General features: G+C 51.0%; 3 protein-coding genes across 3 annotated transcripts; 1 reads left to right on the forward strand and 2 right to left on the reverse strand.

Moving 5' to 3' along the window:
• Window positions 1–8,860: 8,860 nt before the first annotated feature.
• LOC139585356 (aryl hydrocarbon receptor-like) lies at window positions 8,861–29,363 on the reverse strand. Its single transcript, XM_071418073.1, has 11 exons — window positions 29,323–29,363; window positions 29,058–29,245; window positions 19,036–19,142; window positions 15,635–15,724; window positions 14,635–14,743; window positions 14,265–14,395; window positions 13,469–13,671; window positions 13,274–13,383; window positions 12,488–12,629; window positions 10,184–11,753; window positions 8,861–10,072 (listed from the first exon to the last, which is right to left on the reverse strand). The coding sequence occupies exons 1-11, from the start codon at window positions 29,361–29,363 to the stop codon at window positions 9,917–9,919; spliced, it is 2,847 nt and encodes a 948-aa protein (XP_071274174.1). The 3' UTR covers window positions 8,861–9,916.
• A 1,744-nt stretch (window positions 29,364–31,107) lies between these two features.
• Window positions 31,108–52,571, reverse strand: LOC139585363 (uncharacterized). The gene is given in 13 exon segments (XM_071418080.1): window positions 31,108–33,147; window positions 33,150–33,243; window positions 33,246–34,674; window positions 35,054–35,195; window positions 35,664–35,773; window positions 36,092–36,282; window positions 36,425–36,475; window positions 36,477–36,556; window positions 36,646–36,745; window positions 36,997–37,086; window positions 39,311–39,426; window positions 49,501–49,688; window positions 52,503–52,571. Coding segments are annotated over 13 exon segments (2,679 nt in total). The 5' UTR covers window positions 52,544–52,571; the 3' UTR covers window positions 31,108–33,100.
• Window positions 52,572–55,812: 3,241 nt separating this feature from the next.
• NDUFA10 (NADH:ubiquinone oxidoreductase subunit A10) lies at window positions 55,813–85,395 on the forward strand. Its single transcript, XM_071418076.1, has 10 exons — window positions 55,813–55,971; window positions 56,797–56,965; window positions 57,981–58,196; window positions 59,200–59,286; window positions 60,227–60,348; window positions 61,806–61,885; window positions 65,359–65,413; window positions 68,917–69,002; window positions 74,744–74,852; window positions 84,937–85,395. The coding sequence occupies exons 1-10, from the start codon at window positions 55,870–55,872 to the stop codon at window positions 85,003–85,005; spliced, it is 1,095 nt and encodes a 364-aa protein (XP_071274177.1). The 5' UTR covers window positions 55,813–55,869; the 3' UTR covers window positions 85,006–85,395.
• Window positions 85,396–140,661: the final 55,266 nt, after the last annotated feature.

Below are 140,661 nucleotides of genomic sequence, written 5' to 3' on the forward strand. Positions count from 1 at the left end.
AACAGGATCCTCAGCAAGCTGCTGGCCACAAATCCCCCATGTGTCCCTGAAATCTCTGTGTGCTCTGCCTGCCACCCTTCATCCACAGAGGGAGCGAAGCCTGCCGCAGCCAGGAGAGGGATTGCAGCTCCCTGCTGGGGAATTGCAGCTTGCCCGCCCAGCGCGCTGCCCTCACTCACCCTGACTGAGTTCCCTGCAGCTCTTGCTGCTGCTCCCTCACGTGCCGCCCGGCCATGCCTGTGAACACAGAGCCTGTCAGGGCGCCAGCGGCACAGCTCCCTGCCGGCGGCGCTGCCGGCGCTGTGGCCACACGGGCTGCTGGCCCGGCAGGCCTCAGCCCGGGCCCTTGCCGCACGCTGCCGCCCAAGGGCACGGCTGCCAGAGGGCGGCAGCAGCAATGCCCAGCCCGGGCGGGGCTCCACGGCGCCGGGCCCGGCTGGCGCTGCCGGGGCAGCAGGCGGGGCTGGGGCCGAGCTGCGGCGGGCCGGGGAGGGGTGGGGCAGGGTGGCACGAAGACCCTGAGGTGGGGGACAGACCTCTCCCAGGACTGACTCACAGAGGTCTGGTCTTTCCCCAGCATCCCTGGAGGGCATGTGGGTGCTCTGGGAGGTGGCCCCTTCTGGGCACCCTCCTCTCCCAGCCTTTTCCCGTCTCCTTGGCCGTCCCTCAGTGACGAGGCTCTCTGGCCCATGACCACAGGCACTGAGTGGGGCACAGGGCACAAATGCCGGGGGCAGTGGGGACAAGGGAGTCTCACCTGGCCAGCAGACCCACGGCAAAGTGCTGGGTGTGAGCACACAGCAGCGTGTCCCAGCCACACTTGCGCTCCATAGACATCACCTCATTGTCTAGAATTACAGGATCCAGTCGGCCACTCTTGAACAGCGGGGTCGTGCTATCAAATCAATCATCAACCCTCCCCAGTGAAGGCGATGCCTTTAGTGAGATTTTCAGGCCAAGCCACATATGTGGCATTTTACCCTGGAGATCTGACTGCACTCCCAGGGAAATGGCAGGCCTTGGGGCTGAGGGAACTTTGCCTCAGGGCAAAAGCTTATGGGGGAAACCCAATCAGTATCAAGCACTTGTGCCACTCTCTTAGATCCCTGCACATATTTAATGGAGTATGAGAGATTATCTGGGTACTCCACGGACACTCCATGAAGTTCTAACTGCTAAGGTGGAACAATACATTCCTGGGACTTTCAAACACATCTAGTACAAAATGAACTCTAGGAAACCACACAAGGGAATCACAGGACGATCTTTGAGACCTTGCATGAGTTGGGAGAGGAAAATCACTTCTGCAAAAACAAAGGATTACAAGCCCATAAAGGACTTCAGTTGCAGCTGGTGAAAATACCATGTTTAGAACACGGGACCTAGAAGATATCATAAATAAATACCTAATTCTTCACAGAAACCCAAACCAGCTTCCTTGGCAATACAAAGCACATTTGAAATGGCTATTTTGATGAAAATGCCAGCATTTTTTCTGGAAACAACAAACACTCAACGTTCATTGCGCTTGAAACCCAGTTTCCTCTCTGCTTTTTTTTTTTTAAAGGAAAACGTTGGCTAACCCTGCCAGTCCTGTGTATAATATACACATCTTCCAAACACAGAGAGCTAAGCATTGGCTGCAAATCAGAATTTTCCCTGCTAAAGGGACCTCAGAATCACAGAATGGTTAAGGTTGGAACAGACCTTAGAGATCATCTGAGATAAGGCAGAGACAGAGTGCACCTACCACACCCAGAAATGCCTTTTCTTTTGTTCAAACACACCAAAACTCCTCATTCCCATGAAATCCAAGCAGCTCTCCCAAGTGACAGAGGGCAGGTTTGGATCAGGTATTAGGAAGAGATTCTTTGCTGCGAGGGTGGCGAGGCACGGCGTCACTGCCATCAACGTCACCGTGTCAGGACAGACAGTGACAAAACCCAAACAAGCAGAACAACCAGCCTGCTGACAAGGTTATCCATAAACCCCAGAGTCTGGAATTGGCTCTGGCAGCAGCTTGCCCAGGGTTTACTGCAGACAGGGAGACTTGCCCGTGTCACAGCTCATTAGCTGGGTGGCTCTCAGGGGGAAGGCTGCTCCAAGCTGCTGTGCTGCTCTCTGTGATTCCAGCTGAAGCCTGTGGGTCTCTGCTTCCAACCACACAGGGGCCAGGATGGAGGGGAAGCTTGTGGGACAGTTACTGGGGCTGGGCATACTCAGCCACTGCAGGAGACAGCGGGAATTTTAGGGACTGAAATCTCAGTGTGGCCAAAGCAAACACAGAACAAAGCATAATATGATGGTTATGTTTTCATCAGTGGAAGGATCTACACCAGGACCTGCACTCCCAGGGAGTGGGGAAAGCTGTCCTTTTACAAAAATCCCACTCTCTTGCCCAAAACTGTGAGCAGCTCCTTGCTAGGGGCTGGTGCCACAGGGGGAAACTGAGAGCTCTTTGTGTTGAATGAAACCCTCAGTTCCCTCTGCACAGGTCCTTAAAAGATAAAGAGCAGCAGAATGGCTATGCTTGTTACAGGGCCTGCACCAAGTGACAGGATGGCAGTAGAATCACAGAATCAGGGAATCACTAAGGTTGGAAAAGTCTTCTAAAGATCCTTGAGCACAACCATTCCCCCAGCACTGCCAAGCCTGCCACTAAACCATGTCCACAAAGAGCCCCATGGCCATTCTTGGTTGCCCATAACCCACTGGACAGGGAAATTTTTTTCTCTTCTCATATTCCAATTAACTTATGAGCACTCAGCAGGATTCATGGTTTTGCAAAATTCAGAAGGATGCTTTTGGTCATTAAGGATATGCTTTGAGGTTATGGAATTTGAAGTTCAGAAGGACATATGGGGTCCTCACAGTTGTGATGTTAACTCATGCACATCTCATGGAGCACAAAAACATCTACTCCTGAGGAGTTTTAAGACTTCCATCATGCTCTTTTCCCCCAGCCACTTCCAGATAGGCTCTGTAGTTCTGAACACTTTACCTTCTACCCAAGCAAAGTTCCTTCCCTTCAAAAAGAAAATAAATTCAATTCCAAAGCGTCAGCCTTCTCCTTCCACCCAAAACCCACAAATTCACTTGGCATCATTCCTTCTGTCTCCAAAAATGCTCAGGGTTTGGTTTCCCAGTACTTCTGTGCAGCCAAGTGAGCTGTTAGCACCTGAAGAGCTGATCCTGGAGTGGCACAGCTGAGTCCCAGCAGGTGTCCCAACACACGGGGAAATGTCCCCAGCCCTGATGATCAGGATAACCAGGAGGAAGAGCAGAGCCAAGGGGATTTCCAATGACTCTTACAGAGTGCCCAGAACATGTCACACTGAGTCTCTTCCTCAGAGCAGGCAAATCTCCTCCTCCAGGGATGCCACAGGCACTCAGGCTCCCCAGCTCCATCCCAGCAGAGAGAACACCCAGAAGCCAGACAGGATGTAGCCACCTCCTCTGTGTTTTGTCCTTTTGCAAATTGACTTGCTCTGTGCCCTCTGCTCTGCTTAATTGATCCTCTGCCCATCTCCAGCAAACAAATTGTTCCCCTGTCTCATTCATAATGTGCTCCAAATAAAGCGTGTTTCTGCCTGAGCGAATGCCCTTCGGGGGTACTTTAAATTGTCACAGTGCATAAGGCTTTCCCTGAAATCTGCATTTTTACAGTGCTCACTCTTCACAATGGCCCCTGGAGCCACACTTAATCTATTTCAAGGCATGTGGTGACTTCCCAAAACAACCTAGCCTGGAAAGAAAAGCTTGCTTTAAACCAGGCTCTTTCCATCCTCCCTTTTTCCCCAAACCAGCTGGGTTTCCCTTTTCCATCCTGAAAATAAAGAAGCAAACCAAACTCCAAAGACTGTCTGTTGATCCAGCTCTGAGAACTCACCAAAGCAAAAGACTGTCCAGCTGAAACTGGGCAAGGGCTCAAATCCTTGTGGCTATGAGGACCAGCAGTGATTCAACCCAGCCTCGCTGCTCAAGGAGCATTGATGAGGTTATCAGGGAGGTTGAAGCCACCCAAAGCAAGTAGCCAGTGTGTCCAGGAGATATGATCCTTGTAACTTACTACAGACCCAATGATGCTACAGAGATACTGCTGGAGGAGAAGCCAGCCCTGCTGATGAACAGGGAGGAGCTCAGATTAAAGTTTCTTTGCAGCCTCCTCATGTATTTCCAGGACACAGACCCAAACAAAGCATCTCCCAGGAGAGCAAGCTCCCATCTTTTTATGGGATGGTTTTAGGGAGCAAGGAACTTCTCTGCAGAGGGAAGCATGGATCCAAATGCTCCAGTTTTGTCTTTAAATCTGCATATTATGGAGGGGGAAAAAACCCAGACCAAACAACCAAGCCCAAGGTTTAGAGCCCCTTCCCAGGAGCCCCAAAATGGGCAGCAAGGCACAAAAAGGGAGCAGTGTAAAGGTCTTTCCCTTCGATTGCTGCTGGCAGGTTCTCACCACGTGGTCTCGCCTTGCTCAGAGCCAGCAAGGGCAGATTTGGAGCCTGGGCTTGGCAGGATATTGCAAAAGCTGGGATCAGAGCTGCATCCCAGCTGGAGACTAAAATAACGATGAGATTACCTCCACGGGAGTGCAGCCAGCACAGATAATGCTTGGCCTGTTCCTCTCCCAGCTTGCCACAGCCTTGCCTGGCCTCCCTTCCATGTTTCTTCAAAGCCTCCTTCGCTGCAGGAACTTCAGTCCTGCTGAGGGGCAAGAGAAGGCTGAGCTTCCCCTGTCTCACAGTGCCCCTCTCCACACTGGGCTGCCCAGCTCAATCCACCTTTGAGCTCCTCCACGTTGTGAGCAGACCTCCCACTGCTTGTTTGTCTGATCCTTCCCTGCCAGGCTCTGCTCTCTGCAGAGTAATCCCAGCTATTGACAGGGCAGAGGGCCAAGGTGCAAAGGGATTTTCTTCTCCCTCAAGAGCTCCCTTCCCCTTGTGTGGCTCGGCCACCATCAGCCTAGGCTGGGATTTTTGATACTGAAGGCATTTCAAACTCAAACCAAGAGGGTTTCTGGCATGAAACATCCTCTGAGGAGGGCAGCAAAAAGCTCAGAGGTGCAAACTGTTCTTGGGCAAGCTCGAAAAAGACACTTGTTCCTCTGGAGAGCCAAACCCACCAGAAATGGCTGCAACAGCTGGGGCTGGAACCCAGCACCACTACAGAGCACTGTGCAAGGTAGAGGTGACACTTGGTCCACCTGTAGAGCTTGGAAATCTTCCTAGATGCATTTGAGAGTTTAGCAATCACTTGAGGGTTTAGCAGCCACAGCTGGCCAGGAAAAGGGGAATTAAGGATTGGGAAGGATGGCAAAATTTAAAGCAGAGATGGGACACCATGACACCAAACAGCCCTGGAACACTCCTCTGCTCAGTGGAAAGGCATCTGGGAGACATCAGCAATGTAGTAACAATGGTACATCTGTTAGCAAGGGCAGGAGTCCTCACAGCTGCAGAGCAACAGCACCCGTCACGAGAAGGGGCAGGGATATGTCAGCAGAAGGTAAGGAATATAAAATATAAACCTTTCCAAACCCATCAAGGAAACCGAAGTAAGTTTCAGTGTAAAATAATTAAATGGGAGCTAAAAACATTTCTTTTAAAGCCTTCCAGTGCCTAAAAAGGCTCCAAGAAAGCTGGAGAGGGACTTTGCACAAGGGCCTGGAGTTACAGGACAAGGGGGAATGGCTTCCCACTACCAGAGGGCAGGGATGGATGGGATATTGGGAAGAAATCCTCCCTGTGAGGGTGGGCAGGTCCTGGCACAGGGTGCCCAGAGCAGCTGTGGCTGCCCCTGGATCCCTGGCAGTGCCCAAGGCCAGGCTGGACAGGGCTGGGAGCAGCCTGGGACAGTGGAAGGTGTCCCTGCCATGGTGGGGGGAGGGAGCAGGATGAGCCTTGAGGCTCCAGCCTAAACCATTCTGCAAGTCTGACACTTCACATTAGATTTGAGATTATTTTTTGAGGCACACACATTTATCAAACAAAACAGTTTTGGCCCATTCATATCAAACTCTCCTAGGTCCAGAAAATAACAATGATAACAATATCTGATGATGATGATGATAACACCACCAATAGCTATGCCATTATTCCAGTAGCTGCTAGCCATGTGCTGGTCCTTCACCCCAGGATGATGATTGATGTGCTTCATCATTCTTTAGATCTTTCCAGTCAGGCTTGGAAAGTCTTTGGACTTAACAAAAAGATACACAAATATAATTTTTTGGGCAGATGACTGTTATCTAAAGTCCATTGTACTTGAAAACCACGGGCACAGAAGGTTGTCTGAATGGCTGGCCACTCAACTCTGCAGTGGGAGTTCCAATAGTGATGTTTTGAAGTGCCCCCCTATTAAGAGGCTTTATGATTTGTCCAAATTGGTTTTAGAAAATGATTTAAAGCAAGGTGAAACGTGTCTCAGCTATTCTTCAGGAACATACTGGTTAACTCCACACCTGCTGTCCCAGGTATCCCCAGCCAGGCTGCAGCACCGGTCCACGGTTCTCCTCTGGCCCAGAGCAGGAGCTCATCACTGGCACTGAGGAGCAGCCAGCAAACAGGACACGGGCTGGGAGTGAACAAACACCACCTCCCCACGGGCTCCTTCATCTCTGTTTAAAGCAGGAGCCACCACAGCGTGTTCTGCTCTACTGCCCAGGGCGCCTGCCCCCAGCTGCAATGCATGGTGCACGGCCATGGTGTGGGCAAACACCAGGCTGAGCTTCTAGAGAAATATTTACCTTGCTCTCTGCTGTCCTGGGGCCCAGGGAGACATCCTGGCCTCCATGATGCCAGCTGGGGACCGGGGCTCTCAGACAGTACCAGATGTCACCTCTCCCAGCTGGCTCAGGAAAGCAGCCCCCTTCTGCTGCAGGCTGTATCTCACAGGCCCCTGTCCTGGCTGGCATTTGGGAACACAGCAGGCAGGAAGGGAAAGGGAAAAGAGGCAAACAAGAAATGCCCTCTGCTCTCCTCCTCCTGCCCCTCCATACGTGCATCTTGCCCTGCTGCAAGGAGCACCACAGCTCTTCCTTCCCTTTCCCACATGGAGCTGAGCCTACAGCTGCACAAACATCCCCAAACCCAAGCACACCACAGGATTCTCAGAGCTGTCCTGTGCAGGGCCAGGACTTCAGTAATCCTTCCAACTCAGGATATTCTATGATTTTGTCCAAACTCTTTCCTTGTCGCAGACATCTTTTATGAAAAATCCTTTCCTTAGGATTTTTCCTCCTGAGAAGCTGAGAGGCCTCAGGAACAAAATGTAAACATTGATTATCTGCTGCTGTGGAATGCAACAGGTGCATCTGTGATTGGCCCATGTTGGATGTTTCTAATTAATGGCCAATCACAGTAAGCTGGCTTGGACAGAGAGTCTGAGACAGAGACTTTGTTATCATTCTTTGCTATTCTATTCTTAGCCAGCCTTCTGAGGAAATCCTTTCTTCTATTCTTTTAGTATAGTTTTAATGTAATATATATCATAAAATAATAAATCAGCCTTCTGAAAGATGGAGTCAGATCCTTGTCTCTTCCCTCAACCTGAGACCCCTGTGAACACCATCACATTTCCTCACACCTTCCTTGGCCTCATCCAGCTCTTGGGGACTGATCTGCCCCATGGGACCATGCTCCCTCCAGATGTGCAAACCAGAGCACAAATGCACAGCTGCCCAACTCCCCTTTCTTACCACCATGGCTCAGGGCAGGCTGCAGATGCTGGGGTGATGAACAGAGGCATCTCTCTTGCTGCAGAAGGAAGTTTTTCTTCAGCCAGGCTCCCTGGGCCAGCCTGGTGTGTCAGCAATCAATGCCATGAGGCCCAGGGGAAGACAGGCAGCAGCTGCTATGAGGATGGGCATAAATTATGGATGTCCCAGGAGCAGAGCACCTCCCTCCACAGAAATGATGGCTTGTGCTGAACAAACCCACGCTGTGCTCACTGAAACACAGCCCTGGTGACACAGCCAGCAGGGCTGCAGGGAAGCTCATGGTGCTGTGCAGATGCATGGCAAGGAAGAGGAGAAACCCATCAGGGCAGGAATGGTCACGGAATGGTTGCCTGCACATCCAGGACCTGGCTCGAGGAGGAAGCCTGGCAGTCGGCAGGCTGTGCTCAGCATCTGGAGTCAGCTGGAAGGCACCAAGCTGCAGCCCCAGGGATGTTCTGGTGCCATCCTTCCATCCCCCTCAGCACAGGTGGTGCTGCCCAGAGCCAACTCCTCTGAAGGAACAGGGAGGAGAAAGCAGAGTTGGGCACAGAAACCTTAAAAGATCAAACGCTCCCAGCGTATCTCCAACAAAAATTCAGAAACGTTACAAAACTGCCTTGTTTTGCTAAGAAAAAGCAGGTGCCAGGTAGGGGTGGGAATGTTGGACAATTCAGTATTCAGAACAAAGAAACTGTGTTTTTTCTAGTTTCCAGGTTGAAAAACAGTGCAGGGGAAAAGAATCAGCTCATTTGTCTTAAAAGGTGTTTTCTATTACATACTAGAAACTACATACAGTAGTTTCTTTATAAATACACATACTTTATATTTCAATATATCTACATGCAACTTTGTATACATACATATTATATATTACTATAATATATAAATATTGTACTTTTTTTTTAATACACTTACCCTTCTCTGTCAGATTTCTCAATCCCTTTCAAACATCCATGGCAGGAGCTAACAGGTGGACTTTGTGCATGCCAAAGGCTCCAGGTGCTCCTCAGAATCCCTTCCAATCCAACCCATTCCATCTCAGGTCACCAGTGGCAAGGCCTGAGCTCCAATGCTGCAGGCCAGCAAACCCTGACGTGCTCCAGATTGGGAAGAGACACAACCAGCAAGGGAAACATCAGAGAGGAGCTCCAAAACCATTTATTGAAACAAAACCAAGAGGAATTCACACCAATCCAAAGCTGGGCAAGCAGGAGGAGGGATGAGCTTTGTCAGGTTTCTTATAGGGTCACCGTTTTTCTGATCTTTAAACAACCTTTTCATCCCATTCCACAGGATGCTGCTTTGGGATGGTAAGAGGTTGTTTTTTTCCTTCCACTGGAGTGTCATAAAAATAAATCTGTCAACTCGTTTTATATACACACATATGGGCTGTGGGGTTTTTTTTCTGTGGGAAAACATCACTCTCTCAGTACTTACAATTAAGTAGCATTATACTTATTTTGTCTTATTGAACTTTTTGGTTTTTAACTGAAAACTTTGAGACTTGAAGTCTGAGGGTACCTAAGGCCAGCACCCAGAGAAAATCACCCAGTTTAGCAGCCAATCTCAGCATGTCTTGTACAGTACAGCAAAGCCCAGGGTGTTTGCCACAGGAGCTCTAACCTGGATCCCAAACAGTGGGAACACCTGGGACACAGGGAAAGCTGGGGTGGGGAAGGACCAGAGCAGCACAACAACACCACACAGGGCTCATTTTCCTTATAAAACAGGCAACAAATCTGTACCACATGGCCACAGCCACAGGTACCTGGCAGGGATGGCAGGAAATTTAATACCAGAGGTGAAAACCTTTCTGTGTCTTTCTTTAGGACAGGCTTTCATGAAGCTGGTATCCATACTGGATCATGCACGTAAATACCAAGCTTTGGTGAAGCTTTGGTGAAGCTTTGGTTCCACTCATGGGATGACATGCAACCACAGCTCAGCCTGCTCCAGCACCCTGGGAAATCTGTCCTCCAGCCCTGCTGCCTGCTGCTGTCCCTCCCCATGCCAGGGACACACCAGCACAGGGAGCAGGATGGTGAGAAGTTGAGAAAAAAACCCCAGGTGAGCCAAAGCAACCAACATCAATGGCACCGGCAGGATGCGCCCAGCAGCGGGGAAGGTTTGTTTTCTGCAGCTTGAAGGCAGCTCCTTCCCCAGGGAAAAGTCCTGCTTTGTCCATTCCTGTCTCTCCTAGAGATAGAAGTCCCCCCTGGAGGTGTGAGGGGGATCTGGCAGCACTTCTGCCCGGGGCTGAGGCTGGCAGGGCAGTGCCAGGCTTCCCCCCAGCACTGGATGGTCTTGGGGCAGTCCCGTGGGAGAGCTGGGCAAACCAGAGCCGCTGTGGGGCTAGGAGAGAGAGAGAACAGTGGTGAGGAGCTTTGCAGGGGGTTATTAGCACTGCCTGCACAGAGCCCCAGCACAGAAAACACTGAGACCCAGAGGGAGCAAGGCCCTTACCCTGTGCCTGCCCTCCTGGCTCCGCGCAGAGCCACGTGTCCCATAGGAATTCAGTGTCTCCAGAGGGCTGCTGATGCTCCCAAAGTGCCCTGCAGCTGAGCTGGGGGAGGAGTGCTGGGGCACGGAAAGAACAGAGCCCAGCTGCTTTTCGGGAACCAGCTGGTAGAAAGGGGGAAGAAACCTGGGGTATGGAGCCATCTCTTCCCAGGAGGAGTCCCCAGTGCTGGCAGCATCCAGGCTGCACAATCCATCCAGGTTAAACTGCTGTGGGGGCAGGCCAGGCCCGGGGCCCTGGCAGCCCTGGGGCTGGGAGATGCCGTCTCTGCTGAGGCCAAGAAGGCCAGGCTGAGCTGGAGCCCGCAGCAGAGGGCAGACCCAGTCCTGCCAAGGGCTGGCGTGTGGAGAAGAGCTGGGGCAGGGGCCACACACCCCGTTCATCAGCAAGTGACGGTGCCTGGGCTGGCTGGGTGGTGCCATGTGCTCCTGGCACTGGCTGGGCAGGGGGAAGGACTGCTGGACATCCTCTTGGAGGGGCTGCACGACTGAGAAGTCTCCCTGCAGCTGCTGGGCCCCGGGTGGCTCCTGCAGGCAGGGAGCTCCCGGGGCTGAGCTGGGGGTCCTGTGCCATGGGGTGCCCTGCACTGGCTGGAAGGAGTGGAGCACAGTCTCCTCCCCAGCTGGTCTCCACTGGGAGCCACTGGACAGCTCTTCCTGCTCAGCCAGCTGTGGGAGCAGCCCTGGCACAGCACTGAGGGGCTGCTCCCACAGCAGTGTGAGGGGCTGGGCCAGGGCAGTGTGAGGCTGCCCTGGATGCTGTGCCAGGTGGCACCTCGAGTCTTCATTCTCCATGTGGCATGGAGCAGGGCCTCCCTGCGGGCTGGGGGGCCTGTCTGGCAGGGGACAGACCTGCTGCCCTCCCTCATGCCCATCCACTGGAGGCCTGGGGACACAGGAGAGAATCTGGTTGCTGGCCAGGCTGTTATTCAGGGATGGGGACTGGTCTGGGTCCGTACTGACCATCACCATTTTCTCATCCAGCAGCAGGAGCTCCAGGTCCTCAGCCTTCAAGCCCAGGCCCTCCAGAGCACTGAAGAGCTCGTTGGAACAGCTCTGGTCACTCTTAATTGAGAGCAAGTCCATGGTGGCCAAGAGAGGGTCCTCCTGCTGCAAATCCAGCAGTTTCTCTTGGAGGCTGTTGCCCCTTGAAGAAGCTGGAGCTGTGCCCATACTCCAGGTATCCCCTCCTGCACCTGGCAAGGACACACCCTTGAGCTGGAAAGTGCTGCTGAAGGAAGGGCTCGGAATGGGAGCTGAGTGGGAGGCGTACACCGCCTTGTCCTGCTGCATCACAGCACCCAGCAGAGACCTGGGGTCAATGCCATTCTTCTGGGAGCGCCCTACGTGGCTGCAGGAGGGCTTCTTGGACTTGCTGAGCTTCCCTTTGCTCTGGAAAAGGTCAGGGAAGCCTGGGAGAGGATGAGTACTTTGGTATAGAAGTGCCTCTCCTGTAGCAAAGGTGAAGGGAAGATGCATGGACCGCTTCCGAAGGTGCTCTCCTCCTTCTTCATCTCTGCAGGGCAGGAAGAGGACACTGCGGCTGACACGTGCACAAACCCACCCCACAAGTGTGTCACAGACATCTTTTGTGAAAATCCTTTTCTTTAGGATTTTTCCTTCTGAGAAGCTAAGAGGCCTCAGAAACAAAATGTAAACAATGGTTATCTGCTGCTGTGGAATGCAACAGGTGGATCTGTGATTGGTCTCGTGTGGATGTTTGGGTTTAGTGACCAGTCAGGGCAGAGCTGGCTCTCTCTCTCTCTGTCTGAGCCAGCTGCCTTTGTTATCACTCCTTTCCATTCTAGTCTTAGCTTAGTTAGCCTTCTGAGAGGAAAGTTTTCCTCCTATTCTGTTTAGTATAGTTTTAATGTAATATATATATAATAAAATAATAAATCAAGCCTTCTGAACATGGAGTCAACATTCTCGTCTCTTCCCTCACCTGAAAACCCCTGTGAACACTGTCACACAAGTGCTTCTGCAATGGGCAGTTGTGATCCCTGCAAGCAACAGCCCCTTTGCTCCAGCCAGCATGCATTCACACACACACACACACACAGAGAAAAACCAAACATCTGCAGCATAACTGAGCATCACCCCTGTTGAGGGGTGACCTTGCAGATGGGGATGCGGCTGAACAGCACCAAGCACAGAATCCCACAGCTGCATCAACAAAGGCGCAAGCAGCAAGGACAAACCCAACACGCTGCCCTGCTCAGGACATCCCAGAGCCAGCCCAGCACGTACACGAGGGGTCTCTGTGTGACCACGATGTACTCGGGTTTGCCGTTCTTGTAGACCAGCCGGGCGTTGGCCTGCACCCACTTCCAGCGCTTGTCCTTGGTCAGCAGCCGGAACACGGTCAGCCCGCTCTCGCCCGTCTGCATCACTGCCGGAGGAAGCACCACTGCTGCCACCACGGCACACTGCCCTTCCCAGCTGGAAACAGCAGCAGCGTGGCTGGCAGGCACAGGGAACTGTCACAGACATCTTTTATGGAAAATCCTTAGGATTTTTCCTCCTGAGAAGCTGAGAGGCCTCAGGAGCAAAATGTAAACAATGATTATCTGCTGCTGTGGAATGCAACAGGTGGATCTGTGATTGGCCCATGTTGGTTGTTCCTAATTAATGGCCAATCACAGTGAGCTGGCTCAGACAGAGAGTCTGAGCCACAAACCTTTGTTATCATTCTTTCCTATTCTATTCTTAGCTAGCCTTCTGATGAAATCCTTTCTTCTATTCTTTTAGTATAGTTTTAATATAATATATATTACAAAATAATAAATCAGCCTTCTGAAAGATGGAGTCAAATCCTCATCTCTTCCCTCATCCTAAGACCCCTGTGAACATGGTCACAGGGGACAGCTGAACACTCCTCTCTGCACTCCACACCGAGCTCCCTGCAGCGACAGGAGCAGCACAGCAAAGCATCCTGTGGGGAAAGAGCCACTGGGCTTGACAGAGCAGCCAACAGAGTTGCCCCAGTCCCAGCCCACTCATCAGCACACAAGGGACCAGGGAGGGGACTCTTACTCCTGACATGGTTCTCAGCACAGTACAGCATGTCAGCAGCGTGGACAAACTGGTACCCCGTGCCACACATCCGCAGCTCCGCCTCGGTGTAGCCCAGGATGATCTTCCCCCTGTGAGACACAGAGAGCACACTGAGCTCATGGGCAAGGCTGGGGGGGATGTCGGGAATGGAGCACTGAAAGCTCTGCTGCTTACTTGGCATCACACGCCAAGGGGGTGAAGTCCAGCTTGTGCTTGGTCCTGAAGATCATGTTCTTGGTTCGGATCTGCAGGATGGACGGCGGCTGCAGGGGCGTGGAGATGGCAAACAGAGTGAGCTGGGGGGGCAGGACAGAGCCATCTTCTGACCTTTCATTCTGCCCATGAAGGAATTTCAGCCTGCCTTGAAGGTTCAAAGCCTGGGAAGAGAAGAAAAGCTCCGTGTCATGCAGAAAAGTGAGAAGGAAGAGAGCTACATGGAAAGATGTCTGTCTATAGAGTTGGTGTGAACAGAATCATCAAATCACAGCATGGTTTGGGTTTGGAGTGACCTTAAGGATCATCTTGTTCCAATCCCCCTGCCATGGGCCAGGACACGTTCCACTATCCCAGGTTTTTCCAAGCCCCATCCAACCTGGCCTTGGACACTTCCAGGGATGGGGCAGCCACAGCTTCCCTGGGCACCCTGTGCTCTCCAGTGCAGAGAGAAGGAGGGATGACCACCACCTACTTGATCTTAAGACACACTTTTAACAGAAAAACCAAAACATGGGAGAAAAGCACTTGATTGGTCAAGATTCAGCATTTCTGAGAGGAGAGGGACAAAACTCACAGGGAGAGGCTGTAGGTACAAGCCAAACCTATGAAAAACAGGGAAAGTCTCTTGCTGAGACAGGGAAGTGCTGCACATGGCAGAAAGGAGCACGGGATCTTTCCAGGGGGTGGTTTCAGTGCTGGTGTGACCCTCTGTGGTGAGCCTGCCCCTCTCCTGCTGTGGAGGGTCTATACTCACCAGGAAGCCGGAGGAATTATCCAGGAGGCAGCGAAAGCGGCACACAAAGCTCCTCTCCAGGAAGGAGGAGTTTTCTGGGGGCAGCTGATCCGGCTTGTAGATGACAGCAGAAGAGCTAAGACTCTTCCCTGCTGTGGAAGAGAGGGCTTGAGAGAATCGAGTAAGGATTCACCCCAGCGAGGGCTGGAGGTGCCCAGCACTGGGCACTGCAGCAGTTTGCAGAGCACAGCAACAGAAACTGGGGGGAAAAGCCACAACACTGGAACCAAGCCGTGGCCTGAGCCACATGGGGGCAAGTGGTGACAGTGAGCTGGGGTCCCAGCATCCCTGGGGAGCCCTGGTGCCACCCAGGATGGCAGCCTGCCTTTACCTGCTGCAGAGGGCTCACCAGCATCCAGGGCCCAGCGGAGGTTGCGCCTGAACTCCGGCTGGTCCTCGGTGTGGATCAGCTCGAAGACACTCTGGTGCATGACATCTGTCTGGAGGGGACACGCCACCTGTAAGCTCTGCAGCCTGTCCCCAGGGCCAGTTTTCATGTCCCACCTGGGAACAGCCCGTCATGGCCCCAGTTGGTTTTATCTTACCCAGTTTCCCTGGTGCTCAAATGGGTCCCTGGCTAAATGAGGTTGGAAACTTTCCCCCAGAACTGATGTTGGTGGGAACAGACAGCACATCTGGCTTTAAGGACTCCTTGCCCATGTTGGGCCTGACCTCCTCCCCTGAGAAGCTTAAAGAGCCAATACAGCTAACCTCTGACATCCCCATAAGTCAAAATCCTAGTGCTGACTTAAGAAACTAGATGAAAACATGTATTTGGGAACATAACAGCAGCAAGGCCACCCCATCCCTACACTATTCCCAAGAGAACAATGCCCTGGGACTTGCTCCCTGTGCCCAGGTGGACAGGTGCCATCTACCCCAGGTGTTGGGGACAGGCTGCTGTGTGTGGGTGACACCAAAGCACAGTAGCTGAAGCACTGCAGGTAAGTCCCACTTCCCTGTAAATATGATCTAGTGTCCTCCAGGTAACCTGGGTGCCCAAAGTGCTGGAGCCCTGTGGGATTTACCAGGATTTGAGTGGGTGTCCCAGGCTAACTGGGCAAGGAACCCCAGACATCTCCCCATGGCCATGAACCCCACGAAGGCCCATCAGCATGGCTGCTGGAAAGTATCTATGGGCTGATGAAGTCCCTTGTCACCTACCAGTGACCACGTCTGGCAATACGGGGTCCAAGTTCCCAAGGAAAAGCCCCAGACAAGTCCCTGAGAGCCTGTGATCCCTGAAGAGCCTCCTCCCTGCAGGGAACTTGGGGCTATTCACCACCACCAAGGAAAAACTGCTCTCCACAGCAAGTCAGAGTCCCACCAACCTGGTGAAATCCCAGATAGTCCTGGATTGTATGCGAGGAGTAAAATATCAGCCCTTCTGATGTCACCACCAGCACAAAGCCATTGAGTGCCTGTAGGAGAGAGGAGATCAGCAGGTACAGGCCACAACCACTTCACTTCTACAGCAGGACACCCAAAGCCTGGCTAGCAGGCAGCTGAGCCACCACAGATGGCCTCTCTGAGCTCATGCAGCTCTTCCACATAGCTGCCTGGGAATATCCTAATCCAGACTGATGGAAAATTGTGCTTCCATCCTGGGAGCATTGATTCAGGCTCAGCTTTGGACATTTATCCTCATCCTGTGCAGGGAGCAGATAAAAGCCTCTGAACTTCTTGCAGTGTCAAAGTGGACACCTTCAGGAACGGGTCCATTCACAGCCTTGAGGGCCTTGGCAGTCGTTTGTGGCCATCCCAGGTTCTAGAGGAGAGGCCTGGAGAAGGACCATGGAATGCCTGGACTGTCTGTGGGCAAGGAGCAAGGCCAAGGAAGGTGTTGTCTCTGCTGCCCATTCCCTCCTCAAGGTGGCCAATGCTGAAAAGCATTGGAAATGGGAAGGCCAAAAGCTAAAGCATAAGGGTTTGGATTTGAAATTGCAGCAAAAACGATCTTGATTTCTGAAAGGCCAGTTTCTTCCAAAGCAGCAGGGAATTCAGGCTGAGTCTGGTGCCCAAACTTGGGGGAAAACTACAAAATCCCTGGGTGACCCCAGAGCACCTTTTCCTTTCTGCCAATACATTGCAGAATCATTTAGGTTGGAGAATCCCTCTAAGATCACCACCTCCAAGATCACTTCTTCTGGAACACTGCCTGGTTCATGCAGACCCCACATCCCTTAGGCTGAATGCTGTGCTCTGTTTTCACAAAATAAATACCCAAAGCTGTTGTTCCTGTGTGGATTTGAAGCCCCAAGCCCTCCCCACAGAGAAGAGCAAATGCAGCCATCAATCTGAAGTTTCCATTGCATTTTTAATGTTGCACACTTAGACATTTCACAGTTCACTGGCCCTTCCATCCACTCCTCAAGCTCCAGGATTGCAAAGTCAATATTCAAGGGAGCACCAGGCTTCCTGGCAGGAATAGGCTGAGCTGATCAGAGCCTCTGTCTTACTCAAGAGGGGCTCATTGCTACCAGTTTCATAAATTGGGGAAATAATTTAGGTGTTTTCCCCGAGCTAAAAAACCCACAGCAAGACAGAACACATGAGAAGGGACCAGGGTGCTGGATGACAGTGTCCTTTACAGGTGCAGAAGACTAGAAGGGGCAGAGGAGCTTCCCTACCAGTTTGGGATGCAGCTCTTTTGCAGGAGCCCACAGGCAGAACACTGCTGACACAGGCACTGACAGGATCCAGGGAAGCACCCTCAAGTGCCACAGGCACAGCACCAACCCTTATAAGCCTCTGTGCACAGAGCCCAGGGCATTGGAGACCTTGTCATGCCCCTGCCAGGGCTCAGAATAGCCCCACAGCAGAACTCCCTGAGCCCAGCTTGCTCTGTGTCTCAGTGTCCCCAACTCTGAAAATCCTGAGTCACCCAGCAGACACCTTCCAGCCCGTGAGCCAAGGCAGTGACACCCCATGAAAATCATTGGTTTGTCTTCCCAGAAGCTGAGGAGCTTTCACTGCCCTGACACCACCACGTGGCCACCCCTCCCTAAGGGGAACAGATCCTCATGGGGACACTGTCAGTACGAAGCAGGACCTCTCTGGAAGGCAGGGCTCCTGCAGTTTGGGCCCTGTGGCTTTTCAGAGCCAAAACCATCCTGTACCACTGACCTGGCAGGGAAGCCACAGTAGCCAGCCCTGGCCTGCTTCCCCCACTTCATAATGTACAGACATCAGCATTAATTAGGGCCTGGCATGGAGTCCCAGCCAAGTCCAGCTATTGTTGCTGCCAACTCCTGTTCCATTGTCCAGGTCAGAGTTTCTCCCCCCTCTCCTTCCCTTTATTCCAGGCACAAACGCTCTCTCTATTTACTGGGGTTGATCTCAGTGTGTGGGAATCTGCTGCAGAGGTTAATTAGTGCTGCCAAATGCACTTTAACCCTTTGAGCAGCTTCAGAGGAAGAAAGGGGAAGAATCAGAGCAGACCAAGAAACAAAGGAAATTTGGCCATCAGAGGTGACAGAAAAGGTGGAAGTATGTTTATAAGTATGGAGGACTGTTTCCTTGGGGGGGGGGGGTACAGAGACAGATTCTGAGCTCCTCCCACACCCAGGATCCCATAGGTAGACCCTGAGAGAGCTCCACCATCTGCTTTTCAGATACAGTTTGGTACCTCCAAAAGGATGGCACCCAACTGTGGGAGGAGCTGATGAGCAGCACATCAACCCCCAGCAAACCCTGCTCAGCACTTTTGTTATATCCTGAGGGAAAACCCTCAGGTTTCTGGTTATTAACCAGGCTGGCTTTAGCACTTCTCCCACCAGGCACAGAGATCCTCAGCTCTCAGGGCAGGACAGTAATTACACTTTGTGCTGAGTGAGCGCTTGGACGGGAGCTGAGGCTGCTCAGCACGCTCAGCCCATGCTGGAGGACAGCCAGGAGGGCAGGGGACAGTGCCACAGCCTGTGCCAGGTGCCAGGCAGGGGACAGTGCCACAGCCAGGAGGGCACGGGACAGTGCCACAGCCCTTGCCAGGTGCCAGGCAGGGGATGGCAGACCTGTGTCCTTGCAGGACCTCGTGCTGCCAGAGCGTGACCTCTTCCCATTCTCTGGGCACAGTCTGGGGACCTCCTGGCACCTCTGAACAAACCATGGCAGCTGCAGCACCACCAGCCTTGTCTCCAGCATCACCAAAGAAGTGCACTAGGGAAAACCAGAGCTCCTGGGATACACCCACCTACCCTGTGTTTAAGGGATGAGCACACGGCCCATCAGCACCTGTCTGTGTCACACATCACCTCCTGAAAATCAGGGGAGACTCCCATGATGTTTTCTTCCCTGTTTTCATCAGTGTTTGGTCAAAAGCCTTGAGTCAGGATCAGTGTGCCCATGGTGAAAACTGCACTCCAGCACCTTGCTCAGCTTGGTTCTCACTTTGTACCTTTGGCACACTTAGACATGAAGGCAGAGAAGCAGAAAATACAAATCACCATGCTCAGAAATCCAGCAAGATGTTCCTTACATATGGACTATTTTAAAATGGCAACTTTTTCCAGGAATAATGGGAAAAGCAGGGAAGAAGCAACAGTTTCTGCCCTAGGGACCTTTGGAGGTCTTAAACTTCTGCCCCAGTGAGAAGCACAGTGAACTACACCATATGAAATGACAAATCACCTGCCATGAGTGAAAGAACAGCCTGGTTCTGGGGTACAACTCAAAGGAGCTGGAAGAGGGACAAGAGGAAGATCCTGTGAAGGCATTTGTGAGGAGCACTAACCTGTAGGAGCAGCTCACCCTCTGGAACTGCTGCTGAGCCCAGAGCTGGTCCAGTGCCACAGGTTCCATCCCTCTGGGCTTCCTTGGAACTAGGATTCTTCAGAGCAACTGCACCAAGAAAAGGGAAGGAAGGGACATCAGTGCTGCAGGAACACACTGCCACAACAGCTGGAATGCTGCAAGCTGGACAGTGCTGGGAAGGCAATATGCAGTCACAGCCCTTTGCTTCACTTCTCACAAGAGTTGATTTTAACAGGATGTTTCTTTCGCCACCTCTCAACTGTTTCGGTCTGGGGGTTTTTTTCCTGCCCACTCCTTTTGTCCCCCTTTTAACATCCTCTAAGTAAAAAGCAGTTAAAGCCAGGTAGGCATCAGAATCATAGAATTATGGAATCTTTAAAGCTGGGGAAAGATCATGGAGCCCAACCATTCCCCAGCACTGCCCAGACCACCACCAAACCATGTGCCCAAGCGCAACATCCACAGGCCTTCTGAACACTTCCCAGGACAGTGCATCCACCACTGCCCTGGGCAGCCTGGTTTAATGCCTGACTTCTTTTGTGAGGAAATTTTTCCCAATACCCAAACTAAATCTACCCTGGCACAGCTTGAGGCCATTTCCTCTTGTCCTGTTCCTTGGTCCCTAGGAGCAGAGCCCAGCCCTCACCTGTCAGGGAGTTGTGGAGAACAAGAAGGTGCCTTCTGAGCTTCCTTTTCTCCAGGCTGACCTCCTTTCCCAACTCCCTCTACTGTTCCTCATCAGATTTGTGCTTCAGACCCTTCCCCAGCTCTGTTCCCTTCACTGGACATGCTCCAGCCCCTCAATGTCTTTCATACTGTGAGGGGCCAAAATTGAACACAGGATTCAAGACGTGAATCCTGTGCAATGCTCAGCACAGGGGACAGTCACTGCCCTGGCCTTGTGGCCATAGCATGGCCTTCCTGACCACCTGGGCACATGCTGGCAGCAGCAGCAGAAGTCTGCCCTACACAGGAGGTATTGCAGCAAATGCCAGGATCAGGAATGTGCCGTTTTGAAGGACACAGCTCAGTGAATGTCTCGTTACAGTTCAGCAACCCAGTGGGTTTACTCAACCAAATTAAGGCAAGCCACAGCTCACAGTGGGAGAAAAACAACACAGAAAACACACGGATGCAGACACAGACACCCGAGATCCAATAGTGGTCCATGCACAATCCACACGCATGAGGGAATCTGTCACTCAGCTGAACTGAAGGATGTGCCCCTAAATTTTGTTCTGCACTCCCCAAGAGAACGGTTCCTGGGGATATTTGGGTGTGGATAAAAATTGAAGGGTAAAATGACAACAAGCCTGTGCATAACAGGCCTGTCAAGAGGAGCTCACAGGAAAGCTGGGAAGCCTCTTGCCAGCACCACGAGGACAGAGGACAGCATTTGGCCGCTGGTAAACCTGCTGCTCCCACTGGGATCTGGGAGGAAAGATGTGAAATGCCAGCTGCAGCACCACTGTGGCCTGCCAGCTCACAGAGGGAGCAAGAGCTCTCTTGGATCTGCCTTTGCCAGCTCCTGGACAGGAGGAGGGCTGCCATGCTCAAAGGCCATGGGAGAAACAAGTGGACTCTGGAAGCAATAGGACAGCAAGTCAGCAGGCAACAGCCATCAGCACATAAACAAAGCCAGGCTCTGCTCTCCCTGGGCTTTGCTAAAGCAGCTGCTGAAACTCAGCTCCTCCATCTGCACAGAGCTGATCCTGAAGGATCTCAGATGCTGCAAAAGGTAGATGTTCCAGAGTCAGGCTCTGGGGACAAAGCTCTTCCACCAGGCACAGGACCATCCCAAAGATCGACTTTGCTCCGTAACCAAAGGCAAAGCACAGCCCAGTTCTAATACTTACAGAAAAACACCTGACACAGCAGCAATCCCCCTGCTTCTGGGAGCTCTGGAGAACTCCTCCAGCTTAGCCTGCCCAGACTATTTCAGGAGCTGGCCAGGGATGGGCTGAGACCAGGACTGAGGTTACAGCAGTGTTTGTACAGCTGTGGGTCAGGCCTGAGCCAGCTGTGGGGTGGACACACACACAGGCTGCTGTGCCCTCACCCTCTCCCAACCCTAGGGACCACCAGGGTCCCCTGTCCAGACTGGAACCCACATAAAGCCCCAGGGAGGGACAGGCCATTGGGGTGAGAGAGGCCACAACACCCAGGCAGGGCCCTGTGGTGTGGAAGGAGCAGGTTTGTGCCAGCAGCCTTCCAGCAACTCGCTTTTCTGATCGCTGGGAGCTATGAATTATTAAAGGTCTCCAGTCCTCCTCTGTGAGCTCCCAGCCTGCTGCGCTGGAGGTGAGAGATAAAAATAAACCTGGCTGACAGGAGAGCAGCTAAAGGTGCTGCCCTCTGCTCAGGGCTCTGGTTTTAATGGCTCGATATCATCCCTGCAAACGGAAATCTTCATCTCAACCACTGCCTAAAACCAGGCTTTGCTATCAGCATCTGGGCTGTGGGGCCAGAGGAGCCACACTAACAGCAGAGGACAGCCTGCTGTCCTCTGTGGGGATGTCTGCCACTGTTGAAGATTGCAATGCAAGATGTTTTCCATTGCCATCTGTATGGCCGATTACCTTTGTCAAGTGGGCAGTTTGCCTTTGAGTGACCACATTCCCACCTCCCTCGCCTCCCTCGAGAGGGGACATTGCTGATAACAGCTATTGAATGTCCCTGCATGGCTGATAAGAACTATAACATCCCATTGGGAGATGCTCCGCCCAGAGGGAGGAGCCAAACATTGCTACCCGGATATAATCCAGAGGTTTTGGAGACACCAGCACGGCTTTCTCCACGGGATTCCCCAGAGGAACAGCAGCTGTCTCTCCTTCCACTGGATCTTCAGAGGAAGAATCCATCCTTCTCTACAGGACCCCCTTGCTCCAGCAGAACCAGCCCTGACACTGCAGGAGGGCTGCAGCCACATTTCCAATGGGACTGCCACCAACAGCCTGACCCACAGGGTGTCAGGTTGGGCTCTGACTCTGTCAGTGTTGTTCTACTGTACTGCATTGTTTATTTTATCCTTTTATTTTTTTCCTTTCCCTATTAAAGAACTGTTATTTCTGCTCCCATATTTTTACCTGAGAGCCCCTTAAATTAAAATTTATAGCAATTCGGAGGGGTGGGGAGGGTTTACATTCTCCATTTCAGGGGAGGCTCCTGCCTTCCTTAGCAGACTCCTGCCTTTCTAAACCAAGACAGCCACCAAACAGGATCCAACCACCAGGGTGTGAGGGATAAATCAGAATTCCAGTGGAGGCTCCCCCATGAACTTCACCAAACAGCACCTTTTCCGCCCGAGCCAGCCAAGGATCCCCAAAGAGGACGGGCTCCTGGCTGTGGCCGCAGCAGGCTGGCATCCTGCCCGGTGTCCCCCGGCTTTGTGTGTCCATAAATAGCCCCGTGCAGCCCCTGGGGTCAGCAATTCAGCAGAACTGTCACAGCACATCAGGCTGATGGAGCAGAAGGAGCCGGGGAAGAACCGCCACATCCTCTCTGCTGCGTGCATCCCGCCTGGAGCTGGGACCAGGAAAGGCAGGATTCACTCCAGGCACAGGGCTCTCCTTCAACCAGGGCAGCAAGACCAGGTGCAGCCTTTGCCCTTGCTGCACAACTGGCGACAGGCACTTGCAGGGAAAAAAGAATAAAAAGGAGAGAAGTGGCTTTCCCTGAGCTCCCTCCCTCTGGCCACCAGTGTCACCTTTGTGTGGTATTCACATTCTTTGGAAAAATCCCTTTGCCCAGGATTTTTCTCCTAGGAAGCTGAGAAGACTCCAAGAAAACAAAATTATTATTTTATTTTATTCTCTTCTGTTTTGTTCATGTGGAATGTGCTTAGAGATTGTTTCATTAGATTCTGATATGAATTGTTTTCATTCATTAGCTAATTAGTGCCAAGCTGTGTCAGGACTCTGGAAAGAGTCAGGAGTTTTCATTATTATCTTTTTAGCATTCCGTACGTATCCTTTCTGTATTCTTTAGTATAGTATAGTATTCTTGAATATAATATAGTATCATAAAATAATAAATTAGCTTTCTGAGAACACAGAGTCAGATTCATCATTCCTGCCTTCATCAGAACACCCCTCAAATACGACACCTTTGTTGCTGGAGGTGAGAAAGGTGAGAAGCTGGTCACCTGAAAGCAGCAAGGCTTGCACAACTCTCATGCTATTTCCTCCAAGAAACAGCTCCTGCCAGGCCCTGCAGGCTATTTGGCCACAAAGAGCTCCATCTCCAGGTGCTTCTGAGCCTGGGAATCTGTTTCATGTGGTGCTGCAGGGACACCTCGCTGCCTACAGAGCTTGCCAGTGAACTCCTGAACCTGCCAGCGCTTTGTAGACCTGGGAAATTTCTGCAGCACCAAGCAGGAATTAACATTTTTGAGAGGATATCCCCCAGGCCCCTTCCCTTCACACAGCAAAAGCTCCTGGTGGGAGCAGGGCTTCCATCAGCCATTGACTGCAAAGGAGAAAAATGAAACAGCTCGATCCCAAACCTGCTCCAGGTGTTGATGAAGGAGAAGGAAACCAAACTGCTTCCTGACTCTTCAAGAGCTGCAGGAGAGGGCTGGGCCATCTGCATGGCCACGGTCAGTCTGAGCAGACAGACAGTGGGGACAGAGGGGGACCAAGAAGGATTTTGGTAGCGGTGCTCCCTACAAACCTTCTGCCAAACACCCTAGAATGCACAAGCCACTCTGGGGGAAGGATTGACTGATTTCTTAACAAAACTGCCTTCTATCCACCTCTCTCTTTCTGTCATTTGTGCCAATCCCCTGAAGAACTGGTCTTACCTCACAGTAAAGTCTCTACTCCCACAAGTGCATCTCCAGATCTCCCTTTCCCATCCACTTCTCCAGCTTCTCCTTGCTCATGGGCAGAGGGACCTGCAGCTCTGCGGCTCACATCAAATAACCTCTCAACACTGCTTTTTCCTAAGTTTTATTGTTAGTAAGAGAGAAAATATTGGAAATTTAGAAAACATCATGTAAATGGTGAGGGAAGTGGGCACAGGTTTGCTGACACCAGGCCACAGAGCTATCTTTTCCCTGCCTTGCTGAACCATCAGCTGGGTTCTCATCAGTGCTGTTCAAATTCTATTTTCCAGCCACTGGCAAATAGTTCCTGACTTTCCATTTGTTAATTCATAATGGATACCAGGGTTTTACTTAACTTCAGACCTGCCACAGTTCCCTGTTGGCAAAAATTTCATTAAACAGATGCATTATTTATCCCTGCCTGAATGGTGTGGATGCCCTGCTCTCCAAGAACCACACTCGTGGTTAATAATGGATGGCCTCTTAAAAGATCTCACTGCACTTGTAGAAGCAAGGAGGCCTTGGCTACATGTAGCTTTTGGCTGTGTCACTTGGGTCTCAAAGGGAGAAAAGCACGTGCAGGAGTTTAAACAAGGACAAAGATGACAAGGACCTGCCAGATTTTCCTTCTTCCTGCAGCATCACCAACTGTTTGAACCCTCCCTCTCCCAGTGCTCCTCCCTCAGGAGCTTTAGTGTCCATCACAGAAGGGTTTGGGTTGGAAGGGACTTTAAACACCACCCAGTTCCACTCCCCTACTGTGGACAGGGACCCCTTCCACTAGAGCAGGAAGGATCATCCCAGCCCAAAGCCTCAGGTTGGAGTTTCTTCCCAGTCCTGCTCCCCTGCCAGCCCCCAGGAGGCTGCTGTGAGCCCCAGGGAGCCCCAACAGCTTCCCACCAGCTGCTTTCCTGAGAGTCAGGGGAAAATACATCGCAGGAAAACTGCCTACCTAAGGAAGTCACAAGAATTCTCTGCCTTAAATTGCTCCTCCGAGGTCAGCTCGTTACCCAGGCAATTAAGAGAGCACAGTGATCACAGGACCAGGCTTTGTTTTTCTTAAACCAGCCCTCAGGCTTCGCTGCTACAGCTCTCTGCTGTGTTGGACAAACGGCTCAGGAGGAGGGAAGGCTCACAAGTGAAGGGATGAGCAGCGTTAGTCCCACACACCCCATATCAAGCCCTCATCCCTAGGCAGAGGTTTCAGGGACACACTCATATAGCCTATAGTAATTATATAATTAAAAGCACTTTTCCAGCCTGACCTGACTGCAGCTCAGGCACTTTTTGGGCCACCACAGCTCCAGCAATAACAATCTGGGTTCATATGACAGTTCAAAGGGTGAGGCTGAGCCCAGAGGCTGCACATTGATCCTACAGCAGCCACCAATGATTTTAAGAGGACTCTGGGAAAATCCCTAAGCCCCCAACATCCCCAAGAGTGTTATCTTTTAAAGATACATGGGAGAGAAAAACTGCTTAAGTTCTGGATACACGACCTTAAGCTTCCATATGGAAGAGACCCATGCAGAGCTCAAACCCACACAGAGCCCAGAACAACTCTGACCCACAATCACAGACTGTGCAGCCAACAAGCCAAAAAGTCTGTGTGGTGTTTCCCCCTCTCCTCCCAGCCAGTGATGCACCTGAGCTGCCCAGAGAGCCAGGTAGGATGCTGCACACAGGCAGAGGTGCATCTGCATCCCCGAGGATTCCCACTTCAAGGCAGGGTTAGCCCATTGCTATGGGGTTCAAACAGGCAGCTCCTGGCACCACGGACTGACCTCTTCCTACAGCTCATAAACCCTACAAGTGATTCAGAGCATCGAGAGAAATCCCACAGATGAATCACTGAGCATCAGGCACAGGGCTGTGACAAGCATAGGGCGCCCTGGGGACACCCAGGGACGAGTGAGTGCCCAGCAGGGGCTACACTCACACACCAGAAGGGCCAGTCTTGCTATAGGATGGGAAGCACAGCTCAGACGACCTTCCCAGCACTCTGCAGGAACAAACTGCTAGAGATGCTTCTCTAAAGTGAGCCCTTGACCACTGTGACATCTGCCAGTTGGCCTCCCACCAGGAGTTCGAGTGGCCCAAGATACACAGATGGCACCTGACAGACACACGACAAGGTGCCTTTGAGGCATCCTCTTTTTTTGGTAAGAAATCCTCTCACAGAGCAAGCCAGCAAACCTTCCCCTGGAGCACCTTTCCTGCTCTCCCCCTTTCCAGAGGGTGAAGGAGGTGAAAGAGACAGGGACCCCTCCTCCCCTCCCAGCAGCGTTTGCTGGGCCCTTGCTCCAGGAGGCAGAACAGGGAGGGATTAGAGGGGAGCAGCCCGGCCAGGCACCACCGGGATAAGCTGCTGGCACACAGCTGGCGTGACATGCTGTGCACCCCCTGGAGCGGTGACAGCAGCACAGGGGCTGGGAGGGGACAGGGAGGTGCCCTGAGCACAGTCCCACCTCTACCAAACCCCACGAGCTGAAAGAGCCTCCAGCAGAGAAGGGAGGGAGGTCAAGGCAGTGAATGAGAATTAAAAACACTTGTGAACCAAGGCAGATAAGAAACAAGGCATTTGGGAGGACTGCTGTAGGGGAAGAAACCTGGATGGGAAAAGAGGACAGACATGCCTTTAAATCAGCTGGCACTGATGTTTGGATAGGAGCCTCAGCTTGGAAGCAACCTCAGCTCCTTTTGGCCCTTCTGGTCCAGGTGCTGGGTTCTGGTCAGTGCTGCTTCTCCAGCAGGATGGATGTCAGATGGGATGGATATCCTGCTCCCTGGCAGGACACCTCTCCCAACGTCTCCATCCCTCCTGTGATCCTGCTCCCCTCCTAAGCCCACCTCTTCCATGGCAAGGAAGCACTTGTGTGAACCTGGGATTGCCAAGTCAGGCAATGGGGGAAGGGAGAGGTGCCTGGGAATCTCACAGAGGACAGCAGTGCTGCCCCATCACAAAGGGAGCCTCTTCCACGTGGCATGGATCAGGAAGAGACCTTGGCTGAGATCCCGCCTCCCCCAGAGCTACCGAACACAGCTGGCACTGAGCTGCTTCCTGCTTTGTTAAAGTGGAGAGATCTGAGTGGGGAAAATGGGGTGGAATCAGTCCACAAACACACAGAGGATGCCCTTGCCCGCTGCTCTCCCAAAGCCCTGCAGAAAGCCAGCACCAGGCTGGCAGCAGAGCCACCAACACAGCCCATCAGCCTGAGGGATGTTTTTGGGTCTGCTTGGGTAAATGACCCTGCTCAGCAAAGGCAGTGCTTGATGATCCTAAACCACTCCAGAGATTAAACAACACTGAGCAGCCTTAAATCCCCTGATTCCTGTCACTGAACTGCAGGCCTTGAGTGGTGCTCCCATGCAGGCAGGGAGGCAGCAGGGACAGCTCCCTTCACACTATGGAAAATAAAAATCCTCATGTCCTCGGGAAAAACACATCCTTACAAAGCTCAAAGAGCTTTAAGCCCATTCAAACTTCCCCACATATCAGCTATGCATAAATCGAGATGGCAAAGTAACATTATGTGCTGTTAATTATTAAACCGATTAATAATTAATAAATCAATTATTATTTATTTATTCTGGCAGGGGATGGGCTGGCATACACCTGCTGGGTGAATTGCTGTCAGCAATCATGGGCAACACCTGAGACCTGCTCCAGCTGTTTCTCCTCACAATCCATGGCAGCACATCCCAGGTTTTGTCCTTGCTTTCCTGAAACGTTCTCTTAGGGATCACTCAAGCAGGGTGGATAGATAAATAAAGTCAGTTAAAATCAATTATTTTCTTGATAAGCTTACCCAGAGTTCCATTTAAGGATTCTTTCTAAATTGGTATTAAGCATCACAAAGGACTCAGCTCCGTCTGCAATCTCCACTTGCATCTGAAAGGCTGAAGCTCTCCTCCTCCCCTGCCACACCTGCCTCAAAGCCATCCCACAGCCTCGGACAAACTGGAAATCGGTGTCATGGAATTAAACCATGACAGTGGAACGACAGTGGGGGGGGGGGGGGAAAGGACCCAAAACAAATGAGACAATCTCAGAACAGTAAATTCCCTGATGAGCTGGTGCGGCAAGGCAAACAACTCTCCCAGGCCATTCCTTCCCCAGCCCAGCCGCTTGCCAGTGCTTAAAGTGGGGTTAAAAGGGAGTGGAAAGGCAGAGGGGGAAGTACTGAATATATTCAATGAGAAATTGCGGTGAATCTGTGGCTCGAAAACGCAGCATTTTCGAGCCACTGCTACTCCACCAGGAAAATCCAGGGATATCTCAATGCCCTCCTGAGGGCTCCTCTTAATCACAATTACAGGGTGGCGGAACGGCTCCGGAAAATAAAAGATTCCCAAAAAGAAAAGGCTCCCAGATGAGGGGGTAAAAAGATGAAATTCTAGGACAGGTAAAGAACAAAATACTCGGGGGAGAGAGGAAAACAAAATTCATGGGGGGCACGGCAAAATTCCAGAGGCGTAAAGACAGGAACGACACAAACTTCGAGGGGGTAAAACCCACCAGAATTTGAAGTGGAAAAAATAAATTAGGGTGGGAAGGAGCCCCAAAATCCAAGGGGGACGAGAAGGGGAGAAACCAACCCCAAAATTCGAGGGGAAAAAACCCAACCCAAAATTGCAGTAGAAGAGGGAAATCCTACAAAATTCGAGGCGGAAGGAGGGGATCAATTTCAATGGGAAACAAAAAAAACCCAAACAAAAAACATTGACGCCGTTAAAGACACAAACATTCGAGGGCAGAAAACACACCCAATTCAAGTGGGGGAAACCCGTGAAAATTCGAGGAGGGGAAAAAAAATCCCACAAAATTCGAGGCGGGATCGACACGAAACTCCTGAAAGTCCGGAGGAAACCCCAAAATACTACGGGCGGAAAAAAAAAAGCACGATTCTGGGAGGGAAAGAAAACAAGTTTTTGGTGAGAGAAACCCCATGAAACTGTAAGGGAAAAAAACCCCACACCACTTGAAATTCTAAGTGAAAAATACTCTGTGGAGGGAAACAAAACCCACGAGGAATTTTGGAGAGAGGCGGGGTGCAACAACATCCCGGGAGGGGTGACACAGCTGCAGGAGGAGGCAGTGGTGAGGGAGGAAGGACAGCACAGAGCTCCGGGCAGGAATTGCGGCAGGGGAAGCGGGGAAGGCGCTCATCCCTTACCGCCCAAGAAGCTCCTGGCGCGCAGGAAGCCGGCGCTGAGGCGGAGCACCGAGAGCTTGTCCAGCCCGGCCACCACGTCGGGCGGGAAGGGCAGCAGCCCCGCCAGCCGCTCCAGCTCCCGGTTCAGCCGCTCCCGATGCCGCTTGGACGGGTTGGAGCCGCCGCCTTCGGCCGGGCCCGGCCGCGTCCTGCCGGGCACAGCCGCGTTACCGGGGACACCCCTCAGCCCTGCCCCGGCCCCCTCGGCCCCCTCGCCCTCACTCACGCCCGCGGCACCGGCTTCCTCCTCCTGCGGCCCGCGTACATGGCCGGGCCGGCAGCGCCCGAGCGCCGCTCCCTCAGGGAGAGAGGCAGGGGCAGCGGGAATGGGAGCGGGAACGGCCCGCCCCTGGCGAGGGGGGAGACGGGGGATGGACGGGGATTTGGGGCTGCGAGGGGTCGATGTATGATGGAGCTGAGAAGGGATTTGGGGGCTGAAGGGGGAGTGGGAGCTGGCGGAGAGACAGGGTGATGGGCGGGAGAGATAGCGGGGGTTAACGAGGAGGTAAAGGGGGCTGAAGGAGGATGTGGGGCGTGGAGGGGCTGTGGGTGGGGATTTGGGGCGTTGAGGGGAGGTGCGGACTGGGCCGTGGGTGCCGATGGCTCGAACAATCCAGCTGGTGCTTGGCCAGCGATGCACAGAGCGCCTGCCAGGTGGAGAAGGGCGCACACCTGAGGCTTGCGGCTAAGGGAGGAGGCTGATAGAGGCAAATCCTGCGATGTGGAGTAGGTCTTTATCATGCCAATGTCCTCCCTCACGTTATGGCTCAGCTGTGAGAACTGTTCCCAAGTCCGGGGACACTCACACACAAGCTGAAGATACCCATCCCGACTGATGGGCCATAATTAATTCAACTACAGCTCCCTTAGAGACAGCTGCAACATCTCAGAAGGTGTAAAGAGTCCCCAGGTGTCCCGCGACCCACAGTATTATCCAGTGTGAAGCTCCTCGTCCCAGGGAGAGGTACAGGGGATGTTCTCACCTAGCCTCAGCAGAATATAAACCCCATGGATGTGGTGTTTGTTGGACTCTTTCCCTTCACCACTCGATGGATGTAGTCAGCAGTCACTTTCTCTCCACCATCCTATCTTTTTTCCTTCTCTCCCCCCCACCCTCACATTTGCTGTTAAATAAAAATCCATGCTATTGGCATTGGCATATGGTGTCCTTTACACCTTATTTTGGGCAAAGGCATCTCTGTAATCATTTTTAACAGTCGGATATTTAAAGCCATGTGTGTCAATGCCAAGTGCAACCCTGCCTGTGAGTCCCACAACCCCACAGGGCAGTTTGGGGGTGCAAAGGGGAGACACTGTCACACCTCTGCTGCCATGCATGCCCACAGTAGCTGGGGACAGTGACAATGAGAGTGTCACACACCCAGCACCAGGACTTAGGCTTTTCCCAGTGCTTGCTCAGTCAAGGAAGAGATGGAGAGACATGGTTTTGCTGTAGATAGATAATGAGATGATTGGCTGTTGCAATTAAGGGATAACTATTGTGTGAATATTAGAAAAGCTTTAGTGATGTGTGGTGATGCTATTGTAGTTCAGATGTCCTCTGTTCTCCCCATAGTTCCCTTTCCCCCCTGTATTGTTGCCATCAGACAGCCTGGGCTGTCTAGGACAGGTACAAAGAAGGCTGCACATGTGCCCCTTGCATGGGGCAGTTGGGAATGGAAAAGCTTGGTGCTTAGGGGGTGAGGCATGGCAACACCTGACCTCCAGTCCAGTTACAAGAAAGCAGTCTCCAGCAATAAATGGCAAAGAAGAGCTGACTGACAGACTTTGGGAGGGCCAGGGCTGGGTGATGCAACCCCCAGGGGTGCTCTATAAAAGACTGAGCACCCATCTTGAAGATGAACCTGCCACATGGTATGCATGAGGGCAGTTCCCAGCGCTGCAAATTTTCCCGTATGTAGTCCTTTGTTGTATTTTTGTCAAAGTTTAATAAACCTTTTTAAATTTTGAAAGTGAGCAGTCGTTTCTCACAGTTTCGGGTCAAAACAGACATCAGCACAAAGCAAATCGCCCTTTAATCCATCACCAAACACAGGGGCGAGGCTCCAGACAAGCTCTTTTCTCCCCAGCACCTTCAGGCTGCCACCAGCAGCACAAAGAAATCACAGAGCAGAAAATGAGACACTGCCACCAGAACAGACTTTATCTGTACAGCCCCGAGGTACAGAGAGATCAGACACCAGTGACAGAGCCCTGGCGGGGACTGTCACAGCCCCAAGCAGCAGTGCCCCCACCCCAAGGCCCATCTCTGGCAGCACTGGGAGTCCCTGGTATGCCCCCAAAACCATCTCACCGGTGCTAGAGCAACAGAGGCTGGTGAGCAGAGTCCATCCCGCTGCTTTTTGGATCTGGGTCGTGGCCAGTCAACTCCTTGCTCGGCCAAGGTGCTCCTTGAAGCCACCTCAGAGTGGTCCAGCATGTTTCAGCATTGCTCTGCTCCCAGCCTGCACAGAGGAGCTTGACCTTTCCCAGGCCCCATGAGCGGACGCACAGACCCATGAGGAGGCCACACTACACCAGGACATGTGGGCTTGCTGCTGGCCCTGCACTAATTACCTGATTTAATTTGATCCCTAAATGCTTAACACTGGTGCGCCAGGAAGATGTGATGCTCAGGGTGATGGGTGCATGAGGGGAAGGAGTGAATGTCCCCGAGCACTCTGATCTCTCTGACCCAATGCTGCAAGTCATTGTGGTCTCAAATCATCCGCACCCTCCCCAGTCATTGCTTTTTTTGTGGGTTTCCCTGATGGATCTGCAAGACTTTGCACTCATGGTGGGGAAAAAACAATTCATTCACATTTTAGGTTACATCTATAGAAAAGGAAGAGAATTCAACAAAGTGGGTGTTCTGGACTGCAGAAGAATGGTTTGAGGGGCACCAGGTGGGTCTGAAGTGGAGAGGCAGCCAGTGGTCACAGCATCCCTCCCTGCCTTTCCTTCTCACTGCTTTGGCAAAACCACAGGGGGAACCCCCACCCTTCTCTGTCCCACAGCACTGTGGAGCAGAGGAGAGGACGACAAGGACAAGCCAGTGACAAACCCAAGGGGAGCTTGGCTGGACCTTCCCCACCCTGCATCCCAGAAAGGTTACAAATGGCCTGGTACCCACCTCTCCCAGATTCCCCTGGGAGGCTGCTGGAAAGCCCAAATCCCCAAGATGCCTCCACTCCCACCAACTCCACCTCCCACCAAGACCCTTCAATGCTGCTGAGCTTCTTGAAGTGCTTGGTAACATCTTTTCCAAAGGATTCAGATGGTCTCTGGAGGAGATGGAGAGCACAGGAGGAAAAGAGGCTCAGGCTGGCAGAGATGATGCAGGGGACTAAACAGCAGCATGACAAGGGTGGTCCAACACAGGAGATGAGGAGACCACGCTGTTTTGTTGAGAAACAGCAGTTCAGTGCTATCTGCCTGTGAGGCAGCAGCTCCATCGGCAAGAGGCTGCCCCAAGCACATGGATGTGCCAGCAAGCACACTGTCCTTCCTTGGACCCCAGGAGCCTGCAGGCCTCTCCAGTGGCACAGCTGCATCTCCCTGAAAGATTCCTCATGGAACAAACCACTCAATCTTAGACTGCCTCACAGCATTGGAAGACAAAATCCTGAGAGACCAGGGAGCACGGGGCACCACTGGCAGGTATGAGAAGAGCTCACAGCTGCTGGTGGCTTTCCAAGACAGGGCTCCTGGTTCACAGTGAGCTCCAAACCAGGCTGCTCACAAAGGATGGTGTGGCTGCACCCCTGGCAGACCCCTTGCTCCCTCCACAGGAGCCAGGCAACCCCTCAGGTCCTGCAGCCCTCACACCTCACCTTGAGCTGGATCTCACAGGCACAGAGGGGCTGCCCAGCTGAGAGGGGAACTGATGGGCAGCCAGGGCCCTGCCCGGAGCACGGGGGGCTCCTGCACCCACCTTCACAGGGAGAGCTGCTGAGCACCTTAGAACTGAGCCTGGTGAGGAGCAGGGTGCTCCAGGGCGGTTCTCAGTGGGGCAAGGCAAAGCACCTGGCTGCTGGGGAAGGGGTGTTTTAGCAGCATCCCTCAGGAAGCTGCTCTCATGCCTAAAAGGGCTGTTTCCATACTGGCACTCGGACAGCACAACACAGTCCATCTGGTGGGCACTGGGATCCCAATGCTGGAGCCCAGCTGGAGCCCACTGTGGTGCACTGGCCCTGCCCCATGGCTCCTCTGAGGAGCTGCCCCAGCCTGCGGGAGCCACAGCTGTGAGAACCACTTGTCCTCTTGGAGCACTGCCTGCTCCCCCTCCCAGGAAAAGCTGGGCTCTGCAGGGGCTACCAGGGGCTGTTTGGGGAAGCCACCATGCCCTGGCAGCTGCCTGGCTCCTAAGGGGGCAGGGAGAGCGACCTCCACATCACAGAGCTTCCCATCCCCAGAGAACAGGGACTCACGCAAGCCCTGGGCAGGGCAAAGAAAAGACTGGGAGGGGGGTGGCAACCACAGCCCAGCCCCTGGGGGATTCTCAGGACTGCCACCTGGCAGAGTCTGGCACTCCAGGTATGCTCCTGCAGCTTCCAGCTGTTTTGGAGCTACGGCCAGCGAAGCCTCCGATGGGCAACTGGCTGGGTTTGCCTGGAGGGGGACATTGTGGCACAGAGTCCCCAAGGTGTTTAAGTGCACCTGGGATGAGCCCACCAGCTGGCACCCAGGCTGGCTCTGAGCAGCAGGAAGAGTGTTATGTACAGGAGCAGAGGGGGTGGCTTCTGCCTGAAGTGCTTGGTTTGCCAGCTGAAGTGCTGCAGAGGACCTGCTGCTGGAGATGGGGACACCCAGCACAGTCCCTGCCACCGGCCTGGCTGGGTTGAATGGGACCTGCTGCTCTGGCTGGGCAAAGCTGCCCTCAGAGGGAACAGAGCCCACGGCCCCCTGGCCTCCCCATGTGCCTGCTGCCTGGGGCTCTGCTGGGAATGCTGAACCAGCTGCCCAGCAGCGCTGGAAGTGAGCCACAGCACTGCTTTCCTCATGGCAGTGTGGGAACTCCAGGCTCTTTCCAGCACTCTCCCTGAGGAGCATGTGCTCCACACAGGATGTCACCTTGGTGCCTGGCCTCTGGCCAAGCCCCTGAGCTGGTGGCTCCTCCTCTGCCCCCAGGCTGAGCAAAGCCTCCTCCCACTGCTGCAGCTCCGCGCTGCCCACGTTTAGGCTCTGGCAGACGTTTCCATCCACCTCACTCTTCTCAAAGAGGGTTTCAACGACGACCAGGAGGGAGTTGCTCTCCTCCTTGGCACTGCTGACGTCCTCATTCCGGGTCAGCCCATCAGGCTCAGGGATGAAACCTGGCAGGGAGAACTGAGGCACATTAGCCATGTGGGAATTGTATATGGATGCATCCTGCTTCATCATGGCCCCAAGGAGAGAGTTGGGGTCTACCAAGCGCTGCTCTGAGTTGGAGTTTGCTTGCACCTGCAACTCCTCCTTGGCTTGGAAGGAGTCCAAGAACCCAGGAAGGGCATTCCCATACAAGACTGCTTCCCCCGTGGCAAAGCTGAAAGGCAGCTGCAGGTTCCTCTTCTGCAGATGTTCCTCCCCTTCTTCATTCCTTCAGTGTGGAGGCAAAAAGGGATGGAAACAGCATGAGCAGCTCCTCCAGGCCAGGCAAAACCACCCTTCTGACAGCAAGGTGGGGAACTCACAGCCCTGCCCTGGCTTTTCTAGAGGAAAAAGGGGCTGGATTGGGCTGCCTACAAGAGGGCTCTGGGGAGCCCACAGGGAGGTCTGCATGGCTCAGGGAAGGGCTGCTGCTCCCAGGCAGGAGCATGTCCACAACCACCTCCTCAGAGCCGTTTCACTCACACCACAGGAGGACAAATGCTGCAAAGTGCCAACCTCACCTACCCTTTCCTCCACCTTCACGGCCTCTGCGTGCCTCAGGCAGCCCCCCACGCCCAGAGCAGCTGAAGGGGGCCAGCAATACTCACGACAGGGCTCGCTGGCGGGCGATGATGCAGTCGGGCCTGTCCCCTTTGTAGACCAGCCGTGCGTTGGCCTGCACCCACACCCAGCTGCCCCTCTTGGTCAGCAGCCGGAACACCGTCAGCCCGCTCTCCCCCGTCTTCATCACTGGGGCAGGGACACAAAAGAAGTGCCACAGACAGAGATCCTCCATGGGGGCAGACAAATGACACGTGCAAGATGCCACGAGGTTGAGTATTGCCTCGTGGCCGTGCTACAGGGGCAGGAGATGCAGCATGCTGTCCCTCTGCCAGCTCCCTGAGCGCCATCTCACCTGTCCCCTCTCACCTTTCCTGTGTCACATGTCCTTTCAGGGATCTCCAGGTGCTGATTGGCACCAACACCCTGCAGGCAGGTACAGGCCAGGTGTGCTCACCTGTCCTGTGTCACCTGTCCCATGGAGCTCCATCTCACCTGTCCCACCTGTGCCAAGCAGTGGCTTGCTCATCCAGGAAGAAGAGCCTTTGTCACAGCTGCTCCAGCCCCAGGACAGACAGCACCGAGGAGCAATAGTACAGCCAGGCCAGAGCCTTGAGGGACCCCACAAATACCCTCCAAGGGCCCCCCAGCACTCACTTCTCACGTGGTGTTCTGCGCAGTGCATCATGTCGGCCGCATGCACAAACTGGTATCCAGACCCCCTCCTGCACAGCTCCACCTCTGTGTATCCCAGGACAACCTTCCCCCTGGAAACAGCACAGGAATGCAGTGACACCAGGGATGCATCCCCCACAGCTGCACCCCACTGGCCAGACCCCACTTTGGGTGGTGCAATGCTCCACCCCGGGCTGAGCTGCATGCCCTGTTCCACAAACCACCCAAACCACAGCAGACAAGAAGTGCTGGTGCCCCGTTAACCTGCTCCCTGTGTTACTGGGGGCCTGCAGTGGAGGGACAAATACATCAGGCCATGGGAGCTAGGTCAGGTGTTCCTTGTCCCCACCAGGTCTAGTTTTCTGTCCAGCACCAGAATTTTGCCACAGGGAAAGTGAGAGATGCCTTACCGGGAATCACAGGCCATGGGAGTGAAGTCCAGCTTGTGCTTTGTCTGGAAGATCAGCGTTTTGGTCCGGAGCTCCAGGATGGAGAGAGGCTGGAGGAGTGTGGCAATGGCAAAGAGAGCAACTGGGGACTTGTCTGCTGGTGACTTTTGCTGCCCAAGAAGGAACTTGAGGCGCCCACGGAAATTCAAGGCCTTACATGGAGATTAGAAAATGCGGGTGTGAAGCAAACAAGGGTGGTGGGAACTGGCTGTGCTCTCATCCCTACGGGACACAGGTGGCTCTGGGGGAACACCCTGCAGGCACAGGAGGAGCAGAGAGGTGTCCCAGCATTACCAGGAATCCCGAGGAGTTATCCAGCAGGCAGCGGAAGCGGCAGGTGAAGCTTGAAGCTCCTCTCCACAAAGGATTGCTTCTCAGCATGGAGGCGCTGCGAGCCGGCAAGCAGCGGCTGCTCAGGGGGAAAAGCTGGAAAAGCAAAGGCAAAAGGAAGTTTTCCTGAGCTCATGGATCAGAGCTGCTCAAGTGAACTGCTGCAGGATCAGCCTGGCACTCACTGTCAGCAGCATGCACCGGGGGCCCGTGCAGCTGGCGGCGGAAGGCGGCCCTGTCGTCTGCGTGGATCAGCTCGTACACGCTCTGGTAGATGAGATCCGACTGGAATGACAAAATAGAATAGTGTCTGCTCCTGGACAGCCTGGCAGAGGTGTCAGGAGGAGGACAGGGCAGAAGGTTTCCCTTCCTGAGTACTAAAAGTGCAGGATTGAGTGTAAAGAACAGGCAAACTCCAGCTCCTTCCCCTGCCACAGGAGCTGGTGCCCTTTGGGAGGCTTTGCTCTCCATCTGCACCTCCTTCCCACACCAGGACTGCATCCATCTGTTTCCAGCCAGGAAAACACGGTGCTCACCTGGTGGAAGCCCAGGTAGTCCTGCACAGTAGGGGAGATGTAGAAGATGTATCCGTCTCCAGTCACAGCAATGACAAATCCATTGAGTGCCTGAAAGCAAAAGTTCAGCCCAAACTTACTCTGCCCAGCTTCCATCCAGCTGCTGAACGATGAAATCCCCCAGCTGTTTCTTCAGCATCCTTCTTCCCCAACAAGGAGCCCCACAAAGAAGGACAGCACTTGATAGCCATGCAAGATCCAGTTCAGTGGAGTTTCTTGTTCTCAGCACAAGCAATGACCCAAGCTGGACTGACTACTTTCTCCAAACCCCCCGTGGAACCCCCTCTCACTGCAGGGCAGCTCCTGCATCAGGAGGGACCAGCTAAGGAGAGGTTTCATGGAGGATCTGGAGTCCTCCTTTCCAGCTGGGAATGGCTACACTCTCCATGGGCTGTGCTTTGGACACGACCATCCTTGTGGGTCCCTTCCAGCTCTAGATATTCTATGTATGATTCTGGTGACCATTTCAGGCTGATTTCCCCCAAAAGCAAAGCACTGCACTAGATAATAACTCATGCCCCCTGTTCTTGACTGTGATATGTTTAATTTATTAGTGAATGGAAGGAGAGAAATTAGGGAAAGAACACCCTAAATGGAAACCTCAGCATACAGATCCAGCTTGCTGAGGGACTAGTCCCTTCCCTTTGTGTACTGCAGCCCCCTGAGGGATCCCAAGTCAGGGATTTCTGCAAATCACAGTATATGTTAAAAATGATCTTTGTGGGGAGGAAAAAAGCCACCAGACAGCTCAGCAGGGGGATTTCTGTCACAGTAACACCTCATAAGCTCTCCAGATGCCTTCAATCACCCCAGCCTGCCAATGCTCTGATGTTGATGGCTCCACAAATTGCCATCATATGGTCCAAGTCCAAAGCCCTAGGGAGTGCTCAGGAGCAGCTCCATGCTGGGGCAGCCATGGGCTCCCTCCTGGTATCCAGCTGCTCCTCTGTGACCATCACACTCACACACAGCTGGGACCGTGGGGGACCTCGTGTGATCCAGGATTCACTGCCAAAAGTCACGCTGAGCTCCCAGGAGTCACTGCCTTGCCAAAATCCCACATGGAAGCTCCTTCTGGGGGTCTGCTCACACTGCCTGCTGCCTGGAGGGCTCTGCAGGAGCAGGGCTGAAGCGACCAAAGCCAGGCTTAAGGAAAGCCAAGCATCCATCTGCTGGTGTTTGGAGAGGTGGGAGAAGAGGACTGAAGGCCTAGAAAGCCTACAGGAGAGCTGGAGAGGGTGGGCAGCCCCTGGCACAGGGTGCCCAGAGCAGCTGTGGCTGTCCCTGGATCCCTGGAAGTTTCCAAGGCCAGGCTGGATGGGGCTTGGAGCAGCCTGGGATAGTGGAAGGTGTCCCTGCCCGTGGCAGCTCATCACAAGATGAGCTTTAAGGTCCCTTCCCACCCAAACCATTCTGGGATTCTGTGAGAGCCCAGGCACAGAACATGCCAAGAACATGGAATGATTGAAGGTCTTGGCCAGACTTGCCCTGCAGCCCCAGTGAGCACGTTGCTCAGCTGATGTGCCCAGATGTTTGTTCAGCAGTCAGCCTTTCCATGTGACTGACCTTCCATGCCAGGCCCGTCCAGCTCACATTTACAAATGGCAGCCCCAACCAGCAGCACTGTGGGAGGCTGACTGACCAGCCCCTCGTGCTCTGAGCTTCACTGTCAGCTGTTGGATGAGACACACATGGCCTTTCTACAAAGCACAGCTCTCACTTCCCACTGGTTTTGTCCACCACTGTTTTCCAACATCCAACTGCTCTTCTTTTCTCCCCCACAACCTACAAAGCTGGGCTTTTCCCATCCCAGGCAGGCTGTGAACTCATCCCTACAGAGCTCACACCATGGCCCAGGTAGGGCAAGGAGTTGCTGGGGGATGTTTTGTCCCATAGCTCTCAACATTCTCCTCTTGCCCTCTGCTAAAGATAATGAACCAACCCAGCACCTTGGGAACTACTAAGGGATCCATCCTCACACCACCATATGACATCCCTGAACTTCCTGGTTGGGATGAAGCTTGTGTCCATGAGATGTAACACAATCAAAGGGGCAGCAAATTGCAGTGGGATGAGAGGAAACGTTGGGAATGGGGATCTGGACTCATCTCAGCCAGGCAGTGCCACTGGTCTCTGTCCCCAGGAACTCAGTGCCTGCAGGAATCACAGTGAAGCAGCTCTGGGCAAGACAGGGTCTCTTCCCACTCCACAAATGGGACCACAAGCTCTAGAGCACCTTGGGCAGACCCCAAATGACCAAGCCACAGCACCATACCTGGAGCAGCAGCTCTCCCTCAGGAAACAGCTCCCTGTCACCCTGCAGCTCCGTCCATCTGTCCCCTCCCGGGGGTCTGGGCTGATCCACGCAGTTGCCAACATTTGGAGTTGTAGCTGCAAGTGAGAAGGCAAGAAATCAGTGTGCAAGAGCTGTGACTGTGTTCACAGGGTTCCCAGGATGAGGGAAGAGACGAGGATCTGACTCCATGTTTCAGAAGGCTTGATTTATTATTTTATAATATATATTACATTAAAACTATACTAAAAGAATAGAAGAAAGGATTTCATCAGAAGGCTAGCTAAGAATAGAATAGCAAAGAATGATAACAAAGTCTCTGTCTCAGACTCTCTGTCTGAGCCAGCTGACTGTGATTGGCCATTAATTAGAAACATCCAACATGGGCCAATCACAGATCCACCTGTTCCATTCCACAGCAGCAGATAACCATTGTTTACATTTTGTTCCTGAGGCCTCTCAGCTTCTCAGGAGAAAAAAATCCTAAAGAAAGGCTTTTCCATAAAATATATCTGTGACAGAAGAGGCAAGCCAGGAGCCTCCTGCTCCTCCTCCCCACCCCAGGGCTGCTCATGCAGCTGCTGGGTGCCAGGGGCCCCAGCATGGAGGAAGGTGTGACCATCACAGAGCCCACTCACAGAGCCATGCCCAGCTTGCCTGAGGCTTCCTCCAAGAGATTCTTTCCCCTGCTTGATCTCATTTCTGGGAAACCTCACTCCTGCCAGGGTGTGAGGCAGAGATGCAAAGGACAGAGGGGGGCTGAGTGCTTCTGGGCTGCCCAGGCTGGAGAATGTCAGGACCCAGGACATCCCTCTGGCTGTCCTGAGCAGCCAAGACCCCTGCCAGGGGTCTCAGAGACCCTGGCACAGAGCCCAAAATGCCTGTGGTTTGGTTATGACCCGTGGAGCAAGTTACCAACCTTGTATGAAAATCAGCAAGCCACAACAGTTTCAATAGAATATTAGTGAAGTTATCATGGGGTGGAAAAGTAGATTTTAGGGTTTTTGGTATGGGGGTTCAGGAGGCAAGATGGAGGGAACTGGGTGTGTCCAGCCTTTCTCCTCCTTCTTCTTCTTGGCCTCCATCTTCTGCTGTGATGTTGGCACTTAGAGATTGGTTTAGAGTAGAAGCTCACTGTCTAACATGGGTGATAGGTATTGGAAAGGAATTGTAAACATTGTACACATAGTTTTTAGTATAAAGACATAACACTGCCCTGGGGGCAGGCAGAGTGCTGCTGGTGGTGTTCTCCTGTCAGGATCTCTAGCTGCCCACAGTGACCCCGAGAAGAGTTGGAAAGTCTCTTTTCTTAGCTCAGTGCTTGAAGAAGGAGTCAGGCCTCTTAATTTCTCAGTCTCAAGGTTGTTTATTGTATCTTATCTATAAAAAATTTTCTCCTGCCCTGCCAAGGTCCGCTCAGCAAGACAGTTCCAGGCACTCTGCTTGCCCCCGGGGTGGTGTTATGTCTTTATACTAAAAACTACATCTACAATGTTTACAATTACTTTCCAATACCTATCACCTATGTTAGACAGTGAGCTTCTACTCTAAACCAGTCTAAAAGTGCCAACATCACAGCCGAAGATGGAGGCCAAGAAGAAGAAGGACAAAGGCTGGACACACCTAATTCCTTCCATCTTGCTTCTTGAACTCCCATACCAAAAACTTTCAAATCTACTTTTCTACTCCTACTTAAACTGTTGTAGCTTGCTGATCTTCGTACAAAGTTAGTAATTTGCTCCACAAGTCATAATCAAAACCACAGGCATTTTGGGCTCTGTGCCAGGGTCTCTGAGACCCCTGGCAGGAGCCTTGGCTGCTCAGGACAGCCAGAGTGATGTCCTGAGTTCTGACAATTCAGGAGCTGCCTCATGCTTCAGCACTGGATGCCTTCAAGGCAACACCCCTGGGTGCAGCCAGCATGAAAGCTCCTGCTGCCCTGCTGGTGGGACCTCACAGGACTCCCACAGAACCAGCTGCCAGCAAAAAGATGATTTTCAAGGCAGGTTTTTGTGCCAGCTCACACCAAAAAAAAAAAAGAAAAAAAAAAAAAAAGATAAAATCACAGAAAGGCTCAAAGCAGCTCCTGTGTAGGAACCACCCCACCTCTGCCACCACCAGCAGCTCGTGCAGCTCCCTGAGGTGTGACTGAGCTCACATACCCCGTGTAATTCACATCCCAGCAGAGAACACTGCCTGCCCAGCTCAGCCCCGGGTGTCAGATGGTGCTGGATCCAAAGGGTAAAGATCCTCTGAATGCTGGATATGAGGAGGAAGCTCAAACCATCCCAAGTCGGACCATACATTTAGTTTTCTCCATGGCAGAAGTTCTCACTTCACCACTGAAATGCTTTAAAGGTTTGTTTGGTTTCTTCCCTGGTAACACCAAGTTGAAAGCCAAAAACAATTTGGAATCTAAAGAAGTTTCACATGCAACTGCTGATCTGGAACACTTTGCTCTGCAGCAAACCTGATGGATTGGCATGTTTGAATTCAAAACTAATTTGGAATGAAAGCATCCCGGGATGTATTTACGCCTGGAGCTTGAGTGCCAACAAGCACCCACCCATGGAGGTTTCATCATCCAGGGCATGGATACAGCAGGGTTAGGGTAACCAGCTGCAGGCCTTGCACAAGGTGACACAAACAGCAGTGCAGAGGGTGCTCTGGAACAGAGTCAGCCTCCATCTCCATTGCTGCCAGAGCTGGGATTCTTCCTGCTCCCTCAAACCTTCAGCACTCCTTGGAAATGCTCAGGCAGCATCTCCACCTTGTCCATCAGCCACGGCCTCTGCTGTTTTCCATCCTGTGCTGTCAGGCCTGCCTGCTCAGGGGATGTGAGACCTCTGGGAAAGGTTGGCAAAGATGAGATTCAACAGATTCTTTGCCTGGAGACACCAAGCAAAAAGCCTCCTCATGTAATTGCCATGTGATCCCCAAGGAAAAAAATCCCATCTGGACCACATGGCTTCAATTTGCACTTCATGGAGCCTAATAGTTTCAAAATGAAACATTGATTCTCATTTAAAATTTGATTTCTTTTGAAGGGCTGACTCCTCTCTAAAGCATTGAAATGAGGCAGGCTGGCAGGGGATTTCAAAAAGAAACAAGTTCTCCCAAAATAAAGCTCCAAAAGGGCAGAGAACTTTTTGAGAGCATGCACATTCTGAGAGCATCTGGTCTCCAGCTCTTTCCCAGTGTCCACCAGCAGCATCTGCAGGGAAAGCTGGGGAGAGCTGCATTTGGCTTTCAGAATCCAGCAGGAAATACCCATTTTGGACTTTCCAGCAAAATTTCTTCACCTCTCCCACTGATCTTAGCAAGGGGCTTTTAATCTCCCACCAGAGGTGCTCACTTCCCCTACTCTCCAACACAGGGCAGTCCATTTCTGCACAGCTGAGCTCAAAAATGCTCCAGAATCTGTCTCCCATGGGACACACCTGACCTGGGGAGAAGGTCTGGAGCATGGAGAGAGGGGAGGAAACTCAAAGAGATGTTGTCTGCCACCAAAGTGCTGGTGGTGTGGAGCAGCTGATGCTCACACCCAGCCCAGGGGCCCTGCTGTTCCTGTGGCTCTTCTCCTCCAAACAGGTCTCTGAACTCATCCTCACCCAAACTGCCAAGAACCATCGGGACTGGGAGCAATCCCAAGAGAAACCCAAGCACTTCCAGGTAGAAGACTCCACACCCATGCAACCACCAAGGGTACAGAGGCTATTCCCAGTCACTTTTTTGTTGTCTTATATATCAAGAGTTTTATTATCATTATGGTGCAAGGGTTCTATATCGCCAGAGTTTCGTAACTCCTCGATGTTTCTTGTATGCAGCTCCTCTAAGCACTGACTGTTCCTGGTCCTTTCAGTAGTCATCATCTGACACCAGATCCCACCAATCCACTCTTTTATACCACTGTTCTTACATGCTACAGCTGTGGCCTGTTAAGATCAGGCCTGCTCCTAATCTTTAGTAATTGGTTCAGCTGCAACTCCTTGGGGGATAAGATTACATTCTACACCACCTTCATTTACCCATACTGTATCCCCCTACACTTTTTGACTTGGAAGGGAAAACCCAACGTTTTAACCATATCCCAGCTCATTTACAACACAGGAAACCTCATGTGAGGGAGGGGGTCACTCCTGAAACAGCCCCTTGCTTGAGACAAGATGGGGAGATGCCACCCTCTGGAATCCCACCTGGAGCCATGGATCCCTCAAGCCTGCTGCAGCCAGGTCTCCAAGGGGCCAATGGCTAAAATGGACTGGAAACAGTGGCTGGCAGGAGGAAGAGACCCCCACTGGCAGCACAAAGCAGGTGACAAGCTGTATTAAAAGCTGGCTAATTCATCCCATTTAACACACTCCTTCCAATGGAGCAGTTCAGACTCCCACACAAAGCAGCTGAGACCACAAATTAATGGGATTAAAGGAAACAGGTCTAACGTGTATCCAATCTATAATATACCCACAACAACAAAAGTAACTGGGTAAAAGGACAATTCCCTTTTGCTGTTTGTGCCCAGTTTTTCCAATCTCCTGCAGTGCATCTTGGACAATTAGTGGGAATTAACAAGTGGATGTGGTGCTTAGGGATGTGGGTTAGTGGTGGGCTTTGCAGTGTTGGGTTAATGGTTGGACTTGATGATCATAGAGGTCTTTTCCAAGCTCAATGATTCCATAATTCTATGAAAAAGACCATGGCAAAAGCCATCTGCATTACCAGGAAAATCCCAGGCATCTGCTGGGGCAGTGTAGTCATCACCTACATTTTCAAAGTGCTGTGACAGAGGCTGTGGGTAATTTTTAAGACAGTAGGGAAAAAATCCAGCTCTGTTTCAAACCCCAACACCAGCCAGAGCACTGCAGGTTTCCTGCTGCTGGTGTGATCCCCAAAGACTGCAAGGTTTTCACTCAGCCAGGAAAGATGCCAGACAGGATCAGTAGAGCTTCCAGCATCAATGAATCAGGATATGCCCCATACATCCCCAAGAGCACCCCTGTCGCAGACATCTTTTATGGAAAATCCTTTCCTTAGGATTTTTCCTCCTGAGAAGCTGAGAGGCCTCAGGAATAAAATGTAAACATTGATTATCTGCTGCTGTGGAATGGAACAAGTAGATCTTTGATTGGCCCATGTTAGATGTTTCTAATTAATGGCCAATCACAGCCCAGCTGGCTCAGACAGAGAGTCCGAGCCACAAGCCTTTGTTATCATTCTTTGCTATTCTATTCTTAGCCAGCCTTCTGATGAAATCCTTTCTTCTCTTCTTTTAGTATAGTTTTAATGTAATATATGTCATAAAATAATAAATCAGCCTTCTGAAAGATGGAGTCAAATCCTCATCTCTTCCCTCAACCTGAGACCCCTGTGAACATGGTCACACACCCCCTCTATGGGTTGGCTTTCTTGCCTCTGCAAGGAGGTTCCTAAACCCTGCAAAGGTGGAAAACCTTCCAGCAGGAGAAAGAAAGACAAAGGGGCAAAGTCATCTATCTCTTAACTTTTTTGCCCATCACATTCCCAAAGGAAAACGTGACAAGGCAGCCACGGAGGCTAAAACACATCCCTTGCCTCTGGCATAGATTTGGTGCTGAAAAGAAAAGGTTATTGGTAACAACCCCCGAGCCAGACCTGCTCTCTCAGACTGGGTTACACTGGGGGGAGTTGACAAGCTTCACCCATGGCAAACACTTCTCTTTGAACAGGCTCCAGAGGTGCCCGGCATCCAAAACCCAGGAGCTCTTCCAGCAACACCGAGACACACACACAACCATTTTTGTCTTGGATCCAATCCCAAACCCTGTCAAATTGGCACCAACCTTTGCCTCCTCAGCTGTTGAACAAAGGCACGGTGCCAAGCAGAGCAAGGCTCGTGCCATCCAAGTGAAACAAACAAATGCCAAACCCACAGATTAGAAACTTTATGGAAAAGTCACTCAGCGTTTTCTGAGGAGCAGAGAAGTGCCCTGGGGAGCGCTGGCATCCCCAAGTCCATACCAGCCTCTCCAACCTGCTGCTGCAAACCTTCATCCCACACAGTCCTGCAGGATTTTGCCCAGGGACAGATTTGAGCTTGACTCCTTTCACTGCCTCAGTTAGTTCAGGCCCAGACCCCTGCAGCTCTGGCCCAACTGCCAGCTCTGGTAACAACAAACAAAGAGGAGATGAATAAAAAAGCTAATTTAGTGCTGATTGCAGTGAGATTACCCAGGGAGACCTGCTGCCAGCTGCCCTGCAGCAGAGCACTGGGGAGGGAACTGGTGAGACCAGCACCAGAGGTGGGAAAGGACCTGGTGAGGCCTCCTGAGCCCAGCCCCTGCTCCAGCCAGGTGAGATGCATGGGGAGGCAGCCCACTGGTCACTGTTGGCTAGGAGCTGTTAGATAGCTCAAGCTTTGCCAGACTCCAGAGTGTGGTCTCACAGCAGCATAGGGTTTTCCATGGATTCTGAAAGAGATTGGGTTAGGTTGGATGCTGGGAAAGAATTGTTCCCTGTGAGGGTGGTGAGGCCCTGGCACAGATTAACAGAGCAGCTGTGGGTTCTCCATCCCTGGAAGAGTTTCAGGCCAGGCTGGACAGGGCTTGGAGCACCCTGGGATGGTGGGAGGTGTCCCTGCCCATGGCAGGGGGTGGAATGGGATGAACTTCCTTCCAACCCAAACCAGTGTGGGACCCTGTGATCCTCTCTTCTCCTAGGAAGAAGGCATGGCAGCACATTTCCTAATCACACCCTCTCCAACTCAGAGAGCATTTTTAAGCCCCATTTTCTTGCTCGCCCTTGGCAGAGCCACATCTGCAATCCCAACATCTGCTTCCTTTGCTACAGGAACCGTAGGACATGAACCCCAGCACAGCTCTCCAGCTAGCTGGAGCTTTACCAAGCCACTAAAATCCATCCAAGCTTTTATGAGATCTCCCTCTTTGCAGCAAGTGGGGCTCCTGTCACACCACAGAGAGGCCAGAGCATCACAGCAGTCGGCCACAGAGACACCAGCTTGTCTCCTTGGGCGCTTGCTCTCAAAGAGACGGGATCAGCAAAGTCACTCCAGATTTGTCTGGGAGGCTGTCAGACACAGGACCAAGTAGCAACCACTGCAAATTGGTTTGCAGACAGAGCTCAGCACAAATCTGGCAGTGAGGTTCAGCCACTGTTTACACGAGTGACAAAACCTTTAAAGCGCCTTTGAGGCAGGCAGTGATAGCACCAGAGCTGTCACCGCTACCCAGCACTGCTCCCAGCCTGGGCAGACCAAGCCCTGAGCCCCCTGATTTTGTGCAGGGAAGGCTGAGATCCCAGGCAGCAGAGAGCTGTGCAATACCTGCAGTGTTTGCCCTGGGGCACAAAGGAGTTACAGTGTGCACACCCTGAATCAGCCCCTGGAGGCATGGAGGGAGCTCCCAGAGCTTCCCTCTCTAGGCCTGAGGCTTAGCATTTCCAGCAAACTACTAATTAGTCTGGTTTCTCGTTAAAGCACAGACAGAGGAGAATATTTAAAAGCAAAGCAGACTCAAAGGATGATGCAGTGAGTCACTACCCTGCAATAGAAATCAGGATCCCAGGCAGATGACAAGTCCCTTTCCTTGTATCCCCTTTGGAAGCAGGCACTGACACCAGCACCCAAACCCACTGTGGCTGTCTGTCACAGACATCTTTTATGGAAAATCCTTTCCTTAGGATTTTTCCTCCTGAGAAGCTGAGAGGCCTCAGGAATAAAATGTAAACATTGATTATCTGCTGCTGTGGATTGGGACAGGTGGGTCTGTGATTGGCTCATGTGGTTGTTTCTAATTAATGGCCAATCACAGTCAGCTGGCTTGGACAGAGAGTCTGAGCCACAAACCTTTGTTATCATTCTTTGCTATTCTATTCTTAGCCAGCCTTCTGAGGAAATCCTTTCTTCTATTCTTTTAGTGTGGTTTTAATTTAATATATATTATAAAATAATAAATCAAGCCTTCTGAAACATGGAGTCAAATCTTCGTCTCTTCCCTCAACCTGAGACCCCTGTGAACACGGTCACAGTTGTCCTCTGCTCTGTCCACCCTAAACACTGCCCCAGGCTCCTACACCCCATTAAACAGGTCTGTTCCCAAGCCAGAGGCACACAGCACCCACACCTCAGAAATACCAGAGAAGGTGGAGAAGGCTGGAAGCCCCTTCTCAGATTTCTCCTGGTGTTAGCAGCCAGACAAGATGCAGACAACACATGGAAGCTCCACTCCAGGGCTGGAGAAATGCAGCACAAGGGGAAAAGGAACCTCAGGGCATCACCCTGAGCCCACTGTGCAATTGGTCTCTCAATTGCCTGGAGATAAGGCAATTACCACTCTATCAAAACATTCATCTCTGTCCTGCCTGGAGATAAGGCCAGGCTTGGGCTGTGGACAGGAAGAGGAGAGGGATGCTCTTCAGATGATGCCATGCTCTCCCTGCTACAGGAGAAGAGCCTGCACAAAGCACAGGACAGCAAACCTGAGGCAGAAAGCAGAGCACAAGGGGTGCCAGCACATTCCCCCAAAATGCCCAACAGGACACACCAGCAGCAGGCTGCTGTGACCTGCAGCTGGCACGAGTCTTCATCCGGCACGCCTGAGACCCAGGCCAAGCCTGATGTATCTGGGATGATCTGAAGTCAAGCAAGATGAACTTCAGGGCAGAGCAAGGGGAAGGAGCTGGAAATCACAGGCAAGTGGCCAGATGGGAATAATTGGCCTGGCAGAACGGGGCTCCAGAGCCCCTGCAATGCCAAAGGCTTTTCCAGAGCAGCTCTCTCACTGGGAAGCACATGCTGAGCACATCCACTGGGAACCAGCTCCTGCTTGGAGGCACCGGTCCCATCTGGAGAGTTTGGCACAGGAGTCTCCTCCTGGAGCCCAGCATCCCAGCTGGAGAGGGCCCTGGGAGAGCCCAGAGGAGTGGGCATGAGGGAAAAACCAAGGGAGCCAAGTTTATGTAATCTGTGGTGGGGAGAAGACACAATAGGAGCCTCTAAATATAAAAAGCTGCTGCTGCCTTCCTGCCCCATATGCTCTGCCTTCCCCAGTGTCCCCCATTCCATCAGGCCCAAGTCACTGCAGAGGGAACACATCCTTATCCACATGTGCTGGTGACTCCTGGGAATGTGGTGACTGCCCCCAGCCAGGCTCTGCACCATATATAATGGTAAAATTTATTAAACACACTGTAACTGCAATAATAATAAAGGGCTGAAGAAGAATAAGGAGGGTGGGAGGGAGAGAGAAGGAATACAGAATAAATATAAGAATACCAAATATAGAATAAATAAGGAAATACAGAATATGAAATATAATAAAAGGGAACATGTAATATGTATTAAATCCTGAACATTCAATTATTTGGTGAATTGAATTTTAAATTGCCATTCCAGTTAGATGGGGGCATTGTTGCAGTTCAAGAAGACACAATGCTTTACCCACCTGTCTCTTCTTCTCCACAGGGTGCTGGGAGTGCGACACAGGAGGAGTTTTGGACATAAACGACATAAAGGCTGGCTGGTTTTTTGGACATAAAGGATGGCTGCTTATGAGATGGAGGAAATTTGCAGGAGGTCTCAGCTGCTGGGCAGGTCCCCAAGTGTCTCCCACCATCCATGGTGACATTTTCCTGACAGTATCAACATCCGAGGGCCTGCTCCCATAACTCACCATCACACTTCCTTCAGGAAACACAACTTCCCATCTCAAAGCTTGGGGTGGAATGTCACAGACATCTTTTATGAAAAAACCTTTCTTTAGAATTTTTCCTCATGAGAAGCTGAGAAGCCTCAGGAGCAAAATGTAAACATTGATTATCTGCTGCTGTGGAAGGCAACAGGTGGATCTATGATTGGTCTTGTGCAGTTGTTTCTAATTAATGGCCAATCACAGTCAGCTGGCTCAGACAGAGAGTCCGAGCCACAAGCCTTTGTTATCATTCCTTCTTTTTCTATTCTTAGCTAGCCTTCTGATGAAATCCTTTCTTCTATTCTTTTAGTATAGTTTTAATATAATATATATCATAAAATAATAAATCAAGCTTTCTGAAACATGGAATCAGATCCTCGTCTCTTCCCTCATCCCGGGTCCCCTGTGAACACGGTCACAGTGGAACACAAACTGTGCAGTAAGGATTGATCCCAGGGGCTTTTTCCCCCTCCCAGCACAGACACTCACCCCTCAGGTAGCTCTTCACCTTCAGGTAGCCCACGGCCAGGCGGAGGATGGAGAGTTTATCCAGCCTGGAGCGCACATCCTCGGGGAAGGGCAGCAGCCCTGTCAGCTTGTTCAGCTCCTGGTTCAGCCGCTCCCGGTGCCGCTTGGAGGGGTTGGACTTCACACCCTCGGGAGGGGGTGCTTTGGGGCTGCAAGAGGCAGAGGAGAGGTTAATCAAACTGGGATTGCCCAGTAGGCTCTTTTCAAGCCCAGCACTGGCTTTGGTGCAGTGAAATGGTTAAGATTTTTACAAGCGTGCACACACACACACTGCTCCTCTTAGAAATCACAGAATCACAGAGTGGTTTGGGTTGGAAGAGACCTTAAAGCTCATCTTGTTCCACTCCCTTCCACTATCCCAGGTTGCTCCAAGTCCTGTACAACCTGGCCTAGAACACTTCCAGGGATGGGGTAGAATGAGATGAGCTTTAAGGTCCCTTCCAACCCAAACCATTCTGGGATTCTACGACTTAAACAAAGGGATATCACATAAGGTGATTTAGGGCACTGCACTGTGAAAAGAGCCTCTCTTAAAAAAAAAAAAGAAGTTTTGTTTTCTTCCAATATTATGATTTCTGTCCCTTTCAGATGGGCATTTCCAAATTAAACAAGCATTTGATGCCAAACTTAGGCCCCAGGGGCAACCCTCAGCCTGCAGAAGGAACAGTGTCCAGGAGAGCAGCCTGAAGCCTACACGAGGTCGCATCTCTGTGAGCTGCAGTTATTTCACCCACCCCAGCCAAAACCCCAGCACAGCAGTAAGAGCTCAGTTAATAACTTTAACAAATCTTGGATGTCACCCTGTGTCCTTCATTTTTTAATTCCAATCTGAATTTCACAGCTCAAAGACAAACCCTTCAGTCCCCCCCAGATCTGTGTCTCACTCAGCTGCATCCCCTAACACGCAGCTCCTTTGGTTTGATGTAATTTGTCTAACCACAAACTCCCTCTCTGCAGGCAGCCTCTCTTCAGGAAGGAGCTTTGGATAACAGGATCTGCCAGTGTTTAGCAGCAATTTAAGCTCTCTCCTCTACCACCACTCTCCAATCTCATCTGGCAGGGCTGCTCGCATATGTGACACGAGAGGAAATGAGCATTAAATGAAATGCACTGAAGTGCCTGTTGAATTTGCAGCTCAGGGAGAGACTGAGGGGTCTTTTAAGGCTGAATGGAAAACTGCAGCATTTCCCCAGGAAAGCTCAAGCCTGCTGGGTTGTAAGAGCTGCATCAGGAGGGATATCCCCTCTCGCAGGGGGGCTGGCACAACCCAGCTCCAAACTAGTCCACACAAGCTGGGTAAAACACACTGGCACCAGGGCTTTTACAAAGCTGAAACATTCTTGAAATCACAGTCACGCACCAGGAAGGAGAAAAATGAAAATAGGTTTCCTTTGATGAAAAAAAAAAAAAAAAAAAGGGGAGAAGAAAATTTGTCTGAGATTCCTCAGATATCCTTTAAAGTCTTCTGGCCACTCACCATCCAAATCCAGCTCCAAACAGAAAGAAGAGAAAATGAGACTGGAGATAAGCACAGCAGCGGGTAAAACACTGAGGTATAACAGAACCACTGGGATAGCCTGGCCAAACACTGAAAATCCTCTGGCTGAGGCACACAGGGTGACACAGCCAGCAGCAAGTCACCCCGAGGCCCAAGGAGGACACCCTAAAACCTCTGTTCCTGCACATCCCAGCTGCAGCACACAGGGCGCTCCACGGCCAGCCTTGAGAGGAGTGAGGAAAATGCCTCATGGAAACAGTGCATCGTGCTCTAGACATTTCAAACCTGTTTAATTTCCCTTCCCTTTGGTTAAGAAGCACACTGTGCCAGGGGGGTCATGGTGAGGCCAGTGGCCCCTGTGCCGAGGGAAAGCTCAGCTCCCAGCCCCAAAGGCTGTGCTGCTGCTGGGGTTTGCTTTTCCCCAGCTGCTCCTGGAAGGGGGGAAGTGTATCCCTTCTGCAAGCTGGCAAGTACCAAGGGAGATTATTCCTGATAGTGGGACTTGCCTGAGCTGATCCTCATTCTCATGAACAGTTTTTGGCAGTAAGTAAGAAGGAGAAACCCCTCAGCCCATCCTCCCTGTCACGTCCCACTGCCACCAGCCCTGCTCCGCCTGGCCGCTCCCAGCGGGATCCCGCTCTGAGATCTGACCCAGCACAGAGAAAAAGAATCTCTTCCCGTTCCCAAGGCTGACCTTGCAGAACCAGGGAACGACGGCCCTTCTGCTCCAAAGAGACACCTTCTCCTGCACCCTGAGATGCACAAATCCAGCCCAAACCCTCGGGCTGGAATCACCACTCTGAGGTAAACAGAAGACAGGTTTGTGGCAAAACAACTATCCTTCATGTTTACACAACAAGACTCCCAATTAAATACACAAGAGAGGCTCAGGGTCACCTCACTACAGGTTTAAAGTATCAATGTTCCCTCCTTCATCCTGAGCTTGGACTCAGCTCATCCACATCCTTCCCCACAGCCTCACAAAAAGAAATACCCACCTTTGGCTCCAATACACCTGGAAAAGCTGGCCTTAAACAGGCTGGTGTGACTTGGGAGCTGGGGAAGGCACGAGGGAGGCAGGAAAGACCGGGGCCACCGAGGGGGATGTTATGCAACACCAACTGAGCAGCGTGGTAATTAAATAATTACGGAATCGAGGTGTTTTGGTAATTACTAATTGCTGCACGTTTGATTTAGGTAGGCAATAAAAACAACCCAGCCTGCAAATCACTGCTGAGCGGCTCAAACTCTGCAGCGAGCTTCCTCCCCGGCACGCAGGACGAGCATCTTTGGGATTTCTGCTCTCCCACCAGCGTGCCAGAGCCGGCAGCGCGTTAGCTCCAATTAACCCTGATTAGAACCCAGTAACCCAAGCGTGCTGCTGCCGCCTTTGGCTCCCCCAGAGCGGCTCCAGGCACTTCCCAGAGCCCAGCCGGGCTCTCGCTGCCCGCTCCCACGCACCCACCTCTTGGGCACCGGCTTCCTCCTCTTCCTGCCCGCGTACATCCCCGACACCACGAACAGCAACAGCGGCAGCGGCACCGCGCCCGGGGCGGGGCTCCGAGGCACCGGCACCGGCCACGCCCTTGGGTGCCCGCCACGCCCGGGGACACCGAACCCACGGAGCGCTGTCCCTAGTGTTACAAATAAGGAGCTTGACTCGGCCAATACTCAAGCAGCCATCAATTTATTAATTATTTTGGTAAAGTATGAGCAATACAGCGCCGAGTACAGTGGGGGAAGTTTTCCCTCCAACTGCACACCGATAATTGAAAGTTACAGGTATTTATAGGGGTACTCATCAGCTTTTTTCAGCAGTTTCTATTCCCAACTTTTACTCATCTGCAGTTTCTATTCCAAATTTTTACGTGACAATTCAATACAGTATTGTGATTTAGTTTTTCTCAGGATGTATCCCAAAAGGAGTATCCCCAGGTGGTAGTGGTCCGGTTTCTGAAAGAAGAAAGATGAATCCCATCTGGTGGAGTCCAGCTCCCCAGATGTGGGTCCACCTTTTAATTGCAGAGATTATAAATCTCATAACATTGATATCCAGCTTCCCTTGGTCAAAACCATAAATCCTTGAGTTGATGTTCATCTTCCTTTCTCAAACTGTTTTTCTCTGCTTCAATAAGGAGTGAGATAAGCATATTTCCTTTATATATATTCCAAAGCTATAGTTTCAAGGATATAAGCAATATTCTAAAATTATACTTTAAAAGGTTATTATTGCAGAACTCTTTAAGGCTTAACTGCAAGCAAAAAGCAACATCCTTAACGCTTTAATTCCAATGTTCCTAAATCAACTAAGGTTAATTGCAAACAAAAGACAGGTTCAAAGGCCTTCTTCCATGCTTTACTTTCCTCAGTTATTATTAGAATTCACAACTGTCCCATGGCCGGTCTCCACACATACCACAATCACAAATACACGCATTGGCTGTATGTACCTGATACAAAACACAGCTTTGTATTTCACACTAGGTGACACCCTGATCCTGGGCACACTGAGCCAAAAGTCCTAGGAAACGCTGTGCCCGAGGGCCACCAGCCACAGAGGAGAGCAAATCCTGGGAAACACTGTGTCCACAAGCTGCTCTTCCTAGGGGCCACCAAATCCGGGGAAACACCATGATTGTAGACCACCATCCTCTGTACAGGTGACACTGAATCCTGGGAAAGTGATCTGTGGGCCACCATGCTCCGGGAACGTTGGATTCTGGGGATCACCGTGTCTGTGGGCCGTTGTCCGAGGGGGACACGGAATCCTGGCAAACACCATGTCCATGCATCACCATTCCAGAGCCTGATGCCCCTTCAGGAAAAGCCAGCCTGTTTTTTCTCACTTTCTGCCTTTCCCTGAGTTAATGCTGCCCAAAGTTTTTGCTCTTCCCCCAAAACCAGCTCCAGCTGCTGTGCTGAGGCCCTGGCACAGGCTGGCCAGGGAAGCTGTGGCTGCCCCTGGATCCCTGGAAGGCCAGGCTGGACAGGGCTTGGAGCATCCAACGAGTCTGGCTGCAGCCAGAGCTGTTAAGGAAACCTCCACACATCCTTTGTGGATTGTTCGGTTGGGTTTTTCGAGCTGTTTGCAAATTCCAGGGATAAATCCTTGACATGCAACTTGATTGCTTCTTGCCAGGGGGCAAAGCAGAGGGCGCTAATGGTGTCACAAATGTGCCAGGTCAGCAGAGCTGATGTCACTTTGATGGGAAATGTGGAAAACGTTTGGTTACGACCTTCCCAAGCCCAGTAATTTAACAGTGTTAAGTTTAAATAAGGGTTCGGGTCACTGCACACGCTGCCAGCCTCCAAGCCGGGCAGTGCTGCTCCAGCACCTGGAGCAGGGTGCAGAGGGAATTAGGACAACTGGACGTGCAGGTATTGGAAAGAGACCTATCCCAGGCTCCCTCCTGTGGGGACCTGCGGGCCAGCACAGTGCAAGCATCCTGTCTGTCCCTATTCCCGGCTGCTCCCTATTCCCATTTGCTCCCTAACCCGGCTGTTCCCTATTCCCACTGTGAAAAATGCGTGTATTCTATGATTGGCTTTTCACAAATATTCAAATGAATATTATATGTGTTGTGTTAGAAAGTAATGCTGTATTAATTCTCTTAAGTAGCGTGTTAAATACAGTTTTAGGTTATAAAAAATGTTAAAATAGAAACTATGCTGTGTAGGATACTTTTTAAAAGAAAGGACTTGCACAGAGATAGCAGCCACAGGACATCTGAATCTTTCAGAGAAAGAGAATTTATTGCTCAATTATCAAAGGAAATGAACTTCTTCCCACCTCGAAGGTGCTGTCAGGATTCAGAGGAAGAAGTTGACACTGCCCAGACAGAATCCTGTGTTTGAATGGAATTTATGCATCATGGATGAGGTGTATGAATATGCAACAGGTTATTGCTTTTAAGGGTTAATCCTCTGTTAACGTGGGTCCTTTTTCGGGCTGGTGCTGCCCAGAAAAAGGTACCTGGACGTCCATAACTCTTTGTATTTATTGTCTCATATTGTCCTAATTCTATTTGTCCAAATTATTATTACTCTAACTGTACTACTATTTTTAAAACAATTTTATTACTATTAAACTTTTAAAATCTTAGAAACACGCGATTGGCGTTTTTCACACCACCTTCTCCCTAACCTGGCTGATCCCTATTCCCAGCTGCTCCCTAACCCGGCCGTCCCTTATCCCGCCCGCTTCAGTGCAGGCTGTTCCCTGTCCCACCTGGCTCCCGCCTGTTCCCTATCCCACTGTTCCGGAACTCGGCTGGGCCCGGTCCCGCCTTCTGCCCGTTCCTATTCCAACCACCATTCCCTAACCAGGCTGTTCCCTGTTCCTAACCAGGCTGTTCCCTATTCCCTAACCAGGCTGTTCCCTATTCCTAACCTGGCCGTTCCCATTCCCTAACCCGGCTGTTCCCTGTTCCTAACCAGGCTGTTCCCATTCCCTAACCCGGATTTTCCCTGTTCCTAACCCGGCTGTTCCCATTCCCTAACCAGGCTGTTCCCTGTTCCTAACCAGGCTGTTCCCTGTCCCACTTGCTCACTGACCCGGCTGTCCCTGGTCCCGCCTGATCCCTGAGCCCTGTTCCTTGGCCAGGCTGTTCTCTGTCCCCCCTAGTCCCTAACCCGGGCCGTTCCCGGTCCCACCTGTCCCTGTTCCCGGTGTCCCTATCCTGGCTCCCGCCAGAGCCCACACGGGTAGTACGCGTGGCCTTTCTCAAGGGGCGTGGCCATGGGCGTGGCTTCACGGTGCCTTCATCACCGCGCCGCGCCGCCTCTCCTGCTGACGTCATCGCCGCGCGCCGCCGCCCTCCGCCGGCAGCGCCATGTCCTTGTGGGTGTCCCGGCTGGGCCGGGCCGCGGCCGCCCGGGGCCGCCGGGGCAGCTCCGGGCCGGACAGCGCCGCGCTGGGCTCCTTCCTGCTGCGGGTGAGTGCCGGCGGCTGGGCAGGGCTGTGTCCAGAGCGCTGTCCTGCTGGGGGTGGGTGAGCAGGACAGCCCGGGGCTGGAGATGCTTCTCCCCGGGGCTGGGAGCTGGGAGAGGCGGCGGAATGCGGGGCAGGCTGGAGCAAAGGCCGGAGAGGAGAGTGCGGTGACCTTCGGTGGCGGCTGTGGGCAGCGGTGCTGCGAGGAAAGGAGTGTTAGGTAGGAATGAACGGCGCTGTGTGAGGGAGGTCACTGAGCCCCTTGGAATGAGGTTTGTAGAGTTAGATAGACAAACAGTGTTTATCGCGGGCTGAGGGAGGCTCTGAGCAGCGCTCAGAAAGGCCCTGCGTTCACCCCATAGCCCAAGTGGGTCCCTCTTGCCACCTCTCAGAAATCGTGGAATAGTTAAGGCTGGAAGAGGCATCCAAGGTTACCAAGTCCAAGCTTTTGCCCACTAAGCCATATTGAAATGAAGCTGTAACTCACCTGAGACTGGATTTGGTGTTATTATGTGCCCAAACCCACACAAAATACAAGCAAAAGTCTAATGTGGGGTCTCTTTTGGGAACTCTGGGTGTGTTGTGTGTCTGGCCTTCAGACTGAAAATTGTGGCATGTTTTCTGTCTTCTCAGCCTTTAATTTCATGAACAACTTCCCAGCCTAAGCACTGCTGCAGCTGCTAAGCTGAAATGACAGTGCTAAGGTTACTGAGTAACAATTTTTTGTATTGGATGCATAAGAGTGTGTCCTGTGTGTGTGTCTGAAGAAACAGTGTTTTTAGCTAAAAAGTCCCCCCAAATCTACTGATTTCCATGGGTTTTTCTCCAGGCAAGAATCCACACCAGCCCTGAGCAGAGCCTGCAGTATGGGTGGCTGTCCTATATCTTGGGAGAAAGGACCAGCAAGAAGTTGACAGAGCACAGCAAAGTCTTCACAGTGGAGGGGAACCTGTCTTCTGGGAAGGGCAAGCTGGCCCAGCAGTTAGCAGACAAACTGGGTATGTCTCACTCTGGCTGCTTCCCTGAGAGCTGACAGAGTTGGATCGTGGCTCTTGTGCAGAGGAAGCTCACCAGAGCAGCAGCTCCTGCCTGGGGAATGCTGGAGGGAGTGGGGAGGGTCTGTGGGTGGTGTTGGTGAGGCTTGGGATGGGGATTGTTGTGAGTGAAGCTTCAGTTCTGATGGACTTTGTGTGCTCACCGTGCTCCTGGAGAGCTTGGGTGTTCCACATGGATGTGCTTGGAGCAGCTCAGCTCTCCCTGGGCAGGGGCAGAGCTCAGAGCTTGGGTTCTGCTGTGGTGGGCAGGGGAGTTGGGGCTTTGTGGGAGCTGGGCAAGGAGCAGGAGTTGGGCAAGTGTTGCTGCCTGGGGGTCTCTCTACAAATCATGAACAGGACAGGACTGCTGGGAACATGTCTTGAGCTGTTTTATTTTCCAGCATCAGTCTCATTACATGGTTATGGCAATGGGAAGATGCCAGCAGCTCACATCCCTGGCAGCAGACAAAGAACTGCATGTTACAACTTCCTTTAAAAGTTTTTTGACCAATCACACAAAGCAAAATCATACTGACAGTAGTTCTGTCCAACCACTGTAAGCACACGTACCTTCAGTCAAACAATATTGCTTATTTTGGATACAATACCTGCTTGTAAGCATTAAAATACAATCCACAGGGCTCCATTATTAAGCTTAGAGCTTCCTAATATCTCAGATATACTTTTCTGTAGCTTAATGAGTTATGCTAGCCAAGCATTAATACACAGACCATTTTTCTATATGTCCTTATTTTTCTACTTTTTACATAATTTTTCTGCTGACCTATATCTCATGGCTACTGCTTAGCTCTAATCACAGTTCTGCTGTCTCTGAGGTTTGCCTTTTACAGCTTTCCCAAACCTTTCTGATTTTCTGGATTCCCACAGGCAAGGAGCAGCTGTGTGCTCAGCAGCTGCAGAGGTGTTAGCTGCAAACGAGCACAGCTCATTCCCGCTGTGGGTTCCTTCTCCTTTTCAGGAATGAAGTACTTCCCTGAGGCGGACATCCACTACCAGGACAGGCTCTCAGGCGATGGGCAGCTGCTGCCTGAGAAGTTCAGTGGTTTCTGCAGCCTGGAGAAGTTCTACAATGAGCCCAAGGCCCCCGATGGGCACTCGTACCGCCTGCAATCCTGGCTCTTTGGCAGCCGTGTCCTGCAGTATGCCGACGCCCTGGAGCACCTGCTCAGCACAGGTGGGGGCTCATGGACGGGTGTGGGCTGGAAGGGACTGTGGTGTTTGTGAGGTTTCCAGGACAAGGTGAGGGATGAGAATCTGACTCCATGTTCTCAGAAGGCGGATTTATTGTTTTATGGTGTTATATTAAAAGAATGTTATACTAAAACTATACTGAAGAAAGGATACATCAGAAGGCTTAGCAGGAATGGTAATGAAAGCTTGTGACTGACTCAGTCTGACACAGCTGGACTGTGATTGGTCATTAATTAAAAACAATTCACACGTGGGACTGTGTTCACAGGGGTTTTTGGTTGAAGAAGAGATGAGGATCTGACTCCATGTTTCAGAAGGCTGATTTATTATTTTATGACATATATTACATTAAAACTATACTAAAAGAATAGAAGAAAGGATTTCATCAGAAGGCTAGCTAAGAATAGACTAGCAAAGAATGATAACAAAGGCTTGTGGCTCGGGCTCTCTGTCCGAGCCAGCTGGGCTGTGATTAGTTATTAATTAGAAATATCTAACATGAGCTAATTGAAGATCTACTTGTTGCATTCCACAGCAACAGATAATCAATGTTTACATTTTGTTCCTGAGGCCTCTCAGCTTCTCAAGAGGAAAAATCCTAAAGAAAGGATTTTCCATAAAAAGATGTCTGTGCCACACGTTTGGATAAACAATCTCCAGACCACATTCCAGAGTAGCAAAACATGGAGAAGCTGAGGCTTCTCATCTTCCCAGAAGAAGAAATCCTGGTGAAGGGATAGATGGTAGATCAGAGAAATTCCTGGTGTTTTGCAGATGTGGCATTGCAAGTACACTGTGTGGAAGGCAAGCTGGTTAACAGCAGGGATGATATCCATGAAATTTCACAGGAGTCTGGAGTGGATGTTTGCCCATGCATTTGTCTGAAACTGTGGAGATGGGTACAATAGATTTTCCAAGAACTACAACAGTAACAAAGGACCTTGCAGCTCCTTCTGTTCCAACCTGCAGCTTGTTCTCCCTTGCAGGTCAGGGCGTGGTGCTGGAGCGCTCTCCCTACAGCGACTTCGTGTTCCTGGAGGCCATGCTAAAGCAGGGATATGTGCACAAGAGATGTGAGTTCCTGCCAGCAAAGGGAGGCTGCTTGGCCATAATCTCTCAGCAGTCTGGTAGTTAACTTTGCTTTAAAAAAGAAACAAAACATTCCTGCTTGGAAGGAGGGATTCCTTTAAGTGTTCAGCGTTCAAATGTTGCTGGGTTGAGCTGGTGTGGTCTGGGTGGCAGTGAGAGGACAGAAGATAGAGGGCAGGAATTGAAATTCAAAGCGTTTCATTTGCAAGGAAAAACCCTTTTTCTGCTGTGAGGGGAGTCAAACCCTGGAGCAAATCACCTGGGATCTCTCCCCTGGAGATGCTTAGAGTGCTGTGGGTGCAGTTCTCAACAGAGTGGTTGAACTGGGTGATTTGGGGATGTTCCTCCCAACCTGAGTGATTTGGTCTGGGCTTATGGGCACTGAGCTCCTGAGCTGTTGCTGCCTGTTCTTAGTAAATCTGTTCTTTTGGCTGCTCCTGAGGTGGATGTAACTTTTCTTGACTGCCTCCCGTTTTTGCTGTTGGATTTAAGAGGTGTGTATTTGTTTTTTGCCACCTGCTGTAAGTTACTGGATGGCTTTGAGAGCTGATTATAATGACCTATGTCTGCATTGCTGAGGCAGCAAAGCCCAGCAACCACAATTTCATACAACATCCCAGTTTGGATTGTACTGGAATCCTTAGGGAACAAACATCTTGATTAGAGCTACTGCTGCTTATTGTCTCTAAATGGTGGAGGAGAAGCTGAGATTCCTGTAAACCTGAGCCAGGAATAAAGTCCCTCTTTGATACAACTGGGTTTAGAGTCTTAGATCTCAGTGCATGGAACTTCTCTGGTGATTAGTTTTTCTGTAAACTTCCTGAATTCTGTTTGAGGAAAAGCATACCCTTAACTTGCTCTGTGAGCCCAGAAGAGACTGTAGGTACAAACGTGGGGAATGTGATTTATTTGTGTTTTACACAGGCCTTGATCACTACAAAGAGGTCAAGGAGATCAGCATTTCTGAGTTCCTGCCACCTCACTTGGTCATTTATGTCGATGTGCCTGTCCCAGAGGTGCAGAAGAGGATTCAAGAGAAGGGCAAGGTAATTTGATCTCTGATTATTGCCTGTTTATCTCTTATCTTTATTGTAACTGGTCTCTCACAATTACTGTCTGCTAATGGCTGTTGTAATCACACCTTCTGTGGGAGTCCTGTGGGGTTTCTGCTGAATGCTGCATCTGAGGAGCTGCTTGTCCTCTGAGCTGTGAGATCTGGGTGGTGGTGGTGACTCTGTGGGTATTCTCTTATGCTTGTTATAAAAAAGAAAAAAAAAAAAAAGCAAAAATCATCTTTTTTTGTGTGTGACTGCATCAATATGTTGTCATTTGTGGAATGAGAAATTGTTTTAAGAGCAGGTGAATTTTTATGCCTGGCTGTGTAGCTGCCACTTCAAGAGCTGTGGGCAGGTGATGTGCTGCTTGCAATGCACTTAGAGATGATTTATTTCTTATTCCTGAGTGCCAGGAGCCCAGCTGGGCTCCCTGGCTCCTGCTTCCCAGTTGACTGCTTCCTCACACCTCTGCTGGGGTTCATGTGTGAGTCACCTGGGATCAGCAGGTTGACTTATCTCCCTGAAATCCAGCAAATCACCACTGGGTGACTGTGTTATTGAGCTGGTCTGGGCTCAGGAGAGCTGTAGGGTGCTTTTGGGGAGTGACTAATCTTAGTAGGGTTTGTAATTTTGGGTTTTTTTCCCCTCTTTCTTTGATACTTAGATGTGTGTTTGTAAGTGTTTGCAGATGTGTTGTGAGGATTCCAAAATGTTTGTCTTGCCTTGTTGAAAGGCTATGGGAAATGCAGTTTAACTCTGGAAAACCTGATAGATTAAAAGAGTTTTGATTTACTAGGAAAAAGTTCTCAGTTAAGAAGTTCTTCACGTATTGGGAGAGCCTGTGAGTTCTTAGCCCTTCTGAACATAAAAATCAGTGGCATTTTTGAAACCTTTGGACAGAAATTGCTGATGTAGATTGTGGCTTTTTGGGTCAGTGGCAGTGCTGAGCTCTGTAGGAGTTGTTTGAGGAACACTGGGTAGATCAGAGAAATTCCTGGTGTTTTGCAGATGTGGCATTGCAAGTACACTGTGTGGAGGGCAAGCTGGTTAACAGCAGGGATGATATCCATGAAATTTCACAGGAGTTTGGAGTGGCTGTTTGCCCATTTTGGCCTCCTTGTGGAAAAGGTGGACTCAGACAATCTTCTCCTGTTTTCTGGGTGGCTGTTACAGCTCCCTGGAATGTGTAGTTAGCAGGGATGAATCAGTCCTTGGATAGCTGGGGGCTACCCTAGGTATTTCATGGCATTTGTAAGGAATTCCAAGCACTCCAAATCACACTCTTAATTCTTTGAAACTTTCACTGATGTGCATGTGGTTCACTTGGATGTTTGACTGCTTATCCCAGAGGGAGCCCTTGGCAGGTGGTGGAGCAGACCTTGGAGTCTGTGCTGGTGGGAAAAGATAGAAATATAATTCCACAGCTTTTTCTGTTTGTTTGTTTGTAGCCATATGAGAAAAAGGTGTCTCCTTCCTATCTCCAGAGCATTGAGGATGCTTATAAGAAGACCTTCCTACCAGCCATCAGGTTAGCAAAGAAAAATGTTTTGCCTCTTAGGTCTTTGAGCAAAAATGTGTGCAAACCTTAAAATCTCTGCCAATATCAACAAATGATGTGAAAAAGCCCTTGTTGTGCTGCAGGGTACAGTATTGTGCCCCAGTGAAGGGGTGCTGCATTCACAGCATGAAATCTGTGTGAGTGGAGTTAACTTCTGCCAGCCCAGGAGCCTGATCTGATGCCAGTGCTGGAAGATGAAAATGGGTTCAGGAGTGGTGTGCAGAGTGCCACAGCTATGGCTCTGTGTGTCTGCACAACCTGAGGAGAGAGTGATGCAATGCAAGCTTTTCTCAAGCCTTTTTGGAAGGCTTTTTAGGGCTTTTCTCTCCTCAGAAAGTCCTTTCAGTTGTCACAGAATCCCAGAATGGTTTGGGTTGGAGGGACCTTAAAGCTCATCCAGTGCCACCCCTGCCATGGCAGGGACACCTTCCACTAGCCCAGGTTGCTCCAAGCCCCATCCAACCTGGCCTTGGACACTTCCAGGGATCCAGGGGCAGCCACAGCTTCTCTGGGCACCCTGTGCCAGGGCCTGCCTACCCTGCCAGGGAACAATTCCTTCCCAATATCCCATCTAACCCTGCCCTGTGGCAGTGGGAAGCCATTCCCTTTGTCCTGTCTCTCACTGGGTTCCCCTGGCTTCCTCTAGCTGGGAAGCAAAAACATGTGCCCTGTAAACCTGGGATGAATCAGAGCTTGCCAGTTCTTACAAAAGAGCTCTAGGAAAATTAAAATTGTTCCAAACATCTAAAAGCAGAATTATGGTCCCTCATAATTCTGGGAGGGGAAACTCTCAAAGGGTTTCAGATGAATTAACTGTGAAAGCTGTGGTGTGTGCAGGAGGGTGATATAAATCAGAGTAGATTCCCAGGTGCTTTGTAGCCTGCCTGTGTCCCCCTGTGCTTGCTCCATCTCCCCGGGTGGACCAGTGGGTGGCTCTGCCAGCTACTGAAGTGAGTAACTCGATATTGAGCTTGTCACTCATGCAGGCAGGGCTTGGTGCTGTCACAGATGGTCAGTGGCCTCTCTGTGTGTCCCCACAGCCAGCACATGGCTCTTGGAGGGGAATGGGAAGCCTTGGGAATGTCATCCCCTGAGGGCAAACTGCTGCAGTCACTGGTGGGAGCCAGCTGCTGCTGTTCTCTGGAGCAGAGCCAGCCCCACATGCATCTCCTGGTGCTCAGCCAGGCTGAACCCTGAACCCTGCTGTGATTTCACCTCCTTGCCCTCTGTGTGTGCATGGGCAGTGCCCCTGTCAGGCAAACCCCTCTGCTCAGCATCCTGGCAAGGTTTGGGCTCCCAGCAGCCTGGCACACTGAGTGCTGTTTTCTGAGACTCTGGTCAAAGGGAGGGAATGATGAATCTGACTCCATGTTCTCAGAAGGCTAATTTATTCTTTTATGATCTATATTATATTAAAGAATGCTATACTAAAACTGTATTAAAGAATAGAGAAAGGATACAGACAGAAGGCTACAAGATACTACTGAAAACTTGTGACTCTCTCCAGAGTCTGACACAGCTTGGCTGTTGTTGGCCAATTAGTAAAACCAATTCACATGTTGGATAAACAATCTCCAAACACATCCCAAAGCAGCAAAACACAGGAGAAGGAAATGAGATAATATTGTTTTCCTTTTTCTCTGAGGCTTCTCAGCTTTCCAGGAGAAAAATCCTGGCCAGAGAAATTTTTCAGAAAATATGACTGTGACAGATCTGTGTCTCTGTGCCCTGGCTGAGGGGAGCTGGAGTGTGTGCATCCAGCTCTGTGCACCTCTGGACCTCAGGGTGGCTCTGTCTGGGGTACATGCAGAAGCCACAGCTGCCTTAACTGTATGTTTGCTGGCAGGGCTGCAGGGGCTGTGTTCTTGCCTAGCTGTTACCTCTTAGTCGTCTGCCTAGTTTGATTCCCTGACTCCTGGTGATGCCCAAAGTCTGGTCCAAAAAGGCTAAAAAGAGTTGTTATAGACTGTTGAGCAAACTCCTGCATGCTTTCCCTGTTGAAGTTTGTTTGCTTGTTCTTTGAAAAGCAGTTTGTTACTGGGTAAAACTCCTGTTAGCTTGTGCTGTTTAATGGAGCAGCCTGATGCTGCCTAAAGTGGTTTATAGTGGATTTTTGCTTTAAAATGGATGCTTTCTTTCTATTTGATTTGTTATGAATATCTTTAATGTTTTTATTGGTAGTGAGATTTGTGAGCTGGGTGCTGTGGCAGGTTCTGCCTGGTGATTTGGAGCAGTGTTTGGGTTCTGTTTGATTTTTCTCTTTTGCCAGAGCAGAGCCTTAAGATTGGTAATGTTCTCTCTGATATCCAGCACTGCTTCCACTGAGCAGCTGTTTTCTCTGAAGGAAAGCTCTGATAATCTGCAGAGTCACTGAGCAGCTGTTTTCTCTTAATGAAGCCCTGATAATCTGCAGAGTCAAATCAAAAGATGGGATGAAGTGATTTGATGGACATCGTTGAGGCAATTGCTGGTGTCAGGCTCAGCTGAAGGTTGACCTCTCCCTTGGGCTGATATTGAGGAGAATCTTTTATTCCAAGTGCCTGCCCCATCCCTGGAAGTGTCCAAGGCCAGGTCTTGCAGGGCTTGGAGCAACCTGGTATGGTGGAAGGTGTCCCTGCCCATGGCAGGGGTGGAACAGGATGAGCTTTAAGGTCCTGTCCCACCCAAACCATTCTGGGATTCTATGAATTTTTCTCCACGCTCCTAAACTTTGTTGTGTGATGTTTGATTTAATGTCCACATTGGACAGCTATTCCAGGGCCTTCCAGGTTTTCCAGCTGGAAACAGCTATTGCTGAACGTGGCTGAACATGTGAGGTGTGACAAATTCATGTAGGAGCTCCTGTTGTGGTTCTGCTCTGCAAGTGCCTTTTCTCTGAAGGCAGCTGGCTGATTATAAAAAACAATCTTCTAACCAGGAAACATTACCTTTTAAAAATGTTTTTACACTTACAGACCATGCTGCCTGCATTTGTATTCATTCAGCTAGCTCAACCTGAGTAAATAGTCATAAATGAATGCATTCTTCTCTTGAGGTGACTCACAGCTAGTCATGCACTTGGAAAAAAGAAAATCTACCACAGTTTTGGGTTACACTGAAAACTTATTTTCAGGTAGATTGGGCAGTTGTAATAGGGGTGAGTATCCCCATTAATTAAATGAAAACAAATTCATATGTGTAGTTTTTGAAATTTTTTTCCAACTGAAGTTATGTAGATGTCCAGACCACTTGCCCTTTAAAAGCAACTTTCCAGCAGCAAAGAAGCAGCTCACAGGTGCAACAGGAATTCTATTGCAATAGCTAGGAGCAATCTAAAAAATTGCAATGATTCTGCTTCACTGTTTATGCCTTTTAACTTCATTTCTGTTCCTTTTCTGAGCAGGAATGGGGAGGATGGGTAGAGCAGTTTTATCAGGGGAATTAAATTTCTGTGTTCTTTGCAGTGAGAGCTCTGAAGTTCTGCAGTACACAGCAAGTGCAGCTGAGGATGTGGAGAAGGTAAGTTTTGCTTTTCTGGGAGTAAATTTAAAACATTTCCCTTAGTTCAGTGAACTTTTCCCCTCATGCAGAGTTACTGGCAGGCTAACAGAAGCCTTTTGCTTGACCATTATTAACTTTCCTCTCTTGCTTTTGTTCCTGAGGGAAAGAACACCAAGGTTTTTGAGACTCTGGGCAGGTTTTGGACCCATTTCAGTTCTAGTGATAGATGTCTGTTAAGAGCAGTAATATGATGTTAACTGGATAATAACAATCCTACGTGGAAGCTTGCCAAGGAATCATCCCCACTTGGGAGGAGAGAGAGCAGACTTGCACATGGGCTGTCTCCAAGGGCTTTTTGGGACCTCATCCTAATGAGGTGAAATTTTTACCCTACTTGTACACAGTCCAAACTCCCTCTCCTCCTCTCTTAAATGCAGTGTGATCTTGGCAGAGAGTTGAGTAATATATACATATGTGTGGTAGCCTGTACCTCATTAAGTTTATTAGCATATTCAGAGCACACATTTTAATATTTAACTGCCCCTTATCAGACTAAAATTACATTTTTGCCTGAGGTGTCCTTCAGCCTTCTGGTTATATGACTTTGTGAAGGAGAAAATATTGATAAGGACTTCCCTGGTCCTAAAATTAACACTCCATGTTCCCCCATAGGTGCACTGCTGCTTGTCTCTAGGCCTTTTGTTCCCTTTATGAGAACAGGGTTGTGTGCCACATTCTGGGTCCTCTGCTGTTGTGGATGGATTTTTGGGTGCTCCTGCACTTGATAATAAAGGTTATCATTAATAACCAGTAGACCTATGGGACAGTGTGGGTTTATACCCCTAAAAAAGGGCTGGTGGCTTCAGTGTGACAGCAGATAATAAATAGAAAAAATGCACAAAAAATCAGGCTGAAATGAACAAAAAAGCTGAGGTTGTGATGTGAATATAGAGAATCTAGAGCAATTAATTTGTTTTTTTTCTGGATAACAACATAGAAGCAAGGACAGGAGTTGAGAGCTGTGGTGTTTCAAGATGGGTACTTGGTGAATTAAAGGAAAGTTGGGATGGGGGTTAAATGCCTGTTTTTTCCCTGTCTTTCTCTCTGGACACATCTCCAAGTGGTCAGAATAAAGCAGGTTGTTTCCTCCTCAGATTGTTTTTGTAGTAAACCCCATTGCTAGAGATTTGATTTTAATCCTTTCAATCAGGGTTTAAAGTCAGTTAAAGCTCTTATTGTTCAAGGAGCGACTCTTCTGAGCTCAGCAATCTTGTCATTGCTCTAAATAGGCTCATCAGATGCACCAGTGGATCCTTAATTTGCTTGGACAAATCTGGATAGGGGAAGGATTATTATTTGGAAGTTAAAGTATAATGCCACAGAATGATTGAGGTTGGAAAAGACCCTGTAAGATTATCCAGCCCATCATGTTGTCATTGTCATTGTTGGGTGTTGGTGGTAGATACTGATACTTGGAAAAATTCAGTTGCTTTTTCCCCTTTTTCTGTTCAGATTCAGTTTCCCTTTGGGATGACACAGAAGAAATTTGGAAATAAGGGCTGGCAGGAGGGCTTTGGCTTGTAAGGTGTGTGTTTACACAGGTTGACAGAGAGCAGTGTTCATTAGCCCACTCCAATCTGCTTAGAGATTTGGGAGCTGAATTTTTTTTTATGGCCTCATAGTTTAATAACTTTTGGTTTGCTCAGAGCACACATACACAGCTTGGAAACGACTTTTTAAGTGTCCTAAAAAGGTCAGTTGGGGTTTCCTGTTGTAATTAACTTTGGTTTTGGTGGCTGAAGGGGTAATGAGTGCTGAAATGAGCTTCATTAGCATGTTTCACACTTGTTTAGCTTGAGGGTAAAACTGGGAATACAAAGTTAGCTGTATGTTTAATTTCTTTTAAAGCCTTGAATATTTGCTGATAATTCCTGAGGGGGTGACAGGGCATTCCTTATAAATTAAGAATTTGTTCTTCTGTCCTGGTTGGGAAACTGATGCCATTGTTAAGGAGCTGCTGGGAGGGAGAGAGATTTTCTGATGTGATGGTAACAGTGAGCAAAACTAATTTGAATACAGATTCCTTTCCCCCTGTAGCATATTGTGAGCCCATTGTAGCAACTCTGATTAGTGCTGTTACCAGGTTCAGAGTTTCCAAAGCCTTGCTGTGGAGTGGAGAAGGAATTGCTTTTGTTCAGCTTGTCAATTAAATAATTCAAAGAAATAATGGCTGTTTGAAGAAACTTAACTTACACCTCTTGTCCTCTTATCTTGGAGTTATGTTGCAGCAGTTTGTGCCTCAGAAGTGTTTATTCACTCATGTCCAAATAATTATTTCTTACCATGAAAATTCTGGTAAGAGTGGGTCTTTATAGTCAAAGCTACTTTGTAATAGCACTTGGTTATCGTTTTTGAAGTGGTAATAGCTGGGATTTAGTGTTGGCAGGGAATAATTGCAGTGCATTTAATGTAAAGAACTCAAGGATTTTTTGTTTCTCATTCTGTCACTTCATTGTGACATGTGCTCACCTGTCAATGGGTTGACAGTGTGCCATGAGGAATTTGGTCACAACCTCAGCTTTACCCTTTCCCCGTGGAAAAGGTCTCTGGAAAGGGATGTTTGGAGCTGTAACAATCCACTCCTTCCCAGGTTGCTCCAAGGTACTGTCTCCACCTCATCAGGCACCTGAAGTGCATCTTCCTGACACTAGGGCTGAGCTTTCCCTCAGCTCCAGGCAGCCAGGTGTGATAAGCAATTACCTCATGGAGCAGCAAAGATCTGTTTCCAAGTGGAGCCAGGCTGTAAGTGAAGCTCAAACCAAGGATTGATAAGTTTGGGGATGCTGAAGGAATGATTTGCTGAGCTGGCATTACTTATTTGAAGGGTTCTGAGCTGTGAGTGTTACCTTTCCTTTCATGCATGGCTGGGTCCTGGTGGCTGAAATCCTGAGCCCTTGGACTCCTCTCTGCAGCTCCTGAGTTTTCCAGCCTGAAATGTGCCTTTGTTTCTGTGCTGTGAACCACACAGCACTGAGGTAGATGCCACACTGCTCCCCTGCCTCAGAGAATGTGTTACTGAGCCTCTCTGGGAATAAAACTGACCAAACTTTATTTTTGTAGCAAAAAGGAGTTCAATTTAGACTTACCTCCATTTCCTCCTCATTCTCCCTCAGGGGTGAGGTTGTACCTTCTTGGCTTTTCAGCCCCGGTGGCAGGTTAAGGAAGGATGGCTTGGATCTGGTAGGAATTTGGCAGCAAGGCACCTGTGAGCCAGTTGATTCCCTGCCATCCAGAGCTGAAAGCACAGGATGTCAGGAGATCCCCACGTATGTGCCCAGTGCTCCTGGCAGGGCTGCAGCCTCCAGGAGTAGAACTGGGAGATGATCATGTTATCTCTAGACATTTTCCTTGTTACCACAGCTTCAGCAGTGAGGCCTTTCTCATTTGTTTCATAACCTGTTTTGAGTATTTCATTGATTTTTTTTTCCCACCCCTTAGTGAGCTTTCTTTTCTGATTCCAGGTAATTGAAGACATCGAGTACCTGAAGTTTGACAAGGGGCCATGGGAGGAGCAAGATGATGTTTCTTTCCATCACTTGAGACTTTTGTAAGTGTGATGTCATCCAGACACTGAGCTATCAAATCCCAGGGAAAATGGTCAAAGCCACTTTTAAAAGTGGGGTTATATTTGGTAATATTGGTGCTTGCACTGGATCATGCTGTAGCATTTTTGCTGCTGGCTGTTGAGACAAGAGGCTCCAGGCAAGTTTAAGAGTGGTTTTTGTCAAAGATCCTTGTCTGCCCAGTTGGAAGAGATCAGACTCAGACACTGGAAAATAACTTGTTGGAATAGAATTTAATTTGATTTTAATAATTCTTTGCAAATGCATCATGTTGAATTTGTTTATATAAAATACAAAGATGTATATAAACAATATAGCTGCACTTGCAAGGCTGTTTGTTAATGCCAGAAGTGAGACAGGCTCTCCATTTTGCCGCAACTTCATCTTCATATTGAATGTGCAGGTGGAAATTTCAGTAGAGTTACATTTTTAAAACAAAATGTAAGAGTTATATTATTTTCATTATTTCCTGGTCATCTCACAGGTTAATAGAAACACAGATTTTTAAATTGAATATGTGCCCTTAAATTTGTGTCGTTGTGACAGGCATCAGAGAAGCAAGTTAAACGTTTTTGCAGAATTGTGATATTTCTTGCATTTTACTTTTCTGTGCTGTTACTTTAAATAACTCCTTAAAATAGATATCATGCTCCTATTGTATGGTTTTTTAATCAAGGAGTGAAGATAGATTGCAGAAGAGCAGTGCTGGGTGGTGTCTGAGAAGAACAAGTCATGATTGGGGTGCATTTTATGTGTCAAAGATGAGGTTTCTTTGTAGTAATTGGAGGATAACATCTGGTGACTTAGGCCCTAGACAATGATCACAATCAGACTTCCTTTGAAAGAAGAAATAAGTTGCTTGTTTTCCTGTAGCTTCTACTACAGTACACTTCTACTGCAGGTATTAGGAAAGAATTATTAATTGTGATGAGTAGGAGGGAGTTGAAGGAAACCTTACAATTAGAGCAGTGTGTTAAGATATTGTGTGAAAATTCTATTTCACAGTTTTAGAAGGGAATAAACTGCTTTAAAGACTCAATTTTTCATTGAACCTTGGAGGGGGGGGGTGAGTCTCCTGCCCAAGGCTCTTGTCACTGTAGGTAATAAGAAATTATTTATTCTTTTGGCAAAGACGTGGGGGTTGTTTGAAGATCCCAGAATGCAATAAACTGCTTATTTAAACCACAGACTCATAAAATATCCTGTGTGGAGGGGACCTACACTGAGCATTGATCCCAGCTCCTGCAGTTTGCTTTTGGATCTTTTTTTGTGCTGGGCTGCCAGAGCATGGATAAAGGGGTGACAACACATCCTGTGCCAATTTTGAGCTCATGCTTTGCTCAGCAGAGTAAGGGAATCCTGGGCAGTGTCTCGGGCAGCCTGGGAAGAGCCTCTTAGTACAAATGTGTGTTTGGACCTGCTCTTCCCCCATGGTAACCCCAGAGGGGCAGGGAGCCTGCTGCAGGCCAGCTGTGCGGGATTCAATGCCCAGCCTGGGTGTGGGTCCATGAGCCCTAAAGGTGATGCTTTTCTCTCTTTTTCCAATGCCCAGGGAGCCTGTGATGCCCTCAGATGGGCAGGTATCCCGAGCCCATGTGCATTGCTCCTTTGGAAAGGGCTTTTCCTGCAGGCTCCTGGTGTGGTCCCCACAGATGGGCAGGTATCCCAAACCCATGTGCATTGCTCCTTTGGAAAGGGCTTTTCCTGCAGGCTCCCGGTGCCCAGGCACATGCTGCCCTCTCCTGGGTGTTCCTGGCCAGCTCCAGCAGCCACTTCAGATCGTTTAGGTTGGAAAAGCCCTCTGAGATGATGGAGTTCACCTTTCTCCCAGCACTGCCGAGCCCATGTCCCCAAGTGCCACACCCACACAGCTCTGGAACGCTTCCAAGGACAGTGATTCCATCACTGCCTGTTGCAATGCCTGACCACCCTTCCAGTGAGGAAATTTCCCCTGTGACAGTGTTCACAGGGGTCTTGGGATGAGGGAAGAGATGAGAATGTTGACTCCGTGTTTCAGAAGGCTGATTTATTATTTTATAATATATATTATAGTAAAACTATACTAAAAGAATAGTATAAAGGGATTTCATCAGAATATAATATAAATAAACATAATATAAAAGGATTTAGAAATAAATTATATTATTTATTATTTATTTATATTTTTATATTCTTTATATTTATTTATATTATAATATAAATTATATTTATTATTTTAAATAAGTATAATATAAAAGGATTTCATCAGAAGGCTAGCTAAGAATAGAAAAAGAAAGAATAACAAAAGCTTGTGTCTTGGACAGAGAGTCCAAGCCAGCTCACTGTGATTGGCCATTAATTAGAAACATCCAACATGGACCAATCACAGATGCACCTGTTGCATTCCACAGCAGCAGATAATCATTGTTTACATTTTGTTCCTGAGGCCTCTCAGCTTCTCAGGAGAAAAAAAAATCCTAAGGAAAGGATTTTTCATAAAATGTGTCTGTGACATTCCCCTAATACCTAACCCAAGTTCTGCCCTGCTTGGTTTTCCATCTGCAGTTGCTTCCTTTGCTGACCTGCCAGCTGCTGGGGCTGTCAGCCCTGCTGTTCTCTTCCAGCCTCAGCTTGTACCAGTGTGTCTGGGGGACAGGGATGGGTGAGCAGGGCTGAGGAGAACTTTTTATTGCACGTGTATAGGGTATAATGCATGGAAACCCCAGCAGGGCCCCTGAGTGATAAATGCAGCTAATCAAAGCGGTGAGCCCAGCCCATGGGCAATCAGTGCCATAATGATCTCTTTTCTCTCCCTGCCTGCCCTTACTGCTCTCCCTTGCCCTCACAGCCTGGCTATGGGATCTTGGGAAGAGGTTGAAAAGGGTTGCATTTCTGGCTATGGAGCTGGAGGTGTGTTCCAGAGGATGTTCTTCACATCTTCCCTTCCTCTCCAGCTGCTTAGTCCTACAGAAACCATTCTGGCTTTTTAAATGTCTCAGGGAGCTCCTCTGCTGCCACTGCAGTGTCTCAGGCATGTTTTTTATCTGGGCCCTTCCCAGTGACATTTGTCTGTCTGCACATATTGCAGAATAAATACATTTGGGAGGAGGAGCTGCAGGCTGGGTGGCCTTGCCTGTGTTTCTGATCAGCTCATGGGGGGAACTTGCTGTGCTTGTTGCCTCAGACAACTAAACCTGATCTGTCCCTGCAGCTCCTTCAGAAGCTGGCAGCTCTGCTCCCCAGTGAGGCTTTGCCTGGCAGAGGGAAGAAGTGGCCCTGTTTAAATGGCTGATTGCAAACAGCAGGACTAGAGGGGCTGCCAAGAGACGTGTTGGACCTGGCTTTGAAACTTCTGTCATGGAGACTCCAAAAGTCTCATGAACTTTTAATGGTGGAACTTCTGGTGCTCGAAGCTATTTTCTTGAGCACCTTGATTCTCTCTTCACCATAAAATCCCAGAATGGTTTGGGTTGAAAGGAGCCTTGAAGCCCATCTCATCCCTCCCCCTGCCATGGGCAGGGACACCTTCCACTATCCCAGGTGGCTCCAAGCCCTGTCCACCCCATCTTTTTGCTGCAGTTAAAACACTTCTTTTGTGATTTCTTCTTTGCAGTGGCTTTTCTAGATTTGAAGAGCTGTTGTTGCACCTTCTCCCCTTTTCTTACAGACCTTTTTTTTGGAAGTTTTTTCTTTTTGTTCTTGATGTTGATGTTGAGTGTTTGCTCACCAGGGGAGTGGCTGTGCCTCACCTTGGCCATGCCATATCTGTTCTGCCTGCCTAAATGAGGCAATTGGAGTCCCTTTGGCAGAAGGAGGAATGTTAATTTCCTCTATCAACATAGAACTTAACTGGAATGGTTTAGTGGTGTTGGCTTTTAGGCCAGTGAATGCTTTTAGGTCTCTCTTGTCACTTGAGTTTTTGTGACTATGCCAACATGAGGTGTTGAGAAATCACAGCCCAGGCTATGCAAACTCAGGTGGTTTTTGTTGGGTTGCCTGGTTTATTTATTTTTTCTAACCAGTTTCCTTCCCTTACCCCACCTTGCATCTTTGGCAAGGTGCTGCATGCTGAGAGCTCCTTCAGGAAAGTCTTGTAAAGGGTCAGAAAAGAACAAATAGTGATTATTTTCTGCTGGGGGAGAGAAAGAAAATGAAAGAAACATAAAAGGTGTCTGTAAGTGCTTCCTGCTGAGCAGGGAATTAGTCCTGGCAAGTGGCTGTGGTTTTGTGGTTAGACATTGTTGTGGCAGGTGTCTTTGGGTGTGCTTTTGCTTAGTATTCCAAATTATTTCTGAAGGTGCAGAGAACATGGAGAAGCCATCAATAGCTTTCATTATTTTCTTGTGCAAAGAAATTTTGGGAGCAGCAAGTTTGTCATTTGGCCCTTAACTAAAATTAATTGTGCCTGGGAATTGTCCTTTCCAAATGGCCACTTGGCTGAGATCTGGGAAGGAGTGGATTCACTGCAGAGTTGATGAGCACAAAACCTTATCTCTGTGTGTGATGTTATGCTTTATCTCTGCCTGGACTCCCTTTTGTGCCTCTCAGCATGTGAAATACACATTTAATGTTGTTGAAGTTAAATGTTGAACTTTATAGGAAGCATCTTTGGTGTTGATCCTGATCTTGGAAAGGGGGCATTTATCCTCACCTTCTCCCATCTGAACTTCCACTGGGTTTTTGTATTTCCTTACAAATCTGTCTGTACTGGGACAGTTTACAGAGTGAATATCAGGGTATGTTAGCAAACCAGTTCACTTGCTGGAACTCTTCACTGCTGGGAGGAAAGGTCCCAAAATTTATGATTTGGGGGTAAAAATTATTGCTCAAAGACGATGAACTTTGCTTTGCTCAGGGCATGTGCTTGATGTGCATGTCAGCATTTGCTGAGAAATGTAATTCACTGAAAACAACCCAATTTGCAGAGTTTCTGGTGTTGGATTTAGGGTTTGGTCAGTGCTGACTGGGAAGGGATGTGTTTTTGCCAGCCACGTGCAGGTGGCACTGTTGGCCTGTGGATAACCACAGGCAGCAGGAGGCTTTCTAGCAGTTTCTCAAGCATTTTAAATTTGGGATATCTGAAGTGCTGGTGCTGTGCAAAGTGGTGGATTCTAAGATCCATCACTGGAGCTGCTGCAGCTTCCTCCAGGTATTCCAAGGCAGGATGCTGGAGGCACTGCCCCCTTCCAGACCCTCTCACTGTCTCAGTACTGGTCCATTTAGGATGGGAATTTAGCAGGGTAGTGTGTGGCATTCAGTAAAACCACTGGGTTTTACACTGCTTTTATAGAAAGCAAAAAAGTCAGAGAGGATTCATGGAGAAGGGCCCCAGGAATGATGGAGCATCTCCAAGGAGGATGAACCTGGGAGGGGAAATGGAGAAGCAGGAAGTTGGAGCAGGAGCAAACTGGAGGCAGGGATGAGGGGCAATACATGATAGATTTGTAAGGAGAAGGATAAATGTTTGGAAAACAGCCCAAATCTTTGGAAGCTTTATTTAACACAAAAGTAGCTCTTTAATCATGGATGAAGATAATGAATCCTAGAATGGTTTGGGTTGGCAGAGTCCTTAAAGCCCTGGCAGTCCACCCCGTGCCATGGGCAGGGACACCTTCCACTGGATCAGGTTGCTCCATCCAGCTTGGCCTGGAATATTTCCAGTGATGGGGCAGCCACAGCTTCTCTGGGTACAACATTTGGCTGTTGCTGGGGCAGGGTGTGACCTGAGTGCTCCTGTTCCCCTCAGCGTGCAGGACAAGGCTGCAGTGATGGATTCCGTGTCCATCCCGCGCTTCGTCCCCGAGATCACCATCGGCGGCACCGAGTACGACAGGATCTACTACGAGTACCGGGCGGTGAGTGCTGCTGGGGACACCTGGGGACACGGCCAGGGGGCTCCTCACTGCTGGGGACAGGGTCAGGGGGCTCCTCACTGCTGGGGACACAGCTGGGGAAACAGCCAGGGGGCTCCTCACTGCTGGGGACACAGCTGGGGACACGGCCAGGGGGCTCCTGACTGCTGGGGACACCGCTGGGGACACGGCCAGGGGGCTCCTGACTGCTGGGGACACCGCTGGGGACACGGCCAGGGGGCTCCTGACTGCTGGGGACACCGCTGGGGACACGGCCAGGGGGCTCCTGACTGCTGGGGACACCGCTGGGGACACGGCCAGGGGGCTCCTGACTGCTGGGGACACAGCTGGGGACACGGCCAGGGGGCTCCTCACTGCTGGGGACACGGCCAGGGGGCTCCTCACCGCTGGGGACACGGCCAGGGGGCTCCTCACTGCTGGGGACACAGCTGGGGACACGGCCAGGGGGCTCCTCACCGCTGGGGACACGGCCAGGGGGCTCGTCACTGCTGGGGACAGCAGTGTCATGCTTTTTATAAGCTACAAGAATGTAAAATTTGGTGGATGATTGGTTGATGATTTATGATCATGGTTTGTATTTTTGTTTGTTTTTTTTTTTGGGGGGGGTTAGTTCTGGGGTTAATTCTGTGTTTGTTTAGGGGTTGGTTATGGAGTGATGATGACAGTTGGTTATTGGTTTTGGCACTAGGAAATATAGAGGAAGGTTAATTGAAAGTGTATTGATGATAAATGATTTGGATATTGTAGGGATATATGGTTTAATTATTTAATTTAAAAAAAGGCAAGACAAAAAAAATGAATGCGTAAAATGGGATTTAAATATTAGTTCCTAATAAATGATAAAATAATTATGTCCAGCAACCATTACATTATCTGTTGTCTAGAGGTAGGTAGTGGCCAGGGGGCTCCTCACTGCTGGGGACACCCTGCCTGCCACCCTCCTGCCCATTGCTCCTGGGAACTTGTGCATTTTGCCCAAATCCCCACCTTTTTTGAAGTCTAGCTTCCCCCCGAGGGGAATAATGAAGCAAATAGTTTGTTTCATAAGCTGATTTTTTTTAAATTTGGTTTTTTTCATCTTTAAATGTGGACTAAAGGATAAATGGTTTACATTTGTTTCTGTTTCTTGTGCCCTGATGAGTCTGTGGCCTCTGAAATCTTAAAAAGACTCCCTTAAGTCAAACAAGAAAATTGGAAACCCATGGCGAGTCCTTATCGAATGCTGAGGGAGGGGGTGTTTTTTCAGAGGAGGAATGAATGCTGCCTCGCTTCCCTAAAGTGCTGTTGCTTTAAATAGAGTGTTTCTGCACGTGGGCACACATCCAAAGCCTGTTGTGCCCAGTGCTCTCATACACCTCATGCAGGCTCCCACACAGGGTTTTAATTAGCTCCTGCCTTGCTGCTTCTGGAGACAGCAGCGTCCAATCCCCCCGGAGCTCTGCCCTCGTGCTGCTCTGTGCTTCCCTGGCATGGGGTCCTCTCCCTTGCCTAAGGCCCAGGTATTGGAGAAGCTCCTTGGAGAAGTTGTGGAGCTGATGGTAATTAATGCTGAGTGGCCAGAGTTCCAGGTGAGCCTCTGTTTTCCAGTTGGGTTGGAATCATCTCTGCCACTGCATCTTATTATTTTCCAAGCAGTCCTGAAGACAAAGGGAGGAATATACAATATAAATTGTTAGAAGCCATGATTTGCATAATCCAAACCCTATCATTTTTCTTTTCCTGGTAGTATACAGTCTCTTACTGAGATTAAAATGTAAGCTACAGATTGATGGACTTGTTTGGAAACTGATCCACCAATGTTTTCTTCTGGAATGGACAGAATATTCCAGTAATTTGTTCCTCCTCGGCTGGCTGTGTAGTGGAGAGGCTCCTGGGTTCACACTGTTCTGCCTCATTTGAGATGTGACCTTTCTAGCTTGTAAAAGGGGCTAAAGCTAAAGGTTAAAGTAGCAGAAAACATCTGAGGTTATCTAATGGATTTGAAAACTCCCTGGTCCAGCTGAGAAATTGCTCTCAGAATTTCCTCCTCCTTGCTGTCACATTCTTAAATCCAAAACTTCAAGCTCAGGCTCAGGATTGTTGGAGCCCTTCCCTCCAGGAGCTGCCTGTGCTGTGCAGCACAGATTTGAGCAGGATCTGCTGCATGACTCGTCTCTAGCTCACAGCATCCATCTGCACTGCCTGTGCCTTTCTTCCCTGAGATGAGAGGGCTTTTTTTGGGCTGCCATGTCCCTTTGCAGTGGAGCTGGGAATTACTGAGGCTGCCTGACACACAGCTAGATGTGACCTCGGTGCTGTGTGCTGAGAGCCTGGGGTGAGACTTCTGAAAGCCTTTTTTCCTCTGGCTGTACAGCAGCACATGCTCTTTGTGCTGCCAGGAAACTGAGAATGTCCTGGCTCATCCAGTAACTGGCTGCCAGGAGAAATTTTTTGACTTGCCTTGCAGATGTAGCAAAAGGATGCTTGGGAGTGGGAATATGGGTACCTGGGAAGGAAAGCTGTGCTCTTGGATGGCTCTGCTCCATGCCAGTTAGTTGACAGCTGAAGCTGAGCAAAAAAAAGCATTGCCAAAATATAATCTCCCTTCTGCAGCCTTGTTTGTAGGCCCTGATTCAGGAAAGTGCTGTGGAAAGTGATAATATCCTTTGGAATCAGGAGGAGTTGCTTGTTTCAGGAAGTATTCTGTTAAATTTAGGCTACTTTCATACTCATTTTCTCTCTCCTAAGTGCTTGGATACTTGTAATCCTTCAGTGATGTGGGGGGTGTACAGGGATGGTGTACAATGCAAAAGATGCTGAGTTTTCCTGTTTTCCATCAGCTACTGGAAGGGGAAGCACAAAGCCAGCCCCACCTGCTGTTTTATGTTCTGAGGATTGCATGCTTTGTGCTGAAACTTTGAAGATCTGGGTTTTTTGGTTTTTGTTTTTTTTTTTTTTACCTTCCAACTTTGTTTAGCAAATGAAGGGTTGAATTTTTTTTTTCTCAGGCAAGGCTCCTGTGCAGAGGTGATGGAGCAAGAGGCCAACCCCAGCCAGCACAGGCACAGAGAGCAGATGAGCTTCCAGACTCACAGATTTGGGCTGGGAGATTGTTTGGTCTATAAAGAGGGAATCACTGGCCCCTGCCTTGCCCATGGCTGTGCAGGAATGGTCACAGCTGTGCTGCTTTGGCATTTGAAGATAAAGGGTTTAGGCTCACTTGTAAGTAAAAGTTTAGGCTGACTTGTGAGTAAAGGCTTAATTATGGGATAATTACAGAAGTTTAACTTTTCCTTGTGGGAAATGTGTGCTTTTAAAGTTGGTGTAATGATGTTTACCACATAAATAGAATGATTTGCATAGGGGATTTTTCCCCCTGTAACTACTCCTAAATCCTTGATCTCTCCAATAGGCAGCAAACTGCTGTGCTTTTCAGAGCTCCATGCACACAATTCATGCTGCCTAATAATGGTGGTTTTCAGGGAGTTACAAATTCCAGGTAGAAGCTGGGTTTTGTTCAAAATATTCATTAGAAGCAACGAAGAAGGAGGAGGAAGGAACACTCATCAGAGTTCAAGATTTTAGTATGTGTGCTTTTCCACAAAATAATGAGGTGGCCACATACAGTTCCAAATACTCAAAACTCGCTTTTTTAAATGTATATCCTCTAAATTTCTTCTGTAAGGGCTCTTTTCATGTGTGAGGAGGTGGCTTTCTGCAGCCTTCTTATACCATGAAGTCCTCTGGTAGGGTCCAGCAGCTCTGCTCAGGCATTCAGAAACTTCTAAGGATGCTCTTCTGGCAAGGGAAAAGCAACCTTTCAGTCAGGTTCTGTAGATCAGAGATAAGCACGTTCATTCTTCAGGGAAGCAACATTATTTTAGGAACTGTCAGACTAGTAAAGGCTTGACTACCCTTTTTTTATTCCCTTAACAACTGCTGTATCTCTCTGCCTTTCTTCCAAGTGCACACAATCCCCAGGGATAATGCTCCAAACTCTGTGTGTGCGCCCTGTGGAGCTGGAGAGCTGGAGCACTTAGGCAGATGTGTTTGCAGTGGAGATGAAAACAAATGGCTCTGTTTAATGGAATCAGTGTACTTAAATAATGTGCTGATGTACTTCACACTCCTGCTGCATCTCCTGGAGTGGGGAAAACGGTGGCTCTGACGTGCGTGTGCTTTTCTGTGTACATAAAAGTGCAGCTGTTTGCTGGAATTTGGAGAATCAAAGAACCACAGAATGCTTTGAGTTGAAAGGGACCTTAAAACTCATCTCATTCCCACCCCCTGCCATGAGCAGGGACAACTTCCACTATCCCAGGTTGCTCCAAGCCCCATTGTCCAACCTGGCCTTGGACAGGGATCCAGGGGCAGCCACAGCTGCTCTGGGCACCCTGTGCCAGGGCCTGCCCACCCTGCCAGGGGAGGATTTCTTCCCAATGTCCCATCTAACCCTGCCCTATGGCAGTGTGAGGTGATTCCTCCTTGTCCTGTGCCATGGAAAGGTAAGACAAGGCTCTCATTTTAATTCCCTCAGTTTAATTCCCTCCCTGTTTTCCTTGGTGGAAGGCTGCTTTTGGAATATAGGGATGCTGAGCATATGAGGCAAGGAGAGCTCGAGCAGATCAAAGTCCTGGCTGCTGCTGGGAGGTGCAGTCCAGCTCCTTCCACAGCAGCTGCACAGCTCAGCTGCCTTGCCTTGCTTCCTCTTTGTGCCCTGCTCCTTATCCTCCTCCCTCCTGCCCCAGGGCTTGGGAATGTGTGGCTGGCAGGGCCCTGCAGTCCTGGGTAGCAGCAAGCAGGGAAGAGGGGAGGAGAATCCCACACTCTTCTCCCAGGCTTTTCATCATTCTTTTCCATTCCAATGTCTGCCATGCCTCCGGGCTGGAGGGGTTGCAGGGCAGTAGCTTTGAGTGGTGGAAGGTGAGCCTGCAGCATGAGTCAGCTCTGTCCCACAACCCAGCACTGGGAGTGCTGGAAGAGCTTGTGTTTGCAGTGGGAAATCACAGCCAGCCCCAGAGGGAGGCTGTTAAGGGAAGGCTCTCCAGGCTTGAGGGGCCCAGGAGCTGCTCTGACCCTTCTTGGCAGCTGTGGGGCTGAGGGTGGCCCCTGGCAAGCACAGGGCCCTTAGCTCCCCATCTCTGCTGAGGGTGCAGGGACCCCTTAACATAAAAATCTCCTGGAAGAGCTACAAAAGGAATGCTTGAGCTTCAGAAAGCCAGAATCCAGGTCAACAACAGGATCAACTCTTGCCTTTGCAGGAGCAGGGAGCTTAGGATATCTTTCCTTCTCCATGTTTGCGATCGTTGCCATAGCTGCTGCCTTTGATAGAACCTTCTGTTTTCTCTCTCCTGCCATTTTTTTTTCTTGGCTTGATGAAGCTTTCATTCTTTTTAGGATCAAGATCTCCTTTCCTAATTCAGTTTTAAAGGAGGTGTTTGACAGCTGTAATGCCCAGTCCTATCTGCTCTTGAATCCAGGAAGGAAGGAAAACAGACACACAATAAATTAGAAGAGGCTTCATTTAAGGGTTGTTGTTTTTTCTGTTTTATCTCTGCAGAAATAGTTTTAGCCCTTTCTAAAGTAACAAAATGTTGCCTAGCTAGGTATCAGTAAGACCAAAAGAACCTGAGGAATAACAAAAACCTGGGAATGACAGAGCTGTTGCTCCAGGATACCTGGATCTGCTCCACTTCCCACCTTCCCACTTGTCCTCTGCTCTCACCAATCCTGTCCATATAGAGAGAGTGTGAGAGCATCCCCTCTTTAGCAACAGGCAGCTTTTCCACCCTGCTTGCCCTGAAAAGTATCATGGACATTTGGCAGGGATATCTATCCCAGAAACAGTAGGGAAGGAGCCTGACAGACCTTGTCTCAAATCTTGGGTTTGGTGGTTGTGTCTGTTTTATTTTAGGTGATGGCCCCTGCTGTCCCATGCACTGGGTGCCTCTGTGAATCAAAAGGACAGTCAAATCTCACTGGATTAAATAATCCATTTTCAACTTGATAGTCTGTCCCTGTGAAAGGAAACACTTTTTGATGTGGGAGCACATCTCCCTTTCCCAAACCCCTCTTAATCCCATACCTGTGGAGGGGTGTGATCCCCAGGGTAGATCTCTATTAAATTAAAATTAATTGGAATATAATTTAATAGAGGGGTAGCATCTCCATGGATCTTACACTGTGAAGTAGAGTCAGTTTGAGGTGTTTAACTGTGCTGTGTGGCTTGGATTATTTCCTTGGCTTTTCCCTGCACTCTCTAGTGGATAACTGATCCTCTTATGGGCACTTCTCTTTCCAAAGGATTTTTATTGTCTGGTTTTTTTTAGTGAATGAATGAAGGGCAGGACAGCAGTCATTGAACAGTTCCAGCAAACTGGAATTGTTTTAGCCTCAATTCGGAAAAACTTTTGGGTGCTCTTGTTTTTTGGGCTGTGATGGATGTTAACAGCATTGAGGGTTTTATTTAAGTAAGGGATGGCAGGAGTGAGGCTGTAACAAACATCTGAGCCAGGCCTTTGTGAACCAAGCCATGCACACCTCAGATGTGTGTTTGGAGGGGAAATTGTTCCCCTTCCTTGCTTTAACTGCTGCTCTGGGGCACAGGATCAGTGGTCCAGAGATCATTGAGTCCAACTTAAACCCAGCAGTGCCAAGGCCACCACCAGCCCATGTCCCCAGGTGCCACATCCACAGGGCTTTTGAATCCCTCTAGGGATGGGGACTCCTGGGCAGCCTGTGCCAAGGGTCACAGCCCTTTCCATGAAGAATTTTTTCCCTAATACCTGATTTCAATGTCCCCTGATTTATTTTGAGGCTGTTTCCTGTTGTCACTCAGGAACCAAACCCTCCTAGAATCCAGCCAATATCTGCAGCCCCATGTTCTCAGATTCTCTCAGATTTTAGCTGCGTGCCTACAGCACTGTCAGCCCTTTGGAAGGGAGGATTTCTCCTGTAGGAAGCAGGAATCTGCTCCCAGCAGGGATGGCAGGGGCTGTTATTGTGGCTGTTCTAAACAGCCTCGGGATATTGATGAATGAGCCCTGCTCCCAGAGCAATGACTCTGCTTTTAAGTGCTCTTTGATCAGTGCTGCTCCAAGCAGGCTATTTATAGAGCTCCTGGAGCTGTGGAGCCCAGCCATCAGCACAGAGCAGTGCAGGAATAGCAGGCAATAATGGGAATTCTCTTTGTTCCCCAAAGGCTGGAAAACAAGGCAGGCTCCTCCTCAACAGCGTTTCCAGGTGGTTAGAGCCCTCCAGAGCTCTACCTGCACGTGCCTGCTGTGGAATGGTCTGGAGCAAGCAGCTGGCTGGAGCTGCTTGCTGCTCTTCCACAGCCTCTGCTACTTTATAGGGCTTTTCATCATGTTTATGGTTTTGACAGGCACTTCTGTGTCAGGTTCTTAATTTAACTGATGAGGGGGTCTTGTTTTCATCTCTTTTCCTAATGCTCTTTTAAAGTTGAGCAGTTTGATGCCTTTGAGCTGGCTCTACCTTTGGGTTCAGCTCATTTCAGGGAGTTTTGTGCTCTTATGTGGTGGATTTTATCCCATCCCTCTGGAAATAATCCTCACTGCCAACTTTTGGGCTCTGTGGAGTGTAATGCAGCAGGCCAAGGCTTCATTCTCACTCAGTTTCCATGGAGTGGAAAAATCTGTTCCTTGGTGACCTGGCAGGAGCTCAGCCTTGCCTCCTGCTGCAGGGATGTGGGGGAGCTCTTGGGGCTGCCTGGTGGGACCTCTGTGATCAGCAAATTGTGGAAAATGGGTTGGGTTGGAAGGGACCTTAAATCTCATCTCAGGCCCCCTGCCATGGGCAGGGGCACCTTCCACCTCCAGCCTGGCCTGGGACACTTGCAGGGAGCTTGTACTGCAAGAGAAGGTGAATATTCAGTCCCTCTCTGTTGGCTCAGCTGCTGGCAAGTCCCACTGAGCTTTTTCCTGTCTCCTTTCCATCATCTCTTGCAGCCAGGCTGCCCAGCCTAGACAAACCCAGCAGCCTCAGGGCTGCTCCCTGATTTCCATCCCTGCCCTTGTGCTGGCCAAGAGCAGCCTGGCAATTTCAGCTGGGTGCACTTTGGAGCACCAGCACATCTTCCTCCTTGCCCTGCATCCCCACATCTTCCCTGCTGCTCCTGCCACTCCTGTCTGCAGAATCCTGCCCTGTTCCAACCGTGCAGCTCCTTTACTGCAGTCACAGCTGGACAATGTGGGATTTGAAGAGCAGACTTTGGCAAAGTGGCCTGTGTCACTTGTGCACAGAGCATCAATTCCCATCCTCCTGCTTCCTAGGTAAGATGGGAGTTGTTTACTTGCCTCTTCCCTTTTTCTTTTTGGCTATTTTGAAAGCTTAGCTGTAACAAATCCCCAAACTCTCCTGCCTTTGCCAAGGCCCACTGTGAGTGATGGAGTTATGGATGAATACTTGCAACGCTTGCTTTGATGTCTTGCATGTCTTTAACCAAAGGCACCCAGGGAATTTGTTTTGGACAATGAATTTGAATTCTGTTGGGGTTGATATTGTAGCTTTTTAAAGAGGGCAGATGTACCCAGAAACAAAACTGTAAACTGCTGTATTTTCCCAGAGATCTCCTGTTGCTTTAATAATCTGCTTATCTGGGAATCTCTTCAAGTATCAAAGGGCCAATTATGTGCTGCCTGGAGAGGACCAGGGAGAGCTGTTTTTGTGTCACAGGCTAGTCACAGGAGGTCTCATGTCCTCCCTGGCTCACTGCTGGAAATCCATGGGGCAGAGGTAGTAATAATTTATTTTCATCTCCCATCTCCTCTTTGCTCAGTGGGGGGAACTCTCAACAGGACTGTGTGGTTTCTGCAGATGTTTAGACAGGACATTAATTGAAAAAGCTCAGAAAAACTGCTCACAAATGGTTTGTGACAAGGCAGGGTGGGGGAGTGTCTTGTGGAGGAGGTCAGGTCTTCTGTCAGCTTGATTTTTAGGGAAAGAAGTGTCTTGTTTTTTGACATTCGAGTGAATATAAACACAGTTCCCCTTCCTCAAAACAACAGGCTTCATCTTTTATTAAATAGTTCATTTTTGTGGCCTGAGTACAGATTTTATCAAGAGTGCATCTTGCTTCTCTCTGCAGGGGCAGCTGTCCCCGATAGGATCCTCTTACATGTTTTTTTGGAAAGGAAAAATCCTCAGGACAAGTCTGGGGTCTTGTGTGAAACCAGTGTTTGTTTGGAGACAGGGCAGATGATCTGTGCTTAATTACTTGGAGAGGCTGCCAGCAGATAGCTTATTTTTAAAGGAAGGGTTTGATTACAGCATCTTTGCTGGCTTCTGCCTTTCTCACCAAACTCATTGGGTTTTTCTGGTGCTTTGCTTCTTGGGTCCAATATTGGAACTCTGAGGTGTGCTGTTCCATTTCTTTTTGGTTCCTGGAGGTGGATTCTGCTTTTGGAACCAGGATCTCACCATCTCTGGCATTCCAGGTCATGGTCAGTACCTTCCAAAGGGCACTACTTCAGCACTGAGACTCACAGGCTGCTGCTTAGGTCCCAGGGTCCTTGAAATTTGGGTAAAGGCTTCAAAAATCTTTGGGTTTTTCCATCAAAAAGTGGTTCCTGACTTTGCTGATGAAGGCAGGCAGATACTGTCTTTGCTTTAATGAAGATAAGTTCAGCTCTTGAAGGCTAAATCTGCAGTTTCATTTGAACAGTTTAATTTAACGTGGTAATTAACTCGGTATCTCATGCATGAAGTATTTCATATATTTAATAATGTGTGTGCCTATTTTGGAATGACATTCAGTTCCTCTCCTCCATGATACAGTTTGGGGAGCCATCTCACTCAGGCTGGGAGGGGCTGGATGAATCCAGGTGGAATGTGGTGCTGAGCTCATTGGCCTCATTTTCATACATCTATTGTGGCTTTTGTACAGTGGTTTTTGCAGTCCCTCCTTCAGCTGCACAGCTCAGTCTTTTCTGAGAGCCTGATTTTTCTGTGAGTTTGATCATTGCAATGTAAAAAGAGTATTTCATGTTCTGTAGATCCCATGTGGCACTTTAGAACTTTGAGGGGAGTGGCTGGCCAGAGTTCTGACTGAGCTTTCTGCTTTCTTTAGCTCCCTGGGCGCAAGTATGGGCCAGGCTACAACGCTGACGTTGGGGACAAGTGGATCTGGCTGAAATGAAATCCTTTCCTGCTGGAGCCCTGGCCAGGATGGACCACAGGACCTGAGGGAAGAGGAGCCACCACGTTCAGTGCACCTGCTCCACCTCACTTGTGGAGCACCAAGGAAACACTGCTTAAATCATTTCCTGTCCCCAGCAGAAGGGAGCAGACTCCCTGAAGGAAAACCACTTTATTCTGGTTTGTTTTTCCCTGAGTTCCTCAGGGATATTGGATAGTCAGTGTGGGGGATAGCCAAGTGAGCTGGGGCAGGCTCAACATCAGAGCTGAATTTTTCTCTTCCTCAAGACTGTGGCACATTATTATCCAGGATTGGTGTTGTTCTGCTGATTCAAGAGAAATTAAACCTGTACCCTCCTGGCTCTCACAAAATTAATTTCTTATTCTGTCACGTGTGGTGTTCTGTGAGGTTCATTAGAAGCAACAATGTGTTCTGAAAGGCACTGACTGGACCTCAGCAAAGCATAAGAAGTTCAGTGAGAGATGGAAATAAGTTATCTCAATTAATACAGCAAAAATCTCTGCTTAAAATTCTAAAAAAAATAGTCAAAATAATTGCCAGCAGTTGTACTTACAGCTTCTTGCTTTGATTCCACTATAGAGTGAAATGTTTGTTGGGTATAAAAGACAAGTGTAATTATTATTTTTGCAAGTCCCTGAAAGTCCAAGTTGAAAGGGTTTTTTTAAAAGAAATGACTCATTTAGTACTAGTCACAGAAATGAGGTCCCTTGGCATTGGTTCAAGCACCACTGTCCAGATTTAGGCTGCAGTTAATTTTGCATTTCCAGCACGGGGCTCACTGCTTCAGTCACTGAGGAAAAGGGCTGCCAGGCATTCTAGAATTGAGGGCAGTGCCTTGGAGTTAAGCAGCCAAGTCCTGCTTGTGCCCCTTCCTGTATCAAAACCAGTATGCAGAGTCCCTTAATGAGAGCCTGGGGGCTGCTGAGGTGCTGGATGCAGGAGCAGTGGGACACAACTGGGCTCTTTTTGCTGATCCTCTGGTGCTTTGCTTCCGTGTTTTATGTCTCATCCATCTGTCCTCTGGGAAGGGATGCCTGAATCCTTCAGGACTCCCAGGCAGTGCAGTGAGATCCTGAGCAGTGTGAGCCTCCCCCACCTGCCCAGAGCACCATCTCCCAGCTCTGAGGGCTGTGGGGATGAGAGGAGCACCTGCTGTGCTTTGAGGATTCCTCTGGAGAGTGCAGCTCTGTTTGTACACGTGTCCTCCATCCTGGTGGTGCTGGAATTCACTTGGCACTGTGTGCAGCCCAGTGCCAGATCTGGAGAGGTGTTTTGTGCTGTGGCTAGAGCAGGGGAGGCTGGGGGGGCTGACTGGGGTGCAGAGCAGCTTTAGTAGCCTTCCCCACCCGCTCCAGCAGCACAGAGGGCTGAGCTTTGGACATAAGAGACTTTAATTCCAGTCAGGAAAAGCAGTGCTGGCAAGCCCTGTGGTATGACAACATGCATCTCAAACACACTTTTAAAAATGTTATTCAGACTTTAACTCTGCTTTAAAACTGTTTATAAGCTAAATCTGTGAAGGAAATAACTTTCTCTCCCCTTGCTGTAGGAAGGAGTGCTAGCTTTTCTCTTCCCTCCTCTGTGTTTTTCTCTTCCCTCCTTCCCACTCCAACACCTCAAGAAAAATCTCTTAGCAAACCAGCTGTAAAGATTTGGGTTTTGGATGCTATGCTGTGCCAGTTGGATGAATCCATCTCCAGTTCTTACTTAGAGTGGGGAAGATAATACAGCTCAAGTCCTCTCCATGTTTCTGTGTAGGGGCATGTGTGAAACCATCTGCAGTCTGTCCTCTTATCCCAAATTCCCATTGCCTGGGGTTTGCCTCTTGCCTGTCCTGTCCTGTGCTTGGCTCTGCCTGCTTTCCCAGGGCATATTCCCTGGGGAAGGTCACATTTATGGGTAAAACCACCAGCTTTCCCTGTGGTCATTCCAGTTCAGCAACAACCTCTCCCTTGGCTTCACTTTGCACAGGAGGGGAGAAAGGAGAGAGGGGATGAGTGAGTGGTGCTTGTCTGTGCTATCCCAGTATGTCTGTTAGCAGCTTCCCCCTCAGCTGGGGCAGGCTAGGACCATCCAGGCTGTGGAGACACCTGTGCATGGCTGAGCTGCTCCCTCAGGAATTGGCTCCTCAGCAGTGACATCGAGCCCGGGGCTGCAGTTACGAGATCCAGCAAAAGTTTCTTCTCCCTCCTTCACAGTGCAACTCTGATGTTTTAATTACAAAATGACAGAAGGGGATTGGGCTGGAAGGGACATTAAAGCCCATCATGTCCTACCTCCTGTCATGGGTAGGGACACCTTCCACTATCCCAGGTAGCTCCAAGCTCTGTCTGGCCTGGCCTGGAACACTTCCAGGGCTGTGGCAGCCACAGCTGCTCTGGGCAATGCAATAGCAGTGAGGTTTCAATATTAGCCCTGCTGCCTCAGTTCTGTTGTGCCCCCACCACAGACAAAGGTTGGAATGAATCCCTTCTGTGGAAGAGCCTGCTGAGCAAGTGGAATTTAGGTGCACAACAAATGCCAGCTGGCTCCCAGTGCTGTTCACAAAAGCGAAATGAATTAGTTGTGCAGAAGTGAGTGGAAGCAACCAAAGCAGAGGGGAGATGGGATGGCACACTATCACCTGATGGGCTGCTTCCCAAAAATGTGTCTGTGCAGGTTTAGTGTGAGCTGAGTGTTGATGGAGAACCCCAGAAGCCATCTGTGTTCAGGGAGGGCTTGGGGGAAAAGGAGGTCTGGAGATGAAGGAAAAAGATGGACTCTCCTCCTTGGGGTGGCCTTCTGTTGATTTGCATTTGATGTGAGGGTGACAGGAGAAGACATCACGAGGGAGGGGAGGCCCTGCCACATGCTAGAGCAGCAGTGGCTGCCCCTGGAAGTATCCAAGGCCAGGTTGGATGGGGCTTGGAGGAACCTGGGATAGTGGAAGGTGTCCCTGCCCGTGACAGGGGGATTGGAATAGAGCTTTAAGGTGCCTCCCAGCTCAAACCATTCCATAACTGTGTGATACTGGCCAGAGCTCCTTGGGAGTGCCTGCCCCTGGGAGCTCCCATCCATGTCGGCCAACGCTGATCCCATCTGATGACGTCACTCCCTGTGATCCTGCTGAGCTCTTACACCTGGCACCACGGGTGGCAGGATGCCATGGATCTTGCTCTGGTTCCCAGCCCTAAGCCCATTTTCCTGCCAAAGGCTCATTCCCAGCGAGCCCGAGCCCGGCGCGTTGCCTCCCGCTGTCTGTGATTCCTGCGCAGGTGCTGGAGCCCAGCCTGGCTGCTGCTATCTGATGGGACCACTCCTGCTGTGCTCTGCACCCTCCTGAGCCAAAACTGCAGCTACAAATGAGGCTTCAGTTCTCCGTGCCTGAGAAATCTTTGTCTCAATTAGCTCGGAGCTGAGCATCTTCAAAGGCAGCCGGGGCGGGAATTGGCGGCGGGCGCTGCCGATCCCTCTGGGAGAGGCGGGCACCGCTCCTCATCCCTCCACCTGCTCCTGGAGCAGGGAGCACGCCTGGGAACCAGCTCCTGGGGCAATGGTGCAGTGCCAGGGTGGCCCAGCAGTGCCCCTCTGCACAGCAGGGCATGGCATTTAACCAGTGTGCTCTTCTCTGCTTCCTCTCCTGCCTACAAGAAGGTGGCTGCTCCAAGCATTGCTGCTTGCTGGGGAAGCAGATTTCTTTCTCAGGAACCAAATGCTTCGATAGAAAGCTCGCAAGAGAGTTTCTGGTGTATGAAAGGGGTTGATGCACACAAAAACAAAAGCACAAAATGGTGCTAAGATACAGCAGGCATGACCTGTGCAGCCCTGGCAGGGTCCACAGCTGCTCCCTTCACCTCTGGGTGTTTTGGGGGAGACCAGGTTGATTCATTTTATGTCACAAAAGGTAAAGGTGTCAGCAACTGGGCTGGGATTTGCCATTAGGACACAGACTCCATTGAATGGGTTTTGGTTTCTCTGCTTACAGGAGAGACTCGAGGCTGAAGGAGGGAGGTACTTGATGAAATCAATTTCCACTTTTATCTTTGGATATGGGTAAAAATCGAGCTCACGTTGCCTTCAGAGGCAGCTGAAGCAGTCCTGGAAGTCAGGTTGGTATGGGCAGGGACTGTACCTTCAGTGAGGAAGGGAAACCAAAGCCACCACGGACTCTGAGGGGTCTCTAGTCCCCTCTGACTTCTCCCTGAGGTGTTGTCAGCCAGGAGAACTCTGCGGGGAGCTGAGGGGCTCAGGAGTGAGGCGTCAGAGCTTCTGCTCTGAGTGCTGCTCCCTGGTCACAGGCTGGTTGGGAGCTGGTGCTGCAGGCAGGAGCAGGGGTGTGAGCAGACCCTCCTGGCAGTGCAGCTGTGACTTTGTCAGTGCAGCAATTCAGGAGATGGGGCCCTTGTTGCTCCCACAGTCCCCTTGGTGTCACACAGGTGGTGATGGAGAGGAGCAGGGGTGGAAGGCTGTGTTCAGTGCTGGGGGTTTGGCACAGTGCCTCAGTCCCTGGGCTTTCCTGGCACAACCACCCCTGTTTCTCCTAGCAATGCTGATTTCCATCCCACATCCATCTCTGGACTCCCTGTGGAGCTGGTTTTCTCTTCAGTGTCTGCCTGCATGCAGCATTTTGGCAAGGAGGCAGCTTTAACTGGACAACTGCTTCCTCGAGGAGCTTAACATTCAACGGGCTCTGCTGGCAGGAGCTTTTACGAGCTGTGGGAGGCAGCGAGGGGAAAACGACTTTGAGACCCAATAAAGCCTTCTCCTGGTGTGCCCAGCCAGATGTGGGTGTGATACCACTGGGTCAGGAGCATCTGCCTTGTTCCCTGGCACAGCTCCGGGCACACAAACCCCTCTCTCAGTCCTGCCTGGCCCCTCTGATTTGTGCCCCAGAGCCGGGCACCTGCAGAGCCCCCAGGGCCCCGGTCCCGCTGGTTTCCAGCGGGATGCTCGGGGCTTTCCCAGCGCATCCCATTAGATGGCAATGCAGCCTGCTCCTCTGACGGCACTGAGAAAGGGGCTGCAGCCTCCGTGGGGTGGGCTGGGGTGGCCAAGGCTCTTCAGTGTGTGCAAAGGGCTCTCAGATCTGTGCTTGTAACTCTATTTTGGCTGCTGACATTAAGAAGGATGCTGGCATTCCTGCCCTTCTGGCTTTGAGGTGCCCTGTATCATGTAGTGGTGGCTGTGGCTGTGCTTGGGCCAACTCTGTCCCTTGCCTGGCCTACACAGGTTCTGTTTGCAAGTGCTTTGTCCACCTTGCTATTCCCTGTTGCTTTATTCCCTGTCATTTCCAAGCAGGAGAAAGCACCCAAGTGGCATCATGGCAAGAGGGACATTTGGCATCTTCTCTGGGGTGACCAGTGAGCAGGACAATTCCTGCTCATCTGGCTGCCTGCCAGAGCCAGCCTGAGCTCCAGGCAGGACCAGGCTGCTGCTCCCCGTGCTCCCAGAGCCTTTCCCAGGCCTGCAGAGGATGCAGACACCTGCACTGCCCTTGGCCATGGCCTCCAGCTCTCGCTCAGGAGCTGAGTGAGTCAGGAGCTCACCTGGGCAGTGCTGGCCTGCAGCCAGGGGCTTCCCAGGCTCAGCATGGGGCCAGGCAGCAGCAGGGCCCAGGGGCACAGGGGGTGCCCTGGGCATAGCTGGGGGAACAGCCCTGCCTCCCAAACGGGGCTGGAGGCTCCATGAGTGCCCTGGTGTTAGGGGATGCACTGAACGGCCCTGTGCCTGCTGGGAGCCCCCAGATGCAGCCCCGTGCTCCATCCCCCTCCTCCTGAGCTGTGCATCCCTCAGCCTGCCTCTCCTGGGTTTAACAGGGACAGGGCTGTGCATCCCTCAGCCTGCTCTCCTGGGGTTAACAGGGACAGGGCTGTGCATCCCTCAGCCTGCCTCTCCTGGGGTTAACAGGGACAGGGCTGTGCATCCCTCAGCCTGCCTCTCCTGGGTTAACAGGGACAGGGCTGTGCATCCCTCAGCCTGCCTCTCCTGGGTTTAACAGGGACAGGGCTGTGCATCCCTCAGCCTGCTCTCCTGGGGTTAACAGGGACAGGGCTGTGCATCCCTCAGCCTGCCTCTCCTGGGTTAACAGGGACAGGGCTGTGCATCCCACAGCCTGCCTCTCCTGGGGTTAACAGGGACAGGGCTGTGCATCCCTCAGCCTGCCTCTCCTGGGTTACCTGGGACAGGGCTGTGCATCCCACAGCCTGCCTCTCCTGGGGTTAACAGGGACAGGGCTGTGCATCCCTCAGCCTGCCTCTCCTGGGTTAACAGGGACAGAGTGGTACATCCCTCAGCCAGCCTCTCCCTGGCTTACCTGGGATGTCACCTGGAGATGAGGGAGTGCTCGGGTCGGGATCTGGGGATGGAGCAGCGTTCCACAGCAGCCCAGCCACGAGGAATGAAGCAATATTAAAGTGCAATATTTCATTGCTCTGTAATTAACTTCAGCTGCTTTCAAGCTGCAAGAAATTACCCTCAAAGCCCGTTTTTGTACTGAGGAGAACTTTGAACTGCGTTCGCAGCCCTTGTGCCTGGGAGGGAGGAGAGGCCGCTCCTGCTGTCTGTGGCTGCAGCTCCATGTGTGGTTTGGGACCAGCCCTGGGCTGGCTGTGCTGGGCTGCCGTGTCAGCACAGGCAGGAGTGCTGGGGCTGGCATCAACCCTGCTGGGGCTGGCATCAACCCCACCAGGGACTGGCATCAGCCCCAGGCGTGGGAAACTGCTGTGGCATCCCAGAGAGCCTCTGGCTCCACCTGGAGAGTCTTCTCTGCTGGGATGGATCCTGGTGCACCCAAGGCTTTAGATGCATGCTGCCATCCCAAGGTCTTCCCAAAATACTGTGGGCAAATTAATGCAGGGTGTGAAACTTCAGCCAGCTTGTTGGAGAGAAATTCAGAAATTCAACTTAGCTGCCTTCTGGCCTCCTTCAGCAAAGACCTGATGATCTGATGGCTTTTGGGGAGCCACTGATGCCCAAGTGGCTCAAAACACAGCTCTGCATTTCCCAGCAGGACCCCTCCTGCTCCAGCTCCCTAAATTCCTTGGAGAATAGGCTTGTTTGTGTTTACTTTCCATCTCCCATCTCTAGCAGGATCCATGGAGATGGGCCTGTGCAGCCCAGGCCTGGGGAGGTGGCACAGGCTCCCAGCACACATGGCCTGGCTGGCCTGGCCATGGCCTGGCAGATTTCCAGGCAGAGGCTCTGCCTGGCCTGATGGTGCCAAGCCCTTCCCATCCTGCTCTGGAAAAGCAGCAGGACTCCCAACAGCTTCTCTGGGATGCCTCAGCCAGGGGCAGCTTAATTGCCTTTGATGAATTGATGAGCTCATGCAGCCAGAGGAAGATGGGAAGCATTCCATGGGAGCCGAAGGCTGGGGAGCTGTGGCACTGCTGCCATGTCTGCCATGATCAGAGGTCTCAGAGTGCTCCCATGCCCTGGGAAAGGGCTGGCTGTCCTCTTGGATGCCCTCAGGAGAGGAGCAGGGAACTGTTGCTGCTCTGGACCTCTCTGCCCACCCATGTGCCCACAGAGGAAGTGGTCACAGGAGTTTGAAGAGCTGCTCAGTTTCTGTAAATGATGATGGTGATAGTGGGTGTGAGTCATTACTCTGCATGTGTTAAAGCATGAGGAGCAGACAAACCTTCAGCCCGAATCTCCAGGGAGAAAGCCACCAGCCCAGACCCCGTTGTGGCACCTTGGGGTAGCTCAGTGCCAGTCTGTGTCCCCAGCAGCCCTGTCACACCTGTGGGTACCACCTGCAGTGGGGCTCCACCCCCTGGCTGTGGCATGGGAGGAGTCACAAGGAGCTTGATCCATGGACGAGCCTTAAAAAACAGAGGGGGAAGCTTTCACTTCTGTTCCCAGTGATGCCCAAGGAGCAGTGCTGGAGCTCAGCCTCGTGCCCTGCTGGGGCTGCAGGAGGAGATGTGAAGCAGTGACACATGGCTGGACTTTAATTACCCTTAATTACCCAAACCCATCCTCCTAGGTCCAAATCTGGGGCAGGGGCATCCCACTGGGACATGGGAGCAGGGAGACCAGGCATGGCTGTGATGGAGCTGCCCTTCCTGGGCATTTAGTCTGGATTCCCCTGGGATGGCTGTAGCACCAGCCTTATCACCTTCAGTTGGGCCAGTGGAGTAGGCTAATGATTAGATTTATCATAAAGTGATCTGATGAGCAGCAATAGAGCCAAGTGCTTTCCATTCAGTGACACACATCCAAATCTTAATCAGAGCTGACAGCCTGACCCCAGGACTGTGCTCTGGCCAAAGGAAATCAGCCTGATGGTTCCCCAGAGAGAGCAGCCATGGCTTTAAAGTGTCTTCTGAAAACATTTATCTGACCAGCTTAAAAAAACCAAAAGACCAAAAAACCTGAGCTGCAGGGTTGGGCTATCTCACTCTCTTCTCCATCTCTGCAGCTCGAAAAGCCTCAGCCTGGGAATGTGCTGGGGTGGCTCAATCCAGCAAGGAAAGCTCCAAGAGCATCCCAAATCCTTCCCAGGCTGTGCTCTCACATCTGCATCACCGGTACCCAGGGGGAGAGTTAACATGCTGTGAGTGCTAATAGGGAAACCTCAGTAATTGAAGGCCTTTGTTGGCATATATTTGCTGGCATATTTTGGAGGTAACGTTCTACTGTAGCAGCTCTTCCTCTTCTCTAAACCTTTCCCTCCCTCTGCAGTTTATAAGGGAAGCAGCCTTCTTTATTCCAAATTCCCAGGGCAAGTCTCTGTACACAGAGAGGTTGTGGAATCTCCATCCCTGGAAGTGTCAGGACAGGGCTTGGAGCATGCCAGGACAGTGGAGGCTGTTCCTGCCTATTGCAGGGAGTGGGATGAGGTGAGTTTTGAGGTCCCTTCCAACCCAACCCATATTCCATGGCTCAATGGTCTGAGCAGTGGATGCAGCTCCTTGCATGGCAGGTGCAGAGATGAAGAGGAAGGTCAGGCCAGGTGTAAGGAAAATCTCCCAGGAGTGGCTGGAAGGAGAGAATCCTTGTGGTGAGAAGGCTGTTTGCCACTGTGTCTAGCCAAGGGGTTTTATTGGCTCAGCAGCTGCTGCCAGGAACCTCAGGGAAAGCTGCAGGGTGTCCTGAAACCTTCATCCAGGCTTCTCCCAAGGACCTGTTCCCAGCAAAGGTCCTTAGGAAGTCTTCTTCAGCGTAGTCCTTCAACAGCCTGGGTGATTTCTGCTGCTTACACTCAGGGAGTTTTCCCCATCTTTAACATTATTTATTTTTCAGTTTGAACAATAGCAATACCCAGGGCTGGCTCAGCAGTTGTTTGATCCCGCAAGTCTCTGCCCTTGGCCACGTCATATGACACAGAGTTCCTCAAGGCAAATTGTGTGAAAAGATGCTTTTTTTTTGTCCATCACTTCTGGGTTTGCTGTCCCTTCATTGCCTCTGAATGGCCCGTTGTTTGCAGAGCCTGAATACGAGCTCTGTCTCAGAACAAGCATGGCCCCATCCACTGGGCACCAGAGGACCCCAAGGAGGCTTTTCCCTCAATGTGCTGGTTTTCAGAGGAGCCCTCCAAGGCAGGGCCATTGCTCTTGCTTCGTGTGACACCCTTCCTCCAGGAGATGGCCCAAGAGGAAGGTGGTGATGGTGGCAGTCAGCAGACCCTGGGAGCAGGGAGGGAAGCCAGCCAGCTCCAGTGGGAAGAGCTCTGAACCCCTCTTTGTGCTGCTGGAGCAGTGACCCCATCCATCCTCTGCCCTTGCCTCAGTGCAAGTGCTGTGAAAGTGCCTGGGAAGCCCTGGCAGAGCAGGGCCTGGGGGTGGTGGGGCTGGAGTTGTGCTCATTCCATACTCATTCCCTCCTCAGCACTTCCTGGGGCTGCTCTCTGCCCTTTGTTTTTCTTCATGCCGGATCTATTCCCCATCCCTGGAGTTGTCTGAAGGAGCAGAAGGTGCTTCCAGGTTTGGAGGTGTTTCTCACCTCTGTGAAAACAAACAGGGCTGATTTGTTCCCTAACTGCTTGTCCACGGGAGTGGAGTGGGACCTGGGAATTGCACTTTGTTTGGCGTTTGATCGAGTGCTCTCCTGCTCCAGCTTCAAAGCTCTCTTTGCTTTTCCACTGCCTTTTAAGTCCCATCTCTTGAAATTCCAGTCCTGCACGAAGGCACAAACCCAGGACAGCTGAAGGCTTCCAAATGCAATTATTTTCCAAAGCATTTCAATAAATTAGCAGCTCGTTGCTTTGCCAGACAGCACTTCCCTTCCCATTGACCCGTCTGTGCAGCCTGCCATGTGCCTTGGACCTTTCTCCTCTGGGATGTCAGCTCAGGACGATGCAGCCAGGCCCTCTCAGCTGTGATTCAGACCTGGACTGGGACTCTGGGGAGGTTGGCACAAGCATCTGCAGATAGATATATATTTTTTTAATAGCCTTTTATTTATGAAGCTACTTTGGAGTCTGATTCCCTTGCTTTGTTCGATATTTATTGGTGCTTCACCCATCTTGAACTGGGAGCCGTAAGCACTTTGATAAATGGATTTGCCTTTCCTGGAACCGTGTCCCAACCTCAGCTCATCAGCATCCTCAGCCAAAGTGCCACTCCAGTAAATCAAGGATGGTGAGGAGAAAATCCCCGAGCAGGGCAGGATGGCAATCCAAGCCCCCAGCTCCTCTGCTCCAAAGGGTTCAGTGCTTGGATAAGGGATCACTCCAGGTGACTGAGCTCTCTGTTTAGTTCAGGGAGGAATTCCTTCTCAATATCCCATCTAACCCTGCCCTCTGGCAGTGGGAGACCATTCCCCCTTGTGCTGTCACTCCAGGCCCTTCTCCAAAGTCTCTCTCCAGCTCTCCTGGAGCTCCTGTAGTTCTCTCTTCCCTGTCCTGTCACACCACAAGCTAAAAAGAGTTGGGTGCACATGGGATAATGTCAGGGTAGGAAAGAGCCTGGAAATACCAGCTAAAGGCTGTCCTTGCATGATGAACCCCCCCCCAGGCTGGGATCAAGCCAGGATTTTCCCTGAAAACGCTTCTCTGGGGTAGGGAGAGGTGGCGTTTAGCAAAGGCAGTTTTGGGATCTATAGTGAATGTCTTGATGTTGCTATGGAGAAGCTGGATGGAGGCCACCAGGAGAAGAGGAGGCTCAGGGGGGACCTTCTGGCTCTCCACAACTCCTGACAGGAGGGGGCAGCTGGAGGGGAGTCAGACTCTGCTCCAGGGAACAGGGACAGGAGGAGAGGGAACGACCTCAAGCTGTGCCAGGGGAGGTTTAGATTGGAGATGAGGGAAAAATTCCTTCACCAAAAGGGTGGTCAGGCACTGGATCAGGCTGGCCAGAGCTGTGGTGGAGTCCCCATCCCTGGAAATGTCTGAAAGATGTGTAGATGTGGCACTTGGTGACACGATTTGGTGGTGGCCTTGGTGGTGCTCAAGGATCTTGGAGGTCTCCTGCAGCCCTAATGATTCTGTGATTCCATGGAACAGCACGTGGCTGGAGAGGGGCCGTGGCCCCAGGGAGATGTTCCAAGGGAAGTTCCTGCTTGCCCAGGTGGCTGCTGCTGGACACTGGGATGGGCTGGATGCCCAGGACAAGGCCATGTGGGTGGGGAGACCAGCACTGGCAAGGATCTGCATCCACAGCTGTCCCCTCTGCACGGGGAGCTTTTCTTTTAAAATAATGACCAGGAAAAAAATCCCTGTCACTTAACACAAAAGTTTCAGACCTTCTGGGTTTTTCCCTGTGACTAAGTCTAATGAGAAGAGACAGCAGAGGATTTATCAGTATCTGCTCCCTGATTTCCCTCTGTGCTGGCAGGAGATCCAAGGCTATTACTCCTGAGCAAGGACTTCATGCAATGTGACCACAGCCCTGATGGCAGAGCTGCACCCTGACCCTTCCTGAGGTGTGGAGAGTAGGGAGGATATAAAGCAGCAGGATAAATTGGGATTCAGGAAAAGATGTGAACCTTGGCAGCATTGCCATGGTAACGGGGGACCTGCCAGTGCCTGCTGCAGCCTGGCACAGGCAGCATGGCACTGTGGGCACCGTGACACGCTGTGATCCAGGATGGAGAGGGCTGGTGCCATGGAGAGGGCTGTGCTTTCCCTTCTGGAAGTCAGCAGAGGCCTTGGGAAGATGCTCTGGAAGCCGGTGGCAGGGTGAGAGAGAGGCAGCAGTGGGACACCAGAGTCTCCTGAGCAGGATCCAGCCTCCCTTTGCCCTCCATGCCCACGGTGCAGGGCTGCTCCAGCTCAGCTGCTGCTGGCTGAGCACACAGGCCCTGGGCAGGTTAGTCCTGCTGCTGGAGCAGGGATTCCCTCTGGGAAAAAACACCGAGGCTCAGGCTGTGTGTGAATTCCCCTGAAGAGTGAAACGCAGACCTTTGTACTTTGCTGATCCCAACCAAACACGTTCAGTGTCCTGCAGCCTCCTCTGGGCCAGCACCCAGAGCCTTCTCCCTGGCCACAGCAGCTCCTGAGCATCCCAACCCCCTTTTCCCAGCTGCCTGCCTGCCAGGCTTTCCTTTGAAGGCAGGGCCAGGCACACACAACTCTGTCCCAGAGGGGCTGGGCAGTGCCCCAGTTCCTGCCCTGCCGGTGGCTGTGCCAGGTTTGCTCCCAGGCAGCTCCCAGGGCTTCCTGCTTGCTCCAGCCCCCATTGCCTTCCTGTGGCCGAGCTGTGAGCCCAGCAGAGAGAGGGACAGCAGGAATTGGGTCCCTTGGGGCAGCACCAGCGGGAAGGGGACGTGTTTGGGTGGGGATATCTCTGGCACTGGGGGCAGCGTGGGCAGCAGTGTTGGGTGGCAGCGAGCTCGCTGCACTCTGAGCGAGGCTGGGAGCAGTGATTGATTAACGAGGCTGTGCTGTAATTACTGCCGGCGTGTTTGCCCCCAGCCCTGCTGTGCTCTAGAGGGAGAACGTGTCCTTGCAGCCGCTGCCATCCCTCCCCGTGCAGCCATGTGAGAGGCAACGCAGGCAAGAGGAGCTAAAAATAAACCTGGGTAAAAATAGTCCCACGTGTGCTCGCTTTTGAGGGGAAATGAGGGGAATTTTCATCTGAAGGAAAAGGGAAAAAAAAAAAAAAAGGAACTGAATTTATTTTCCCGGCTCACCCTCTGGAGGAGGAGGAGCTGTGTCCAGGTGGGGGAGAAGTGGATCAGTGATGTCGGGGTCGGGACTCCATCTCAGCCTGAGCTCATCGACAAAATGTGTCACTGCACCTCTCCCCTCTGCCTTGCTGCCTCCCTCTCCTGCAATTTCTCTTAGCAGAGGGAATTTCTCTCCTTTCTGCCCAGCTCAGCTCCCGGTGCTTCAGCAATGCCTCAGGGCTGACTTAACTACCAGGGAACAGAAGGATCCATCCTTGTTGCACCAGTAGGGGAAAAGTGTTAATGGTATTACGATGGAAACCCAACTCCGGTGAAATTTGTCTGTGCCCTGGGATGTGTGGGGCTTCCCCCGGCTGCTGAGGCTGTGAGTGGACATCCTCTGAGAGCTTAGTCCAGGGAAAGCTGCTCCCACCCATGGCAGGGGGCAGGGACAGGCAGATCCCGACCCTGCCTGAAAAGGGAGGGCTCCTGGAGCTCCTTTGTCATAGAAACATGAAACCACAGAATGGTTTGGATTGGGAAGGACCTTAAAACTCATCTCATTCCACCCCTGCCACGGGCAGGGACACCTTCACTATCCCAGGCTGCTCCAAGCCCCAATATCCAACCTGGCCTTGGACACTTGCAGGGATCCAGGGGCAGCCACAGCTCCTCTGGGCACCCTGTGCCAGGGCCTGCCCACCCTCACAGGGAGGAATTTCTTCCCAAAATCTCATCGTGGCTCCTAATTGCTGGGAAAGCATCTGAGCTCAGTAAAAGCAATTGTTTAAGCCGAAACAGAAGAAAATAAATGGTCATTACAACACATTCCAGGCTGGCACGTGCTAGGGATGTTCTTCATTAGTGGCGTGGTGGCAAGGGAAAGGAAAGGGGAATGTTAAAGCGAGACCGTGGACAGATACAGAGGAGGAGCCCCGTCAGGGAAGATGCCCACAAAGTCTCTTCAGCCACACATCCTCCGAGCTGTTCCCGGGAGAGGACGGGGGAGCCAGAGCTGCTCCGAGCTGCGGCAGGACGGGATGGATGCTTTGGTGCCAGCCTGGGAACTCGGGGCGAGGACAGGACGGGAGCGGGCAGCGGGATAGAAATGGAGCACTGATGGATGTGCCAGCTCCTCTGCCGAAGGAGAGGTGTGTTTGAGCTCCTGGCCAAACCTCGATCTGCCGGGGCAAACCCGAGTTTCCTGGCTGGGAAGGTGTTCCCCAGCTGTGCTTTATCTCCCGTGCGCAAATGAAGGAGAAGAAACGGGGAAGAGACCCTTTGACACCTCATTCCTCACCTTTTGTGAGGATAATCTTCCTTTTCAATGCCAAACGCGGGCTCTTTGCAGTGTCTCTTTGCTTTGTTTGCTTGGAGAGAGCGCTGGCACACACTCCAGGAAATCAGCTCTTAACTAAAAGCATTTATGTAATTGGGGAGGGAGGGAGGGAGGGGGAGGTGAGTGCGCGCTGACTTTGGGGAAGTTCAGTCTACAAAAACAAACCTCGCTAACTACGCTTGGTTCTGATTAAGGAAGATAAATCTGTCAGTGAGGGGCTAAATTTACCGAGAGCGTAACCCCCTGCCCCTCGCCCCACCAGCGATGGTCAGGCTGCGTTTATTTCTGTTGGGCGCGCTCCAGAAAGCGCTGGGAGGTGAAAAACAATCCCCAGAAATGTGAAAAATGTGGAATGAAGTGGGGGCGGCAGGAGGAAAAGTGGGGGGGAGCGCGGAGAGAGCGACCAATGGCAGCGCGGTGGGTGCGATCTCAGCTTCGCTGCTGAAATAAGAAATCCCGAGATGCTCAAAGCTGATGGGGAGCGGCTGGGAAAGGGGCTCAGCCTGGAGAAAAGGAGGCTCAGGGGGGACCTTGTGGCTCTGCACAGCTCCTGACAGGAGGGGACAGCCGGGGGGCTCAGCTCTGCCCCAGGGAACAGGGACAGGAGGAGAGGAAACCACCTCAAGTGGCATCAGGGAAGGTTCAGGTCCCTTCCAATGCAAAGCATCCTGTGATCCATGATCCTGCTGAGGATGACACCTCTGGGATGCCATCGCTGATGGCTCAGGGGCTGTATCCATCCCTCTCGGGCCTGCAGGATGCAAATGTGCTTCAGATGTGGTTATCAACCCAAATCCCTCATTGTACTGATTATCAAGGAGTCACTGTCACCCACTGCCCATGAACCAGGAGAGAGACCCCCTTAGTTCTGGTTTTAGCCCTCTAAATCCGTGTTTTTGTGGAAGAAGTGCCAGGAGAGGGGGAAAAACTTGCTTGCATGGTTGTTGACACACAGAGACCTCTCATTTCCCAGTTTTTGCTCTTGGAACTGTTTGAACTGCCTGACTCCTCCTGAGTTTTGGGGATATCCAAGCTGAGGAAGCCATCCTGAAAGTACAAGGAAGGTTTGGCTTCAGGAGAACCCATCACACCTTGCTGAACTGCTGCAGGACGTGGTTTGATGACAGCCACATGGCACTGTGGCATCTAAACCCCACCATTCTGGAGATTCAGCAGGAGAAGCCCCAAGGAGACTTCAAACAAACAAACAAACAAACAAACAAACAACTGGGTCCAGCTGCTCTGTTGGTGTGAATGGATTGGCTGGAGCCAGGTGGATTCCTGCCAGGTGGGGCTCAGGTTCTGCTGCTGGAGCATCCCTGTGCTGCCCTGCTCAGCAGCCTTGGCTCTCTCTGCCGGTCTGTGCAGCAAGGACATATTTTTATATCAGACTTTGCAGCTGCCAAAACAAACCCAGTCTCAGATGCAGCCCCAAAAGGCATTAACAATATTGGCATGTGCTCTGGCGGCTGCATTTCCTCCCAAAGCCCGAGCTGGACCTTGATAAGCCTGATGGCTTTGTCACTTAACTCTGCCTCCTCCTCCTCCTCCTTAATAAGCCTTCCACTGAAACCCGGGCTGCCTTCCTGGCTGAGGGAGAGCAGGGCAGCTGTGCTAGTGGGCATCCTTGGAGGACTTTGTCCACGGAAAGCTGCTCCCACCCATGGCAGGGGGCAGGGACAGGCAGATCCAGACCCTGCCTGAAAAGGGAGGGCTCCTGGAGCTCCTTTGTCATAAAAACAAAGAACCACGGAATGGTTTGGATTGGGAGGGACTTCAAAGTCCATCTCATTCCACCCTTGCCACGGGCAGGGACACCTTCCACTATCCCAAGCCCCAATATCCAACCTGGCCTTGGACACTTGCAGGGATCCAGGGGCAGCCACAGCTGCTCTGGGCAGTGCCAGTAACTTACCACTCTCACAGGGGACAATTTCTTCCTAAAATCCAATTTAAGTTACTCCCTTTCAATCTGAAGCCATTATGCAGCGTTTAAAGGCATGATATATGTACTGCCTTATTTCCCTTCTTCCTTGGCAAAACCAATTGGATTAATATGTGAAGATTATTTACAATCCATCCTTTGCACTGATGTCTTCTCCGGGCAAGGCCAAGAGGTGTGAAGGTGCTGCTGCTGCCATTCCCTAAGTGGATGGCTCTTCATTTCCCAGATTGGCAGGATGGTGTGTGTGGTACAACAGGATCTCCTCACTAACCAGAGCAGTGCCTGCATTTCTGTGAGCTGCAAGGGCTCCTCGGGGTCACTCCGTGGTGTCCAGGTCTCCAGGAGCAGGTCAGAGCTCTGCAGTGCTCAGGGCTGGACAAGGCCACTGTGACCCCAGCTGGCTGTGAGGGAATCCCACAGGGAGCAGCCCCTCTTCAGGGACAGCCATTGGGATGCCCTAAATGGCAGGGAGCTGTGCTGCCATCCCTTGTGCCAGGGCAATGAGGAAACTCTGCCGATTGGCCCTGTCACCTTCTGCAGCGTGTTGGCAAGTTTGTGCTGGCACCCTGCTCCACCCAGAGCATCCCTTCTATCCCTTCTGTCCCACTCTGCCCGCCTTTGTCAGGTGCACTCTGTCCCCACGGATGTCCCGTGTGGCCTGCATGGCCTCCATGGGGCCTTGTGGGGTCATGGCGCCGTGTGAGGCTGCTGGGAGCACAGCTGGGCTCCAGCTCTGCCACCTCCCGGCTGCTGCTGGCCCCTCTCCTGACAAACGAGCTGCTGCCACCCTGGGGAGCGGCCTGGGGGAGAGGGGAGCTCCAGGCCAGTTCCAGCAACCTGGGCTGGGCCTGGCCTGGGGAGAAGGGAGCTCTGGGCCAGCCCTGACAGCCTGGGCTGGGTCCCTCTGTGTGGGGAGAAGGGAGCTCTGGGCCAGCCCTGGCAGCCTGGACTGGGTCCCTCTGTGCAGGGAGAAGGCCCCGCTGGCAGGGCCCAGCTCTTGCCCGGCTGCTCTCCTGCAGAGCCCAGCTCCAGCAGCACCTCCCGGGATCCTGCTCCAGCAGCACCTCCTGGGATCCTGCTCCAGCTCCCTGCCTGCCTTGGCCTGGGCTGCTCTGCCATACCAGGAGCTTTGTCCCTGGCAAAGCGTGTGAGGGACAGCGCCGTGTCCCCAGGGCTCAGGGATTGTCCCAGGTACCTGCTGAGGGAGATGGGCAGGTGGTTTTCCATGTCTGCTCTATGGTGTGTGGATAAAATGAGGGAAGAGGGGAGACTGGAAGGGAAACAGTGCATTTTGGCAGGGATAAATGAGTGTACTGAAAGGGAAGGGTGGGAGGAGCAGCTCAGCCTTCTCGCAGCTCCCTTGCAGATGGAATAAGATGTCCAGTGCCCCCCAGTACCAAATGGTCTCAATTTGCTCCTGCGTCAGAGGGAGCTGGTTCTGCCTTGGCTGGGGCCTCGGTGGGGCGTGAGGATGTGTTTCATAACTGCAGCTCTTGTCAGGAACAGCAACAACAACAACAACAACAACAGCTTCAAAAACCTGTTGAAACTGTGCTATGCCCTGAACAGAAAACACATGGCAAGAGGGAAAACTCCCTTCACTGAAAAGCCAATGTAATTAGGCCTGACAGGATCTGCAGGCCAGTGGCAGCAGCCGAGAGGCGGGAGGGGAGGGACAAACAACCCAACATGGTTTTATAGGCAAATGTAAATGGGTCATTAGCTGTCTTCGAACAAAATGTTCCTTCCTGTGGAAGGCAGGGGACAGGCCTGGCTGGAGGAAATGTTGCAGAAGGCCTGGCAAGGCTTCCTGTGAAAGCAGCTTTGCTGAGATGCTGGATGAAAAGGTTCTTGCTCTCGCTGGAAGCAGAGCTCCTGGGATTTTTGCCTTCCAGCAGGGTTAAGGTGGCAGGACACAGGTACTTGTGGTACCTAAAGTCAGCTCTGAGCCTCTCAAGGTCACCTTCTCCATCAGCAGAAGCATCTCCCTGCTCCAGGGTCTCCAGAACAGTTGCAAGGAGAAGGTTTTCCAGCTTAGGGAAAGTGCTGTGCCAGGTGCTGCACACTCATCAGGGAAGCCACAGAGTCCTCTCCAGGTGTCAGAGCTCAGCTGCAGGAGTGGGGGCAGTGGGAAGAAGAGGAGCATTGCCTGCAGACCTTGTCCAGAATCAAATCCCACCCAAATGAGAGAATCACAGAATGGTTTGGGTTGGAAGGGTCCTCAAAGCTCATCCTGTGCCACTCCCTGCCATGGGCAGGGACACCTTCCACTGTCCCAGGCTCTTCCAAGCCCCAGTGTTCAACTTGGCCTTGGGCACTGCCAGGGATCCAGGGGCAGCCACAGCTTCTCTGGGCAACCTCTGCAGGGAAGAATTTCTGCCTGAGAGAACTGAACTCCTTGCAGTGCCGAGCATTTCTCCTGAAGCTCCCTGCAGATGTTGCATTTGCCACTTTAAATGTTTTTGATCCAACCCAAGCAGCAAAAATCAAAATATTTTCCTGTTTGGGCTCCATCAGAGGTCTCAGATGATTTTCAGCCTTGTCCTGGCAGCTGATTTCTGTTATTCACACCTTGGCTTCAGCCAGTTCAGGTCTTGGGTGACCCCTTTAGAATGACCACAGACTGCAATGAGCTTTTGGATGTGCTTAGCAGCAAAGGATGGGATGCGCCTGAGGGGCTGGAGCACAGCTGGCAGGGAGAGGGGTTTTGTGAGACAACAAATCCTCCTGTTTGATTGGAGTGTTTGTTCCTGCTCTCCCTGTGGAAGGTCTGAAAGCTCCAGTTGACTTCTTCCCCCAGAAGGGTGCAATAGCTGGATCCAGGTCAGTACCTCCTGCAGACCCTCTCTTAATAAATTCTGAATTGACTCTTAACACCCTGTATGTTACTCAGCAGTGTTGTCACCAGGCTGTTTGCAAACCACTGCCTCTGAGAGCCTGTGGAGAGGGAGGGGGCAGAGCTGCCCTTTGTCATTGTGCAGGAATGCTGAGGGATCATTTTATCCCTGCTCTAAATTTCAAACGCCCGTGACAAACAGCAGAGTGGCAGATGCCAAGCCTGGATCTCTCTGTCTGACAGGCCACACTGGACCAGCAGAAGACCCAAATCCACAGCAGCCAGGATGAAAAGTTTCCTGGGCAGTGGTGTTAGCATCCCAGCACTCAGGGGAGAACCCAGATGCTTCCTCACATCTGAAACTTTCTGGGAAGTCTCCTGTGCTCCCCTGAAAGTGTCCAAGGCCAGGTTGGATGGGGTTTGGAGCAACCTGGAATAGTGGGAGCCCTCATGGCAGGGGGCTGGAATGTTAAGGTCCCTTCCTCCTCCTTTCTGGGAACATCAGGCTGGAGGAGAGGTGGCTTAGAGCAATGTGCCTTCAGGGAAATCCTGGAGTGGGGGTATTGCTGTGCTGGATGGAGAGATCCTGCTGCTGAGCTTGGAGTCCTTAATGCAGGGCTGGGAGTTTATCAGGGCTCTCTGGGAATCAGGGACAGGGATCCAGTGGCAGTGGAGAGGTATTTGATGCATAACTCAGGTAAGGTCTGCTGTGGATGCCATGAAACCTTCCCTTTGTGTGTCCTCTGCAGAAAAGAGATTAATGTGGGCACAGAAGCCTGCTGGAGGGTACAAGTGTACAAGTCTCAGGCAGCCTTTGAAACCTTCCTTCACCTGCTTTTCTGAGTCCTTGATGCCTGAAGATCTGATTTTGAACACAGTGGTTTAGTCCTCCCTCAGCTCTTTCCTCATCTCTGTTTCCTGCCCGGGGCGAGGCTCTCTAGGACTGGGCTGCTCCTTCTTCCTGACAGTGTCCCTTGGTGAAGGCTTCATTTGAAAGCAGTGCTTCAGAGGCATCTCTGAGCTTTTAAACTCAGAGAAAACTTTCATGGCATTATTTCCCATGGGCCAGCTCCATGTCTGGGGAATCAGAGAGAACAGCAGCACACACTTGCAGCTGTGGGTGTCAAGAGAAGCTTCATTTTCCAAAGCCCAGAAAAAGGGATCCTCAGAGCCACCCCCAGTGCATTATGCACCCTCCAAGTCTCTTCCCCTCATTTTCAGCAGGGACAAGAGCTGTGAGCTGCTTGCAAAGAGCAGCACTCAGCTTCTTCTCCCCTGATTGACACATCCAGGGACTGAGCTGCTACTTCCAGACACCGTGGTGTGACAAACCTACTGTAGCCTCTTTGTACTGACTGCACCTCATTGTGAGTAAAATTCCACTTAAAAACATAATGGTGATGTTGGGCTCCAAGCAGGATCCTGCCCCTCCTGATCTGCGGATTAGCCTGCTGGTACTTTGCTCTTGGAGGATGCCATCCCTCTGAGCCTGCCCACATCAATCTGTGGTGTTTTGCTCTTTGGGCTGCAAACTTCCAGGAATTTGTAGGTGGAAATCTGACTTTTGCTGGTGTTCTCAGAGCCTGGTGCTGGTGCTGCTCCAGCTGTGCTCCTCTAGCACAGGAACCTCGAGTTTAATAACAGCTCTGGAGTCAACTGGGAGCAGCTATTGTTCTCAGGGCTTCTCACATATGTATCACTTCAAGGTTTCCCCCTCCTTCCATTCAAAGTGTTTGGGGATAGAGGAATGAGGGAAGCAAGCTGCCAGTGCCTAATGCATGTGTCTTGGAGCAAAATGTATTGGTTTATTTTGTTTTAAACAGCTTATTGCAAATGGGGAGCAGCTGTGGATTTTGTGATGACTTTTTTATAATTTAGTTTTTGGAAACGTGGGGTCATCTCCCTAGTATTCCATAACATGCTTGCTATAGAGAAAAAAAAAATAATCTAATTTTGAAGCATTTCAAAGCAGTTATTTAGACTTAACCAAATTCTTCATTCCCTGATCTATTAAAGCCTATTCAGTAATCAGCCTGATGAGGAGGAATGTGGAGTTTCCTCAGGGCTCCCTCTTGCCTTGCCCTTCTGAGGCTGAAATGAAGGCAGCCCACAGTCCCAGGCAGCAGATCCATGCTGGGCTTTGGGTGTCCCACTCCCAAACACAGCATTCTCAGGCACAGGGTGGGATTCTGGGCACTGCCCTGTGCAGGGCCAGGGGTGGGACTCCATGATCCTGGTGGGTTCCTTCCACCCAGGATGTTGTGATTCTGTGAGATGGGCTGGGAGACTCCATCCCCAGAGGCATTCCATTGTCCCAGTGTCCTGTTTGGGCTTTCAGCCACACCTGAGTGTCCCCAGGGTGCCTGATCTGAGCATCCCTGTGCATCTTCTCCAAGGAACCTGGCCAGGGAGGATGTGGGGCGATATTTAACAGTGCTGTGATTTGGGTTTAAGCACTTTTCTCCCTAAGAGCAGATGGAAGGACTGTTCCTGTTTGGATCTCCTGAGTGTGCTGTACAGCCTTGGTATAAGGTTGAGGAGGGAGCACAATTCCAGGGGAAACATGAGGTCAGTGAAGCTTTAGCTCCAGCCTGGCAATTAATTTCACAGAATCCCAGGGTGGTTTGGGTTGGAAGGAACCTTAAAGCTCATGTCATCTCACCCCCTGCCATGGGCAGGGACACCTTCCACTGTCCCAGAGTGTTTCAACCTGGCCTTGGACACTTCCAGGGATCCAGGGGCAGCCACAGCTTCTCTGGGCACCCTGTGCCAGAGCCTCACCACCCTCCCAGGGGACAACTCCTTCCCAAAATCCATCCTTATTGCTGTCAGAGTGGCTGAGTTCCCTGTGTCTGTGTGTACAGGTGCCCCCGAGGCACATGGATTTCAGCACAGCTCCATGGATACAGACATCCCAGAACAAAGGAGCAGGCCCTGAGTATTTTGGGGAAGGGAGATAATAATGAGCCAGTTTGGCACAGCTCTTTCCTAAGCCTGGCAAGTCGACCCTGACAATGTAAACAGCTCTTTTGGGGTGAAATGTTGCTTTTCAGTTTCACAAATCTGCTGGCCGAGCTCTCTGCCAAGGCGTGGTGTGAATGAGGTGCCCTCTATTTTCTTGCTCGCCTGTCCTGCCCTTTTCCTGCAAAAAGGAGATAACTGCTGGCTCTGCAGGGCTGGCCTGCAGCCCGGGCAGCAGCAGTGGTGCTGTGCTCCTCTGTCAGAGCTGCCCTGAGCGCCGAGGTGCGGGAGCATCTCCAGATCCCTCCTGCCGGGATCCTCCGGGACTTGTGCAAGTTCTGCTGGGGAGGAGGAGGAGCGGGGCAGTTTCCTTCCCGGGGTTAATGTCAGCCCTCAGGAATCCTCTGCCCCCTTCAGCTCCGCCCTGCACACCCCAGCTCCCGGCTCTGAAGTTTGGGAATGCCGACTTCTAACTCCTGACCTCCCACACGACTCCAATTCCAAGAAACGATGCCCTAAATCTGCTGGCAGTGACAGCTCACTGATTCCTCCGGCATGGCTTGTTAAAAGATCTGAATCTACTAATAGGAATTGGCCTGATAAAAGGGATTTTTTTTTTTTTAATTTTTTTTTTTTACCTCCTCACTTAGCGGCTCCACGCAGCCCGGGGAATCTAGAAATTAAATTGGCTTTTTGTCAAGCCTCTTCTATGCAACAGCAGTGGGACCCCTGCAGTGCAGTGCAGTGTTTCCAATTACATTTTGGGGTATGTTGCTAATTTTTGGCACACGGAGAGAAGCAGGCCAGGCAAATGGCAGGTGGCAGGCTGTTTTCATATTTCACCAGGAGCATGGGGGAAGGGAGAGGGGAGAAGGAGCCGAGCTCTCTGCCAATAAATGTGACCTCGCAGAGTGTGAGCAGAGGAGTTTTGGCACGTGGCGGAGGATGGAGGGCTGGGCAGGCACGGCTGAGCCAGTTTACATCCCCTCCTGCTGGGAGCACGCACGAGGGAAGCAGGGCTAAAATAAACACTGCTCCAGCAGCCACAGCCCGCAGGTCTGGATCTGGGCACCTCTGGGTCGTGTGTGGCTGCACCCAGGCTGCTCTGTCACACTGGGGACAGCGGTGTCACCGTGCTCCGCCTCCCTGCCGCTCTGCACCGTGCTCCTCTGCCCCCAGCACAAACCCCAAGCTGGCTTTGGTTCATTCATTTGTTCCTAGCACAGCTAATGCATTCAGCATGGCACCAGCTCTGCAGGGCCTGGGTGGCTTCTCAGAGCTGTTGCACAATCTGCAGCTCTCTGTGTGCAGTGCGGGCAGCAATGACCAGAAGCTGCTTCCCAGAATCTGCATCTGTCTCAGGGTGGCTTTGCCCACCAGGACAGATGTCTGGAGGTGTGAATTTTAGGGGTCAGATCACAGAATGGTTTGGTTGGAAGGGACCTTAAAGCTCATCTCATCCCACCCCTGCCATGGGCAGGGACACCTTCCACTGTCCCAGGCTGCTCCAAGCCCCAATGTCCAGCCTGGCCTTGGAACCTTCCAGGGATCCAGGGGCAGCCGCAGCTTCTCAGGGCACCCTGTGCCAGGGCCTGCCCACCCTCACAGGGAACAATTCCTTCCCAATATCCCATCTAATACTTGCCCTCCTTCAGCTCAAACCCATTTGCCCCCGTGCCCAGAAATGCTGCTGTGTTTGACAAGAGCAGTCAGAGCTGGTCTGTGCTCTCATGGACCAGGAGCAGAGCATCCACCTCGACCCAAGGGTATGTCAGCCAGGAGGGCTTTGGGGAAAAAAGCCCCAGGGTTCAACATGCAGGCCTCTAAATGCTTAATTTAGACATCAAACCCAAAAATAAAATGGTGAACGTTGTGAAAGAGGGTTGTTATTCTGGAATAAGAGATCTTATTCCAGCTCCATCTGGAGCTGGGTTTGTACTGAAGCTCACAGGTATGGTTCTTGTTACAATTGCTGAATGTTTTTCTGATTGCTAAATGTTGTTCTGATTACTGAATTTTGTTCCACAGCAATGATTTCACTGGTGAATCCCAAAGCCCCTCGTTTTGAAAAGACCACAAGGCGAGACTGGAGACTGCAAACAACATTTCCAGTAGAGGAAAACCACTGGTGAGCTGGGCATGATGTCAGCAAGCACTTTTGTAGTGCCTTTTGTAGGGGACTGGGAGTGCTGAGGGTTTATTTCGAGTTGGCTTTGCTGCTGTGTGCTGACATCTATTGCCAGAGGTAAATGTGGAATCATTAAGGAGGGAAAAGACCTCTAAGATCCTGGAGTCCAGCTATGAACCATGGGGTCGTTGTGGTGACAGAGTTAGCTCTGGCTGACAGGAGACTTTAAAACTCTTTTGTTTACTCTTCCCAGTGGTGAATGCACCCCAAAAAACACCCCCCAAACATCTCTGCTCCCCCATCCCTCTGCCTGTTCAGACACTGCCATTACATCCCATCCTCCCTCCTCCCCCTGCTGCTGTTTTGCTGCAGGGATGAGCCCAGATATTTCTGGCACCAGTGCTAATGTTCTTGAAATGCCTTTGAGCTGATAGCGAGCCAGCCAGCCAGGGACTTGTGAGATCCTCAGCGACCTTGTTTCAGAAGAAAATTGTCAGGCTTTCAACCTGTTAATTTGCTTTCTTGCAACCTGCCTGAAGGGCTTGGGAAGCAGGGCCCTGGCCAGCTGAAATGCTGGCAGTGCTTGCAGGAGGAGGTGCTGCCTGAGGACACGGGGTGGATGTTGGTGCTGATGGCAGCGTGGGGAGTGCAGCACCACCCCTGTGTGGCACCTGCTGGTCACACGGCTGAAATCAGGTGACAAGCAATTTGCCACCAGACCTTCTACACTGGGACAAGCTAAATCTGTGCTTGGTGGCAGTAGAGGTGCTCTTTTGACTCCACCTGAGGGATGCTGGAGGAGAAGATGGGTTTGACATTTTTTTAAGGCATCATCTCCTGGTGCTGTGTTGCTTTTCCCACTAAAGGTTTTTCCTGAGCGTGTAGCCTGGGTTCTCCTTGCTGTCATTGTGTGGAGACTCAGAATGTTTAGTGATTAGGTCTGAATTAGCCCCAGGACAAGGTGCCTCTCACCTGGAAACAGCTGTGCATGATGGAAGGGGGAATGGCTTTGGATTGAAAAGGACCTCAAAGCTCATCCTGTGCCACCCCCTGCCATGGGCAGGGACACCTTCCACTCTCCCATCCCAGGGTGCTCCAAGCTCCCTCCAACCTGGCCTTGGACACTGCCAGGGATCCAGGGGCAGCCACAGCTTCCCTGGGTAGAGATTTCCTCTCTCTGCCAGTGATCAGGATTAGGTTCTTTAAGACTATCCACCCCAAGAAAGCCAGATCCTTATTCCTACTGAAGGTTGTTCTAAACCCTGGAGCAAAGATGAGAAAAGAAGTCCAGTGAGCACTTAGGGAAACGTGAAGAGCATTGTTAGCCCCAGCACAGCTTCAAGTGTGCCTTGGGCTGAGACACATCCTTTGCTCTCCTGCCTCACTCCGACCTGCAGGGAGAGAGCTGACACCTTTGATATCTTCTCCAAGCTGTCCCAGCATGGTCTGAGCTCTTGGGGCCGCTGGAATTCACCCAGGGCCCTCGGAATGGGAAGATGCTTTAAATGGGAAACATTGGAATGTGGCTTTCCAGCATCTTTATGCCCAAGCCCTTGTGTATTCCTGGAACAAATCCAAACAGCCCCACTCCTCCCCCAGAGCCTGTGGCATGGCCTGGAGCCTTGTGGCACAGTGGAGACTGGGTTACACATTTTCCTAGGGCTCATAATATCCATTAAAAATAAAGGCTGGGCACTTGAAAATTATTTTGGGAAAACCAGTTTATACCCCCCATTCCTCCTCCTGATGAAGATCCTCACGGAGCTGTTAGGATAGGATAGAAAACATTTGTCGCCCCTCACCCGTGACTTGCAAACCTTTAACAATTTCTCAAAGCAAAGTGAAAATTGGGTAACTCCCCTACACACAGCCTCTTTTTCTCGGTTTTGTTTTGTTGTTTGTTTTTCAAACTGTGATTGAAACTACGAAAGCTCCGGCTCGGCTGTCTGTAAATGGTGTTCCGATGTTTATGTTGGCATTTGAACCAGAATCGTCTTCCTTGGGAACCCCAGCTAGCTGCGGAGGGGAATACACCCCTGGAATGATAAAAGCTAAGCAATTGCCCACTAATACATTTAGGTGTTAATGCCTTGTTTTTGTGCTGTTTGGTTGCCATAGAGACGGGGCCGCCTGAACTAATGAGTTTGTTGTGTGAAGTTCAATACACATTTGCCAAATGCTCCGTTTCTCTTGTTACCTCTCTGCTTTTTTCTTCTTCTTCTTCTTTTTTTTTTTTTTTTTTTTTTTTTTTCTTCCAATGGAGCAAATGAGTTTGGAAGCAAAGCCATTCCAGGATCTCAGGAAAGGAAGCTCGCTGCAGGTTTTGCAGGGCTGCTGCTGAGAGAGATACAGGATGTGGTTTTAAAGAGGTTCTTACCCTGTTCTGTGCACCAAGGGATAACAGGGGCATTGACTCTAGGCTGTGTGCTCAGGGCACCTGTTTGCCCAGGCCTTTGTGGCACAGGCACCCATTTCATTCCTGCACAGAGAGTTTCCATTGCTGGGCCCAGCTGATGGACAGGATGTCTCACTGGGAGCCCCTGTTCGTGCACAGAACACTCACCAGGAGCATCTCTCCTTGGATGGACTGGAAATAAAACACCACAAATAGGTGGTTATTGTTTGGAACAATGAATTCCCTTACATCCTCAAACAGGCTGCCCCTGCATCCCTGGGAGTGTTCCAGGCCAGGCTGGACAGGGTTTGGAGCAACCTGGTCCAGTGGAAGGTGTCCCTGCCCATGGCAGGGAGGAGAATGGGAAGAGTTTTAAGGTCCTTTCCAAACCATTCCTTGATTCCAACAACCTTCAGTGCTACTTGGAGCTGTCATTCAGGGGAAATCACTCCATGAATCCATGTGTGGTCTTCCTGGGAATTTGGACTTGGATTCAGACCTTTTTACGCAGAGATCACTGGAAATCCTTGACGGTTGAGGGTTTGGGGGTTTTTTTTGTGTATGTGTGTGTGAGAACCTCCCCACTCACAGCACCAACCTGGACTTTCATTTAGAAAGGCCAAAAGAATATCAAAACCCCAAAGCTCTGAACAAATTTTTATTTTTCAAAGCTTAAATGCTTGGTGCCTGCCAAGCACTAAACTGAAAGGTTTGCTGCCAAAATATCCTTTTCCAAAAACCTTCTTTTTAAAGTTCCTGCTTGCGAAAGAAAGAAAGAAAGAAAGAAAGAAAGAAAGAAAAGAAAGGAAAGAAAAGAGGGAGTCTTGCTCAAGCAATTTTAGAGGAATAGCTCTAAAATAAGTGGCTTTCCCAGGATCAAAGGCAGAGCCATTTTGCTGAAGGTGAGAATGGAGTGAGCCATGCAAGAGGACAATTCTGGGCACCAACAATCCGATTGCTGATCCTTGAAGTGTGCATGTGCAGCTGGCTTTTGCTTTCCCAGCTGATCCTGCTGAAATTAGGGAAAAGCAGTGCTGGGTTAACAGTTGGACTCAAAGATCTTAGAGGTCTTTTCCAGCCTTAAGGATTCTGTGAATCTTTTGAGCTGAGGAGAGCACCAGGATCTGTTTTAATCCCCAGTGGCCAATGCAGCCCTGGCTGGTGAGGGGAATGTGACACCCGTGCTCCAGATGTCACAAGGAACTCCTGATGCTGCCTCTCCCTCCCTTCCCAAGCCTGTGGCAGCACCTTTCCTGGGATGTGAGGGAATTTATTTTGGAGGCAGAGAGGAGAGGAAAACTGACTTGTCAGGAAACTTGGCTGGAGTTGTTTGAGTGAGGCTGACTGGAAAACAGCTGTGTGTGCATGGAGCAGAGACTGCACCCCTGCACTGCCAGGGTAGGCTGGCAGGAAAGCCCTTTTGCTTTTTCTTTTTGGTTTTGTTTTGTTTGTTTGTTTGTTTTTGGGGGTTTTTTGGTTGTTTTTTAAAATTTTTTTTAAGAAACAGAAATACAAGACCTGATTGGCAGCCTGGGAGGAGAAACCTGAGGTATCTGAGGGCCTGGACTCATGGGAGCATCCCAAAACACTCGTCAGGCCCTTGAGGTGTCTGCTACCCCACCAAATGCCAGTCCTCGTGAAGCTGATTCAGAACAAAGCTGCAGAGCAGGTGTTGGAAGGGTCAGGTGAGTAGGGCAGAAGTGACCTGCACTTAAAACCACTCCCCTTTGTTATGAATGTATAAATAAAATGATGTAAACCCAAACTGCCCGGCCACACCAAGACCTTTGCTTGGCAAAGCCTTTGCCTTACTTTTGATGTTAGATGAACATCTAGTAAGCTTAATTAAAGTTTAATTAGTGTAAGTGGGGTAAATGTGGTAGGTCAGCAGGCACGGCAGATGTTAAAATACTGTTGGCAATAATCAACCTGACCATAAAAAAAAGGGATAATTCCCTTCTTAAAACAATAAATACCTCTAAGTGACTGGTTTAGACATGTCATCTCTCAAGGGTAATTTTTTTTTTTTTTACTTTCTTTCCCCAGGCAATACTGACCAATCAGTTGAGAGCAAATCCTGTTTCTTCTCATCAGTGAAAAGAAAAAAACCCCAGTTTTTGTCCTTTACTGTGCTCTGGAATTTTGCCCCAAACACTTTCTGGAGTCTGGGCATATGCCACAGGGAGGTGTCTCACTGCTTTCTGCTCTTCTCTTCAGTTGAGAGCCACACGGTGAGGGCTGTGGCTGCACAGCCCAGCTGAGTTTATTAAAGATCTGATAAAAATTGTAAAGACTTTCAGTGAAATTCAGGAGTACATCACCAGTCTGGCTGGCCACTATTGCTTAGGATGTCCTTGGCAGCTATGGGTGATGTTTCCTCAACTTTGAAAGGGAATTTGGATGTGATTTGGGTATTTTGGCATGCAAGTATCTGTGTTTATCTGTGGTGATCCCTGTTTTTTGTCTGTTGGGTGCTGGTGGGAGCACAACTGGGCCATCGAGCCCTGCGGATGAACCTTGACCTGTTCTGGGATGTGCTCTTGGATCAGGAACCCCACTCTTGCCACAAGGCTCTGGTAAGCCACAGCATCTCACAGTCAGCTCCAGCAAAGATTCTCCAGCTCCTTTCTTATTTTTATCAGTCTCAATTGGATCATCCCTAAAAATAATCTGCAATGCAAGATACTGCAGTGCTGAATTCCCCAGCGGAGCCAGGGGAACGTGTCCAGAGGCTTCCTTGGATCAAAGCCTCAGAGAGGGGCCAGGGGCAAGTGCCAGCCTAAAGTTCAGGAGTATCCTTTAGATCCAGAGGGTAGCAGCATAAAAAAAAGCTGCTGTTCTCCTGAGACTTTGTTGGGCACTGGAAGAAGCTGCAGGGAACGTGGAATTCCCCCCGGGATCGGATCGTGGCTGGGAAAATGGAGCAGCAAGAATTTAGGGCAATGGTCTCAGACACAGCAGGCTCAGGTGCTGTGTGTCAGACAAGAATTGCACTGCCCAGAGCCTGCTCCTGGAGCTGCTGGAGCTTCTGTGTGGAGCCACTGGCACTGAGCACTGAAAGCCTGGAAAGATACACCAGCAAACTGCTAATGAGGGTGAATGTGTGTTTTTGGTTTGTTAGAGAAGTCTCAAATGAAGGGAAATCTCAGTTCTCAGATACACAGAAGGGAAGACACTGTTCTGGGCTGGATGGAGATCTTGTCCAAGTTGAGTGGTTCTGTGATTGTATGAAATGGATGGAGGATGGGCTCTGGGCTTTTCCAAAGTGTTCCCAAACCCAAGCACAATGAACTTCTCCTGCCAGCTGGAGCTACAGGGGGACGTGTGCACTCCCACAGCAGTTTCTGAGGAATACCATGGACAGGGAATGGTGGGGAAGCAATGAGCTGGTCTCTGGGGTGCTGCAAGGGCTTCAGAGCAGAGTGCAGAGGGGGAGATGAAGCAGAGCCACAATGCAGAGGCTTCTCCTGCAAAACCAGGCCTGGCTCTCCCCTCTGGGCCAGGGCTGCTGTGACTGCAGTGCAGGGCTCACCATGAGCTCCCAGGCACCACAGCAGCCACTTCATGGTGTAGGGGAGAGCAGGACATGGGATCTGGCCCTTCCTCAGCAGGACATTCAGCAGTCCTGGCTGGGACACTTGGCTCCATTTCCTGCCCAGGTATCACCCCCTCTTTCCATTTGGCTGAGGGAACATTTAAGTATTATTATTTTTAAACAGGGCAGTTTTGACAACATTAACTAATGCATCCTTGTGGGCACATGAGCAAGCTGAGGCATTTTCTGTGAACACAGACCATTGCTCTTGCTGCTTATTGTTGTCACCTGCTTCAAACCCTGATGGGGACAGTGCTTTATTTTTTTTTCCTTTTTTAAAATGAGCTGTTCAGTCCTCTGATTTCTAAGATTCTAAGAAATTCTAAGCAAAGTTAAAGCTTTGAGGTCAAATTAAACATTTGACTTTGAGCCAAACAAACTTTGTTTTTCGAAATCTAACTAAGGAATAGAAACTTTCAGTTTAGGATTAGCCTAAATATATTTTTTTCTTTTTTTTTTTTCCCCAGCTGTTTTTTCTTTTCTTCCTCTTTGTAAAAATGATGGGGGAAAGCTCTGCCCTGGGGTAGTGCAGCTCCCTTTCCTGTTGTTCCATCCTGTTGGGATGAGTGTCCTGAGAAAGGAACAGAGCTGGGCAAGGCTCTGGAGCTCAAGGGATAGGACAAGAGGGAATGGCCCCAGGTTTTGCCTGGTGAGGTTTAGAGTGGAAACTGGGGAAAATCTCCCCACTGAAAGGTCAGGTATTGGACCAGGCTGCCCAGAGGCACCAATGCTGTAAATGTTCAAAAGGTGTGTGGATGTGGAGCTCAGAGAAATGCTTTTGTGCTCTTGAATTCACAGTTAGACTTGATGATCTTCCCAACCTTAATGATTCTATGATTCTTTTGGTTAAAAGGAGGTGGAAACACAAACAACAAAGGATTAATCTGCTGTTTGCAGTGCTGGGTGTGCTCTGCTTTGGGGACAGCTCTCCCCTCCCCTCCTTCCCCAAATGAAAACTCCAATCTGCGCTTGCCGCATTTTAGTTTTGCTCCATTTTGACCCTAAAAAAGTGTGTTAAAAAGCATTTCTTTGCAGCTAGGGAGCCACTTCCAGATGTGTTTATCCTAAATGTCCTTATCCTGTGTGCCACTTGGTCATGCTGAGCTCAAGAGGGAGCTTGCCCTGGACCCAGCTCAGAGGATATTGCTGCAGGAGCCACTGCTCCGAGCAAAGTGCTGTGAAAACATCCAGGAGATGTCTATTCCTGCCCTAATCCCTGAAATGTGTCCCTCGTAAACACAGCCAAATAATTTGAGTGCTTTCTGTGTGCAGAGTGGAGAGAGCTGCTGTGGGAACTTGGAGAGCTTGAGTGTCTTGTTTTGCATGTAAGTTCTCAGCACTGAAGTGCATAAATAGAGGGCTTTGCATCTCATAATTTATAATTCAGCCCAAGAAATGCACTAATACCCTTATCAGAATTGGGAACGTCGCTCAAAGCACAAAAGCACAAATCACTGAGGAACAGGCAGACATTAAGGGCTGCTGTTCTCCCTGTGTCTGGAATAACAGCCAAGAATCAGTGAGATTTTCTCCTAAACAAATGTTTCACTGTTGTGTGTGTGAATAAATACAATTTCTCTCTCTCTTTTTCTTTTCTTTTCTTTTCTTTTCTTTTCTTTTCTTTTCTTTTCTTTTCTTTTCTTTTCTTTTCTTTTCTTTTCTTTTCTTTTCTTTTCTTTTCTTTCCTTTCCTTTCCTTTCTTTTTTTCTTTTCTTTTTCTTTTTCTTTTCTTTCTCTTCTCTTCTCTTCTCTTCTCTTCTCTTCTCTTCTCTTCTCTTCTCTTCTCTTCTCTTTTTTCTTTTTTCTTTTTTCTTTTTTCTTTTTTCTTTTTTCTTTTTTCTTTTTTCTTTTTTCTTTTTCTTTTTTCTTTTCAACAGGCCAGGGAAGGAAAGGAAAAGCTGAAGTGCCTGAGGTGCAGGGAAGCATTTTGCTCTCTTCCCTCCCTTTGCTTAGTGCCACCTGTGTTTCCCCACTGCAGGGTAAGAGCAGGAGGGCTGAGGTTTTGGCATGGGCATGCCTGCAATAGGGGAGGAATTTCTTCACTGCTGTCCCTGGTAGTGGGACCTCTGGTTCTGGTGTAGGTTTGGTGGCCAGGCAGTGAAATCAGGAGGTTTGGGGAGATAAACCCAGCTCATCCTGGTGGGAAGGGGCTGGGAGCAACCCAGGCTAGCTGGAACTGGATGGCCTTTAGTGTCCCTTGCAATCCATGAGATTCCTCTGGCAGGGAAAGAGGTGGTGGGGAAGCTTCTCTGTGAGCAGCACATGATGGTTTTGAGTGCCCCCTAAAGCAATTCAGCTCAGAGTGGAAAAGAAAAAAAACCCATTTGGGAATGCTGATGCATTTTCAGGGTTTCTGTAGTCACAATATACCCTGGGAAGCATGGCACTCACCCATGGTTCATTTACAATCCCTGGGTGGTGCAGAAAACAGGAGCTGCCCTTCAGAACCCCACTAATGGACCTTCTCCTCCAGTGCCCCGGTGCTGACACAGCCCAGCTTCACGGGGGAAGCTGTAAAGCTGCTGCCATGATCCCCCTGCTGGAGCCAAAGGCAGCTGGAAGCCACTGGAGAGGCTCTCAGCAACGCCAGGGTGCTGTGAAGTGGGGGCCCAGGCCATTGAACCTCCATGGGGACAGGCAAGGAGAGGGAAAATGCGTGGGAGTAGGACTGCAAGTCCTCACTGAAATTGTTTGTGCTCTTATTCCTAATCTCCAGCATCACTGGATGTGATCCCTCTGGAGGTGCTGCCAGACCATTGAGTGCTCCATCCCTGCCCTCAGACACCCTCTTCCTGGAGGAAAGTCGGCAGCTTTGGGTTTATTCCATCTTTTCACCCATGCCAAAGCCTATTTAATATCAGGTTTGCTGTGGGTTTGTTTGGGTTTGGTCCCACAAACGCCTCTGGGGCAGGTCAATGCATCTCCCAAGCCACCCCTTGGCTGTGCCTTTGGAGTTTGCAAAATCTCTGTTGTTCTGCTTGAATATCCCTCCCCACCTCAGTCCCAAATGGTGGGAAGCATCAGGGAACATTATTGACAAACAGTAGATGTCTGGTGGAGACCCTGGTGATTTTCCTGGTACAAAAGGGTGCTGCATCCTCTGTGATAATTCCCCTTTTTTTCCCCTCCTTGTTGACTTTGTGGTTTTGTGATTTATTTGTGGGCTGGCAGGCGTCCACAGCCCTGCAGGAAATGGATGTCTGCTCTTGTGTTTGGGGGGGGCCATATAAATGTGTTATTTTCCCACTACATTAATTACAGACCTTTCTCCCTGACTGGAGCAGCTCCATGGTTCCTGTGCCCTTTTGGTTTGTTCTCCCCAGCCCAGGCTGAGAGTATTTATAGAGAACCCCAGCTCTGACATCCTCAGCTGAGCTGGGGGAAAGTTAAAGAACTTGGCCACAAAAACTGTAGAGGGGAAACTCTGGCCTTTTTTTACTTGACAGTAACTCCAGGACAGCAGCACGGCCGAGTTTTCCCTGGCTATTCCTTCTGCTGACATTTTCCTCAAGGATAAAAGTGGTTTGCCCTAAGAAAACAACCCCTCTTGCTATGGAAAAGAAATTGTAGGGCAATTTACTTTGGAATAGCTGTGCTACCTAATTCCTGGCTCCTGGAGAGAGACCCAGCTAGACTTGGAGCAAAGAAAGGAAACCCGAGGCAAAATTCAGTGTGGTTGAATCAGGTTTTGCTGGAGGAAAGGCTGGACAAGCCTCCCTGGGGCCCTGGCACAGGGTGCCCAGAGAAGCTGTGGCTGCCCTGGATCCCTGAAAGTGTCCAAGGCCAGGCTGGATGGGGTTTGGAGCAGCCTGGGATAGTGGAAGGTGTCACTGGGATGTCAGGGGGTGAAACTGGATGAGCTTTGACTCCCTTTCAACCCAAACCAGTCTGGGATTCTATGGTCTGGGACAGCAGTGGAGTAAAAAATCATAATTTCCAGCAGATTGAATGTACCTATGGTGTCCTTTGGCATGTAACGTGGGTTCTCCATGGATTCCTGACAAAACAGGAATGTCCTGCTATGATTTTTCTTGTTTTTATCCTGCCAGAAGTGAGAGTGAAGGATGAGGGATGTCTGCAAGGACAGGACAAAAACCTGAGCCAGCCTGGTGGCATGAAACCAGGAGGGAGATGAGAATCTGTGATGGGGGACATGCAGGGATGCAGAATTCTGGGATGTCACCTCCTGTCTGGAGTCATTGCCTGGTTGTGCTGCTGCTCTGGCTCTGCTGTGACACATCTCATCCTTTCTGGGGCCAGGAATGTTCCACCTACAAAGTTTCTCCCAGGGGTCCCAGCAAACCTTTGAGGTAAATCCATCCAGATCCACATAAAATTAAGCATCTTACTGTGTTTGTCCTGCCTCATCTTCTTTAAGCCTTGAGCACCTTCCATGACCTCTCTCACATTTCACTTTCAGAGCGCAGCCCACGTGTGGGCCACGAGCTGCACGGGTCGGTGTGGGCTTGTGCAGGGCTGTTGTTGCATTCCTGTGGCTGAGGCAGTGGCTTGGGGCTGGGACAGAGCCCTCAGGAGCCAGCTTTTCTTGGGAAAGCACCCACCTGACCATGAGCACAGCGTGGCTGGGCCTGGACATGCAGGCTGCTGTTACCTCTGCACCTGGTCTGGCCTTACTGAGTGGTGGAAACTCTCCTGGTGAGGGAAGGATGCCCTGGTGAAATCTATTTCATAGAATCCCAGAATGGGATTGGGGTGGAAGGGACCTTAAACTCCGCCAGTTCCACCCCCCACCATGGGCAGGGACACCTTCCACTATCCCAAGCTGCTCCAAGCCTCATCCAGCCTGGCCTTGGACACTTTCAGGGATCCAGGGACAACCACAGCTTCTCTGGGCACTCTGTGCTAGGGCCTCACTGCCTTTATACTAAAGAATTTCCCTCTAAATCACCTCCCCATGACCTGAGTTTAGGCTCTAAACACAAACACCATTAGCAGCAGCAGGCTCTGTGCTCTTCACTCCCTGCCCTGCTCTAAAAGCAGCAGCCCCAGCAGCAAACATCCCTCCCTCCATGCTCCCACTGCTGAGCCAGAGGAGCTGCACCCCCTGCCCTCACACCATGAAAATCTCATCCACTCCCTTTTCCATTTGGCCAGTTTGGGAGTTTATTCACCATTAAAGCCTTTCCTTTCACACGGTTTCACAAGGGTAGGGATTTATTTGGGCACGAATTCACTGCCCTTGTGGGTGACAAGGAGGTGCTGCTGTGATGCTGACACAGCCAAACACCACTCTGGGCCCTGCAGGGGGGAAGGGGATTCAGGACAGGTGTAAAAGTGGGCCAGGAATGACATAAAATAGAGGAGGACAAGTGTGCTCTGCTTCCAGAGGCTGAGGGAAGGTGCTGAGCAGGAACTGCAGCAGGACATCAGGGTGGTGGAGGGAGCCAGAGGAACATCCCATGTTTTGTCTTCTCTGCAGGGAGCTCAGGGCCAGCAGGGATTGGCCAGGAACTGGGTCAGGATGAAGAGGGATGAAGCAAACAGCACTGAAATGCTCCAGCAGGGCCCCTTCGCCCCCTGCCAAGCCTGTGCCCGTGCTCCAGCAGCCTCCTGCCAGCCCCTTGGGGAGCTGGGTGAGGGCACACAGGGCTGTGTGGGGCACAGCAGCACCCTCTGGGCACTTCCCAGCTGAGTGCCCCACAGCAGCATCTCCATCCTGGCTGGGGCATCCCCTGTGCCCCTCCAGTGTCTTTGGCATTCCCCTTGGCACGGCTGCTGGAGGGGAGGAAACGTCCACGTGGCCACCTCGGCTGGGAGATGAGTCAAGAGAGCCCCTGAATCAGAGCTGCTGCTGGTGTTTGGTCACAGCTGCTCTGGGCACCCTGTGCCAGGGCCTGCCCACCCTGCCAGGAAACAATTCCTAATTCCCAATATCCCATCCATCCCTGCCCTCTGGCAGTGGGAGCCATTCCCTGTGTCCTGTCCCTCCATCCCTTGTCCCCAGTCCCTCTCCAGCTCTCCTGGAGCCCCTTCAGGGACTCTGAGCTCTCCCTGGAGTCTTCTCCTCTCCAGGTGAGCACCCCCAGCTCTCCCAGCCTGGCTCCCTGAGCATCCTCATGGTCTCCTCTGGACCCTGCTGCAAAGCTGTTGGTACCAGCCACGAAATAGAGGAAATATGGCACTGGATTGCCCGGGGCTCCCATCAGGTCTGGCAATCTGTTCTTTCTTAAGTGGGGGAGAAGAAAAAGAAAGCACACACACACACACTGAGAGCTACAGGCTGAAGTGTTTTCCTCCTGAAGAGCCCTTCCTCCCGGGAGCAGAGCAGGAGTCAAGCAGTGCTGTGCCTCCTCCAGCAGGCACTCAGCCCTCCACCCCCGTGCTCAAGGGTTCCTGGCAGCCAGGGCTGCTGGGGAGAGTGTGGGGAGGGCACTGCCACCCTCCCAGCCAGGATCAGGGCTGGGCAGCAGAGCTGTCTGTCAGGGGCACGCCCTCCACTCGGAGCCAGAAATGCCATGGAGAATTAGGGCTGGAGGCTTGGAGTGCAATGGGAAGCCACTGCTGTTCCTAGGCAGGCTGTGACTACCCAGCCTTGCTAATCAGATTTCAGGGGATGCTCAGCTGGCTCTTGCTGTAGGGAGCTCGGGGTGTGTTTTGGTGGCAGGGTCTGTGTTCCAGTAGGGAAGGAGGATGCTCCTGATTCAACGCCCAGAGCGCTGGTTTTGTTGGTGGAACGGGTGAAAAGGCCATTTGGAAAGCTGTGCATCCCCACCACGGCTCTCTGCAGGTCATTTGAAGCACTCCAGGCAAGGCTGGGTGCCCCCTGAGGGTGCCCAAAGCCAGCCTTACCCTGGCAGCTCTGCTGGCCAGCCATGGGCACTTGGGCACTCTGAGCCTCAGCCTTGGTGCCAGCAGGAAAACCAACCACATCCAGCACCAGCATTCCATCTTCACCCAGCTGCCTTCAGCCCTGCCCCCCCGTTCCCTAAGCACCTTTCTGATCCCAGGAACTGCAGTTCAGGGATCAGTCCTTGAGTGAGGCAACTGGGGATCCTTCACATCAGGCTTTAATTAGCAAAGGCTCCTGTCATTTTTTTTCTTTTTTTTTTTTTTTTGGGTTTTTTGTTGCCAGGTTTGCTCCGTGGCGATTCCAGCGAGGAATAAAAGTTTACTTGCATTCCCCAGCGCTCGGGGAAAGCAGCTTCCGTCAGCACTGCCTGTGCTCTCGGCTGTGCTGGATATGGCAGGGCTATTTTTAGAAGCCAGGGTTGCCATGGCAACCCAGTGTATTTTTTCTGTTAAATATAGCAGCTGTTGCAGGGAACTCTTGTCCTTCTGGATGTAAAGGCTGTGTTTCTGCCCTCTGACAGAGCTCAGGGTATTAGAGGCAGATGAGAGAGGATGATTAAATAAGTGGAAGCCCAGAAGAAACCGTGGATCTGTAATTATACGGAGGGGTTTGGGATGCAGCCGTGTGTGTGTGTGTGCAGCTTCTGCATTGAAAATGGTGTGGGGACAGGGATAGGGGAGCTTTTCCATGTGGGGCTCCATGAAAGAACCCTGCCTCTCTCTCTCCAGCTGCCCAGCCTGCCTGGCTTTGGCTGGTCTGGTCTCTGCCCCTTCCAGGAGCCAGCCTGGGCCTGGCTGGGAGGAGATGTGGGAGTGCCATACGAGGGGAGGAAGGAGCCTTTTTTGGGGAAAAAAACAGTTTTATTCCTACCTGCACCTCAGGAGCCTGAAGCAGAGGTGTGGGCAGCAGGGTTGGGGCCTGGAGCTGCCTCCATCTCCTGCTGGTGATGGACACCTCAGTGGAAGCAGTGGGAGAGGTGCAGGTCCCATCTCCTGCAGGGCTGGGCCAGGGCTGCAGTGAGGGAATGCTGTGGGACTGTGTTGCATCCTAAAGCAGTAACATTCCCCAGCTTTGGGGTTCAGTGGGGAGCAAGCTGACTCTGCTTCTTTATTTTTTAATTTTTTCTTTAAATTTGCTGGGTCCCTGTAAGGTGCCAACACATCCCATCAAAGGGCTGGTTTCCATCTCCTGGGAGGAGGGAGGAGGAGAGGGGTGGGGAGCTCGATTGCTCCAGAGCCAAGGGCAGTTTGTCAGCTGGGAGATGGAGATTTTTTTTTTTTTTTTTAATTAACTAGTCTTTGCCCCATTAAATGAAGAAAGAAACCAGAGCACAGCAGATAAGAGCAGGGGCTTGGGATCACTGAAAGTTTCCTTAAAAAGTGGATGCAATGACAAAGAACCAAATTTAAACCAGCTTGAGTTTAAAGTATCTGCGGAGGTCACTGTGACCAAGGCTTTGAACAGGAATAACACATTCCTGGGAGCCTTATCTGCTCCCTGAGCTATCGTGAGTGGCATCTATTGCTGGGGATGTTATTGCTTTTCTGAATTTAATAGCAGAAGCAGTGCTTAAGCAAGCAGAAAGCTGCAGGGGAAGAGCTGCCTCTGTGGCCGTCGGGGGCTGGAGTTCACCCCAGGCCTGGTCCCCTGCAGGGTGGTTTGGAGGGATGGGGCATTTTGAAGAGTCGGGGGTTTAGGAGGATGGAGGATGGAGTCAGATGCTGCCTGTCCCCCTGAGGCTGGAACCTGCTTGAGCATCCTCTAGCCGAGGGCATAAATACAGGGCTCATCCCTGAGGAGGCGCTGCCCGTAACAAAGGAAGGAAAGGCTGCCACATCGCATTTGAACATTTCCTTGCATCCTTCAGGGAATGGGTTGACAGGGGCTTGTGGCCCAGAAAATGTAGCTGGCAGCTGGGAGGGAGGTTCAGGGCAATAATTTCAGATGCTGCTTTGGTTTAAATCCAGCAGGGGTGGAGGGAGGGCAGTGGAGTGAGCACAGCTCCAGAAGCTGTTTGTACACGGAATGGTTTGGGTTGGAAGGGCCTCTAAAGACCACACAGTTCCACCCCCTGGCATGGGCAGGGACACCTCCCTCTATCCCAGGGTGCTCCAAGCCACATTAGCCACATCCCCAGTGTCAGGCAGGTGGGTCACAGGCTCCATCTCCTCTCTGTGCCCACGGGACACCAGTCATCCCACCAGTTCCACTCTGCTGGTGCCAGAGGTGGAGTTTCCCCAGGAATGGGTATTTATTAAAACTCCTACCACTGCTTATAAGTTCACTTCCCTGTGTATTCAGGGATGATGGGGGTGTTTATGCTCCCTGCTTTCCCTGGGCTGATTTATGGGTTTATTGTCATCCCTGCATTGTGTGGCTGCCTCTCTCCAGGCACCGTGGGGCAGGCAGCAGTCCTGGGAGGGTTTCCCTTTCTCCCTGAGCGTTGGCTGCTCCATCCCTCAGCCATTTGCAGGGACTTGTGTGAGGGAGGACCATGGCAGCATCACACTCCACCTGGGACAGCAGAAGGGGATTGGAATGAGATGGGATTTAAGGTCTCTTCCAAGCCAAACCATTCTGGGATTCTGGGATTCTCTGATCCTGTGATCCAGCCCTGAAGCACTGAAGGCTGCAGCCAGACACAAAGCTCATCCGTGAGGATGAGGAAGGGAGCTTGGAGCAGCCAATGCAGCAAAGAGATGCATCAGCACCTGCTCCCAGCTGCAGGAGAAGGAAGGAGTGCTGGCAGTTCCCTCCCCACAAGTGCAGAGGTAAGAGGAGACAGGATCTCAAAATCTCCAGAAATGTGTCCCAGATCCCCCTGACACCAGGTCTGTACCGAACTGGGAAGAACATAGTGAGGATGATACTCCCACCCACCATCCCTGCCAGAGTCACTGCAAGGGCTCTTCTGGAAGTTCTGTTCTGACATGGGGTGTTTTCCATATCATTTTTTCTCCTGGGGAACAAGTGAATACCAGAGGAATCTCTGTTTGTTGTACCCTGGAAGCCGACAGTTCTGCTCTCCCCTTTCCAAGCTCAGCTCGTGTTTTCCAAGCTCAGGGGGTTTGCCAGTCCAGCCTCAGCACCTTGTGCAGCAGTAGCAGATCTGGGGAAACTCTCTCAGAGAGGAGTGTCCATGGTAGTGCTGATTCAAGGGGAAAGTCCACAGTTTCTCTGAGAGAATTTCTGGGCACCAAGAAAACAGGGAGTAAGTCCAGGCTGTGGACTCTCCATCCCTGGCCAGGTTGGATGGGGTTGGAACCACCTGGGATAATGGAAGGTGTGCCTCCCTATGGCAGGGGGTTGGACAAGATGATGTCTTAAGATCCTTTCCAACCTAAACTACTAAACTATTCCATGATTTTATGATTTCCAGTTAGTCCCAAAGGTGTCCATTGTCCCCACAGGAATGTGAGTTTGACCCAAAGCCGTGGCAGGAGCTGAGGAAGCAGCAGGATGAGTTTCCTGTAGGATTGTAGCCCTGTTGGCTTTCAACCCACCTTAAACCCCAGGCGTGGAGACCCTGTTGTCTGTTGTGCTGCTGCCTCCAGCTTAATTAGGGGTTTCAATTATTTTTATTTTTTAGTTTTAGCCCCCCAAACCTTCCCTGAGCTACTTCTAGGGGGAGATGCAGGAAATGCATGTTTCCCTTTGCTGCGGTGTGAGCAGCCCCACCAGCCCAGACAGTGCAGGGGCCAAAGGCCAAAACCTCTCCTCCTCCAACCCAGAGCTCCTCCAAGGCAGCTGCACCTCTGGGGGAGAGGCAGGAGCAGCTGGAGCAGAGGCAGGGCCGGCTGGGATGATGCCATGAGGATTATTTCATGTTCCTGTTGAAGGGGAGCCCCTTCCCCCCTTGAGGGGCAGCAGCTCCAAACACTTGCCAGGCCTGGACAGCCCCAGGAAGGACGCGATGTCCCCAAGGAAAGGCCCAAGGAGATAAACCCAGGGGGGGTTGGACTGGAACAGATTTGGCCAAGGGTAGGTGCTACCCCAGGATGGTTTGTTGGGAAGATCAGGATGGATGTAGATAGCAGCATCTCCCCTCCCTGCAGAGAGTTTTCCATGTTCAAAGCAAAACCTGTTGTTTTGTCAGGTTATTGAAGATTTTTCTGGTTTTTTGGGGGGAGGAGTGTTTCTGAAGGAGTTGTTTTATTTTTGAGGGGGTTTTGGGGTGGGGTTTGGTTTCATTTTGCATTTGTTTGTTTGTTTCTAGAGTTTTGGGGTTTTTTGTGTTTTGTTTTTGGGGGTTGGGTTTTCTTGTTTCATTTTTTTGGGGGGGGTTTGAGGGTGAATTTGTTTGGGGATATTTTCAGGGGATTTATTTTTGGAGGTGTTGGTTTTAAATTTTTTTTTTGGAAGGGCTGGGTTTCTTGGGGATGATTTGACTGTTTTTAATTTGATTTTTTTTTTGCTTGTTCCTTTGCAAGTACTGTATTTTGAGGGGGCTAGAGTTTTGCGGGTTTTTTTTTTTTTTGTGGGGGGAGAATTGGGGTTTTTTAAAATTATTTGTTTTGTCTGGAGGAGCAGGCTTTTTGTTTGTTTGTTTGCTTTGGTTGGTTGGTTTGGGTTTGTTTCTCTCCTGATGAATGCAGGCATGCAGCTCTGCCCCTTCAGGCAGTGGGGTTTGGCAGGGATGCAGTGATGGGATATCTCACCCCCTCTCCCTGTGTCTCCAGAGGATCCTTCCCCTCCTGCTCTGTGTTTGCTCCATGTATAAAGGGCTGGGGAGAGGAGGATACCAGGCAGAGGTAATTATTAACTCTAATTATAACTGGGAGAGTGACCCTCTTTGGGCTGGACTGGAAAGGCCCCCAAAACCATCCACCTTTTTTCCTTCTCCTCTCTGGAATTCAGCTCAAGTACCCCTTTCTGTGGTCAGGATGTGCCTCCTCCATGCCATCTTTGGAGTCCCAGGTGCTGTTTGAGCTCCTCCACGGCCTCACCCCTGCATCCATGGGGGACATGGAGAGGAAACCTCAGCCAGGGCAGGATGTGCCTGGGCCATTTCCTTTCTGGCAGCAGTGGGAGAAAAGAGAGCTTCCAAAACCTATAAATCAACCATCTCTGAAATAGTGTGGGATTAAGGAAAAGGTGCCGAATAAAATAGTTTCCTCAGGGGAAAGAAGCAGATAATTTCATTTGCCTGGGAAAATGATGTCTCCATCAGTTGTCTTCAGGAGACTCTAAAAAGAATTGAAGGAGGGCTCAGAGTGTGCAGTTATTGTGGAATTTTGGAATCCCACACTGGTTTGGGTGGCAAGGGACCTCAAAGCCTGTCCCATTCCAACTGCTGCCATGGGCAGGGACACCTTCCACTATCCCAGGTTGCTCCAAGCCCCCTTCAACCTGGCCAGGGATCCAGGGGCATCAATGACCAAGCTGGGTTCTCTGGGGTCAGCATGGGTGGAAGAAAGGTCCCAGCTGTGCACTGGCACGGAGGGATCTTTTATTTATCAACAAAGCCATGGGATGTGAATTTCTCCAGTGCCTTCGCTGAGCTGTCACATGGAAATTGAGCTGCTATTAAGCAGCTTTGGGCTGCAGCCAGTTCATTAGAGCAAACTTTCATTCAATTATCATTACTCTTATTATTTTTATTATGATGCCTCTCCTGATCTGTTGTAAATTGGAGGGTTTTCCTGGGGCTCCTGTTGGACTTTTTTGAGTTGTCTCAAAACTGGGTGGCAAATTTCTGTGAGCTCTGAAATGAAGCCGACCTGGAGATGTCCAAAAGCAGGATTTGGCCAAATCTCCAGTGCCATGGAGAAACAAGGATGACCATCTCCCTGCACCCTGGAGATGACCCTCCCTCACCCACTGTTTCTTCCTTCTTCATCCCTGTTTTCTTCCATGCCTGACTTCACTCCCAGCCCCGAATATATTTCCTGTAAAACCCCAAAACTCTAATTTGAAGAGTGGGAGAGGGGAAGGCGCAGCCATCCAGCAGAGCTGCAGCGAGCTAGCGCTAAATCGAGCTCTAATTGCTCATTTAAACTAATTAATTTCCCAAACCCGAGGAATTTTGAAAGGGTGCTTAGGAGCCTCGCCCTCCCTTCTCCCAGGCACGCAGGCAGGGCGTGGGGAGCCCCACGACCGCTTTTGGTGCAGCCTCCTCCGAGGTGCTGATGGCAATTCCCCCGGGATGGGAGCATCCCTTTCCCCCCAGCTGGTGGAAAACCAGCGCGTTCAGCGCTGCAGGGCTGGGGCTCCAGGAGGGAGCAAACATCCCCGGTGCTGACACGGCAATAAAACCGGTGCGTCTGCAGGAGAGGAGAGCAGAGGAGAGGAGTCAGCAGCAGATGCGCCCCTGCAGAACTGCTGCCGTGATGAATGCTCTGCCCAGAGTCTGCTAATCCCTTTTCCTCTGGCTCCCAGGCCTCCTTAATTGTGCTGCCTGTGATTAAGGAGCTCTTTGAAGGCAGCGCTGGGAGTTGTTTGCTCCACGTGGGAACAGCTGGCCCTTTGGCTCTGGGCACGGAGGATATGGGGACAGAGGTGTCCAGGGTGCTCTGGTGACCCCAAAAAGGTTCAGGAGGGTCAGAGAGCTTGGTGGAGATCCACCTGGATGATCCCAAGATAGACAAATTCCCGGGGAGCTGCTGCTTTCCTGGTGGTGCTTCCTCCCCAGGCCCCCAGGGAAGCACATGGATGTGGGGAGGAGAGGAGTGCCTGCTTGGGTGAGGTGTTGCACCTGACATCTCCCCATGGGCTCAGGGCAGGTGGGTGCTGCTTTCCAGCCTCCATGAGCTGCCCTCAGACGCTTTCTGAAGGATGCTGAAGCCTTGGTCTGCAGGAGGGATGCAAAAACAGCCCCAAGAAGACTTTGAGAGCGTCCGAGGGACTTTGCCAAAGTGCAGATTAGAAGGGGATTTAGAATCATGGAATTACAGACTGGTTTGGGATGGAAGAGACTTTAAAGCCCATCTGGTTCCACCCCTTGCCATGGGCAGGGACACCTTCCACCAGAGCAGGTTGCTCCAAGCCCTGTCCAACCAAGGGCAGGATCCCAGCCCCAGGCTGACAGTCTGTGCCATCCCTGCCCACCCTGGAGCTCGTTCCCAGGTTCCTGGAGGTGGAGGAGCAGGTCCTGTAGATGGAGTGCAGAGATTGCCTGAATATTCATGGATCGGCGGGCAAGCTGCAGCGGGCCCTTGTTACAAACTGCTACCCAAACTGCTTACATCCATCAATGAGGGAAATAAATAAACAGATGCTTGTTAATTGACTTAATTACCCACCAGCAAACAGGAGACTGGGAGCACATCAATTAAAAAAAATGTTTTAAGAAGTGTCTCATAGTAATTCTTTTCCATGTGCAAACCACACTGGTCTCCTCTGCCTATAATGAACCCTTCCCAAGACAAGGAATGGATTTTCATTATGCAGGAAGGAGGGGTCACATTCTGAAAATGAGGGTTGTGGCTTGAAATGAGCCCTAAATTCATGCCCTCTTCCCAAAATCAGGGCTTTTGCACAAAGCCATGCAAATAACCATCCTTGAGCAAGAGAAATCCAGCAGCTAAGGTAATCCTTGTTTTCCAGCTGGGAGCAGGCATGAAGGAGAAGGAGGTAGGGCTGGGAAAGTCTTAGAGATTTTTTTTCCCCCTTCTCTTTTGTAAAGATCTCCAAGAAAAATGGAAAATTGAAAAACTGAAGACTTGTTCCTCTCACTGCCATGTGGATGTGGGATGACTCTGATGTCTCCTGACAGGGCTGATGCTCAATATCCACAGCTGAGTGTTGAGCCAGCAGGATGGGATGGATAAACAAGAAGGACTGCCCCAGCCAGAGGCCTGTGGCCAAATCCATTACTTTTTTGTCCCAGGGTGGATGCAGAAGGTCCTGTGCCAACCCTGGAGCAATCACAGAGGAGTTTGGGTTGGAAGGGACCTTAAAGCTCACCCCATCCCCTGTCCCTGCCATGGACAGGGGCATCTTCCACTGGACCAGGGTTCTCCAAGCCCAGTGCTGCCACACCTGCAGCCCCTCCAGCCCTGTTTTTTGCCCTTTTCCAGCCTCCTTTCCCAGCACTTTGCCCTGTTCCCGCTCTGCCAGGGCGGCTGTTGGGAAAAACCAGTGTGGGCTCCCTTGGGACTGCTGGCAGTCGTTCTGCAGGGCTGTTATCTGTGGATCTTGATTAATGAGAGCCCCCAGGGCAGGCAGGTTGTGAAAGAAGCCCCATGATCGTGGCCCTGGCTGCCTCCCTGACGTCAGTGTGACGCAGGGCACCCAGGGCAGCACGGGCCCTTGGGTGCAACCAAAAAGAAAATAAAGAATGAAGGGGTGGAGTGAGAGGCAATAAGAGATGAAAGGAGATTGTCTTATCAGCCAGAGCTGGCAGCTGGAGTGAATTCCCTCTCCCCAGTGCAGACTCTGCAGTGTGGGTGATGTTGCCTGCATCCAGCCCTCGCCGTGGGCTCTGGGGTGGCTGCAGGAGAAGGGGGCACTGGGCAGGTGCTACACCAGCTGTGGGGCTCCCCTTGCTCAGATCAGATGGCACGGTGGTTTTAAATCCTGCAGGGATGGTGCTATGCCCTGGACCTTTTATCCCAGCCTCCTGATGTGTCTGGTTGGGTTTTTACTTGGTGCTCGCAGCCACTGCTGAACGCAGGTGACACTGGGGACAAGGCCTCTGAGCAGCACTGCCAAGGTCTCCAAGCAGGATGGGTGGCAGCTGGATTTGGGATCAGCCCCTGCATTAGGCAGCACAGACAGGGATTTACAGGCAGGCTGGATGCTCCTGGCAGGTTGGAGTTGGAGGCTACACTGCAGTTCTTGAGGTGTCCTTCCTTCTCCCGTGCCACAGCCCTTTGCAGCCACAGTGACCACAGCAAGAGGGGAGGGCTGGTGCTCCCCCACCCTCAGCAAAAAAATTAACATCTTCTAGATCCCTTGGTGATGTTGGGCTCCTTTTGCTGCCCATTTACTTCTGCCTCTTTCCAGAATTTAAAAAAAAAAAACCTTGAAAAAATTAAAAACTCACCAATTTTCCACTGTGCTGCTTTGCAGAAGAGAGGAGGGGAGGGCTGGGAGGGGGAGATGGGACGGAGCTATTTTAGTGCAAACCCATCTGCGTTGCTAATTCTCCATCCAGCCCCAATCATTCCTGGATGTGCCAGGTGGCCCGGCCCAGAGAGCCCCTTCCATGATCCTCCAGCTCCCCATTCCTGCACATCCCTGCTGGCAGTGGGGTGGCTCAGCAGGGCTGTGCCCTGGGGGAGCACACACACGTTCCCCCTCCCCGCGGGCACCGCCGGGCCCTCGGCACGTTCCGGAAAGTTCCACGCAATCTGTTTACTCTGGGACATATGCTGTGTGCATGCTGCCTGCAGTCTTGCTGCCTCTAATAACTTTGGGTGTAATTTTCTGCGCTTTGGCGCCTGGGGCGGGCGGTTCTTGACAGCTGTGGGAAGGGGGGTGCAGATGGCCCTGGATGCCACGGAACCGCTCCGGTGCTGCCGGGAAAGGCTCCATAAGGAACTGGAGCAGGGACATGGCTGTTCCACTCTCAGGTGAGCCTGTTTGGGCTGTGATGTTCTGTGTGAGCCAGGTAGGGCTGCCTCCCACAGCAGTGGCTTCTCAGTGTACACATTAGAGCGTATTTACGATGTAAATTAATAAGTGCCATCTGCTTACCTCTGGTGTTATGGGAATGTTGTCTTGTGACTGGCTACAAACAAGACAACATTGAAGAGGTAACACCTGCTGGGACATATTTCTGCTGTTTATTTCCAAACATTGGGAGATTGTTTTGGATGGGAGGGATAGGTACCAGCTCCTCTCGCTGTGTATTAAGTGCTAATGAGTTGTGGGGATTGCCAGGTGACATCCCCCAGGAGCTGGTGAGGATGGAGGAAGCTGCATGCAAGGGCAGAGGGACCTCAGCAAGGACCCTGCACCTCTGCACCTTGTCCTCCACTGATGGAGATTTAAGGAGATGTTTAGCTGGTGAAAATTTGCTGCTTGTCAAATGCAGAGCTCACTACAGGGATATATTGATTCCAGGCAAAAGGGCCCTAGAGGTGAAAAAAAAAAAAAAAGAAAAAAAAAAGGAAAGGTCTGTCAAAATATCCCACTTCAGCCTTTGGGGATGGGATGGTCTCAATTTTCATTTCAAAATCACAGCCCACTTTTGAAATGGAAATTATTCTAATGCTGAGGCAGAGATGAAATCTTTCCCTTTTAGCAAAAGAAAATGTTTTGTTTGACTTCAGATACATTTTTTTCCCCCTAGTTTTCCTGGAACAGAAATAAAACCTAATGAAACAGATAACAGAAAAAGAGCTGGGATCCTCAGTGACTGCCAGCTCTCATTTCCACTCAGATGTTCCTGAGCTGACATCCATCCTCCCCTCATCCCTCTTCATTTCCCTCATCCCTTTCTTTTCCTGCAGAACAGCAGCTCACAGGCCTGGGTGTGCAGGATGGGGAGTTCCAATGCAGAGGAAGGATGCTGGTGGGGAAGGAGATCTCCTGCCCAAACCTGCAGAGTTGGAGGAACTCCTCTGGAGATGGAGTCAGGGATTCTTGAGCCTGGGATTTTCCAGAGGAGAAGTGGGAAAAGGAGAATCTGGGTGCAGAGGGGCAGGGGACTCACTGCTGGGGCTGCCAGAGCAAACTGGCAATGGGAAATGTCCAAAACTTTTGTGAAGGCAACCAAAGAGAGGAATAAGTGAATCTGGAGAGGCTTCTGCAGAGAGGTCAAGGCAGGAATGAGTGTCCTGTTCTCCACAGCAAGAGCTTTCCAAGTGACCCTGAAGAGGGGGGTTTGGAGCGTGGAGCAGGCTCCAGGTGCATCCTTGGGGAGGATGGAGAAGCCTAAACAAGCAAGCCACAAGCCACCTCAGGAACATTTCTGCTGGGACATGTTTTCTAACACGTTATTTTTGAGGGTTTTCTTACCAGCTTTGCTAAGCCAGCCTGACAGCCCCCCTTCCTCAGCCCCAGACCTGCAGGGAGCAGTTTTAACAGGGTGCACCCCAGCAGGGATCTTCTCTCCCCGGGTGCAGGATGGATCACAACCTACCTTGGCTTGGTAGCAGGACTTTCATACTTATTCTGCATTTCCAAAAGGATTTTTTACAAGGAAAAGACATCAATGGAAATTTTTTTCTGTGTCCCTGTAAGCACAGGGGCAATGGAGGGCTGGGGTGGGGATACCCTTCAGTGTGGGGCTCCTGTGTTCCTGGGACAGAGCAGAGGAGGCTGGAGCCCTCTAAATGACCCTGCTGCTGTTCAGCTGCCTCTCTGCCCCTTGGCTGCTTTCCACCTCTCCCCAGAATCTGGGGTGCCACGGTCAAGCCCCAACGAGACATCCTGGGTGACTCAGGCTGTTGTCAGTGGCACAGGGCCCAGGGCAGAGCAGCCACCGTGGGTGTTTGCAGTGGGATGGGCAGGGACAGCGGCTTCGGGGGCAGTCCCTGCCCCGTGGGATGCCCTGCAGGGATGCTGCTGTGGGGGATGTGGGGGGCAGAGGGACGGTGCCCGGCAGGGAGCTCAGCACGGGGTGGGGTGCTGGAACAGTGGGGTTTGGTGCTCCTCACCCCCAGGGCTGGGCAGCTGCCAGAAGAGCTCTGACCACAGCTGGGTTTCCTGGTAAAAATAACTCCACGGCATGAACCTTGGCAGCAGGAAGAGTGGAGCACATCAGCAAACACCTGCCCAGGCCATGGCAGCACGGAGGGAATGGCTCTGGCTGGCACTGCTAAAACCCTGGGGCGGTTCTGGGGGGCACGGAGTACAATCAGCACTGGGCTGAACTGATTCCCAGAGGCAACAGCACCAACTGCAGAAGGGGGGAAAGAGGGAAGAGGCCAGGAGCCTTTCCCGAGAGGAGCAGGGGGAACCGGCCGCTGTGCCCTGGGCAGTGATGCTGTTTGATTTTGTGGTATTTCCTTTGTTTACCCCGAGTCCCAGCAGGATGGGGCCGGGCTGCCTGTGCCGTGTCGCTCGGAGCCCGTTTGCTTTGCCAGGGCGTGGCGGGAGCCAGCCCCGCTCCCCACGGGGCACCGAGGCACTGCCAGCCCCGGCCTGGGACAGGAGGAGCTGCCCGTGCCCTGCTGGTACTTCCACCATCCCAGCAGGGCTTTTACTGGGTGCTGCTGGCCGCGCTTCATCTCCCCGCGCTCTCCCAGCTGGAGGATGGAGCCCGGAGCGCTGCAGAGGATGCTCTCCGTGAGGAGGTGACCGCGGAGCGGCCTTGCCAAGCCAGGAGGGGCCGTGCCCACCCTGCCCAGCCAGGGGCACACCCTGGGCACATCCCGGTGCCCCTGGCACAGCCCGGTGCCACCCGCACGCCTCGGGGCGCGGTGGCAGCGCTGGCCGCTCTCGGTGCCCACCGGGCCGTGCCAGGCTCGGTTCCCCGGCCCTGGCAAGGCCCGTGTGGCAGCCCTGGCAGGAGAAGCCGGTAATTTTCCACGATCCCGGCACGGGGAGGCACGGAGCAGGCACTGCAAGCCTGGCCGGGCTCCACGGCGGGTTCACACCTCTCGCTTTCGCAAGACGCGCGCTGATAAAAGCCCGAAAGGCAAAGAAAGGCCATTGCTCTGATTCACCCGGCATGCTGCAAGCTGTCCCGCTTTGTTCCCTCTCCTCTGCCCCATTCCGGGACAGGAGAGGGGGGAATTCACCTTCCCAGGCTGTTCCAGGCGCTGCCACCCTGCTCCTCTCCCAGCGAGCCCAGGAGCTGCACATTGGCTGTGACACCTCCTAAGTGCTCAAGATAGATCACTTAAGAAAGAGTCTTCCATATGGTCCACGGGATTTAATTTTCTTTTTTTTTTTTTTTTTAACGTATTTTTTTTCTCCCCCTTGCTTCTACAACTGTTACAGGGAGAGATATTTTTCCCCCTGTTTGACATAGATATAATCTTCTTCTGATACACAAATGCCAGATGGCATGGCAAAAAAAAGATAATAAATGTGTCTGCAGCCTCGACAGTTAAGTCTGGGAACCTGGGAAATGGCTGTGGAGGAGCTAGGAGTGGCTGGGCTCAGGGCTGGGTTTTTTTGAGGGGGAGGAGGGGAAGGGGAGGTGGAGCATTTCATGGAAAGTGGTTTGAGGAACCCGGGAATGCTCTGTGACCATCCCGTGCCCAGTCCCTGCCGGGCATCCCGGCCTGGGATTTGAGCTGCTGCCAGTGATGAGCAAACCCAAGGAATCCTGGGTGGTGGAGGGAGGTTGTTCTTAAATTTACCTCTGGGAGGACACTCTGGCACGCAATGAGAAGCAGGGAAGGCAAATTCCATAAACCTGGCGGCCTGATGCAGGACTGTGAGCACAGTCCTGCCTGCTGCAAGGCGCTGAGAAGGGTGACAGGGAAAGCCCTTAATTTGGTTAGGAGCACATCACAGCATGTAAATGTCACTTAATGCCACTCTGCACACGTGCTCTCCCTAATTATGGGGATGAGAAATGGCTCTTGTCCTGCCTTGTGCTCCGGGATAACCCTGGAAACATGGCCTGTCACCACAGCGAGGCATTTCCTCCCCAGACCTGTGTTTAATAAACAAATACAAGAGCAGTCAGGTTGGAAAAGGGCAGATGGTTTTTTTTCCCTTTGCTCCAGCTGCTTGGATTTCTCCACACTGGGCTTTGCCTCTTCCCTACTGTCCATGGGGGATGCACACAGGGATCATGCAGGACCTGGAATGGAGTCACCATTCCTTGGAGGGGTTCAAAAAAGGAGTAGATGTGGCACTTGGGGACGTGGTTTATTGGTGAACATGGTGGTGATCGTTCATGGTGGGACTCAAGGCCTTTTCCAACATCAATGGTTCCGTGATCCTGCGGAAGCACACCTGTCACAGGCATCTTTTATGAAAAATCTTTTTTTAAAGATTTTTTCCTCCTGAGAAGCTGAGAGGCCTCAGGAACAAAATGTAAACATTGGTTATCTGCTGCTGTGGAATGCAACAGGTAGATCTGTGATTGGCCCATGTTAGATGTTTGTAATTAATGGCCAATCACAGCCCAGCTGGCTCAGACAGAGCCAAGAGACAAACCTTTGTTATCATTCTTTGCTATTCTATTCTTAGCCAGCCTTCTGATGAAATCCTTTCTTCTATTGTTTTAGTATAGTTTTAATGTAATATATATTATAAAATAATAAATCAAGCCTTCTGAAACATGGAGTCAGATCCTCGTCTCTTCCCCAATCCAAGAACCCCTGTGAGCACTGTCACACACACCTACCACAAACCTGCAGTGTGCACAAACTGGGGACCTCTGAGCCAAAATATCCCCACTGGTGACCCCAAATCCATCGTGGAGGGTGGCTCCATGAGTGGTGGGAAAGCCTGTGTGGCTCTGTGTCCATCCTCCACCCATCCATCCAGGAATTGTCCACAGCCTCTGTACGGATAACCAGCCACGCCATCCCCGAGCCAGCTGGGGGCCCATGCTTGAGGTTGTGCAACTCTTTTTTTTTTTTAAAGCTTTACCATAAAAATGCAAACTCTGTGGGAGGCCAAAGGGCAAGGGAACCTGCTCCTGCACAAGGAAATGGAGCTGGAATTGCTTTTATGGTGCCTGGTCTGGAATAACTGCCCGTGCTGGCACGCCTCCTTCAGAGCAAGGGCTTGACCCACATGTCCCACGGGATGGCTGAGATGGGGACCTGTCCTTTCACCCCCATGATGGATTTCAGCCTTGGAGGCTCTTGCCCAACAAATGTGAGGGGAAATGGAAATGGGAGTGAAGCACGAGAAGGACACTGCCTGCTTCCCTCCACATTCCTAGTGCCAAGTGCTTTCCTGATCATTTTCCATAAAGCCCTGGGCAGCGCTCAAGCTTTATTTTTAATAGAAAAGGTGGGAGATGGCCACAAATAATAGTTTTCAAGCCTCTGGGCACATAAGCCAGGGAGAAAATATTTTCTGGCTGACCCACAGCTGACAGTGTCTGGGCTTTTCCAGAGGCAGCTGCTGAGGTTTGCCAAGGAGACCTTGGGCAGACGCGCTGCTGACTCAGGACACGTCGGAGCGTGGGTGTTTTATGGGAGCTCTCACAGAGTTAAAGAACAGTGGACACGCAGTGAAAAATGAGTGGCTCTTCTATCAGCTAAGGAGCTGTTGAGACAGCAAAGTGATTATTAGATTTTCCCCCCCAAGGTTTATTAAGTTTGTGCGTGTCTCCGAGATGTTCCTGCTGCTCCTCGCCGGATCTCAGGACATGTCGGCTCTACCAGGGCACTTCCAATTATCCCCTCACCTGCCAGATAAGGGGGTCTCAAACAGGACTTTTAATTTCTTGGGAGGAAAAAAAAAAAGCAAAAGGAGAAATGAAGCAGCTCAGCCATTCTGTATTTCAAACGGCCTTTGGATAGCAAAGTGCACAGGAAAGCAGGGGATGCTCCTTCACACCTCACTGCTCTATCCCTGCAGAAAAACAGGAATCAGGAACGCCTGGGACCCTTTCAAGGCTGGGTTTTTTCAGCAATTCTGACAATCTGGAGAAGCTCCCTTCAAAATACACAGGCAGTGGCTCAACAAGTGGGCACCAGCAGTGGGGTTTTGGGGGGAATTCCACTGGGATTTCTCCAGTGTGTGCCCTCCATGCTTCCCCGGGCTTGGAGGCTCTGCCACGTGCAGAAGGGAGCACGGGGAGGTGTGTGCAGCTCTGCTTCACTGACCTGTGTCCAGGGTGACCTGGTGGGATTCCAGGAGGAGCTCAGGAGTGCCCGAGGCTGGATTTCACACGGCATCTCATTCCTCACAGGAAGGAGGACTCGGTGCCTAACTTCCAGGGAGATCTCCCTAACTGGCCTTGGGTGCCTTTGCAGCCTCTCTGAGCAATCTGGGGGAAAATGTGGCTTTTAACAGCGTGAAGCTTTGCTGCCCTGCAGCTGTGGCTGCTGAGGGGCCGAGACAGATCCAGGAGACTTCAAACATTATCACCCCATCCAGGTGACTTCAAACATTATCACCCCATCCGGGACCAGCCCTGGCAACCTGTCCTGCTCCCACAGCATCAGAGAGCAACACACCGAGGCATCCAAAGGGTTCCCAGCTGGCCTCGGGCTGTGAAAACCCAAAGTATTGATTTTCCTTTGGTTTGCCCTCCTGGTGAATGGAAGCTGGGATGGACTCCGTGGATGTGCAGTGCCATGGGGGGGTGGAGGCAGCTGGGAGCTGCTGGAGACAAATATTCAGGTGACCACGCATGACAAGAGCGAGAGGGTTTAAATTACAGCAGGAAGGGTTTGGGGCAGACACCAGGAAGGGTTTTTTCCCTGGTAGGAAAAGTGAAGCACCCGTTACAGCTTGGAGCACACTGCTGAAACCAGCAGGCTCTGGAAGGGATGGGGAGGGAGGGGAGGAAGGAGATGGGGATGGATGAGGATGGACACGGGGATGGGGATGGAGGAAAGTGTGGGGATGGAGATAGGGGTGGAGATGGGAAGAGAAAGGGGATGGAGATAGGGATGGGGATAGAGTTGGGGATGGATGGGGAAGTGGAAGAGGATGAAGAATGGGGATGGAGATGAGTTTGGGGATGGAGATAGGGATGGAGATGGAAGTGAATGGGAATGGGGATGAAGATGGAGTTGGGATGGGTGGGGAAGGGGATGAGGATGGAAATAGGAATAGAGATGGGGTTAGGGATGGAGATGGGGACAGATGGGGTTAGGGGTGGGGATGGAGATGGGGATGGGGATGGAGATGGGGATGGGGATGGAGATGGAGATGGGGATGGGGATGGAGATGGAGATGGAGATGGAGATGGGGTTGGGGCTTGATACAGGGCTGGTGGCAGAGATGGGAACAGATGGAGAATGGGGATGTGTGGGCCTGGAGCTGGAAGTGGGCTGGCCATGGGACACAGAAGGGTGGCTGTTGGCCCTGGGGGGAGCCCAGCCCTGCTCCAGCTCCACTGCCCTTCCCACAGGGCCCAAGGCAGCCGCTTCCCTGGCTGGCCAGCCCGGGCCAGCCCCTCCCTGTACACAGGCTGAGTGCTCAGAGCCTGGAGCAAACAAGCCCTACAGAGATATTTGCTATTATTCCTGATTGCGTGGACTCCAGGGCGAGCGATTATCATATTTCCCTGTGATCAAAATGTTAGTGATTATCATAAAGGATGCTTTAGGCTTTGAGACAGATACAGACTCTTTCAACAGCATTTATTTCTGAAGAACCTTCATCTTTACTCTCTCTCATGACAGCTGGGTTTTGAGTCATGAGCTGGTTGCAATTACTTTGCCTCTGTAATTCCATCTTTCCCACACTCTTCCTGGCTTCAGAGCTGCTGGAGGACGGTCACCTGTGTGGAGCTGTGCATGAAAATTGAATCCCAGCTGCAGGCAAGGCTAGGAGGAAGTGAACGTGGAATATTTCAATTTAAAGTGTGTTTATTGTGCATTCTGTCACTGATTTGATGTAAAAAAAATTTGCATGCAAATGACAGCAGATTTGCATCTCTCCTTTCACTGACTGCAGATGTTGAAAAAAAAATATTTGAGGGTTTTGGTGTTTTGTTTTTTTTTTTTTTTTTTTTTAGTTTTTTTTTTTAAGCTTTCAAAACATCTTAGAGGAGATTTTGGCGGCTGCTCTATTGAAGCATCTATGTAAATGTGCTGACCTCTCCTGAAAGGAGCAGACATTTGCTGCAGCACCCTGTGGGCTCTGCCTTTCCAAGATTCCCAGCAGCATTTTGGAGAGATGTGGTGCTGACACCCTTGGACACAGAACAGCGTTTCTCATAAAAAGGGAATTTTCACATGGAAACATGTGGAAGGATTTTTCTGAGTGGTGGGAGGATTCTGGTTGGGTTTTAGAACAGTTCTAATGGAGTGGAGAGAACTCTGAGCCAGGGTCCAAGGAACGAGGAAGCATCCAGAGAAACTGGGAGGCTTCTTCTTCCATCAGCTGGAGCGGGCACCAAGATCAAGGCAGCCTTGGGCAGCTTTGACTGAAATTGTTCATTTTCCCCTTGAACCAGGCAGGTGCTGGGCACATCTTTGGCAGGACAGGGGTGGGATGGGATGGGATGGGATGGGATGGGATGGGATGGGATGGGATGGGATGGGATGGGATGGGATGGGACCTGCCCACAGGGACCCCAGCTCTGCAGATCTCCCCTGCTTGGAGCAAATGTGCAGCCCCAGCAGGTGGACAGGGCACCATGTGGGTCCTGAAAATCATCCAAGCAGGAGCTGGTTCCATCTCATGATCTCCTGAGAGATGAGATGAGAATTCAGCCTCTTGCTTGACTTGATTTATTCCACTCCTTCCTCTGTGCTCCACGGCATCAAGGACTTGCTTTTTTCCCTTGTCAAGGTATTTTCTGGGCCACGAAAGCCAGAAAAATGACCAAAGGAAAGAGAAACAAACAACACAAGCAGCAAACTCAAACAGGAATCAGGCAGCTAATGAACCAAGCTCTGCTGAGGTTGCTGCAGCTCCACAAAAAATTGGCAAAAAAGTTGCTTTTCCGAAGCTGCCAGATTTAAATAAGATGCTATCTCTGCGTAGGGATTTTTTCTCTTTTTTAAACATTAGCTCTGCATCTGCCTTCAGCTGAGGGCTATAAATAGATTTATACCTCTCTGTTTGTATGTACATGGTGTTTTATATAGGTGTGAGTGCCCAGTGAG

Source organism: Agelaius tricolor, unplaced genomic scaffold (assembly GCF_023055355.1).
Source record: "Agelaius tricolor isolate 1412-34295 unplaced genomic scaffold, bAgeTri1.0.p SCAF_75, whole genome shotgun sequence".
Taxonomy (NCBI): domain Eukaryota; kingdom Metazoa; phylum Chordata; class Aves; order Passeriformes; family Icteridae; genus Agelaius; species Agelaius tricolor.

Coding starts and splice junctions, on each gene's coding strand:
- LOC139585356 (XM_071418073.1), bottom strand. CDS start 29,363: ATGTACGCGGGCCGCAGGAGGAGGAAGCCGGTGCCGCGGGC. Junction 14,396..14,634: donor TGGTGAGCCCTCTGCAGCAG/GTAAAGGCAGGC, acceptor TCTCTTCCACAG/CAGGGAAGAGTCTTAGCTCT. Junction 12,630..13,273: donor TGCTGAGAACCATGTCAGGA/GTAAGAGTCCCC, acceptor TTCCTCCGGCAG/TGATGCAGACGGGCGAGAGC.
- NDUFA10 (XM_071418076.1), top strand. CDS start 55,870: ATGTCCTTGTGGGTGTCCCGGCTGGGCCGGGCCGCGGCCGCCCGGGGC. Junction 56,966..57,980: donor GCAGTTAGCAGACAAACTGG/GTATGTCTCACT, acceptor TCTCCTTTTCAG/GAATGAAGTACTTCCCTGAG. Junction 69,003..74,743: donor TTCCATCACTTGAGACTTTT/GTAAGTGTGATG, acceptor TGTTCCCCTCAG/CGTGCAGGACAAGGCTGCAG.